The 144179-nt window shown below is 47.2% G+C and overlaps 3 protein-coding genes, 1 long non-coding RNA gene and 1 pseudogene across 4 annotated transcripts; 1 reads left to right on the top strand and 4 right to left on the bottom strand.

Moving 5' to 3' along the window:
- The first annotated feature begins 1592 nt into the window (after positions 1-1592).
- On the top strand, positions 1593-7495 carry LOC139061289 (uncharacterized). The gene is made up of 2 exons (XR_011515331.1): positions 1593-5863; positions 6897-7495. It is a non-coding gene; the product is annotated as an uncharacterized lncRNA (long non-coding RNA).
- Positions 7496-28791: 21296 nt separating this feature from the next.
- Positions 28792-32754, bottom strand: LOC135912418 (uncharacterized). Its single transcript, XM_065444874.2, has 3 exons — positions 32224-32754; positions 30940-31147; positions 28792-29186 (listed from the first exon to the last, which is right to left on the bottom strand). Exons 1-3 carry the CDS (start codon positions 32752-32754, stop codon positions 28792-28794), a joined length of 1134 nt encoding a protein of 377 aa, XP_065300946.2.
- A 13366-nt stretch (positions 32755-46120) lies between these two features.
- Positions 46121-55138, bottom strand: LOC135897649 (uncharacterized; annotated as a pseudogene).
- A 26261-nt stretch (positions 55139-81399) lies between these two features.
- On the bottom strand, positions 81400-81981 carry LOC139047066 (uncharacterized). Its single transcript, XM_070521017.1, has one exon. The coding sequence runs from the start codon at positions 81979-81981 to the stop codon at positions 81400-81402; it is 582 nt and encodes a 193-aa protein (XP_070377118.1).
- A 716-nt stretch (positions 81982-82697) lies between these two features.
- On the bottom strand, positions 82698-102599 carry LOC139047065 (uncharacterized). Its single transcript, XM_070521016.1, has 7 exons — positions 102553-102599; positions 101522-101690; positions 100403-100532; positions 98786-98929; positions 96226-96533; positions 96037-96141; positions 82698-82875 (listed from the first exon to the last, which is right to left on the bottom strand). Coding segments are annotated over exons 2-7 (867 nt in total). The 5' UTR covers positions 101524-101690; positions 102553-102599.
- Positions 102600-144179: the final 41580 nt, after the last annotated feature.

The raw sequence follows: 144179 nt of genomic DNA, 5'->3' as shown, positions 1-144179 counted from the left end.
TAACCGCGCAGATATTTGTCATTTCATCGCCATGTGTCGTGAAAGTTGGCTGCCTGTTTCTGGCGTTTCGCAAACCCGTCCGTTCGTTTTGAAGGACCATTCTGTAGCTTAGACCGTACATATATTTGATGTCGCAGAAAAGGCTAATAATAAGCCGGTTATTATTATTATTATTCCGCGCGAATGTATCCTACTCTTTTCACGGCCTATGATTCCGGCGGAGCTCCGCTCCGACTACTGGCGAAGCGCTAAAAGGAACGGCATAACGGCATGGGAGTGGAATTGTTCAATTGTTCCGGCCAAATACCGAAAAAGGTAGCGGTCACATACACTCACTGAAAGAATGTTCAAATAGCAAAGTACTATCAAATGCAGAGCTGGCCACAAGCTTATGCTGAACATGCAGCTCGCAAACAAGCTACATTCACTAATGGTTTTGCCAGAAACCCTATAATTTTGTTCATTGGAGCTTTAGTACAGGGCAGATGCATCAGTTGTAATTTTGTGTTCATTCTGTGCTCAGGAAAACTTCAGTAGCAGCTCAAATAGACAACTTATTGAATAGCGTGTCAACATTTAGGTGCTGGTAATACTATGGCACTACTATGTGATTTGATTTAGAGAAAATGTATCAACTGTGCCTTTTCTCTGCAGATGAAATAGTAAAAATCAGCAAAAGATGGCGCAACCTGAGGGACACATTCGCAAAGAAGCTAAGGGACGCAAAAAAGAAGAGTGGTGCAGCAGCTGGAGAGCCCACATCCACGTGGAAACATTTCAATGATATGCTTTTTATGCGAGACACTCTGGAGCCGCGGCCGTGAGCAAACAAGTCTTCACTGAACGCATCATCTTTAATGCATTATGGCTCTAAACAGGACGGGTGGTCACATGAACATTGAAATGAATTGGAGCAGTCAACATAGGCAAACCTGCAAGTGTTTGCGTTTTAACCTACGGACATGGAAAAAAAAGGGGGGGGGGGAGGTTGCCCTGAGCACACCTTTTCTTTCCTTTTGGGGGGGGGGAGGTGGGGGTGGATGACTGAGCTTTATTTACTCATATACTGATATTTATATACTTAGAGGAGCAGCAAGCTCGGCTGCCCTTGTATTAAGAAATGCATCTTAACTTTAAGCCCATGCTTGACTTGATATGCACGGCATGAATGCCTAAAGTCATCGCATTTTGTTCATTATGCCAGGCACCATTTAGAGCAAGGTTCAAGGCTTCAAGTTGTATTTGTTGTCTGGGATTGCTTGCTTGGTGCAAGCAATCCCCAAGCATCAACATAATCTGCCATTATCTTTACTGCAGGACGAAGGCTGATCTTACCCGTGCTGCACTAGGCGGTTACAACTTGCAGTTGCAAACTGCCTAATTTCATCTCATTACCTCATTTTCTGCTTTCCTTGACTGCGCCTTTCTCTCGCCACCCATTCCGTAAGTCTATGCCCTACGAATTGCATGGCCTGCCCAACTGCAGTTTTTATCTTAAACTAGAATATTGGCTATTCAGTTTACTCTCCGATTTACACCACGCTCTTCCCGTCTTTTTATGTTACACCAACTGTCAGGAGTGACAAGCGTGGACAAGGAAAGAAGACGAGGAAGAAAGAGCGGAGCGAGCGCGTGGAGCCGCCATCTTGGAGAAGGGGCACGCGCAGAGAAGGACGTGGGGACCGGGCGCAGCGTTCCAAGGGAAGACGGCTGGAGATCGCCTGTCTGGGTCCTGCCCCAGATCTTAGGCGGCACATCGACGTCCCGCCCGAGTATCAGGCTCGGCGAGCAGATGTCCGACGTCCCTGGAACCACCGCTGGCCCGGACCTGCCTGCGAGGACACGTCAGCGTTGCTGCCGCTGAACGTAGACGCGCGGAGGCTGGCTACAGCCAGTCACCATCCCGTCCGGAGGACCAAGCTGGGCCGGCGCGCACCGGGAGCGCCAGCCGGCACGAGCCCCGCTCTGCCGGAGCGCGACAGCCCCTCAGCGACCGTGCCGTCGTCACGTCGGCTGGGGCATCGGTGACGCCGGACACTAACAACGACCGACGACGACCAGATCGCATCGACGGACAACAGACCGGGGGACGTCGATACTCGCGTCGAACAGTACCGGTACTGTAAGCGCTCCCACTACAGCGAATAGACAATCGCCGCACAGACGTTTGTAAACGCGGTAGTGTGAGCGGAAAGCTTAGTAAGGGAGGACGCATGCCGTGTGCAATGTGTTGAATCTTACCGTGTGTTCCTGTTGCTAAAATAGCCTATTGAATGAATGTTACGTGTGTGCTGCATCTTGCGTTCGTGTGTTCCTACCGCTCGCTCAAGCAAGCGTACCAGGCGTTAACATACGCGTGACAACATTGGCGAGCCTGCCAGGATCTCTTTAACTTCGTCACGTGCCTCGGGGTGTATTGAGCAGCGGAATGGACCTTGAACGTTTGATGACGGCTGGGAGTGCCGCGGGCATGTCGGCCGAAGCCATAATAGCACTATATCACGAGGAACAGAAGCGATTAAGAGAAGAACGCGCAGAGGCGCGAGAGGCTGCGAAGGAAGATAAGGAGAGAGCGAAGGCAGCTGAGGAGAGAGCGAAGGATGCGGACGAGCGTGCGTATAGGAATTTGATTTTGGAAAAAGAGCTTACAGAAACGAAATTGCAGCTGCGCATGAGTAATAGTGGAGAAGAGGCAGGAAATAGCTCATACGTGCTACCTCAGAGAATAGCGACAGTGTGTCCCCAAAAGCTTATCGCCCCCTTTGACGAAAGGCGAGATAATCTAGATGCCTATATACAACGTTTTGAGCGAATAGCAACTGGACAAGGCTGGCCGAAGAGTGACTGGGCGACGGGATTGAGTATGTGTCTCGTGGGGGAAGCGTTGGCCGTGTACAGCCGGATGTCAGCGACTGACGCACTAGATTACGACAAGGTGAAGAAGGCTCTCCTACAACGCTTCAGACTAACGGCCGAAGGTTTCAAGGATAAATTCCGAAACTCCAAGCCACAAGAAAATGAAACGGGTCAGCAATTCGCCGCACGAATCTCCAACTACTTTGGTCGTTGGTTGGAGATGGCTAACGTAGAGAAGACATTTGAAGACTTGAGGGACAACATGATTGCAGAACAGTTCCTAGGATCATGTCATCAGGGCGTGGCAATATTCCTGAAAGAGCGCAACTTGAGGACGGTGGCTGAACTATCTGAACACGCCGACCGGTATTTAGAAGCCCAAGGCCAAAGGCACTTGGGAAAGGGGAAAGAAGATAAGAAGATACCAGATGAGAGAGAAAATACTCGGAGTACAATCAAATGTTTTATGTGTGACAAGATAGGGCATCGGGCTATGAATTGTCCCTTGGGTCGCACTCGCAATGCGACGTTGAAGTGCGAGGGATGCGGACGGCATGGACATACAATACAAACCTGCCGAGGTAATTCAGAAAATAAGACTGCCTGTGTTGTTGCGAGCAAATGTCACATCGAAGGTGACAGGACACAAATGGAGCCGGAGTACAGCGACAAGGCAGGCGCTGTCATGACAGTTCCGAGGTCAGAAGACCCGGAAACCTCGATGCCAGTAGTAGTGGGAGTGCTGCAAGGACGAAAAGTGTCAGTACTCAAAGACACCGGGTCCACCATTGTTATGGTAAGGCGATCCATGGTGTCGGACAGAGATATCACCGGTACAGAAGCACCAGTTCGATTGGCGGATGGTACAGTACGGCGAATGCCTATGGCTCGTGTGTTGCTTTTGACGCCTTACTATTGCGGTTGGATTGAAGCCGGGTGCGTCAAAGAACCGCTTTACGACGTCATTCTTGGGAATGTGCCAGGAGTTAGAAGAGTGGATGATCCAGATCCCCTCTGGAGTTTTCCCAGTATCCAAATTACAAGTAGGACGGAGCATGAATCCACCGAAGCAGGTGGCAGAGACAACGAAAGAAGTTCGGATCCGTATACCAGAGAAGCTAGCATAGGGTCAGTAGAGAAAAACACAAGGAACCCGGATAGGAAAGATGTCGGTATAAAGAATACTTCAGGCACCGCCATCGATATAACCGGGACAGAAATGAAGAAAAGGCAAGAAGCGGACAGTACGGTGCGACATTATTTTGAAATGTTAGGGAAATGGATTCAGAATAAGAAGAGCCGGGTCGTATATAAGTTTGAGAAGGTCGGAGAATTACTTTACCGTATAGCCAGAACTCACGATGGAAGAGAAACACGACAGCTAGTAGTGCCAGTGAGTTTACGAAGAGCAGTCCTCGAGCTGGCGCACGACACTATAATGGCTGGCCATCAAGGAGTAAGGAAGACGACCAGCCGAGTATCAGAACAATTCTTTTGGCCGTGCATGCAAAGTGACACTAATCGGTTTGTGAGTTCTTGCGAGGTATGTCAGAGAACCATACCAAAAAGGTTGATATCAAAGGTACCTCTAGGGACTACGCCTATTGAGAAACCATTTCAAAAGGACGCAGGAATGGTCATCACAGAGTTGGTTGCCGAAAGCCCATACCAAGCAGACATCCCAGCAATAGAATTTACCCCTCAGAAGGCGAAGATAACAAGCACGATGTCTAAACCGAGCGTATGTGAGAAAAGACGGACTCAAGAATTGAAGAGCAATGGACGCATCATCGCTGTGTCCGACCACTTTGACAAGCCCAGGGCATGCAGGGCTGGGTCCCGCCCCAACTCCTGGTTTCATATGAATCATTCTACTCGAGGCAATGCCGCGATGAGGCGCCGGCGTCGAGAGTCAGGACTAGTGCACAGCTTCCTGTCTGGCTGTATCGATGTCACACAACCGGTAGACAGGAGTACGCGGATTTAGTGAGTAAACGTGACACGAAGGACATCACTGACTTTTCGGAATATGTTCGTTTACGTGTTTACTGTGTGAATATGTTCGGATACAGGGGAACACCGTGCAGCGCATGCATGTAGTGTTTAGAGCTTCTGAGGAGTCTTCCTCAAACATTCGCGGAAGACAATGCCGTGTGAATGGTGCTGTCGTTGACATTGATGTAGTGTTAAGACTCGGCAGAAACTTATGTGCTTACGTGATATGCGCGTGGGTGCAGTGAAGTGCGGTGGAGTGCAGTGAGGTGTGAAGGAAGAAACGGCGAAGAGTAGTTGTATGTGGTGTAGTGCAGTGAGGTGAAGTGCAGTGATGAGTGAACGAAGCGGTGAAGTGAAGTTATATGTGGCGTAGGGAAGTGAAGTGCAGTGTCTGTGTAAACCCAAGAGGTGATGAGCAGTGAGGGAAGTTTTCGCGAAGCGAAAACTCGGAAAACAAGGGGGCCATTGTCAAGAGTGACAAGCGTGGACAAGGAAAGAAGACGAGGAAGAAAGAGCGGAGCGAGCGCGTGGAGCCGCCATCTTGGAGAAGGGGCACGCGCAGAGAAGGACGTGGGGACCGGGCGCAGCGTTCCAAGGGAAGACGGCCGGAGATCGCCTGTCTGGGTCCTGCCCCAGATCTTAGGCGGCACATTGACGTCCCGCCCGAGTACCAGGCTCGGCGAGCAGATGTCCGACGTCCCTGGAACCACCGCTGGCCCGGACCTGCCTGCGAGGACACGTCAGCGTTGCTGCCGCTGAACGTAGACGCGCGGAGGCTGGCTACAGCCAGTCACCATCCCGTCCGGAGGACCAAGCTGGGCCGGCGCGCACCGGGAGCGCCAGCCGGCACGAGCCCCGCTCTGCCGGAGCGCGACAGCCCCTCAGCGACCGTGCCGTCGTCACGTCGGCTGGGGCATCGGTGACGCCGGACACTAACAACGACCGACGACGACCAGATCGCATCGACGGACAACAGACCGGGGGACGTCGATACTCGCGTCGAACAGTACCGGTACTGTAAGCGCTCCTACTACAGCGAATAGACAATCGCCGCACAGACGTTTGTAAACGCGGTAGTGCGAGCGGAAAGCTTAGTAAGGGAGGACGCATGCCGTGTGCAATGTGTTGAATCTTACCGTGTGTTCCTGTTGCTAAAATAGCCTATTGAATGAATGTTACGTGTGTGCTGCATCTTGCGTTCGTGTGTTCCTACCGCTCGCTCAAGCAAGCGTACCAGGCGTTAACATACGCGTGACACCAACTAACATTTTTCATTCCAGCACTCTTTGCACAGCCCTTAACTTCAGCTTCATTGTTAACCTCAGCATTCTTACCCCATATGTTTGCACCAGTAGAATGCAATGACTGTACACTTTTTTTAACAATCCCAGTCAGGATTTCATAATGTCTGTCGTATGCATTCCAACCCATGCTTACGTGCTGTAAATTTCCTTCTCATGATCGGGGATCCCATTGAGTAATTGACCTAGGTTTACATTTTCTCGGTTTAAAGTCCTAACTCATTTGTTGCAATTCATCCCCAGTGTTGTGGAATGTCATCCACAAACCGAAAGTCGACATATTTGCCGTTGATCTTTTAAGCCTTCCCAGTGTAAAGCTTGAATACTTACTCTATGCATGCAGTGAATGGCATGGCACTGTCTCCTTGTCTGACCTTCTTGATTGGAAATATTGTACTTGTGCAAGAATAAGGTAGCTTTATAATATTTTTAAATGTTTCCCAAGAATTTCACGTATGTCTCCAGTACTCCTTGATTATGCAATGCTCCCGTCTATTGCCTTGCATTGCCATAAAAGGGCAGTACAGGTACCATCACAATTTCTTTATTTGCATTTTTACAATTTCAGCAGAATTGGCAGGCATGAGTTAGGGAAACAAGCCAGTGAACATGACAACGTGTTCAGCTGTTGCCCTGGCGAAAACCAGTCCATATGACAAAAAGGCATTATGTATCAAACAGTTGTTCACTCAACGCACAAATTGCAAAGCAACAAAGTGAAATTTAAAGTGTGTTCTTTTGCAGAACGACAACCAACCTCGACTTCGATGAAGATTCTGCTCAAGAAATTCTCAGCCAATGTTCGGAAAGCCCTTCGCAAATACTTCTGCCCATGGTTCACGGACATCACACCGACACAGGCACCACACAAACAAACACTAATAATTATGCCCCTTCTAGCTCTACTTATCTTTCAGGCTCCGTAGCTCATTCTTCCTCTTCACAATCTTTTCCTTCTTTGCCTTCTCCACAAGATGTTTCTACTGCCTTTTTACACAATTCACCAACCTCTTCTCTCGAAAAAACACCAAAAACTAAGCGCAAGAAAGATGACACAGACAGTCTTCTTGATGACATAAACAAAGAGCTACACACAAAGATATCGAACAATGAACACTTTTTATTTTCCCTTAATGGTCAGATGAGCAAGGTGCCTGACCATCTTTTGGGTTTGTGCAAAATACACATGATTGACATCCGGAACCATTATGAGGCAGGAATTGTACCAACCAGCTTGGTGCCACTCAAGCCACCTCAAGGAGAAGAGGCTATGTAGCCCGTTGAAAGAACTTTTAAAGCCTTTGTATTTGTAATTAAAATAAAGAGCATGTATGTGAAATAAAGAGCCTTTGTATTTGCATGTGACATAAAGAAACATTACGCCGAAATTCATCTCACGTTGACTCAATAATTACTGACGCCACACAGCAGCGATAACAATTCACAATTTCCACAGATGGTTGTGGCACTTCGTGATCAACGTAGTGGTTGGCCTCTGTAGAATGGCGACTTGCATTTTCCCTCAGAAAGCATGAGCAAGTTTCCTATCAATGCCTTTTCAAAGTAGAACTGTGGGATAAACAGCTTTGGGAACTAAATCGTCAGAAAAAGGACACTAAAAAAATGGACTGCGACAGAAAGCTGCACATGGCTGGTACGTACCCAGAGAGCATTTTAGCCATTTAAAATGTTTGATGCGACTGGAAAGTGCCTTTCTACAACTGCAACCTTCAGACCCACCTTAGTTTTGTTTTTACATTTCTCAATGGTGCAATAGAACTGAGAAGAGGCATCATTTGAAAACTTTCCACTGGTTCAGGTCACTGCTGGCCAACTTGTTGCGAGATCATTTCACACTTTGTCTGATTTTATTGCATGCTTTCGTTTGCCAGCAAAGCATGACAGGCTGCTGTGCTTGCAGTATTTGCAATCGTATGCATTTCAGTATTCACAGCCCCAGTCCTTTCCATTCATCAATGCATTTATTTCAACTATTTGACAGACGGCAGCAGTGAATAAAACTGCCATTTGGCAGCTTGACGAGCCTGCTGCCCGTTAGAAGGGTTCACGGAAACACAGCTTTATTAGGAATTTCATCAGATTACATCATTAAACAAGGTAGCAAATACAATGGAGACATCATGTATATGAAATTATGCTCTCGCGTTAACTTTCATGTGAAACTTGCTTGAAGCACAAAAACAAATTGAAATTGATAGAATCCGTGATTTAGAAGACTTGGCAACATATAGCACAAGTGTTGCATTCCAGAGTAGGAAACTTGTAGTTGGTACCAACTATAGTTTGCCTCTCCATGTCTCTAAACTCCGTTATTTTCTTCTCTAAAGAAAGCGCTGTCAAATTTAAATTGCACACTTAATCTATAGTGTGGTGAAGAACGCTGTAGTGGGCCATCCTCTCCAGCACTTTCTAGTGGGTCAACCTCCAGTGCTGTGCTGGAGGAACACCGCCCATGCCGAGTCCGTGCCCTACTATGACGGTTGGCCCAAACACTGGTGATAAACACCTTTACAAGAGATGGCGAGTGCTTTGGCTTACAAAATCAATCCTGGAACTTTGATCCCGTACCGTACGCTCAGCCATGCCTGAAGACGCATCCCAGAAAGCGCCTCCTCAGTCGGTCGCGCGCTGGTGTGCCTCACCACAGGGACTTTGCCATTTTCAGCGGCATGGAAGACACTGGCGTGGAGGACTGACCGATGTCATATGAGACGGTAAGTGCCCACAACAAATGGGGCAATCTCACCAAACTGAGCAACGTGCTCTTCTATCTTGCGGTGTTGGCCAGTCTTTGACACAGCCATGAGACCGATTTTTTTAATGCGGTCCTTGTCCAACACCTGTGTAGTGGCTGTGTTTGGCCGCCTTGCTGTCGCAATCTGCATTGAAGGTCGCGTTTGGAAGAATGTGCACAGCAGCCGGGTGAATCATTTATCAGCTGCATTGCAGATGCCCTGGACTTCTGCAAGAGAGTCGCTGCAGCAATGGTGGAGTCCAACAAAACCTGAAGTGTCATGAAAGAAATAGAGGATGATACTTTCAATGCTACTTGCAAAGAATCCTTAGTCCGTGACTAACATCATGCTGTGCGCAATCTGCATTGAAGGTCACGTTTGGAAGAATGTGCACAGCAGCCGGGTGAGTCATTTATCAGCTGCATTGCAGATGCCCTAGACTTCTGCAAGAGAGTCGCTGCAGCAATGGTGGAGTCCAACAAAACCTGAAGTGTCATGAAAGAAATAGTGGATGATACTTTCAACGCTACTTGCAAAGAATCCGCAGTCCGTGACTAACATCATCTCTCTAAGCCAAAGCTACGAGGAGCTCCACAGGCAGCGCTCATTGACACGTTGCCCTTCATTGTGCAATGAACACATTGCTGGTTTGGCTACCACCTCCGATCAATCACCTCTGCTAGCAGAAATGAAAGCGTTTGTCAGGAAGTTGCACGCCAGCTCTCTTTGATGACCATCGCTCAGCCGCTGCACATAAAACAGCCTACCTCAAATCTTATGCTTCCGCTCCATCACGCAATCGAGCAAGAAATTGCCGAGATCTTGCCAGACCAGCGCCAACATCTTCTTGCGGCTGCACCACTAAGCTACGCTGTAGTTGTTGCGACGCCCCGACAGGTCGCGGTAAATGCACCACTCGGCTATGCTGAAGTCGTTGCAAGGACCCAACCTCTTTCTCCAGGTAGGCCTCTCCATTATACCAACGCCGTGGCTAGGTCCCGATTGCAGCCTGCCATGCAGTCATAAGCAGCTGCCTCGTACTATGCATCCTCTGGCATGGACAGGGCCTGCCCCAGCAAAAACCGGTGGTGTACTCCCGACAACTCACCAATATGCTTTGCGTGTGGCTACGCCAGTCATTTTGCACACTTTTTTAACCATGTGCAGCAGTAGGCAGCAGCGTAGCGCCACACCACTAGTGAAAAGCCAGGCAACCATCTATGTTACGACTCCCCGTCGGCTATGTCGCCGACACTGTGCCCAATGCCAACTACCTGCCATTCACTGTCACAAATTCGGCCTCAACCCCTAACTCGGGAGGAGTAAAACTAATTGTCACAGTCGTAGAGGCAAGGGCTGAAGCACCGTTCAAATGTGAAAGTCCTCAATGCAGACCCTCAAACATTTTTGTTTTGTTGACGTTCGCAACTCGCGCATATGCACTTGGGGAAACAGGAGCCACCGTATGTGTTATGAACACTAAGCTTTGTAGCTTACTTCAGAAAATTACGCTGCCCCTTTCTTGGCTGTCCCTTTGCAAAGTTAGTACTCAGCACATTAACTCCTTCGCGGCTTGCACTGCTTGTTATTGACAACATTCTATACAACATAGAATTCATCCTTCCCCCGTGCTCTCATGACATCCTTGGCTAGGATTTGCTCTCACGCCACAATTCCATTAGCCAACGGCATTGTGCACAGGCCAAAACAGAACTCTCGCCACTGTTAGATTTACTGCTCAATGAGAAATCTTCACTTTCGAGGAAACTACTCGTCCAAGACGCCACCACCTACGTTCCTCCTAATGCATCAATGGTCGTGTCCATGTACTGCAGCAGAATTTCAGATGCTCTTGCACTACCGTCTCCACTTATCCACTTGACAACTCGGAAAGGTCTGCTGCTACGTTTTGCGGCAGTGGCCATCACACAGGGCTACAGTACCATTTTAATTTGCAAGCCATTCCCATACCATGTTATGGGGCTCCACAGGGAATGTCTTATACCAATGTAGAAGTACTCAACGACGTACAAGTTATGGACATGCCCGACGACAATTACTCTGCTAGTTACACTGCGCTCAGTGAAGTTTTACATCTGACATCGCCCAGTGGTATGTTTGGTCCTTGTATTGTCGATGGCCTTACACTGGTCCTGCATTTGTAGCTTTTGTGCCTCTTAGAAGAATTTTGTTCTTTCGATGTTGGGCACTGTTCCCTGAGCCGGACGTGAAGTGTTACACACTGTACCGACACCGGCTCAAAAAACTACCACTGCGGCAACGTCTGTATCGTGCATCTCCTGCAGAACGTCGTGTAATCAATGAACAAGTTAGTGACATGCTTTGCCGCGAGGTAATTTGATCTAGGAGTCCATGGCCATCCTCCATCATCCATGTTATGAAGATGGTTCCATGCGGTTCTGTGTGGACTACCAGCATCTCAACAAGATCACTTGCAAGGACGTCCACCCTCTCCTGCACATAGATGTGACTGACAGTCTACAAGGTGCAGAATTCTTTTCATGTCTCGCTTTGCACTCAATGTGTTGGCAAATACCTATGGAGGGCGCCGATCGGCTGAAGACAGCTTTTGTCACAGCCGACGGCTTATATGAATCTAATGCAATGCCTTTTGGACTATGTAATGCGCCCGCCACTTTTGAGTGCACAATGGACACAGTTCTGCACGGCTTGAAGTGGCACACGTGCTTCTGCTAGCTTAATGATAATATTGTGTTCTTCAGACGCTTCATACGCAATTTTGCCAGCATCATATAGCCCCTGACCACGATGTAGGAAGATGAGAGGTCCGCCCAAAGGTGCAGCGGAGCCGCCACGTAGAAAAGTTGTTCCATGTTCGCCTTCCCTATACCAGTAGGCGTAAATCTGTGGGGTGCCACTTCAGTCTGCTCTACCATGAGGCCATGTTTGACATCGAAATGTCTTTGTTCCTGTTTTGGGTAACTATCCGCAATCCTTGACAATTTTCCTTGACCATGTGAATTTATGAGGTGCGAGCAACCATAGAAGCGATGGAGAAAAAGTGTTTCGCCCCTCGATGCACGGCAGGGTACAAGTTGTGTGCCGGAAAACTTTCGTACTCTGTGCAGAAAGAAGAGCGGCTTTGGGTTTGGAGGAATACCATACCATACACTGCAATCTACTGACCATCTCTGCAAACGATACTTCGAGGCACATTTGGTGAACAAAACCTGGGAAGCTGTCTATAGTGGTAATGTCTTGCTTTGCGCAACCTGGAAAGCGCCCCTCTCCAGATATACAGTGCCCACTATATTTCCAGACTGCCCAATTGAGCTATCAGTCGAAAGAGAAAAAAAAAACGGTGAAAGAGGCCAGCTGAGAAGCATGACAACACCGCACCTTTCAAGAAGCACCGTAAGCAAAGCAAGGAACCCACTGACTCGGTTTTGCAAAGCGATGTTGCGGATGAAATCAAGGGTGGCACAAGTACTTCGGACATGCTGTGGCATGATTCTGCCTTGGTACCCTTGGCAGAAGTGTGAACTTTTGATTAACTGTTTGAGCGCCTAGCCCGTGTTCTGCTTCTATCCACAACTTGGCGCTTTCACAAACTACACGTTGACGAGCTTCCTAATGTTGTGTTCTCTGAATTGCGCCAACTTCAAGAATCGCAGTGCACCGCTGACGCAAGCCACATAGTGACACGGAAACTTGCTGAAATTTAGCGACGCAAAAGTGAAGGTCGTCCTGATGGGAAGCCAGGCTCCTTGGAACTGCTGGGAGTCAGCCAATAGGTATCGACCACCGAAGACATCACAAGCCTACTTGGAAACTTAGAGAGGCTCCACCTTTGCAGTGGTGAACCAACGACTTAGCAGCAACGGGCTCCTTACTTCGTGATCGTCCGAGAGAGACGAGGCCTTCACAAGGCTTTGTCTTTTGCCAGCATCTTTTTTCGCCGTCATGACTTATCAGCCCCTGCAGAGGTCGACACAGACGCCAGTGGTGCTGGCCTTGGCAATATTCTTGCCCAGCGCAAACAAGGGTTTCCTGAATATGTTGTGGCTTATGTAAGTCATACGCTTACGAAAGCTGAGACAAATTACCCTGTGAGAGAAACATAATGCCTGGCCATCATCTAAGCTCTAAGTTCCGGCCTTATTTGTATGGCCGTCCATTTGATGTAGTTACAGACCACCTTGCACTACGCTGGCTGTTGTTCTTGAAAAATACCTCGGGCCATTTTGCCCAATGGGCACTTTGCCTGCAGGACTAGAATATCTGCATGCTGTACCACAACAGACGCCCCTGCACATTAAGGAAGAGCTCTGCACTATTGACAATTTTATTTGCCTGAGTGGCATGGGTGGTTTATCGGGCATGGGTGGTTGTACTACTCAGTGGAGCAGCCACTTCGGCCATATCTGTACTCCAAGCAACCGAAGAGTGCTATCAGGATCCCATAGATTTTCTCATGAAATGTTTTGGAGGTGAAAGTATAATTGTTCATGAGCACATTAGAAGCCTTTGAGATCCGAGGCCAGTCTCATCATCTTTGGATGTCAGGGAACTTCGAGATCTCTATGACCAAGTCTCAGTCAAAGCTCTTGGCATAAGCCTACACGCACTTATTGTTCCATGTTACGGGACTCTCTTGTGAGTCTTGCTATCAGATTTGGCGCTTAAATTTCACGAGCTTGGCAAGCCAACGACAGCGTCCACAGTGGTATCAACGGTTCAAGCAGAGACTGACTCAGTGCTTCGGATGACGAAATGAGAGAAAGTTACAAAGTCTTCTGGAGTACTTCCATTACCTTAAGTGCCGAGAAACAGTGCCAGCATATGCGCTTCTGAAAACGCAAAAGTTGTCCAGAAAAATAGACATCGCGATCTGTGCAGCATCGCATGATAGACAGTGAACTGACACTACAACAGTTCGAGAAAGCAATAACTAACAAGGACGGTTGCTATCACGTTCTACTTCCTTGGAAGAAAACGGAGGACTTGGCAGACAATTTATCTGTGGCTACTAAATGCTTTGGCATTGTGATGCACAAGCTCAACAAAGACCACTCACTTTTAGAACGGTACGACGACACCAAGACTGCAACTTCAGATCACGGCGTCTTGCCAGGAAACACGCCCTGCAGTGCTGTTGAAGTACTGCAAGTATATGTCCCTGACATATCGTGCCATGTGACTGAAGTTGTGTGCCCTGGTGCGGGCCACCTGCATGGGTGGTTGTACAAGTAATTGCCGCCACTGCCCGCTCTGTCGTTGACCCAATGAGCTTACTGAATCCGCATAATCGGGCCACCAATAAAAGTCATCACTCCCTGTGCGCGCATCTATCCGGAAGTTGTGAAGCACGCACAGTGCCTTCACCACCTGCTCAGCATTTTCTGGGCTTTCTCCCATTGGTCTTCCGAGGATCCTCCACCGGGTCACCAGGATTCCAAAAGCATTCTCGACACACCTTCTGCATGATGCACAAAAAGAATGTTCGCGGTAAATAATGAGCCTTCAGTTCTTACAAAGCAGTGTGGTAAGCATTTCAACTTGCCTTGCTCTGCTGAGGCGGTAATTGAATACCCTTTTGCTGGCCTCCAATCCTCGACCTGGGTATGGCCTCAAAAAATCAGTTCTCAGCTGGAAGGCCTCATCCCCGATAAAGACACAAGGAGCTGGCAGGGCTGTGTTCGGTAGTGGAAGGTCCCGGGGAAGCTTCAGCTTGCCTTTGTCCAGTAAGTGCCCGAATATGGACTGCTCGAGCACTCCCCCGTCGCTCTGCTTGCCGTATGCACCCACGTCAACAACAACGAACTTGTAGTTGCTGTCAACCACAGCAAGAAGCACAAAGGAATAAGTGCCCTGCAATAAACAAGTAATCACAAGAGTGTACCAGAATGTTGTGGAGAGCATGTACTATCGGCGTCAAATGAAAGTTGAACAGCGGAGCGCGTCGCCCAAACATCAGCGAAGATATAGTGCGCGCCGTCCAGTCATCACCATTGACAGGCGCGCACATCCGATTTGGCCGCACTGCGCGACCCCCCTCTAGTGAGATAATTTCGCTTCTGTTCTGGTTCTTACATTTGAAAGGGAGGATATAAAAAATAAAAACGAAGCTAAAATATTGCAGTTTACGGCGAGTCTTGTCGCACAGAACGCCGAAGCCACAAGTGCTGTCAGCGCGAAAAGCAGTCCGCGTGGTGCAGTTTGCACCGTCATCGCCCGCACCGCGCACCGTCATCGCAAGGTAGATTCGCCCGCGCGGTTTTGACGGTTCCTTCGTAGACAGGCGGGACATCACGTTTGTGGAGCCGCTACCGATTTCTCTGGTCTGCGCCCGCTGCGACAGGGTTCCTGCCAAGGTCCTAGAGCTTCCCTGCGGCCACGCAGTGTGCGGCTTGTGCCGAGTCTCGCATCTGTTTGCTTTACCCCGCGGCGGCGTGTGTCCTCACGACGGGCTCCGGTTCCACGATTGCGACGTCGAGGTGCGCAACTACAGCCTGGAGTACCTGCCGCACCTGCAGGTGTACTGCGTCCACGCGCGGCTCGGCTGCCCCTTCAGGTCCGAGCTGAGCCGTCTGGAAGTTCACTACAACGAGTGCCGCTTCAGCTCCGAGACGTGCAACCTCCGCTGAAGGGACGACGTCCCGGTGTACGGCGAGCAGCAGCATTCTGTGTCCTTGCAAGCTCTGATGCAGAGTCTGTCAGAACAGAAGACGCGATGAAGCGGCGCCTCCAGGCAGGACTGCTGGACCTCTTCTATAGGATGCTGTTTTGTGAGCTGCTAGTGCTATACTTTCATAAAGAACTACGTTCTCTTGCACTACGCTTCCCTCGAGTGATGATTGCACGCATGTTGTGGTCGGCCGGCGATGGCCTTGAACATCCACGTGCACGAAGTGTTTTGGCATTGGAATTCAGTGTGCAAACCGCTGGGAAGTGTTTTCTTTTCTCGGCGTCATCGGAGTAGATTGAAACAGCGCGCTTATAATTCGTGGGAATTGGGACATACCAGGAGAGGCGTGTAGGTTAATTTAAGAAAACCACAGATGCACGCAGTCTACCCTCCTGGTGAATCTTCAACCGCCGTCCGAATGTCGGAAATGTGATCGCTATTTCGTAAAAGGCCAAAGTATGTTCATTTTTAGCTGACAAGCTCAGTGCATGCAAGATGTCAGCTCAGAATTACGTCGCTACGTGCCGCGGAAAGAGCTTAAACTTCCGGCTAAACCCAGTTTGCCCTTCTCGTAGGCGCCGCGCTCAAAGACGGAGGGAGGGGGAGGCGTGGCGTATATCAGCAAGTTCGCCTATGTACAGTCTAGTGCAAATATGTAGAGACTACGAGGCGGCAAAGTAACTGAGCTTCTTAAATAAAAGTATAAAACTAAAGGTAGCGACATTCCTTCCCGCCCGGCCTCTCCTGACCTCGCATCTCGCGCTTTCCCTCGTTGCTCGCCCTCACTGTTTGGACGTTCGTTCCTGGGTGCACGGGCTTCGCCCACAGAATTACTGAAAGTGAGACATTAAAATTGTTGTTGGGGGATAGCACATGGATTTTTAACGGCTTGCTTATTAAAGGAGTACTGACACAAAAATTCGAAGTCGCGTTAACGTGTGAGATCGATTTATGTGCGCGCACACACACATCGCCTGCAATATATAATCGGTGAGTATAGCTTGGAACATATTTAAAATCAATTTGCAGAAATGGTCCGTGTTCGTGCGCGGCGGTGCACGCTTAGAATGGGACCCGCTGCAGACCAGCGAGCGTGCCAGGTGTAAACGGAACCGACCGAGCTTAGAGCAGTCCGATGATCTTCCACCAACTGTACGTATCCCGAATCCTGATGCTGTCCCGACTTTTGCCTCGGCTTGTGTCCTGCTCCGGAATATGCTTCATTCCCAAAGCGCCCTCGACGAATGCCTCGTTCTACTTGTACCGGTGCCTACGCATATTGACAGCTGTCGCTAGCCGCACTTTCCGAATCGTTGCTTTGTAGTGGATCCAGTCAACTGGGGTTGGCCAGGTGGCGACTGCCCCGAGCAGGAAATGGTCGCCACTGGACGACCAAAACAAGGACGGCGATGATGGTGAGGACATCGTAGAACACGTGCAGGAGTAGCAGACGACACGAAGCCCACAAGCGCGTTGCCGGGCGCACATCCCTGTTTTGTGCGATCGCGTGTCCAGCTGTGTTTACATTCCTGTTTGGCCCATCTGATTGCTCTCTCAAACCGAAACTTGGACTGGTCGCTACAAACAAGACTCCAAATAATTACCTGTCGCTCTATGAAGTCAATGCTGTTTCGTGCGGTGGCAGGATCGAATCCCGGCCACGGCGGCCGCATTTCGATGGGGGCGAAATGCGAAAACGCCCGTCTACTTATATTTAGGTGCAAGTTAATGAACCTCAGGTGGCGGAATTTTCCGGAGTCCTCCACTACGGTGTGCCTCATAATCAGAATGTGGTTTTGGAACATAAAACCCCATATTTTTCTTTTTAATGCTGTTTCGTGCGGTGATTATTGGGTCATTAGCTACTATTGCAGCAGAAGAAACAAAGATCGAAAAATTTTGTCAGTACTGCTTTAAGTGCTGTGCTAGGAGCGACGATGATTGGTTGAGCATCTGAACTATTGTCGTCATTTCATCATGGCACTCTCTGCATGCAGGGAAACTGGTGCTACGCCTTTATGACAAACTGGTGCCGCTGGCTCTCAAACGACACAATCACAGTGAACCTGTACTTCATCTGTAAACAAAGCGTATGCAAGCTTGAAAATTTCACATGGTAATGGTTTCCATCAATGCGCACCTTCCCATTTTCCGAAGTTTTCAAGTCAATATTAGTAAAAAAAACTTTTGCGCCACTACATTCTGCCGAGGCAGCGAAGGATAGAAAACCTTCTCATAACAGTGAAATTCATTTATACTTGGTAATGAACAGCTTGTCCTCGTAAAATGGATTTGCAGCGCCTAATAAAGGCATGGACTCACAAGGCTACGCACACCCAGTAGCACAACAGTAATGCGAGTAACGTTTTTAGCACGATGTATGACAGCACACAGCCTACGCACTCCATAGCTTCATACATTTGTTGACGACAGCGCAACCAGGAAACTGAACGAACACCAAGAATAGCACTCGGGCATAAGCTTACCCATTTCTGAGCTTCGTAACCCGTCAACAAAGAAAGCAGCTCCGTTCGTACCAGTTTGCACCTTCAGCACCTTTAAAATCAATGCTTAAGATAAAATTTGGAGGACGATAAAGCTTCGCCTTTAAGAGAAACGTACTGTCCTTAGCTGAACCGTAACGCGTTGGGAAATTTACAAACTGAGCAAGTTCATTGTTCCGTGTTAGTTCAATGAAGGCCAAGTGAAGTGCCGAGGCGCTCGTCTCTACAGGATAGCGGTCACGCCAAACAACTTCAGGCATGTTAAAATCGCCCCCAAGTAGAATAGTTTCCGATGATAAGACCGACAGTGATCGTGCAAGCCTGTGAAATGGTTCTATGCTTGTTGAAGATGGTGGCCTGTAAAACGATCCCACTACAAGGCTGTTACCACCAGAAACCAATATTCTGCACCAAATACATAATAACGAAACATTACAGTATAACGGTACACTTCTGATTCTGTCATGTTAGGGTTTCGGCGCGAAATTCAAATACTGGTGCTTCGACCTTCATTTTCTAATCTAATATTCGAAATATTATGTTGAAATGACGTCCTGCAGGGTTCTCAAACAATGCTTTATTAGTCTACACTGATTTATTGTTTCGCTTTAGTGTCCCTTTAATGTTTCCGCAGCCGTGCACTGTGCGCGTGGCGCTAGTTACCAAGTTTGCTTTAGAAAAATTTGCCGCGGGAGAAAATGCCAAGTGGTTCCTCGCATCCAATAAACAAGGCGGCATTGCAACCTCCATTGCCATGTCTGTCCTGGGAGATGTTGCTTTAGAAACTTGCGAGAATGGTCACACATGAGAGACTCTTGTGCGACATGTAGTGCGTGCTGCAATGAACGTCGCTTTGAATAAATTATGTGGTTTGCAAAGTGACATGATTCAAAGCACTGCACAAAAGAAGACTGCAGACAGAAAGATGAAAACATTAAGGAATGAATGAAATCGATCGGTTTTAGCTCTGTATCCCAATACGACCATTTGTACAGACGCACTTCTGACTCCCGTTTAATATCATGTCTTAATGTCTAAAAGCAGCCTCAGATATTCGCGCTGCATGCCTTGAAGCTGCAGAAAACTATTTTGTACCTTTTGTACTCAAGTGCGCTGACACGGGTCGTCCAATAACTTACTAGACAGTTTTAGTATAGCGTACGCTATTCCATTGCGGACGCTAAAAAATAGCGGGTCGTCACTGCGCATGCGCCGTACGCTAAACGAAATAGCGGGCATAGCGGGCGTACGCAACGCAAACGAGTTAGCGTTCTCGGTTTTGCGGGGTTAGCGGAGTGGTCTCGCGAAGTCTCGCCAAGGTGAGAGCGTGCATTTCAAGATGGCTCCTCACAGTGCGAGCAACGTTTTGATCATGAGCGCAGCGGCCAAAGGCAATCCTCGCGTGCGCTTTTCGTCTGCTGACGACATCGAGCTGCTAAGCGAGGTAAGGGAGACCTGTCCTTTCGGGGATCAGAACGGATGGGCCCTGATCGCAGCTGTTTTGAATGCAGCAACCGGCAAAACAATCACAGCACGCAACGTCCGCGAACGTGCGGAACTGATGCTTTGGCGCTACTCATCGAACGACCGGAAAAACCTCCGCAAGTGAGCTGATTTGTTCATTATGTGAGGTATACTAATATGAATTTTAAACTGCAAGTGTAAAAATGTTATTCATGACCTTACAGATCCGGCACAGAGGAAGAGTACAGTGAGAAGGAGCAGCTTCTGCATGAGATCATTGAAAAAATGAAAAATGAAGGCTTAACGATTAGGGCACCGCGGCGTTGAAATAACGGTGCAGTACCACAGCCGGCTCGTGGGCGCCTCACGTCGACGCAAGAAGCGGTACGACGCTCTGCAGCGACAGCGAGAGACGCTGCCGCCGAAGCTTACACGTTGGAGGACGATTGGGACAACACGGGTACGTAGTAAAGACTGGATGTTGCCGTGAGGAATCGGGATGGCATTTTCTACTACAGCGTATATAATTTTGCACTGAACATGTAATTCATTTGTTTTTAATTTTCATTGTTGTGTACTTACAAACATGACTTGCAGCTGTGAGCGAGTCGCCATCACAGTTGTTGAACAACATGATAAACGGTGACGACAACGCCTCGGCTGAACAACAGGAGTGCTCGCAGTTTCCAAGCACAGCGAGCACAGAGAGTACAGCGCCTGCTGCATCTGCAATCTCGTTACGCGATGATCAAGGGGCATCAGCTGCGCCAAGTGGCAGCATTTCTGACTGTGCTTCGCCCAGAACGACAGCACGAAGCGAGCTACAGCGTGGCAAGTACCATCACCATTATCTCACAATTTTTCAGTGAAAAAATAAGTGTATATAACTGCAGAATTCCACTTATGTGCCGATTCTATAGTTGCTTTGCGAGCAACAATAATGTTGCACAATAAGTTCAGTGTTGTTATTGTGCCTGACATACGATACTCACCAGGGGTAGTAGCTAACGCTGAACTTATATGAGTGTCAGTTCCCTCATGTTTTTACCCAACACAACCGTGAAAATACATAAACTCTCGGTAACTGGAACCTCAAGGGTCCAGAGAAGTATGTTCCGATAAAAAGGGATTCCATTTACTGAAAGAGGTGTGCAGAAGTGGAGCACTATGTCATACACACTTTTACTAATGTTAGACATTATAAGAATAAAGAAATGAATGTAGCAGCTAGCTTGTCCCATGGTTTAAGCGCAGCAAGAGACTTCTGGTTAGTCCAGGGTTCACTCATTTTCATTTAAAGGAGACATCGGCGACGTATCAAAGCAAAAACACTGCTCTTACTGCTTGAGTCGTTAGCTGAATTATCGTGAAGTCATGCTGTTGAAGTCTAAATTATCAAACAGTGCGCTGTAAGGTGGCCGAATTTTCAGTTCTTACTCTGGCCATCTATGGGGCATGTGGCTGTATCACCAAGCTCTCTGGACTGCACATGCTATTCACTATCTATTATATTTTTCTTTGCTTGAGTCTTAAGGATGGCCCTCTATGTAGGAGATAAGTGTCACAAAAATAAAAACCAAATTATGGCTTTTCCTCACAAATTTACTTTAAACCTTGCTTCTGTTCCGTTAACTGAAAGTTGCACAAATGTTGGTTCCAATTTACGCGTGTTCTCGAATTGTCCAAATAAAAACTAACCAATATAAAGGCTGCTGTTCTGTGTAAGCGGCAATTGCGTTTAAGCAATTTCCATTAAACGAGATTCCACTGTAATTTTATACTTCACTATTATTCAGAAATTATGATTACACACTATAAAAAATAGTCACAACAGCATATGAAGTTCTTGACTGTCACAAAAGGCAGATGTGCTAATAATTATAGATGTAATGGTATTTTAATACACCTCAGTCATTTTCTGCTATCCTGTATGCATGGAGGAAGATCTTCTGCACTACATAATTTAGGCTTTGAAACGTTTATTTCAACTGCCTTGATGCACCCAACTTTAGACTATTTCTAGGGCTTTCTATCTTTCTGCTCGGTAACCAAATGCTTGTGTGTAGCCTAGCACAATCACGATTACTCACACAAAAGAATCATTACACATTTAAATCATGCGATAAAGTGTTTTCTTGATTGTGCTAGGATGATGGCAAAGTTGTTGCAAGCTTAACTCTTTGCGACTACTTTTGTTTGCAGGAAAGAGGAAGCAAGAACAGATTATGATTTCCTTGAAAAGCGTATGAAACATGAAATGGAAATGAAAGACAAAGAGTTTGTGCTCGAGACAAAGCGCATCACCCTGGAAGAAAGCCGCCTATCGTGGGAGAGGGAGCGGGCACTGCTAGACGCCCGTTTAAAAGAAGCTGAGCTGGAGCAGAGGAAGGAGCAATTGCTACAGTTGAATCTAATGCAAGAAGAAATGAGGAAGGAGCGAGCAGAAGAACGCCGCTTTAATGCAGCACAACAGCAAGCTGTACTTGGCGTACTTGAAAATATTGTGACAAAGTTAAATAACATAGGCTAAACATAGCAAAGCATGTACTATCGCGCTCAGTACGATGAATTGTAAATTTCCCCTGTGTTGTCCTTGGTGTCTTTGTTTGTTGGCTTCTTATGATACGATTAATAGAAATTGCGCCCCTTCGTTAACCCACTTCATTCAACGGAAAAGCCTTGTAGCTTATACTGAACTGTAATTTCTGGTAACAAAAATGTTTTGATTTTTCTAACACCGCACCACTGTCCGTGTTTTGGGCACATTTGCTGGCTAGGTTTGAAAGCAGCACACACACATAGACATGTGGAAATGTGAATGGTGCTCCGAATACTGAAACTGTCATTGCACTTTGACATATTTTATTTCCATATACACCTTCAGGCATGTCTAGAAAAGAGATCGGGGTAGAGGTACAACAATCATTCTCATCATGTGAAGACAAACATTAGCTGCAGTTGTAACAATGCACCAGGCGCACATAACAAATACATGTATGTACTCTAACATTTCGTGAAACACAAGAAAATTAACAGTAATATGGACTCTGATAACGGAAATCGTATGTTAAGAAAACTTCTACAATGTAACTGTGTGCTAAAACAAGGACAATGTACAAAGTTTCAAACATGGCACCATTGCAAGACAATATATGACAAAAACAAGGATTTGCCATACAGAGGTTGTAAGGTTTGTCACTTTCACATGACTTCCATGGCACAAAGACCTATGTGTGTACAAGGGGATATGGGACAAAACAAACATGGAATGGATTGAGCGCAGATCACAAAGGAATCTTGTGCGTATTCTTCTTGACAGTGGCAGGCAGTGCACCTTAATTCAAGCAGATCTCTCGAAGGACCTCACGTGCCCAGTTCGAACACGTTCGGCCACTCGAAGCCCCGCCAGGTCATGCGCAATCGTCGGGTAGCGTTAGCTCTTCAAGGCCAACACAGTGACATTGCGGTAACCGTTGAGGCTCTGGAAGTAAATAGTCTTGCAGCTTCTGTGCAAGAATAAATATGACGCTGCAGACAACTTTCACCCTGACACATGGCAGCCGCATGAAATAAGCACTTTACTTGGTTCTGATGTTTACTGCAAGGTAGCCACTGGAAAGTTAGATCATTTGACTAGCGATCTAACAGCCTTGGAAACCAAGTTCGGAGGGACCACGCAGCGAATCGTAAAACTCAAAGGAAGTTCAACAACGAGTGCTCTGTTTCTGCAAGGCTTGTATTCCTGACTGCGACTTGTCCGCGATGTTGTGTCTTGACATCATTGTAATTGACACGCCTACTGTGGAAAATGGCAAGGTGCACTCAGAACAAGATATCTGAAGACATCATCACAACGTTTGATGTGCTCTACCAGGTACCGCTAGGAATGATACAAGCTCCAGGTATAGTTAAGCTGCAGGCAGCGATAATCGAAGGTTAGCCGAGCGCCGTCTGCAAGCCCAATCCAATAAGTTTCGACAACAGTCTGAACTGAAGCAGTACCACATGGCAATCAGAGCATATTGTTACATATGGAAAAACACAGATAAAAGAGGCTATATACAGGGTATTTACACTGGAGCCAGGCCGACACTTGCCCGCGCCAAGGGCACAGACCCACTTTGTCGTCATTCTCGCGGCGGCTCGTCCCTTGAGCATCGCTCGATGATATCGTAATACAACCCCCTGGCAGCAAAAGCACCGTCAAGGTGCTGTTAAATATCCAAGGCACGTGGACAGTTGTAGGGTTTCAGTCGGGTGACGTGGACAATGTCACTGGTTGTCACAGCGGAGGACGCAGTGGGCGTGGCTAGAGCGATTCCGTAGGTGACATCGGTTACTTGGCGAAGCACGCAATATGGGCCTGTGTAGCAGGAAAGCAGTTTTTCACAAAGGCCAACTTTACGTGATGGTGACCAAAGCAACACGAGGGTGCCGGGCACAAAATGGACATCACAGTGTCGGAGGTCGTAAGGTCGTAGCGTTGCTTTTGTTTGCCTTGAGAGACTTTTAGATGAGTGCGCGCAAGTTGGCGAGCATGGTCACCATGGGCGATAGCATCACGGGCGTAAGCGCGAGTTGAAGCTGTGGTGGACGGAAGCACAGTGTCCAGTTGTAGCATTGGTTCATGGCCATACAAGAGGTAGAAAGGCGAAAAGCCAGCAGTTTCGAGACGGGAAGAGTTATACGCAAAGGTAATGTAAGGTAGAGCCTGGTCCCAGTCAGGGTGGTCGTCTGAAATGTATTTAGATAGCACGTCTGTAAGGGTGTGGTTCAAACGCTCAGTGAGGCCATTCATTTGAGGATGGTAGGAGGTGGTAAATTTATGCTGTATTAAGCAGGCACGCATGATGTCGTCAATGACTTTGGCCACGGTCTGTTAGCAATTGACGCGCAGCACCATGAATCAAAATGATATCATGCAGGAGGAAGTCCGCAACATCAGTTGCGCAACTAGTCGGAAGAGCGCGGGTTACGGCGTAGAGGGTCGCGTAGTACGCCACGACTGCAACCCACTTGTTTCCTGACGTAGATTCCGGAAATGGGCCGAGAAGGTCTAAGCCGACACGATGGAAGGGCTCGGCAGGGATGTCGAGCGGCTGCAGGTAACCAGCGGGGAGCTAGGAAGGCTTCTTGCATCGTTGGCAAAGTTCACAAGCGGCGACATAACATCGTACGGAACGGGCAAGGCCCGGCCAGAAAAAACGGCGACGTACGCGGTCATAGGTTCGAGATACGCCGTGGTGTCCTGCTGTTGGTGCGTCGTGGAACTCTTCTAGAATGGTTGGGCGGAGGTGTTTAGGTATGACAAGTAGGAACTCAGAGCCGTCCAGATGAAGGTTACGACGGTACAGAGTACCGTCGCAGAGGACGAAAAGGCATAGAGTGGCGCAGGCCGGAGAGTGTTCAAAACAGTCGATGAGTGCTCTGATGTAAGCATCACGACGTTGCTTGTCGGCGAAATGAAGCAGCTGCGACACAGAATACACAAGCAGCACTGGTAATATTGGAGGAGTCAGGGTCGTCAACAGGGTAACGCGACAAGCTATCAGCGTCTTGGTGCAGGCGGCCAGACTTGTAGACCACAGAATATGAAAATTCTTGTAGCCTCAAAGCCCATCGACCAAGCCGGCCTGTAGGATCTTTTAGCGATGAGAGCCAGCAAAGAGCATGATGGTCAGTGACTACGGAAAAAGGGCGACCGTAATGGTGAGGACGGAACTTCGCAACCGCCCAGACTACAGCAAGGCATTCTCGTTCCGTAATGGAATAGTTGCCCTCCGATGGTGTGAGCAGGCGGCTCGCATAAGCAATAACACGATCGTGGCCACACTGACGCTGGGCTAAGACGGCACCTACGCCATGACCGCTCGCATCTGTGCAATTCTGTAAGGGCATCAGCGTCGAAGTGGGCGAGAATGGGTGGTGAGGAGAGAAGAGTGACGAGACGAGAGAAGGCGATGGCTTCTGCAGTACCCCACGAGAATTGTACGCCTTTCTTCAAAAAATTAGTGATGGGTCTAGCAATTGCCGCAAAATCTTGAACAAAACGACGAAAGTACGAGCATAGCCCGACAGAACTTCGAACGTCTCCGGCTGTCTTCGGAACCGGAAAGTCTCGGACAGCGCGAGTTTGGTCAGGATCAGACTGTACTCCGGAAGCGTCAACGAGGTGGCCCAGAACAGTAATTTGGCAGCGGCCGAGACGACATTTGGACGAGCTAAGTTGCAGCTTTGCCTTTCGAAATACATGAAGTATAGCTGTTAGACGCTCAAGGTGAGTGTCGAACGTGGGCGAGAAGACGATGACATCGTCGAGGTAGCAGAGACATGTGGACCATCTGAAACTACGGAGCAAGGAGTCCATCATACGCTCATAGGTGGCAGGGGCGTTGCATAATCCAAACAACATTACTTTAAATTGGTATAGGCTATCACGTGTGATGAACGCGGTTTTTTCTCTGTCCATATCGTCAACAGCAATCTGCCAGTATCCAGAACGAAGATCAATAGACGAGAAATAGCTGGAACCGTGGAGGCAGTCAAGGGCGTCGTCTATACATGGGAGCGGGTAGACGTCCTTCTTAGTAATGTTGTTCAGATGACGGTAGTCTACACAGAAGCACCACGTGCCATCCTTTTTAATCAACACTACAGGTGACGCCCAGGAACTCGAAGACGGTTCAATGATGTTTTTGTCTAGCATTTTGTTCACTTCACTTTGAATTACTAGGCGTTCCGACGCAGAAACTCGATACGGTCGTCGGTGAATAGGAGTAGCATCGCCAGTAAGAATCCGATGCTTGACCGCGAGCGTCTGGCCTAAAGGGCGATCGTCGAAGTCGAAAATATCTCTGTAGGACGATAATACTTGGTAAAGGTTTTCAGCTTGCGCAGAAGACAGGTCCGTCGCAACCATTTTCTGTATCTTGGGATCGGCAGCCGAGGCTGGCACGATGGGCCTGCTAAGGTCGCAAGAAGCATCGGTCGATAAAGTTGCCACGTGATGGTCGCCGAGAGAATCAACGTTGGCAAGGCAAATACCTTGCGGTAGAATTTGCTTTGCCAATCCAAAGTTAAAGATAGGCATGAAAGTGCGGTTCACAGTAATAGCAAGTATACTGTGAGGCACGGTAACATCATACTGTAGTGGAATGTCGGGCAGAGGAGTGACGAGGTACTCGACATCAGGGACTGGTGGGAAAGACCAGTTCAATATAGGCGATTGATTTTGGCGCCAGGCGAATAAAGCCGGTGCGGCATAGGCGGCACAGGGGTGTGTCAGAAGGTTCTGCGAGAATTGGCAACTCAAGGCGAAGGGTACTGGAAGAGCAGTCAATACGAGCAGAATGCGCGCAGAGAAAATCGAGGCCAAGAATGAGGTCATGGGGGCAATGAGCAATCGCGGTGAAGAGGACAGGAGTGTGGCGGCCGGCGATGCTAACATGTGCTGTACACATGCCGATGATAGACACAGTACTGCCATCCGCAACGCGGACGACGCGTGCCGACGCTGGGGTGAGGAGCTTGTCCAGTCGTCGTCGGAAGGCAGCACTCATAATAGAAAGATGTGAACCTGTATCGATGAGTGCTGTGACGGCATAGCCATCAATGTCAACGTCAAGAAGGTTTTGGTTCGTGTGTAACCTGAGCAGAGGATTTGAGAGCAGGGTGGACAACGCAGCTTCACCTCCAGAAGCTGCAGTGCCTAGTTTTCCGGCTGGATCCGGGAGGCGATAGGCGACGGAGAGAAGCGACGGGGTTGGGGCGAACAAGACTGATGGCGTCGAGGTGAGGGAGAGCGGCTGTAGCGAAGGTTCGGGGCAGGAGCATCAGCGACAATGGGTTCATGGCGGGTGGCATAGGGAACAGAAGGTCCAAAGGGGCGGGAATGAGCAGCGGTGTATATCCGAGGAGGTGGTGGCCATCGGTTGCGGCAGTGACAAGTGACGTGGCCGATGCGACAGCAGTGGAAACAGATCGGCCTGTCATCAGGGGTACGCCATTCGGAAGGTTTGCGGTGAGACGTGGCAGAAAAGGACTGCCGGGGACGAGGAGGGCAGCTAGAGAACTGGGGAACCGTGGGTGGAGACGACGAACACCCAGATTTGAGACCCATGTTCTCGAATTCCTGTCTGACGACGGCCTGAATGAGCGCAATTGTGGTTGCTGGTGGATCGGGAGGCATCGCGGAGAAAGCTGGCAAACAAACGGCCTCGAGCTCGTGGCGAACAATACGGGTTACATTGCCACAGGGGGTGGTCTGACGCGGTCGACCCTCACATGTCGACGTAGCAGCAGTGTTGGGTAGCCGCGTGATATGATGTGTGATACGGCGGCTCTTAGCTTGTTCAAGGTGATGTCATTCTTTTGATGATGGCGTCGATGGTCGAGACGTGGCCGAAAACAAGCAAATCGAAAGCATCGTCGGCGATGCCTTTTAGCACATGCGACACTTTATCTGCTTCAGACATCGTATCATCAGCTTTGCGGCAGAAAGCCAAGACTTCGAGGAAGTATGAAACGTACGGCTCTGTAGATGTCTGAACACGAGATGCAAGAGCCTTTCTTGCGGCAGCCTTGCGCCCAATGGGGTCGCCGAACAGTTCCCTGAGCTTTTCTTTGAAACTGCCCCAACTGAGTATCTCGTCATGGGGTGCCGCCGAGATAAAAGATGACATTGGCGAGCATGATTGTGGAGATCATTGCAGAAAGGCAGCGCCGGAGAGAAGAGAAGAGAAAGAAAAAAAGAAATAGTACGAGCAATAAAATAAAGACAGTGTTTGGACTAGGCCTCGGGTGTTCATGACGCGACAGCTATTGCACTGAACTGAACCATGCACATGTTCAAGGAATAAAGAAATAAATGCAAAGTAATACACTGCAGTACAGACAAAGCAAAGTTGAGGCGTCTATAAAATGCAGTAAGGGTAAAACAGGGAAGCAAAAACTTAGTAGTAATATAAAAAAGCACTGCAGTATTCGAATGAAAGGCACTGAACGCAACAAGTGGTCTTCACTTAAAAGCAAGAATTAAACAGGAATAATGTGTTGCTATTGCACTAAATTGAACCATGCACATGTTCAAAGAATAAAGAAATAAATGCAAAATAACACACTGTAGTAGACACAAAGCAACATTGCATAACATTACCAAGAAGAAAAAAAACTCTGACCTGTGTTCGCATAAATACGGTAATTAGAATTGAAATTCTACTAGGAAAGAACTAGGCAGTGCTCACAATTCATGCAGGCAGCCTTAGGTATGACACCAGGTCAGGAGGGTGCAAACCAAAATAGGATGAAACCTGGCTGCCGTACATGCAAGTGTGGCAGTTAGTAAGGATTGTTGCTCCCTTGTACATCTGCGAAACTTCCTGTTTGAGGAGTTTCTGGTTTTTTTTTTTGTAATCAAGGAAGGCAAACTGAGAAACAATTTTACCAAATCCCCATTCGACTGCCTGTCGGACCTGGCTCATTCCATAATTGAAAGCCCGTTGGGAGGCTGTGGGGAAGGCGCCAGCATAAGGCTTCATCAGAAGTGGCCTCAATGGATACGCAGGGTCACCATACACCACGAAAGTCTCCCCGCCGACAAGCCTCTCAAGCTTTTCGTATGCTTGACTTTCCTGAAGTATGTCTGTAAGAAAGAGTAGCTATGCTATAAATAAGGAACAACTGAACTCCAATGCACAGTTGTAATTTCATCTGTACGTCATTAATCACAATGTAGAACAAGTTGTGAAGAAAGCAAGCATTAAAAGAGCACTGGCACAAAAAATGATCTTTTCTGTTACAATAATTAGTCAAGAACCCTGCTGTCACGACACAAAACTTCATTTGCTTCAGCGTGCAGCAGTTAATTATTTAGAGCCTTGCTTATAATGACTAGTCCAAGTATGCAGCTGACATTGTGCTTCAATTCTCGCATTTTGTCCGTGGCCAGTGCAGCAAACCTCGGCAGGCACTACAAGAACTGTTGCAGCGACAGTGAGAGCATACAAGCATGACTAATAACTGAGGATGACTGGGAGAGCAACAATGAAGGGCTAGGTCGTGGGATGAGCAAGAGCTTGTACAAGGCGCATAGTGGCCAACACAAACCTGTGATGCAGTGCTGTTGTTATGCCCTGGGATGTTTACAAATCCAATTTCTTGATGAGTATGTTGTGAGGTGCTGCACATTGTGTTTTTTGCGTGCACATAATTTAAAACTGCTTTTTTACATATGCTTTCAGCTATATTTGCTGTTATTATTCTGTAGATGTGTGTGTGTCAACAGGAATCGACCTCACAAGTTATCTTGACTTCGAAATTTTGTGTCAGTACTGCTTTAAGGCATTCTCTGTAACGATGCCCAAGAACCTATGCAAAATAAACCTATACATGTACCAGCTGAGAACAAGGGCTTGCATTGTCTCATTCGTTCTTCCTTGTGTCTGTGCTTGCATGCTTGCATTTCAGTAGTAACACAAATCCGTACCCAATTGTTGTACTTACAATCGTTGGTGTCATAGCATGCACTGCTGGTAATACAACTGTCGCAGTACATAACGTGTATGGTTCGGCTAAGTAATGTTTCTTGAACAAGCCTGCTGTATGTAAAATAGACAAGGAAGTGCGTGACCCTCATGAAAACAACATAAACAAACCCACATGTGTTAGCCTGGGTGCTTCTACTGCTAAGTACTGCAGCATCTTAGAAAGGTATCCACAAGAATAAGCTAGTCAAATACATGAGGCATACACCATTCATACAAGGGCATACATCCGTGCGAGCACTTCATCCATTTTACATTATAGGTATGTATACATTATCGTGTTGCTTTTTTTGTCTAATAATCGCTGCTTGGGAAGTCAGTGTATTGTTTATAACAGGTGATGTACCAAAACAACATTGTTGCACCTACGCAAGAAGACGACGACTGGTGGCCGTGTTGAAAGGACAGAGGCAGAGGACGATGTGAACAGCAACAACTCCTTTTGCCACTCTTGAGCTCACCATTGCGACTAAAATAAACGTCCCCTGCACTCGTAACCATATACGAAATTCTTTCTAACTTGTGAGTAATTATGTCAGTCCCTTTGCATTCCACGTTCGATGCTGATTTAATTAATTTCGCCTCTGAAAAAACAGTCCTCCATTCTGGTCTCTCGGCCATCATTATCACTGAAATATATCTGCACTCTGCACTGATACTTTCAGGCACATCTAAGCATCAAAGACTGTGAAGTACAGGAAGAACAAAGTGTGTTTAAATGGCTATGTAGGAGCACCATCTTGCTGATTTCAATGTGCATTGACTAGAGCACATTCTAAATTGTTTGTTGACATATACTGAGTCAAAATAAGAGTGCACAGGCTCATGGTAGCATCCAAGAAGGCAACTTACCTGCATCATGCCGCCTGCCAGGGTATGGCCCATCCAGTTGGCATATAATTCCATTAGGGCACATAAATGACTGATATTTCAAACAGTGCACCCTCTTGTGCCCCGAAAAGTATGCCTGTTGATTTCTCTTTGGGCGACATATGGGCCGAGCAGTACCGTCCACAAATGCCCAGCAATTATGGAGAGGTGCCCCTTTACTTCTGATGGCCTGCAGCAAGGGAAAAGAAATATATAAGCAAGCTGCTCTACTGAAGGTATACAAATATAACTCTTGAAATATGGCTGCTCCTATTGCATCAGAAACTACAAATGGTCATCAATGAACAAATGCAATGTATGCCACACACAGTGATTTAGAAAGAAATGCAATGCACACCACATTGCATTAGTTGTTATTGAGAATGTTATTCTCAGTTGACTCTTAGTAGGTATAATTGGATTATTTCATGAATTTCTTTGTATGCAATTGAACACAAACATACTTCTTGCTTGCCCATCTTGGGACATTTCTTTAGCACTTCACAGGTGCATGTAAACATTCATGTGATCACTTTAAATCTGCTCTCAGAGTCCCTGATCGATAAGCTTACTTCTATAATAAAACAGAAAGCACATTTGGAGTATCTATTTTGTGGCTGTTTAGTTAGTTGCTGCTGCTATTTCACCCCATAATCATCTGCAGCTATTAATACTGGCATGAAGCACCACAGTGCGTGTACCAGGAAATTTATTCTCGGGGTTTTGGTGACAGATAAGCTTGTACACAACTTCCTATGCAGATACACATGCTCAGTATCGCCGTTCAGTGAAAGAACGACATACCGGCACAATAACTATTCACTTCCAATAAGAGAACAGATTCTAGGTATCCTCTACATCAAAGACCTTGTTCTCCGCCAATCTTAGCACGACAAACTCTAATGTACTAAAGAATATGCATGCTGTGCTCACTTGCACGATAATCTGTACTGCCCAAGAAATATCCTATGTAAGCCAGCAATTATAACATTTCAGCGCTCCTTTCAACACTCAAATGCGTTTCTCCAATAATTAACACAATAACACACGTATCCTTTCACTTGTTGCCATGCAAATTATTAGGTGAGTTTTAATGAAGTGTCCGCAAATGCTCTTAGTCTGTTGTTGAAAATAACGAAAATAATGCAATCACACTTCACTTTTAGCGCTTCATTAGATAAGCTTCAGCGCTACTTTATGCTGTGATGGGTAGAGGCACAAAAATCAACACTGCTTGAATATGAACTTGAGCTGCGTGGTACTTACATTCGAAATATCCTTGAGCGAAGCACGTGAGAGCCAGTGGTGATTGTTGCAATCGCTCAACAGGTAGCCAAAGGTTGCTGTGATGTGACTGATCACCTGTGATGTTACACTAGACATCACAGATGAATGCCGCCCAAAAATAGGCTCCAAATCGCACCATCGGTTGGGGTACACCAGCCGGCGCAATGTGATGCACAAGGCTTCACAGCCAGATACCTTAACATTCTGAGCGCTGACGATCTCTTCAGGCACTCTCAGCGCAGAGAGCAGTTCTGGAATATCGTCTTTGTCAAATCGAAACTGCTGTCGAAACAAAGATTGTTCGATTTTTCCAATATCGAGCAGCCCATGACGCGAACGGTACCTCAGCAGCTCTGACTCACGGCTGCGCCTAATTTCATTCTCCAGCTCGTCTATGGAGCGGTCCCCTTTCAGATGCCGTGGTTGCACACGCGCCAGCATCAGGTCGTCGATCTCCGCCCACGTTAGCGCAGACAGGAGGCGATGATCGCTAAGAATACTTTTCGGCATGCCTAGAGTTATTCGTAGTACAGAGCACAGCGATCGCAACACAAGAAGCCGCACGCTGCGAACGAGGCCAGTAAACTCGCGAACGTGCTGCTTTCGGCTATGGTATCGCTTGGCTTGGCTCGATTAAAAAAACGTAATTGTTTTTGGCGACGTCAGACGGCACTGCAAACCACGCTCAAACACGCCAGTCGCACGTGATGCTGCTTGGTTGGGCCGCATTTTCAATAGTAAGTGTGTATTTTCCCACAGGAGTCATAAATACAGGTTCTCTTGATTCCGCGGTTGCAGCATGTAGAAAGAATAAAATAGTAGTTGGTGATTTCAATTCTCACCTTGTATCATGGGGCTATCGGTCCGATTCTTGTGGCAAACTATTGTAGATTGGATTTCAACAAATGACCTTGATTGTGTGAATTCAAGAACCCCAACTTAAGTATCCGGGAAATCGCGTTCGGTGCTAGACCTGACTTTTTCCAGTTCGGGTTATGTCATTTTGACTTGGTCTGCTATCACCTCCGGCACAAACAGCAATTAACCACCTTGCAGTAATGTTTGAAATCGCGTGCCAAATTAAGTTGGTGAATAAGCATGTCCGCACCAATATTAACTATAGGAAATTTCAAGATTGAGATCAGATTTAATTAAACAGGAAGGGCTAAGTGACAAAGTAAAGGAAGTTTGTGTCATGTGATAAGTGAGAGTTATACAAAATCCAGATTCAGTATGCAGTCAACCGAAAGCGGTACTTATTCTCCCTGGTGAAATCCTCACTGTGAACGCAAGTATAGAATAAAAGCTGCGTGGGAAAAGTTACTGTATAACCAGTGGCCACGTAATTGGAAGGAGTATAAATTTGTTGCAGCTACATTCAGCCAGGCAGTTCACAAAGCGAAAAAAAAAATATAACGCTAAACATTATCGTTATATATCACAGTATAGTAATAAAAAAGCCATATTTAGGTCTCTGCGGTCTAAACAGATTGTCTCACCACCAACACATGTAGGATCTGTTAGGTTAACTTCCACGGAATTGGTGCAGTCACTGGATGAGATAGCAAAAGGCTTAGACAGTCGATTTACGTCACTTCTACCCTATCAAATACCGGCATCTGAACAAGTTGATGAATTCACAGCGACCATATTAGAAGAATGAGTCAAAGTGGTACAAAGTCACTGCCAGCTTCAGCTCCAGGTCGTGATGGCATAACTACAGCAATGATAAAAATAATATTCTAATTGTATCCACAGGATTTGCTTAACATTATAAATATTTTCATGTCAGAATGCATGGATTTATCCAGATTGGTAAGTTGCCAAAGTAATTCCGCTACTTGAAAAGCAGGGCGATGGGTACACAATAGATAATATTATACTTCTTCTCTGATTTCAAATCTTGTAAAGTTAATCGAGAGTGCACTGTATGCTCATATCGATAGGTGGATGGGCGACAACCAAATATTAAGTGACTCTCAAATAGGATTCAGGCCCAGGTGCTCAATTCGGTGTTCCCATGTTGACTTGGAGAGTCGAATTAAACTCGCTCGAGGCAACAACCAGTACGCGGCCTTAGCGACATTAGACATTGTGATGGCGTATGAGAGTGTCGAGCACACCATCTTGATCGACAGACTTGAAAGTGCGAATCTCACACAGTGTATAATTGCATGGATTCGTAATTTCCTAAGCGGATGTACATTTTAGTGCTATAAAAACGGTTACATTCAAATTGCTTACAAAGACGCGGACAAGCGCTCTTGTAAGCGCCTTTCCGCGTCTGTCGTGTCTTCTTTATGTGCATGTGTACTTTTTGCGCTGTATGTGCAATTTACAATGTTAGACCGTCTAACTCAGCAGCCCTGAAATATATTTCTTTATAGAGCGCCGTAGGCTTGAGGTGCACAGAAAATAACTTCTCGAATGTTCCTATCGCCAACGTGGATTGGGCATTACGCTCTCCGTGACACTGTCTATGGGGCGTCGGCACTAAGACACTGCAACGGGAACGTATTTGAAGGCATATTTAATTTTGTAAGTGATACGTAGAGACGGCCATGTTAATTGCACTGGTTTGCTTTCCTCAATATGAACAAAAAAATATTAACTTCAAATTTTAAAAAAATACAGCCTGAAAATTGATAATAACAATTAGTATTGATTTAATATCATTTCTAAATTACAAAATTCTATTTCAGTGTTCTTCTCTGCTTGCTTACTGCCTGCCGATTCATGGCCGATGCCCCGTAGTGAGTTGAGCCATTACCATGTGCACCAAACCAAACCAAATCTAGGTGGTGCTGGTATGAGCAATTTCTTCTTTACGCCGGGTTAAAATTATGCAGAACCTACGCATTGTGGTAATCAATGTAGGCGAAGCTTTCCGGGCCGAATGCTTTGATTGATGATAATTAGCGCTGATGCTGACGTCTAAAGCTTTATTTTTTCAACGTTTAGGCTAACACGAGAGTGGTGAGTTGATATTAAACGTTACATTGCACGCCCCGCTGCTGTTTGTCTGCGTGGCACACAGATCACACAAGGAGAGGTGTTTGCTTGAGGCGTTCTTGTGCGCCATATTTTATAACTTTTGAGAGGGTTGAGCGTTGTCATTTCCTCACATGGCCCATCGTATTGTGGCAGAAGTGTTAAAATTGGATTATGAGGCTGTACGTGCCAAAAGCACACTTGGGTTACGAGGCAAGCCGGAGTGCCACCACTCCGGATTAATTTTGACGCCGTGATGTTCTTTAACATGTCCCACATTATAAGTGCACGTGCGTCTTGTATTTCGCCCCCATCGAAATGCCGTTGCCGCGATTGGGATAGAATCCACAACCTCAAGCAATGCCAAAGCCGCAAAGCTAACGCGAGGGGCGTAGAGATGTTGAGCGGTCGACTGCTTCCGTAGGTCTCCTGGTCCTTGCGGTGCGCTTTAAGCAATTTTTGAACGCCTTGCGTAATTTGTCCGCTAGACATATTTGCATGGCGTTTACTTTTCAGAAATAGCAGCAACGTACTGTACCATAGGCACCCTCCAATCGTCGGGCGGCGCCACCAGCGCGCTGCCATCTGCGCCATCGACGGAGGTGTCGCCAAACACGACGGCGCTCCTCCGTTCGTTGTTGCCGCCGTGCTTGCATTGCCGGTATTGCTTCCCGTGGTTCGCGTATCCGTGATTTCGACGATTCTCAATGGTGCAACGCGCTAGCTTTTTCTGTGGACATCGTCTGCTACGTTTGCAGCAACCTTCACTCTTGGATTTGCCATTATCGCTTGTGAGCATCCAGTGAGAGACCGCCAACACCCGCGATGTCGCTGGTTCTGCATTGCGGCTTCAAGTCGGTTGACGGCCTCGACCAACACTTTCGGCCATCTATACTACGAAAAGGACGCCGCTTGTTTGAAAACAATCATGTGTACGGGGTCCGCGAAGTGGACGAAACTGACGTCTCCGCGAAATGCCTTTCCCAACAGAGCAAGCATATGTACGAGGTTGGTCTCAAGGTAAGTAAATAAAACAACGTGGCCTAGCTGTACGCATGTGATAGTAGCTCGCATTTAATCAAGGGTTGAGAAAAGCATGCACAGTCAATTGCTGGCGTTCGTTAAGACGTCACTTGTCGTTATTTGGTTTCGCACTGTGCCTGAGCTACCTTTTCTCTCGATTTCAATTCGCAGCTGACGATGCAGCCGCGGAAAATTGAGAGCGGCGTGTGCACTTGTCGGTACGGTACCATGGGAAACTGCAAGCATTGTGCCGCAGTTGCTTTTTATTTAAACGAATCCAATCACGCATCTTGCACGAGTGCGCCACAAACATGGGGAAAGCCTGCAGGGAAGCCACTGCTGAACGACAAGGCCAGCATTGGAGAACTGTTTGGAGGTATGATGCTTTTGGCTACAGCATTGCTTGCATGACTCAACTGTTGTCACCCTACGTCTTCCTTGCAAACCATAATATCTGTTATTGCATCTTTATTCTGACTATCGCGTTTCTAGCTATCACTTTTTATGTGGTTCTGCGCTCGACACACTGAGTAGCAACTACATCTGAATTGTCTAATATGTAGTGAATTTCGCAATTCTTGCTCGCAGACTACAACAGCCCCTTTGTAGGGAATAGAAAGCCAGCAGAACCGTCCCCATTTTATGCCCTGGAGTACTTTCCGGGCATTGTTTCGCCATTCACTGAAACACTGGCAGAGATGGCTAAGAGCGAGGCAGATTTGGACTCCATCGAAGCAGAGAAGAAAGCCAAGCAGTTGATACAGCTGCAAAAATTACCCACCTGCTTCCTGCACCTTGCAAGGCATTACACGAGCTGCAAGTGTTTGGCACGTATCCGAAGCAACTTGTTAAGCCAAAAGACCACATTGAGGGGATGACGGAGCAGCAGGAAGCCTTTTAAAATGCAAATATTGCCTGTGGGTCATTAGCTGATCTGTGTGTGGCGACCATGGGCCAGTCAAGCTGTGTCAGGTATGAAACAGTGACAGCGGACATTGTTGCTCACCTGTGAAGTAGGTACACGAGTACTTCATGTTTCTGACTTTGGGTATCTGAACTCTGACTTAGGTGGCACAAAGAAAAAAGATTCCGAACACACTGGACGAGCTCATCGAGGCCCAACGTCGCTCTCAGCTGGAGAGACTTACTCTCACAGCGACGGGTCGCCATATCCTCACCTCGCACGGTATCACCTACCACCATCAACACGGCCATAAGTACCAGATCCCCTCCACCATACGAGCTTGGATTCACGCCGATCCTATCCCCAGACACATGCACCCCGAATACAACCACGCACGTCGCACAGCACGTGCCACGGTTCTCAACAAATCCCTTACTCGGCACGACGGTGTGAGTTTCGTCGACGCCGCCGAATATCCCCACGGTACCGGCTTTGCAGCCGTCACCGCGCGTGAAGGCTCTCTCCACCATGCTATCAGCCTAGTAACCCTGCACGCTGAGGAAGCTGAAGAAGTGGCCATCGCGCTAGCCACACTAGACCCAACATGCCATACCATCGTCTCTGACTCCCGCTCCGCCGTTATCAACTATATCAACGGTCGTATTTCACGCCAAGCCGTGCGTATCTTGCAACAAGCGCCCCGCTCAACCGACCATCAGGTTACACTCGTCTGGTTCCCGGCTCATGTAGGCACTGTCCACCCGCACCTCCCAAAAGGTTACACACTCCCTAGCGCGAGGCCTAGTTAACCGCGCGGGAGAAGGGGAGGCTGCCGCCACCGGTAGGGATCGCCTGACACGCAACAATGATCTTGTGAAGTCCTTCTACTTAGGGCCTAGAACCTTCCCCGGCCCACACAACAACCTATCCCGAGCGCAGGCTACAACTTTCCGCCTGCTACAAACCAATACTTACCCCTCGTTACAACTTTATAACAAGATCTACACAGACATTTACCCCAATTCCACGTGCCATATCTGCAAGACACAGCCACACACCAATACCCCGACACTAACCCCACGACCCTCTCGTCGAGATGGCGCGCTGCCCTGCGTACCCCAACCTTGACGACCAACACTGGGCGACCCAGCAGGCCTGCGAGGCGGCGAAGAGGCAACACCTCGACGTCCCCACGTAGGAGGCCTAGGCCCAGCCACCATCTCTTGCTGGTTTCAATAAAGTTTATTCAGTCAGTCAACAGCAGCACTACTGGGCACACAGTACTTCACGCTCGACGGAGTCCTGAGGAAGTTGCGAGGGCCATCCTGCATGCGAGGGCATTTTCTTCCGAGGCTATGGCATATGGTATGTATACAGTTGTAAATTTTTTCGTCTAGTACGCAGCACAAAATAATTAAGAAGCTATGAGCAGATACTTACAATCGTTCCCACTTTGATTCTTGTTTTGAGTGCTGTATATTCAATGGCTGACATTGACAGTATGAAAACATTATTTTTATATTCTTTACTGAACCACAGGTCTTCGCACTGAGCCCCCGGCTCGGATGGAGTTCGAGCGTCAACAAAGTGTTGAAGTTGTGGAGGTGAGTGTAGACTTTGTTGAGCCTTCGCGCTGTGCAATTATTAATCAATTGAGAAGGGAAAAAACTGTCAAAGCAAAAAAATAAAACCTGATTACTGGCAGCCCTTTTAGCATTGCAGACTTCAACATGGGACAGATGTTCGGTTTATGATGATGATAGGGCAGATGTTTGGTTTATAATGATTGATGATTAAAAAGATGCTCTGGCCTGTGCCACTGAAATACGATGCGCGTTGTGGAACTGAGTTGCATTAGACTTGCTCGTGCATTAAGCTTTGAAGAGATTGAAAGACTAGTATCTTATTTGGCCGTTATTATGAAAGGCTTTGACAAGACACATATATTCCTCGAGAACCTTTTGTGTCTGACTGTAACATAATTGCAAATTATTTCAGATGGGTCTGCTCATCCACCCCGACCAGCTTTGGCTGTGTGGCAGCCCAGATGGTATATTTTGTTTGGCTGGAAAAACATACCTTCTCGAGATCAAGTGTCCACACAAGTGCAAACAAAATGAGATGTTCAACAGCTCAGTGAAGAGCATCCTTGAATACATTCAGGGGACCTGCAGTGATCCGAAACTGAAGAAGTCGCACAGATATTACACCCAAGTGCAAATTTTAATGTACTTGCTGAATGTAACGAAATGTTTTTTTTTTGCGTGTGTACTCGAAGAAAGAGCACCTAACTATTCATGTTGGCAGGGATGACTCCTTTCTGCAAGAGGCGATACCAGGCCTTGAGAAGTTTTTTTCAGCTGGCTTCTGCCTGCTGCAGCAAAATAAAATTTTGTTCATTGGGATCTGCATGTAGTGCCAAACTTTGCTTGACACACGTAATGGAAGAAAACAGTTCACATTTTGTACTCCTGGTGTGCAACATTCAATGTCAGATTTATTCATACATAGTTGGCAATGGTAGAAAACAATTAGGGAGTTGAAAACATGACCATTGTGTATCACTTCTCCCACTTCATGTGAAGGTAACATAAGCAGTTGCACTAAATACATGAATAGAACACATGCTTTTCGCAGCTATTTAGCTGTATTCTACATTAGTGGAATCGCAAAAAGCTGCTTGAAACAGGCAAAAAGGCATTTTTATCAAGAGCAGGATACTAAGAATTCATATCAAATATAAGGACAACGCAAACACAGAAACAAATAAACCACCACACACTGGTACAGAGTCGTCCATTTCTAGCTACAACACATGACTGATACACATAAACTAGTGAGCAGGTGCAGAAGTGCTGGGAGGTGCCACAGTTTCCAGACTTCATGCATGTGTGTTGCACAGATATCCCCCATGTGACACTTTGCGAAACTCAAGCATTACTTAGGTTTGCACTCCGGTATTCTAGTTTTATGTACAAAACATATAATTAAAATGTATACGTGCAAACATACACAATATAATAGAAGCAAAAAAGTATGAACACTCCATTGCGCACAATGTACAAAAAACAAAATTCAAATCGTGACCACAAATTGACAAGAAAAAAATCTGCCAGTATTCAGTGTCGCATGCCACAAAGCTACATTCCTTGACCCAGTTGTCTGCACTAGTGTTGTGGTTCATAATCGGCAATAGCTGAATGCAAAGCAACTTTCACATGACCTACCAGCAGTTCATTCAAGCAAAATACAGTGAAATGATTTATAGCTTGCTATGAGAACATAAGGCGGGGCAGCATGTATTTTGTAGTACATATGATGATGTAACAAGAAAGCATTACTGTCACGCACTACGCAGATATGTGGGATGCATTAATCTTAAAATACATCTATGAGGCCTGGAAAGAACGACATATATGTACTAATGGCCAACCATGAAGCAAAGGCTTTGAGCATAGAGCAGTTCATGATAACACTGCAAAAAAGTGTGGATACCAACATCCATGAGGTACCACATTTCTAGGTGTGCACGTTAAAGAACCCCAGGTGGTCGAAATTATCCGGAGCCCTCCACTACGGAATCTTTCATGGCCTGAGTCTTTTTGGGATGTTAAACCCCATAAGCCGTAAACCATGAATACTAAATATTCAGAGGCATGTCCGAACCAATAATCTGACCCCAGCCACGAATACAGTATACTGATGGAGGTGAAATGCAAGACGTATCTATGTGCTCCCCACATGGGTGACATTTTCCCAAAGCCCTCTGTTATGTTGTTTCTGATAGCTAAAGTTGCTTCAGGACATTGATCACCAACCAAAAAAAAAGAGAAATAATCCAAAGTGAGCACCAATGGCAGACAAACAGCAGACAAAAACTGAGCAACATGGGAAAGAAATATTAGAAGACTTGGCAGCAGCGGCAGCGACACGACTGCATCGCTAAAGAGCTACTGCTGTCTTCGCAGATCCCTGGATGCACCTGTGACTGGGTCCAAGGAACACCACCCCTGCTGAAGTGAATCTGCGTACTACTGCGAAAGGTCCCCGCTGCTGTGAACTTGCGCCCAACCTGAGGCCACCGTCATCCAACTGCGTCATCGGACACTTGGCGCTGTATTCGCAACATCTGCGCAGACGTACACTGGACCATCTACTAGATAAAAGAGCGAACATCGGAGCAGCCGTCACTTGGCAGCAGCGGCAGCGACACGACTGCATCGCTAAAGAGCTACTGCTGTCTTCGCAGATCCCTGGATGCACCTGTGACTGGGTCCAAGGAACACCACCCCTGCTGAAGTGAATCTGCGTACTACTGCGAAAGGTCCCCGCTGCTGTGAACTTGCGCCCAACCTGAGGCCACCGTCATCCAACTGCGTCATCGGACACTTGGCGCTGTATTCGCAACATCTGCGCAGACGTACACTGGACCATCTACTAGATAAAAGAGCGAACATCGGAGCAGCCGTCACTTGGCAGCAGCGGCAGCGACACGACTGCATCGCTAAAGAGCTACTGCTGTCTTCGCAGGTTAGTGCAATATTACGCAAAACTTGTATGCAGTTTATTCCTGCCGCTGCTGCCACCTTAGTTGAAACTTACTCATCGTAACGGTATGCTTTGTGTTGCGTTGAACGGCCAGACCTTGTGAAAAAAAAAATGTCCAGCACATGTTCTTCTTGTGCATCAACTATTCAAGAAAGTGTCCCGCGTGCGATCTGTACGGAATGTAACTGTGCATACCATTTTGGCCAGTGTGCTGGGGTAAAAGAGAAATCGTTTCAAGCTAAGCCCCCTGATTTGAAAAAGACGTGGCGCTGTTGTAAATGCCGCGCAGGAAAGGCTCCTGTAACAGGCAAGGAGGATAATGGCTCTGATTCTGAATCTGATATTCGGAAGACTCTTGCCGCTATCCTAGGAAAACTGGAAAGTTTGCCAGAACTAACAAAAAAAGTGGATCAAATTGAACAATCTGTCCAACACATGTCCAAGAAATTTGATGACTTCGAAAGACAGGTTTCTCGTCAAGAGAATGAAATCAAGGCTCTGAAAAAAAGAGTAGCTGAATTAGAAGAAAAAGACGACATGGCGCAGGTAGTGCAAGCACAACTGCAGCAAGATGTTAATGACCTCGAGCACCGCAGTAGAAAACTTAACCTAGAAATACACGGTATCCCGTTTCAACCAGATGAAAATCTGCTTTCTGTATTAAACAGTCTTGCCCCCAAGCTTGAGGTACCGCTTCTAACAGCAACAGATATTCAGGCGATACACAGATTGCCTGCCCGGAAAGATAAGAAGCCAGGTATAATCGCTCGTTTTACCCGACAAGCGACAAGAGACACGTGGCTTTCAGCCAAGAACAAAGTAAAAAAGAACGATCTGCCTATCGTCATCCAGGAAAACCTTACTCGGTACAACAGAGAACTGCTTCATCGGGTGAAGGACTGGGCAAAAGGCAATGGTTATCTTTATGTATGGCATGTAAATGGAAAAGTTCTCCGCAAAAGTGCAGGGATGAATGCCATCCATATCAAAGGAGAAGACGACCTAGAACAGTTGAAATGAGTACTGTGCTTGCCGAATCGATAAAAGAAAATACAGTAAAGAGGCATAAAGATGCAAAACCAATATCATCTTCCTGCTGACTTAAACCGTATCATTTCCTGTTTTTCGCCCGCATCGCTAAAAGCTGTGCACATCAACGCACGATCAGTGAAGAACAAAACACAATCCCTAGAAGAATTTTTCAGTGAATTCAAGCTCACTGCGATAATGTTAAGTGAAACGTGGAGCACCAGTGAAAATAATGTTTTCAGAATGACTAACTATAAAACGTATTACCTGAATAGATCTGTTGGCCGTGGTGGGGGAGTGGCAGTTCTACTGGATATGAACGAAAATGGTGAAATGCTTGACTCATACAGTATGATCACACCACACTACGAGGTCATATCACTGTCTGTGGGGAAAGTTATTTATTCCGTTTGTTATCGCCCACCCAATGGGGACATAGCCGTTTTCTTGAAGTTTTATGATCACTTTTTATCGTTTGTAGCAGACGGAGGATACCTGCTTATTGCTGGAGGGGACTTTAACATTGACATGTACAGTGATAATTATCATAGTAGAGAATTTAGCACTATGTTGGCTTCAAACGGATTCACCAATGTAATTGAAATCCCAACGAGAATAACTATTGAAAGTCAATCCACCTTAGACTTGTTCATCACCAATTTATGCCACCCGAAACTTAAGGCAGGTGTATTATCGTGCCCCGTCAGCGACCATCTGCCTGTGTATTTCTGTATGGAAGTGCCAGCACGAACTTCAAAGGAACCGGAAGCTTTCACTTACCAGTGTATAACAGAAGTTGCACTGGAGGACTTCAGAAATGCCCTTAACAAAGTTGACTGGACGCAAATTGCTGAGCTGGATAATGCAAATGATGCTTATAACGAATTCCTTGATATATTGAAACAAATCTACCAGTTTCACTTTCCCAATAAGACATATCAGCGGTCCCGTAAGAGTCGTAAACCTTGGATCACTCATGCCTTGCGCCAAGAAATAAAAATGAAAGATAAGTTATATAGAACGTTTTTGGCGACACGCACGGCTGATAATCTGAAGGCGTTCAAGCAGTTCCGAAATAAATTAACAAAGAAATTACGATCCGCTCGAAAGGACTATTGCTCTGCATTTTTGGACATTAAAAGGGGTCGTCATGACTTACTTTGGTCCCGTCTAAACTCTTTGTTGCAACGCAACCAATCCCATGCCAGCGTACAAAGGTTGAAGATTAATGACAATGATTTAACTGGAATTGAGTTGGCTAATGCTTTTAATGATTTTTTTACGCAAATGCCAACCTATGGATCGCTTCCAGATGCATGTGAGTACATAAACTGTCGTAACGATAAAACAATGTTTCTAGAACCTGTTACAAGAGAGGAAGTTGTGTCAGTATTATTAAGCCAAAAGAATAGCAGATGCCGAGACATTGACGACCTTCAGATAGGACCAGTAAAATATGTTGCTGATATTGTAGCCCCCGCAGTTACACACATATTCAACCTCTGCTTATCTACATCTTCCTTTCCAGAAAAAATGCAGACCGCCAAAGTAACCGTTTTATTTAAAAAGGGCGACCAAAATGACTTAGGTAATTATAGACCTGTATCCATACTTCCTGTTTTTTCTAAAGCATTAGAAAAAGTTATGCACTCCAGGTTCACTAAATTTATTGACCAATGTAATTTGCTCACTCCATGTCAGTTCGGTTTTCGCAAAAATAAATCAACTGAGCTAGCACTTCTACATCAAAAAGAATATATTCTGTCCCAATTTGATAACAGAGCTTTCGTAATAGGTATATTTGTAGATTTTTCAAAGGCATTTGACTTGGTGAATCATGAATTACTCCTAAAGAAGTTATGGTACTATGGTATCCGAGGCCAGGCTGCAATGTTAATAAAATCATATCTTTCGCAAAGAAAACAAGCAGTTAGCTTACATAATGTACTATCAGAGGTAAAACCTATTATTTCTGGCGTCCCTCAAGGCAGCGTGTTAGGCCCACTTCTTTTCAATATATTCCTGAATGACATTGTTAACATTAACAAAAATGCCAAATTCATCATATACGCTGACGACACGAGTATTTTTTTTGCTGGAAAAAACATTCAGGATCTAATAGTGTCTTGCAATACAACAATGGTCACGCTGGAAAAATGGTCGAAATCTAATGATATGCGCGTGAATGAAAAGAAGACAAAAGCCGTAATATTTCGCCCGAAAAATAAGCCGGTTTCTATTCACAGTCATATTCTATATAATTCTCGACCTATAGAAATAGTTAATCATTTTAAATGCCTTGGAGTTATATTTTCTTCAACCATGTCATGGGAACACCAAGTAACTCACGTTGTCAAACAACTGGCTAGAGTAGTGGGCATGATTGGTTGCACACGGCACATTCTTCCGACGTCACTTAAACTAACTCTTTATCACGCACTTTTTTATTCTCACGTAAATTATTGTCATCTTGTATGGGGAACTGCAACACTTTCTTGTCTTCGCAAAATACACATGCTGCAGAAAAGGGTCCTTCGCTACGCCTTCAATGTTAGCTATGGGTCACCCAGCAAAGGTCTCTTTCTTACAGCCGGTGTGGTCCAAATCTATGAATTATACCGATACCGGTTGAGCATTTCTTACAAAACAGAAATAAAAAATGGTACAAACCATATTCGACGATTGGCAAACTTGCAAGAGAAAACCACTAATTACCCTTTCAGACAACCCGAACAATGGATGGTGCCAACAGCACGCCTAAACTCCGGGCAAGAACGTTTGCAATTCACACTCCCTTCCCTTCTGAACGCTTATACATCTGCACATTTTGACTTATTCACCTGTACTCATAAGGTATTGCGTAGGATGTATATAGATGGTAGCTCCGAACAATTTTCATCTTCAATTGTGCCAAAATAAGTATTTGCTTCTGTATCTAATATTTCATGTATGAGAGTCTGATAAGTAACAACAATCTTTTTATCCCTGTGTTTACTCAGTACGCTTGAAGTGCTCTTGCGATGTATAGCATTACATTTTTGTTCTTTTGTTTCGTTTATACGACACCTGAAGTTGAGTCGTTGTTTGTCTTCTGCTGCTGCCTGTAAAATGGGGGCTGCGGCTTTGTCAAGCTGTATTTTTACAGCTTTTTCTGCAGCTCCTCTGTCCATGTATCTTTGAGGCAGAAATAAACTTTATTATTATTATTATTATTATTATCTGCCAGCTAGCATCTCAACAAGATGACCTTTGCAACCCCAGTCCCAGTGAGTCCAGATCAAGGCAAGTACTCTTGTTGAAACATTGGATAGCGGACTGAGGCTCTCCCCTAACTATCGTTAGTTTTGTTTCATGTAACCCTGAGTGAGGCCAGTGAATAGCTCATGATGCAGATATGGCAGATGACTGTGGCTGTTCTTTGCACTTAATTATTGGGAGCTGCAGGTTAGCTAGCACGCAGCAGACATGAAAGACATCATTCATACATGGGATAAGCTCGGTTGGTACCTTGTTGTTCAAGACGTTATAGATTTTGATCCTCTGAATCATTCGTTCAACATGTATCCGCACTTGCGCGATATTGTATGTGTCCCGCACCTCCTCTGGTGAAAACTGAGAGGCAAGGAGAAACGGAGGCATAACTAGGACAGCATTCTGGTTTCCTAGAACTGTTTGGATGCCTGGGAATCCCTTATCGGCAAGAATGGTATCCCCTGGTTGAACAAGGTCTAGGAACACAGAGTCGACTGTAACGTGGGCATCGAACAGTCTACCACCATAGGCTTTTGAACAAAAGCAGATCATCCCTCCTGGTGTTACAGCCACTAAAAACTTCAGTGTATATGACCCTTTGTAATTCGAGTACAAGACTCGTTCTTGTTGCACAGTTGGTGGCTGCTCTGTACGTATTTCAGTGCAATCAATAATCATTGTACAGCCAGGATAATGCACCTTAAAACTCTCAGGCATCGTGGCCTCAATCACTCTTGATGGGGGACGAAAAATCCATTGTTTGGTTGCCACAGCGAGTGTCTTTAGAACACTCTTGAAATGCCGTGATGCTGACGTTTCGCTTACAGAGAAAAGAATAGCCAGTGATGAGTAGCTCATTCCAAGCTTTAACTTCATAAGAAATAAGAGAAGCCTATTTTCAGCAGTGACATGACATTTTCGCTCTGATGAAGGCGGAAGTATGCTCAGAAGCATTGCAAACACTACTTTGCTTACATTGCATAGGTCTTGCAATGCGTTTGTGGATTTAGCTACGCTGTCATAGCCAGAGAAGTAGCTGGTTCTGTAGTAAGAGCCACTGTGCCTGCTACAGAGCTCTGGCTTGTGTTGCACACTGCTGTCGCATGTCTCAAGATGTTTCACTTGAGTTGATGCCCCTGATTCATTGATGAGACACATGAACACCGTGAAATTCTTGCTTGATGTGCTTGTCCCTTCAGTCTGTGTTTCGTGTGTAAAATTGCAGTAAAGATGAATAAATACATGCTAGTTTACAGCGGCCACCTCACTTTCATCAGTCATAACACACAAATTTATTGGCAGTAAACAAACTTCTCAAACTAGCCTCTCCAGAAATATGATGTCATATTTTGTGCACCAAATGTTGCACTGAAAATGAGAAGGGGATGAGCAATAAGAGTACAACACTGTGAATTTGCTGCCAATGCTACACGGGGAGGCGCAACTCAGCATGGTATAAGAACAAAAACATTTTGCTGTTCAAATGCAGGCATTCAACTTCAGGTTCAAAAATTTTCAGAAGCTTACCATGGATTTTACTGCAGTGCAATGCTCAGCAGCAACAGTGGCCAGTAGACCTAAGTCCTCTGACGAGCTCCCCTCGTACAACAGGTTTGTACCAGTTGCTAGGTCGGCTATCGCGAGGCCGCTGGTACAACTGGTTCCTACTGTCTCGGCTGTGTGGGGAGGAGCTGATCCAGAGACAGCGGCTGACGCAGGAGTAGCAGGTGATGAAGGGGCAGCAGAAGGAGCAGACGATCTAGAATGCCGCTGCTTCCACCTGCACATTTTATAGAAGCTTGAATGCCACTGAACCTTGTCAGTACACGTCTTTTGCACTGGGCACATCTACATGCATGCATTCACATTTATTAGTAGAGACCAACTGGTCCATGGCGAAGCTAAATGGGAAAAGACGGAACATATTCAACAATCCCAGCTTCTGACGCAAACGAAAACCCAAATAGGACATCAGAGAGAAGCTTACCTACTAAATCTAGTCAGCTTAGTAGTAGGTGAAGTGGACCTCTTCTTGTACACTACTGGAAAAATTGTAGGTACATAGCCTGGGTGGCTTTCAATTGTGCTCTTCTCGCCATTCACGAAATGTTTCGAGTACACCCTAGAATCCCGATTAGGCTGCCAATCTGAGGAGTCTCCAAAACTGAAATAAGTAAGACATGTGTAATTACCATCAATCTGCTGCAACGGGTGTAGTAGGGTCAATCAACGAAAGGGTCATGATTAAAACAACAGGAAAACACACTGCACATACAAATTATTTCTCTATGTATTACTAACCTGACGCACCTCATACACTTTCTCCCAAGCTTGTGTCGCATTAACTTTTCGTTATGGTTAATGTAGATCAGATTATGTACCAATACAGCAGTTCGGGATAAATCACATATATAAATCGCGAAGTGGTCGGCGGGCAGGAAAAGCGCATGACAGCGCAGGTCGTTTGGCGTTTCTTGTCCGCCGGAGTCAACCACGTACGACACCGCCGCGGACAGCACGTAGCATCGAAACAAAATAAAGCACGACCAATACGGAGGATGGCTCCCGTTGAAGATGCAGTTCCTCGTCACTTGCGATGAACACGCCTACGAGCAGGTTGATCATCATTCTCAAGAAATAGACGCCACAAGACTGAGCAAAGTGCGTCTCAAACTATTGCCAAATGTCATACTGCGCTTTCTTTATTTCCTCAGTACGATGCCTGCAATATCAATCGAAAGGTTATCGACCTACAAACCGCGAAACTGCCCAAACAGTGAACATAAGCGACCGCCTCGTGAAAACCCCCCGTACACTGGTCATCAATCTGTTAACTGATTGCCGCGAAGTGAAAAATGAACATCGTCCTTGTATGCTTGCGTAATATGCAGCGATTTCCGTTTACAAATAGGAATTCACTTACTTGACTCGTCGCACAGCGATAATCTATTTTTGTCTTCGCGTCTTCTCCCAAGGCTGCGACGGAAAGTTGTACAGCCTGCCCCAACCACTGGCACGCGCCGGAAAGCTTCGGCGCGTGCCGAAGGGTCAAATGCGTCAAAGCGTCGGTCGGAAATGCGGCGAAGCGGAACGTCGCGCAGAAAATGTCTACTGCCGATGCTAGAAGTTTGCCGAACCCGCCGTGGTTGCTCAGTGGCTATGGTGTTGGGCTGCTGAGCACGAGGTCGCGGGATCGAATCCCGGCCACGGCGGCCGCATTTCGATGGGGGCGAAATGCGAAAACACCCGTGTGCTTAGATTTAGGTGCACGTTAAAGAACCCCAGGTGGTCGAAATTTCCGGAGTCCTCCACTACGGCATGCATCATAATCAGAAAGTGGTTTTGGCACGTAAAACCCCAAATATTAAAAAAATTAAAGTTTGCCGACGCGCGGCGAAGCTGCGCCGGCGTGCACCAATGAGAGGCTGCGACGAGTCGCAGGCGTCAACCAATCGGAGCCCTGTAATGGCCGACCATGCGGAGGGCGCCGGCACCACGACCGGCTTTATTACTAATAAAGCCGGTCGTGGCCGGCACCAACGATCGTCCGAGTTCTTTGGACGCACGACGCGCGCGACAGTGTTCCTGAAAGACGGTGTTGTAATAGTAGGCCGACAACGACACGACCGACCGACCGACGACCGTGGGTTGTGACAGTGCGACGTGGATCCGAAGCGACTTCGAACTACGCCGACTAATCCAACCTACCCACTGAGTTCCGCCGGGCTGAGTTCGATCGTCTGCTAAAACAGCCAACCGAATCACGATTACCGCAACGTCTGTGCTTGTTGTATGTGTATTTTGTTGTGCTCAAAACAAATGGAAACATGTTTACGAGCTCCGAAGTCTGGATAATCAACACTCGCCTATCGCCGATGTTGTTTACGTTACGCGTAGGCCTAGCGCGTCCATCGAGTTCGTAAATGGCGAGTGAACGAACTCACCTGAGAAACTCTGTCGAAGGAATTGAATTTTCAGGTCCGTTTGGTGCTGCAGTGATTTTAAATATGCCACTCCTGGCTTCGTGTAATGTGCGATGTGGTGAATGAACCGTGTGGAATTTTGGTTGGTCAACCGCGGCGTGTTTCGTGTGGTGTCGGTTGACTCAAGTTTAACGGGCAAGCTCTGCGCTGTTTCCAGTGATAAACATAACTTCCGAAAGCGAAAGACACTAGTAGCCGAACTAGTGGAAGTACTTATTTAATCAGCCGTGCCGCCTGTTTCAGCTGACACTGCGCTCTTCTATTCGGCATGTGAATCCAGTTCAGTACAAGTTCACTGTACTCATTCACTCATTTCTTTCTAGTGCGTCCGTCCTTGGAGCTAGTTGGGCATAAATCGCTCGTGTAGCAATGAAGAACACTGACGCACTGAAGCATACGTGACAACGCAGTCATGTTTGAGTCAGTGTGTCGTTATAGTTGAGCACTGCAAAAAGAAATTATCTGTTTGCAACCTGTGCCCTGTGTGCAGTGCATAGCAGGACCTGCATCATGCAAGACTTATGCATGTAGCAGCGTATACCACGATTGCTTCGATGCCCGCTTCAGAAGCAGCAAGTACTGAGTCAATGAAACTGTAATTGATTTTTTATCTCACTTTTTGCTTATGCAAAGTGTAGATGGTGTGAGTGCATTGTGGGGAAGGTGAAAAGGTGTCATCAGTGTTATGTGCAGTCAGTATGCTTAAACTGCTGGAATCCCTTCAGCTTCTACTTAAATGTTTCTTGCTGCGATACTATAAATTGTAGTCAGGACAAAGATCTACTCAAAACCAAGTTACTAATGCATCTGCGCAGAATATGTTTGATTAACAAGTTAACGCATCCACAACAACAATATGCCGATGTACAGCATATGTGCTTACAATAAATACATTCCGTAAAGGTGAACGACTGGGCCTACAATATCAAACTTTGTAGTAACACCATAAAAAGTTCTGCCATGCGTATCAGCCACAACGAAACTGCTGCACGTCCAACCTTCTTCCTTGGAGGCACTTCTATAAAGACTGTTCGGGCCCTTCCCATTCTGGGTGTAGCATTTAGCTGTTCTCTCAACTTTTCCGCATATGTCACCAGCACTGTATGTAAGCACCGGCCCATTCTTGGGTTTGTGTCCCGTGTCTCCCTTCCCTGGTGACATAAGGTTTTCCGAGCACTCTACACATCTATCATTTTGTCACGACTTGAGTACTGCTCATCAGTATAGTTCCCGTACCAAACTCGCGACGCTAACAAACTTAAGCTTGTTCAGCGCCGGACAATACACACCCTTTACTCCCGTCTTTTCGGTTGTCACAAGCTCATGCCAGACTTCGAGGATTGCCTCAAACCCCTAAAGTAGCACACCCTGCAATACCAATGCAACATGGCACAAGTCTATACTGCAGGGTGTTTGACGACTCTCTAGACAGCACTAATCTTTCTTCAGTTCGTCTGAACAAGTGGTCAGCACAGCCTGAGCCCTCATCACGTCTCCGTGGCCCGACACCACAACTCCATGATTATATCAAGCATGCAGAGCTTTCTCTCCACCCCTCTGGCGATTCGGATTCTCCTTCCTTGGAACCAGACTGAATTGGCACTCCTGTGTGTTGTGCACCTGTCGAATGTGGGCGTGTGTGCCGTGCTGTGTTATTGAGCAAGTGTGTGTGCACGTGGAGGGGAAGAAAGTGTCTTCTGCATCCTGCAAATTCCTGCTCTAGATGGCTGGTTATCAGATGCTCTAACATACAGGCATCAGCCTTCTTTTTAGTCTAGTGTGCCAAGTTACCATTATTATTATTATTATTATTATTATTAGAATCATCACTTTGACCACATTGATTGTGTTGAAGCTAGCGTGACGCATAATTCAAAATATTTCTGGAGCTTTGTGGGCTCTCTCTTCTAAAAAGAGTGCCAAAGATGCACGTCTTCTTCATGAAAACAGTGGTGTTGTCTCGAACACTGCTGATGCCTTTGCAGAACATTTCTGTTTGCTATATGGTGTGAAATATGCTTCAAGTAACCTTCCTTCTCAGTCTGGCGCAGTGTATGCTAACAGTCAATGAAAACCTCGTTGCCAAGTGTATGAAGTGCCTTAAACTTTGCCTTAAACTTTCCCTTTCTTGTGGTGTTGATGGTATTTCCTCCACAGAGCTTAACCCTTTGAGACACTGTCTACACAATGGGGCACAGCAGGAGCGTGCATCAATAGCAAAAGCACTGATGAAAGTAATGGTATTTAAAATGTGTTTCATACATCTTGAAACACTTATTATTGGAACCGTGCTGCAATTTTGAATAACCTGCAGAATGTTTTAACAAAATGAGTTGGAAGGTAGACGGCTGGGTGTTACTCTGTGTCAGTATGTTGTATGTAGCGGGCTCACTTCTTTCATTGTTTTTTACAATGTCGTGCACCAGGCATAATTGTCAAGTGGCTGGATAAGTGCTTTTCAAGCTTTTCAAAACACGAAATAGAACATGTTCTCATATTTTTTGTTCCTGTAGTGAGTTTTCGCATGGAGTCGAAATTTTGTAAACTTGACAAAACTTGCTAAACAGTTGAAAATTCTTAATATTTGCTGCAGCTGTACACTTTCTACGATTCTGAGGATGCAAGGGATGTGGTGAAAGCAACTTTTCAATCAACGGGATAAAGTGGTGTCTGAAAGGGTTAAGACGTATGGAATCATACTTGTTCCTCGTTCTCACAAGCATCGTCAATAGTTCCCTAAAGCCTAGTACCTTTTCTAGCACTCTGAAGGTAGCATGAACATTGCCCATGCAGAAATCAGGTGCTGGATGTGCATTTACTAACTGCCGACCTATATCTATCCTCTTCAGTGCGTCAGGTGTTTGAATCGATATGGGATTCCCCGCTTTCTGTTAGTGCTAAGAGCATTTTAATAAATGAACAGCATGACTTTGTGTGCCGACAACTTAAAGTTATTTCAGAGTGTCAACAGTGTTCACCACTGCATCGACTTCCAAAAAGACATTTTTTCACTCTCAAACTGGTGCAGAAACAATAAGTACTCTTAAATGCTTCCAACACTATGGCATTAGGTTATATGCACAAAACGCACCATGTGAAAGTTTGATACACCCTACGTGATGCTCCACTCCTTAGGGTCGATGAAATGAAAGAGCTTGGTGTGTACTTCGACAAAATGCTAAGCTTCTCTTCACATTGATAATTACACAAGATGCCCTGCGCTCCAATCCAGAGCTGCTTGCTTCAAGGCCAAGGTAGGCAGGATGGTCTTCTTTCTTATCCCTGGAACCGTAAAACGCACTTGAGGTTGTGTTAAGCACCACAAAGCCGAGGTTGAACGTGCTGAGGGTGTGAAGCCCGATGGTAAGGAGGCACAATGGATGCTGACCTTGTTGGAGATGGACGCCTGTGGTCGTCGTTCTGGCATGAATTAAGAAAGTGCAATAATATGCTATGTGCCTGATCATATACATTGTGCTATTAATTTCTTCTGAGTTTTAATAATGGCTGGCTACTGTATGCAGTGTTGTGCAATAAAATAATATGCCACAGCAATTATTGCGTGCCTCGCAGAACAAATTGAATATATCTTTCTCAGTCAAAACATCATAGCAGGCTGAAAACAATAAACTGCAATTTTTCGTTTTGTGGTGACGAAGTGTATAAATTGTGAAAATAACCTGTTTATATATTTCTTATACTATGCAAATGAGCTGCTCCCATACATTCGAATAAGTGCTTCAATAGTACGACTTGGGAAAGGGCAACGAAAGACTCCTATTAAAACCCTCCAATTCTCGAGCTTGTATTATCTGACGGTATGTCATTTCATAAATGTAAGGAAAGGCAAACTTGATATGTGGAAACCAGTTACAATAGAACATGGCCCTTACACTGTGAAAATGTTTTGTAGCAATACACTCAATGTGAAGGCCTCCGGATGCGGTGTTGATGCATCAAAACAATCTAGAATAATAGAGGTGCTCCATGGGCTAGATTTGGCAGAATCAAGAATTGGGGGGAGACAAGATACGAATTACATAAATTTTAGCCATTCTAGTTTTTTTTTCTTTTTGTGAGTGCTACAGGTGTTTCAATTCTGCTTTGATGATTTTCTCAGACCCCACTTTTTCACGTTTCTCTCATGCACCAACAAGCATAATTATATTGACACGGATGCTTTATTTGTATCCGGTTACCGTATTTCACCGGCTAAAAAATGTTAAACGTTATCGCTCGGTGCAGGATGCGCCTGAACGTATCGGAAGTTTCGCGAATGTTATCGATGGCTCTGTCTGTTGTCGACGAACCTTGCTAATCTGATTGCATACGCGACACAAATTGTGTTGTAGTTTCTGGAAGGCGCGCGGGCACCAGCGAATAGGCTGTAACTTTCGAGGACTGACGTATGCAAACCGACGCGCTTGACCCGCAGAAGAGATTTTCTACGATTGCTGACATTGCTCACCGCTATCGTTGCGATTGAGCGGCACTATTTATTTACCGTCACTACTATGTGGCAATATTTCCTACACAGATTTTCTTCAGTTATACATTGCAAGCCTAATTCTTACATAGTTGGCTGTGCAATGAGCTACCAAAAAATGAAATGGTACAACAGTTTTTGATATATGCCATCGTCGTGCAGGTGTTTGCAAAGCGATATTGCAGACAGACGACGCACGAGCGCTGACGTCGGTATTTTGTACACTATTTTTACTTCAAAAATAAAAACAAACTGTTGCGGCAGGTGTATATTCATTATTCAAACGTGTTTTTTATATCTAAAAGCACATACAGATCACTAACTTATTGTTTCAAGCTTAGTTTACAGCAGGCTGTTTTAGGCCGGAATTTGACAGATGAAGACGGAATACTCCAGCAACAGTGCGCCGCAGCCGAGGAGCGAGCTTCGGCGCGCGTCCTTTATTCTATGGCGCGTCGGAGCTTGTCTCCAGTGGTTGCGCGCCCCTTCCCTCCAGCCGAAGCGAAGCGACGCGTTTGCTTGCCAGCGCGCGCCGAAGCTTTCGGCGCGTGCCAGTGGTTGGGGGACGCCTGGCGTCCATTCACGACTGTGACAGTCTTTTACAGAGCAGTACCTCCGCCCACTTTTCCTCTTCACAGCTTTGGCAGGGGGCTGATCACACGAGTCCAATGACGCCATCGGACCTTCAACGGGCCCACAGGTTCTCTTTCGGGTGCGAAAGACAAAAACGCACGCTGAACAACGAAGGCAATGGCAGCAAAGCGCGCGCGCGATCGCCTGGAACGCTTTCACGCTTCTTGCTTCGGCCGCCAGATGGCACGGCCTGTTCTGCAAACTGCATTGCAGGGTGCCTATACCTTGAGCTTGAGCTTATCCTGTTTCCCCGCAGCCTTGCCTTCTCACGTTCGCACCCCACCTCTTACATGGGAACTGCCACTTCTCCTCTCTCCCTTTCTTCTCCTTTTCTTCTCCTCTCTACAGTGCTATCTGCATCCCCTCTGGCCTCGCACGTTAGTAGAAAGGGAAGCGCTGCAGTTTCTGCACCATGTTTCCCGCCACACCTGCATGGTATTCTGCCTTCATCCTTGCTTTCGCCAGTAAAGCCAAACCTGTGGCAATACCGGGAACTCAATCCCCTCCTTTCAACGACCACGTTTTGGCGATCGTTCTCCCCCCTCGGCCCTCTCCCCACTTCGTGCCCCGTATCTGTAGCCGTGCTTTATCTAGCTTTTCACAGTTTCCGCCACCCCTTGCTCCTTTCCAACACCAACTGTGCACGGTCCTTGCGAGCCAGAATTGCTTCGACAACCAGAGCAATAGGCAGCGACCACGCGAGCTGGACGCGACGACGCTGCCACCATCGCCTATCACGGAGAAAACCAGCGGCAGGTCGGCGGAAAGGAGTGTGTGACACCCTTGCGCTAGTCGGTCGCCCTTTGTCCTCGCCATGGCCAACTCGAAGTTCGTCAGCACCCGCGAAGGCGTCGTCACCGCAAGTGAGGAAGATCAGACGACTTCGGAGTCGGGGGTGTGCGGCGCCTTCGCTAATCTTTCGTTGCACTCAAATGACGAGAGAAACGCTGCTCGGCTTGCGGGGCTCCGTTTCCAGGCTTCCCAGCAAAGCCGACCGACTACCTACACCCTCGTCGGTTCGGACGGTTCCTTCGTAGACAGGCGGGACATCACGTTTGTGGAGCCGCTACCTACTTCTTGGGTCTGCGCCCTATGCGGCAAGGTTCCTCCCTACGTCCTACAGCTTCCCTGCGGCCACTCAATTTGCGACTTGTGCCGATGCTTGAATGTGTTTGCTGAGCTGCTGAGGACCAGGAACGGCGGCTTACCCCGCGGTGAAGTGTGTCCTCTCGACGGGCTCCCATTCAGCGATCGCGACGCTGTGGTCCACAACAACAGCCTGGAGTACCTGCGGCACCTGCAGGTGTACTGCGTCCACGCGCGGCTCGGCTGCCCCTTCAGGTCCGAGCTGAGCCGTCTGGAAGTTCACTACGACGAGTGCCGCTTCAACTCCGAGACGTGCAACCTCCGCTGAAGGGACGACGTCCCGGTGAGCAGCGAGCAGCAGCATTCTGTGTCCTTGCACGCTCTGATGCAGAGTCCGTCAGAACAGAAGACGCGATGAAGCGGCGCCTCCAGGCACGATTGCTGGACCTCTACTTTAGGATGCTGTCTTGTAAGCTCTTAGTGCTGTACTTTTATAAAGAAATATGTTCTCTTGCACTACGCTTCCCTCGAGTGATCATTGCAGGCATGTTGTGGTCGGCCGGTGATGGCTTTGAACATCCACGTGCATGAAGGGTTTTGGTATTGGAATTCAGTGTGTGCGAACCACTGGGAAGCGTTTTCTTTTCTCGGCGTCATCGGAGTAGATTGAAACAGCGCGCTCATAGTTCGTGGGAATTGGGACACACCAGGAGAGCCGTGTGGGTTAATTGAAGAAAACCCCAGATGCACGCAATCTACCCTCCTGGTGAAGTCTTCAACCGCCGTCTGAATGTCGGAAATGTGATCGCTATTTCGTAAAAGGCCAAAGTATGTTCAATTTTGGCTGATAAGCTCAGTGCATGCAATACGTCTGCTCAGAATTACGTCGCTACGTGCCGCGGAAAGAGCTTAAACTTCCGGCTAAGCCCCGTTTGCCCTTCTCGTAGGCGCCACGCTCAAAGACGGAGGGAGGGGGAGAGGTATATCAGCAAGTGCGCCTTTGTACAGTCTAGTGAAAATATGTAGAGACTACGAGTGCGGCGAAGAAACTGAGCTTCTTAAATAAAAGTATAAAACTAAAGGGAACGACATTCCTTTTCACCCGGCCTCTCCTGATCTCGCATCTCGCGCTTTCCCTCGTTGCTCGCCCTCACAGTTTGGACGTTCGTTCCTGGGTGCACGGGCGTCGCCCATAGAATTACTGAAAGTGAGACATTAAAATTGTTGTTGGGGGATAGCACATGGATGTTTAACGGCTTGCTTATTAAAGGAGTACTGACACAAAAATTGGAAGTCACGTTAACGTGTGAGACCGGTTTATGCGCGCACACACACATCGCCTGCAATATATAAACGGTGAGTATAGCTTGGAACATATTTAAAATCAATTTGCAGAAGTGGTCCCAGTTCGTACGCGCCGCTGCACGCTTTGAATGGGACCCACTGCAGAGCAGCCAGATTTGCTCGTTTAATTTCGAGCGAGCCTAGCGTAAACGAAAACGGCCGAGCTTAGAGCAGTCCGATGATCTTCCACCAAGAGTACGTACCCCGAAGCCTGATGCTGTCCCGACTTTTGCCTCCCTTTGTGTCCTGCTCCGGAATATGCTTCATTCCCGACGCGCCCTCGACGAATGCCTCGTACCAGCTCGTACTATTGGCCTCGAGATCGAACAGAGTCGGCTCCTAGCGGCGAGATGACGAAGCTCCGAAGTGTGGATGCCGGTGGCCCGTCGCCGCTCCAGCCGCAGTGTGCAGCGATCGTAGTTCGCGAAATCACGATGGATGTTGACGAGGACGGTTTGTTCGATGGTTAGTAACCTCTCAACCTGTTATTCTTTCATTTTTGTAACGGAAATTCGTAAAGTAAATCGCTGCACGTTTTTAGTGTACTGATGCGAAAAGCATTTGCTTAACGCGACCACACCATGTGCGCTCGTCTCTTTTCAACGTGTTGTGAGGTTAACATGCGTTCTTTTTCCGTTTTACAGCACCTTTGCCTCTAAGCACAATTCTCAACCATGTTAGGGACGGTGTCAGGTGCCTCGTCGAAGGCGACCAAGTCGTTGCGGCGGGCCACATCATTGAGTGTAGTGCCGTCGCTTCCACCTGCTGCTCTGACGGTCCTGTGCACGTTATCGCATTCGTGCTGCAGTCGTCCGCGCTTAGTAAAGACCCACACCGAGTCGACCTGAATTTGACCGACGAGACAAAAATAGCAGAATTGAACTGCACATGCCCTGCAGGGTAAAGTATTGCCTCAAGTTGTTCGGATGTAGTTGGTCGCGGCGCGTATCGCGATTTGTTTACATTACATCACACTAAGCCGACTCGCTGATTTGCGATGTGTTTACGTTATGCGATAAATTTAGAGAACTTATGTTGCTTTATCAATTTTTGTTTTTAGCCAGACCTACGAAATCGCGAGTTAGTTTCATAGTGTTACTACCATTGTAAAATGTTTTCGAGTCGCTTTATAACCAGTTGCAACCGTTACACGAAGCTCAAATAAAGCATGCAACGTATAATTTATGTTGTATCATAATCATTAGATCCCTTTAATTAATTTCGCATGCAGGCACTTGAATTTGCAGTGGTGCTTGAATGCAGTGCATCGGGCTTCAATTTTTTTCGCCCCACTATAAAAGAGAGAAAAAAATATATCATTATGAGCAGTAGCAATAAATTCGCTCGCGCATGTTCGTTCATCGCTTAATGGACCATCCGCTGTTGGCTCGCGAAACGACACTGTTTAATCTGTACGAGATCATGCGTACACACTTGCCGTGTTTCGGTGCTCGTATTTACACTTCTGAACACAGAGAACAGTTCCCGTGGCTGAGGAAAGACAACGGAAAACGTGACAACTAGTCACGCACGGTGACGGTCGTTTATAAACGGACTCGCAGCTGAGCGCGAACCTTGAATTCACTGCGCAGGCGGCGCATGAAGTTTATAAAATAAATTGCATGCGTGGACACACGGTTAATTTACTTGCGGAAGTATATAAAAGCACAGGCAACTCATATATACTGGCATCCCAGGCCACGCCGACACGAACTTTCGCGGACTGCAACGATCTTCACACGCACAGCAACCACACAGCAACTACGCATGCTGCAAGCATTAATGCCCAGATTGCCGATTAGGATTCCCAAACGTGATATCATATTGGACTACTCGCCATCCTTTTTCGTCAGCGAACGCTTGAACGCACCATCGTCGAAGTGCTTACTGCACACCATCGCATGCTTGGAAGGCGCCTTGCCGTTGCGAAGCCTGACGAGTCATTCTCAGCGACGTGCCGCGTCAACGGCATAGTAGTGAAAGCTTATCCCTGGCTCTGTGCAATATGTGCTGCATTGCGGAACCGAACAAAATCTCACGATGGTAAATGAAGCGTTTTCTGCGGGCATGGGGCACAGAATCGCGAAATGAAAACAGTAGCTCCCTACACTTCCACACACCGCACGGGCGACGCATCCACACTAACGGGGCGACGGTGCTGCCACCTATAGGTCGATCTCGCGGCCAATAGGAGGTATGCACATGACGTCATCCGCTAGGAGCGCTAGCGGCATCCGCGGAGGCCGCCATAACTGCGGTCGCAAGTTCGCGCTCCCTACGTGAGCAGGCCCAACGAGCAGGCCTGCGTAAGTGGCCCACCGGTACGCACGAACCGTCAAACGACCTTTTCAATGTGCCTTTAAGACTTGGCTATCGAGTAGTACGTCTTAGGTCAACAATGGGCCTAAGCACGTACGTGCGTGGGTTGAGTGAACCAGAAAAATCGTGTTATGAAAACGAAGTGCGCTCGTGCGACTGTGTCGACCAGCTCGAACTCAAAGACCATCAGCTTCGGCGCGACGTCGGACTACCATAGAGAAAGAAATTCAACAAGAGGGGACACTCTTCAAAAACTGGCAACAGGAAACACGTCACGCCTAGTTTCAACAACGTCCGTTAGTTGACGCGAGCATCAGAAAAAAAGAATGTGAAATAAACTTCCAGACAGCGTTTTATTTTTTTTATTCCTTCCCACTAAAAGTGAAAAAGTTTTGCGTGTAAATAAACTTATGCTTTGCAACTTTTTGTTGCGTTGCCTAGCAACAAGCTAGCGGCACGCCAGACGCTCGTGCCTACGTCATGCGCCAGACAAGCCGCAGGAGTGAGCAAGGACGGTCGTACGTGCGAAGCTTGCGTGCTCGGCGACCCGTCTGTTTTGGATATAGCCCATTTTATTGGGCTCCCGGCCTTCTCTATGCTTCTCTTGCGTGTCGTCTGCTTTTCCACACGGCACCACTGCACTACTGGACTACGGCAAGGTGAGAAATTGTGTTTGACAGTGTGCGGCGCATTTTAATCACATATAGGCTTAGTTCGAGTGGCGCAGTTAGCGAAAAACAGCACCGCCGTCCTGGCGCAGTTAATTTGAGTTAATGCCTCGTCCTGGGAGATGTTTGCGACGCTTTCTATGAGCCGCAACATTACTGTAACTTATTTCGGTAGTATTTGGGTACGCTTGCCGCGCCCGGCTTATAAGCGAAAACCGGCTCGGCCGTGTGACGCATTTGCGCGTGTGCATGCGCGCACTACGTCGTAGCGCCTGAGACAGACAAGTTTTCGCGCATTCTGTGGCCTCCAACATTATTGTAACTAACGTCGTTATATTTGGGGTAGTTTAGAAGCACGGTTGCCGCACCCGGCTTATTGACGCAGTTAGCGAAAAGCAGCTCGGCTGTGTGCCGCAGTTTCGCGTGTACTGGATCCTACTGGTAGAAGTTCGTCACGCATTCTCTGACCCGAAAAAAGTATTGTAAATTATTTGGTAGCTTTTTGGGATACCTTGAGGCTTGCTGTTAGCTGTTAGCGAAAAAAGCAAGCCGCGGCCGCGGCCACAGTGAGTTAGTTTTGCGTGTACTGAATTTTAGTGGGACAAGTTTGTGACGCATTTTATAGCCCTGCAACAACATATACATTAATGCGGTACTCACGCTTCTCGAAAACGCGACGAGCGATTGCCGAGAGTGATAACACGGGAGTGTTGCATGCGCCGGCAGGACGCGTAAAAGATAACACAGAGGAGCTCAAGAACATGACATTTATGTATTCTGAGCGACTGAAAACGGGCTTTGCACCGACGATTCTGACTTGAGTGCGATTAGAAGGCATTCTGCGAGCGTGTAACATGGTCTGGCCTAGCCTGTGTTGTAGCTACCTTTGTGTACTTTGCGTACCATCGTGTTGGCCGAGGCCAAGTTGTTTTGGAAACGCGCTGTCACCCGTGTATTTGTGCACTTAAAGTGCAGGAAATAATGCCCGGGAAAGGAGGGGTGCTTGAAAATCGGATGTTCAGATTTTATGGCATTGTTTCGGAGGAGTCTTTGCTGCGAAATGTACGTAAAAGTGAATTTATCTGTAATGCCGCTCATTCACCACTTACGCACGTTTCACCTCTACACGCAATACTCCTGTTAGGTCAATATACGGAAATCATACATGCTTGTAATTTACTTTCTTTCAGCTGATGGCATCTGGTGGAGCATCGTACGGCAATGACTACTGCTTACCTGGTGCCACAACTTTGGATGAATGCAGAAGAAGCCCGGAACGAGCATTTATATAGAGCAAAATAAACATTCCATCATTTCAGAAGACGTCTGTCGTTTTCTTTATGAAATTGCACCTGACAGATTCGGCGCAGTATTGTAACGGTCAATCGCAATCTTTTCTACTTAAAACGATTCCACGCGAAGGCCACGCGAGGTCCAGCAGAAGCGAAAAAAAAAAAATGCCGTGCCGAGCAGCGGAGCCGGCGCGGCGTGTACCAACTGGTTTTCAAAACGCGCGCGCCCAAAACCGAAACCGGAAGGAGTCAACAACATCCGCTTGGTGTGCTACAGTCAATTCGGCCGCTGGGCTCTATGGGAGTGTCCGCTCTTGTTGAAATTTCTTTCTCTATGGGACTACTGTCTCGCGTGAACGTCACAGACATCAAGGATTACACTGCGAATGCAACGATCTCCGCGACCCGCGAGCAATCGAAATCCTACAAGTCGATGGAAGGCCACAATGATTTGGCGAGCGGCTGGGTGCAGCAGCCGCGCGTCAAAGTGCTCGCGTAACATGATCGCCTTCATTGCGGAATTTACTCCGCGTTGTCCACTTGCGTCGTCAAAGGATAGAGTTAAATTTGCTTCAATGAAAAAAAAGACCCCCCCCCCCCCCGATAACTAAACACTGATTTTACACAGCCTTCGTAATTTTTATATTACGTCAATTATTCTGGTCAATTCATTATTCGTCAATTATTGCGTCAATTATTTTTTTTTTGCACTCCCGGGTTTGTCAATCACAATCATTCGATGAAAAGCCACTCGCACCGTGGCTTCTCGCAAAATAAAACGGCGAGGTGCTGGCGGCACACTGCGCCTGTAAGGCATGCAGGCCTGGCAGAGGCGTGCTCGCACATAGCTGCTGTGCTCTTTTACATTAAGGTTGCAGTTAAGAAGAGAAATAGCCACGTGTCGAGAGGTACCCAATCTGGACAACATATTCCTATCACCGAGTTTCTTTCTTGTGCGACTGCTGCATCCGAACATAGCACAGTTCACCGCGACACCGAAGCTCAGTTGACGCACGGCCACGCCGGAGCGTAGTCCGGATACGTAAACATTGTACGTAGACCTGTTCGTAGACGTAGAACAGCACTGCGCACGAGACACTGAAACATCCTGCTTATATATCAGCAAGTGGATAAGAAAACAAGGCGAACGACGGGCCAAAAGATCGGGATCAGATGTTCGCGCGAGTACCGCTCCCGTTTTTTTCGACGCTCCCCCTATAGGTGTTCTGTGGCTCCCCGACCGTCAACATGGCGCAGCTGCACCAGCGACACTGCCGCCGCCTCGCGGGTCGAGCTCAGTGGTGCGTACGCATATTGACAGATGTCGCTAGCCGCACTTTCCAAATCGTTGCTGTGTAGTGGATCCAATCAAATGGGGTTGGCCATATCTAGTTCGGCGGCGATTGCCCCAAGCAGGAAATGGTCGCCACTGGACGACGAAAACAAGGACGGCGATGATGGTGACGGCATCGTAAAGCACGTGCAGGAGTAGCAGACGACAGGAAGCCGACAAGCGCGTTGCCGGGCGCTCGTCCCAGTTTTGTGCGATCACGTGTCCAGCTGTGTTTACATTCCTCTTTGGCCCATCTCATCGCTCTCTCAAACCGAAACTTGGACTGGTCGCTACATACAAGACTCCAAATAATTACCTGTCGTGCTGTGAAGTCAATGCTGTTTCGTGGGGTGATTATTGGGTTATTAGCTACTTATTGCAGCAGAAGAAACAAAGATCGAAAAATTTTGTCAGTACTGCTTTAAGTGCTGTGCCAGGAGCGACGATGATTGGTCTAGCATCTGATTTATTCTCGTCATTTCATCATGTCACTGGCATACCTGCATACAGGGAAATCGATCCTACGCCTTTATGACAAACTGGTGCTGCTGGCTCTCAAGCGCAACCATCACAGTGGAACCTATAGTTCATCTGTAAACAAAGCGTATGCAAGCTTGAAAATTGCACATAGTAATGGTTTCCATCAATGAGCACATTCCCCCTTTGCGCAGTTTTCAAGTCAGTATTAGTAAAAAGAAAACTTGTGTGCCACTTCATTCTGCCGAGGCAGTGAAGGATAGAAAGCCTACTCATAACAGTCAAATTCATTTACACTTGGTAATTAACAGCTTGTTCTCGTAAAATGGATTTGCAGCGCCTAATAAAAGCACGGACTCACAAGGCTACGCACACCCAGTAGCAACACAATAATGCGTGTAACGTTATTTGCACGATGTATGACAGCACACAGCCTACGCACTTCATAGCTTCATACTTTTGTTGATGATAGCGCAGCCAAGAAACTGAACGAACACCAAGAATAGCACTCGGGCATAAGCTTACGCATGTCTGAGCTTCGTAACCCGTCAACAAAGAAAGAAGCTCCGTTCGTACAAGTTTGCACCTTCAGTACCTTTAAAATCAATCCCTACGTTAAATTTGGAGGACGATAAAGCTTCGCCTTTAAGAGGAACGTACTGTCCTTAGCTGAACCGTAACGCGTTGGGAAATTTACAAACTGAGGAAGTTCATTGTTCCGTGTTAGTTCAAAGAAGCCCAAGTGAAGTGCCGAAGCGCTCGTCTCTACAGGATAGCGGTTACGCCAAACAACTTAAGGCATGTTAAAATCGCCCACAAGTAGAATAGTTTCCGATGATGAGACCGACAGTGATCGTTCAAGGCTGTGAAAGGGTTCTATGCTTGTTGAAGATGGTGGCCTGTAAAACGATCCCACCACAAGGCTGTTACCACCAGAAACCAATATATCTGCGCCAAATACGGTATGAAAAAACATTACAGTATAACGGTACACTTCTGATTCTGTCATGTTAGGGTTTCGGTGCGAAATTCAAATACTGGTACTTCGGCCTTCATTTTCTCATCGAATAGCCAAAATATTATTTTGAAATGACTGCCTGCAGGGTTCTCGAACAATGCTTTATTATTCTTAGCTGATTTATTGTTTCGCTTTAGTGTCCCTTTAAAGTTTCCGCAGCCATGCACTGTGCACGTGGTGCTACTTACCAAGCTTACTGTAGAATTACTCGCCGCGGGAGAAAATGCCAAGCGGTTCGTCGCACCCAATAATCAAGGCGGCATTGCAACCTCCATTGCCACATCCTTCCTGGGAGATGTTGATTTAGAAACTTGCGGGAATGGACACACATCAGAGACTCTTGCGCGACATGTAGTGCGTGCTGCAACGAACGTCCCTTTGAATAAATTATGTGGTTTGCAAAGCGACATGATTCAAAGCACTGCGCAAAAGAAGGCTGCAGTCAGAAAGATGAAAACATTAAGGAAGGAATGAAATCGATCGCTTTTAGCTCTGTATCCCAATACGACCATTTGTACAGACGCATTTATGACTCCCGTTTTATATCACGTCTTAAAGGCTAAAGGCAGCCTCAGATATTCGCGCTGCATGCCTTGAAGCTGCAGAAAACTATTTGGTAAAGAAACAATTTACGGTAACTCAAAGGAAACCTCATTACTTTTCGAAGCGAGATCAGGATGTTTTAGAACGTGCACTTATAAAGCACTTACAAGAAGGAAGAAGAAGCACGTGCTTGCGGCGGTAAAGCTGAGGAAACGATGGAGCATGTTTCATTATAATGTAAAAGTAATTGCCCAGCTGCTGATTTAGACCTCCCTGGCCTCCTTGACACAGTGGAGGCGTGCAAAAACAAAGTTCACGATAGGGGTTCAGAAAGTTTGGTTGTGGGAATCCATTTTGGGTTTTTTTCCTTTTCTTCGTTTTTCTTTTTTAACGAAGGTAGGATATCAGGCAATATAATAACAAGAGCTTGGTGGGGCAACTCACCACACCGTGCCAAAGGGGACGCTCATAGCATCCATCCACCCATTTATTTTCTTAGGCTTGGACTCGTTCAAAAGGAGGAGCGATCTCCAAAACTCCCCAAAGTTATCCATAATACTCTGTCGTCGAGGTGGCCTGATACTAAGCGAAAGCTGTTTACACAGTCATTTGGTACTAACGAAATGAGTTTTACAAAAGCAACGCCAAATTAAATTCGAAGCGGGTAGCCGGGGCCACCACCATGTTTCACGTAAACTACGTAAACCACGCCGATACAGTAACGCTAAGTCTTGAGAAAAAGCGTGCTTATGCTATGGACGATGGGACGTTTTGCGTTTTGCGCATGCGCAGTGACGACCTGCTATTTGATAGCGTACACAACAGTATAGCGCGTGCTAAACTGAAGCTGTCTAATAACTGTCTTATAAATGCACCAAAGAGGTCGGCGTGCTTCTTCTGTCGTCCCTTGAGCCGGGGAAGATTTAGAAAGAGCGAGAAAAGAACGTTCGTTCATTTTTAAGGGGAAAATAGGTTAGAAGTGAAGAGCTAGGAGGATGCGACAGGTACGAACCTAGAACAGGTTGGGAAGCGTTGATTCAGTCAACCAGGTGGTCGGCGGCTTGGCTTGGTGTTCTACAAACGCTCCTACAGGAGTCATAAATACAGGTTTTCTTGATTCCGCTGTTGCAGCATGTAGAAAGAATAAAATCGTAGCTGGTGATTTCAATTCTCTCCATGTATCATGGAGCTATCGATCCGATTCTTGTAGCAAACTATTGTAGATTGCATTTCAACAAATGACCTTGATTTTGTGAATTCAAGAACCCCAACTTAAGTATCCGGGAAATCGCGTTCGGTGCTAGACCAGACTTTTTCCAGTTCGGGTTATGTCATTTTGACTTGGTCTGCTATCACCTCCGGCACAAACAGCAATTAACCACCTTGCAGTAATTTTTGAAATCGCGTGCCAATTTGAGTTGGTGAATAAGCATGTCCGCACCTATAATAACTAAAGCAAATTTCAACATTGAGATCAGATTTAATTAAACAGGAAGTGCTAAGTGACAAAGTAAAGGAAGTTAGTTTGTGTCATGTGATAAGTAAGAGTTATACAAAATCCAAATTCAGTATGCAGTCAACCGAAAGTGGTACTTATTCTCCCTGGTGAAATCCTCACTGTGAACGCAAATACAGAATAAAAGCTGCGTGGGAAAAGTTACTGTATAACCAGTGGCCACGTAATTGGAAGGACTATAAATTTGTTGCAGCTACATTCAGCCAGGCAGTTCACAAAGCGAAAAAAAATTATAACGCTAAACATTATCGTTATATATCACAGTCTAGTAATAAAATGCCATATTTAGGTTTCTGCGGTCTAAACAGATTGTCTCACCACCAACAAATCTAGGATCTGTTAGGTCAAGGTCCACGGAATTGGTGCAGTCATTGGAGGAGATAGCAAAAGGCTTAGAGTCGATTTACGTCAGTTCTACCCTATAATATAGCGGCACCTGAACGAACTGATGAATTTACAGCAACCATATTAGAAGAATGAGTGAAAGTGTACAAAGTCGCTGCCAGCTTCTGCTCCTTCTAATCCTGATGGCATAACTACTGCAATGATAAAAATGATATTCTAATTGTCTCCACAGGATTTGCTCAACTTTATATTTTTTTTTCAGTTCCGAATACATAGATTTATCCAGATTGGAAAATTCCCGAAGTAATCCCGCTACTTAAAAAGCAGGGTGATGGATACACAATGAATAACAATAGACCCATTCCTCTGACTTCAAATCTTGTAAAGTTCATCGAGAGTGCACTATATGGTCATATCGATAGGTGGATGGGCGACAACCAAAAAATAATTTACTCTCAAATATGATTCAGGCCTGGGTGCTCAATTCGACGTTCCCATGTTGACATGGAGAGTCGAATTAAACTCGCTCGCGGCAACAACAAGTACGCGGCCTTAGCGACATGAGAGATTGCGAAGGCGTATGAGAGTGTCGAGCACACCATCTTGATCGACAGACTTGAAAGTGCGAATCTCCCACAGTGTATAATTGCATGGACTCGCAATTTCCTAAGCGGATGCACATTTTAGTGCTATAAAAACAGTTACATTGAAATTGCTTAAAAAGACGTGGACAAGCGCTCTTGTAAGCGCTTGTCCGCGTCTTTCGTGTCTTCTTTATGTGAATTTTTTTTGCGCTGTATTTGCTATTTACAATGTTGGACCGTCTAGGTCAACAGCCCTGAAGTATATTTCTGTATAGAGCGCCGTAGGCTCGAGGTGTACAGAAAATAACTTCTAGAATGTCCCCTTCGCCAACTTGGATTGGGCATTACGTTCCCTGTGACACTGTCTATGGGGCGTCGGCACTAAGACACTGCAACGGGAACGTATTTGACGCCATATTTAATTTGGAAGGGATACGCAGAGACGGCCATGTTAATTTCATTGTTTTGCTTTCCTCAATATGAACACAAAAATATTAACTTCAAATTTTAAAACAATACAGCCGCACAATTGATAATAACAATTGCTATTAATTTAGCATCATTTCTAAATTACAATATTTTATTTCAGTATTCTTCCCTGCTCACTTACTGCCGGCCGATTCATGGCCGATCCCCCGTAGTAAGTTGAGCCATATGCGTGTGCACCAAAATAAACCAAATCTAGGTGGTGTTGGTATGAGGAATTTCTTCTTTCCCCCGTGTTAAAATTATGCAGATCCCACGCATTGTGGGAATCGATGTAAGCGAAGCTTTCCGTGCCGGGTGCTTTGATTGATGATAATTAGTGCTGATGCTGACTGCTAACGCTTAATTTCTTCAACGTTTAGGCTAACACGAGAGTGGCGAGTCGATATTAAACGTTACCTTGCACGCCCCGCTGCTGTTTGTCTGCGTAGTAGACAGATCACACAAGGAGAGGTGTTACTTGAGGCGTTCTTGTGCGCCATATTTTATAACTTTTGAGAGGGTTGAGCGTTGTCATTTCCTCACATGGCCCATCGTATTGTAGCAGAAGTGTTGGATTATGGGGCTGTACGTGCCTAAAACACTCATGGATTACGAGGGAAGCCGGAGTGCCACCACTCCGGATTATTTTGACACCGTTATGTTCTTTAACGTGTCCCACATTATAATGCACGTGCGTTTTCTATTTCGCCCCCGTCGAAATGCCGTTGCCGCGATTGGGATCAAATCCACGACCCCAAGCAATGTCATAGCCGCAAAGCTAATGCGGGAGACACATGGTGCGATTTTCCGTGCGAACGGTCGTACGACCATTCGCATCGGCTGCCGCACTCAGCGGTTTCCCAACAGAATCCGCCGCATGCGACTGACCGGCTGAATATTGTCGTGCGGCTGCCGCGTCGGTCGGACGGCCGCAGCCAATGACAGCGCGGCATCGACATGACGTAGCCCCCGACCTCCGACAGCCCTGCTGCTCAAGGGACGCCAGTTTTTTATTTCTTTGACAGAAGCGGCACTAGACGGTCGAAAAAGAAATATGAACGCCGCCGAAGTTGAAGACGAAAATGAAGTGTTAATTTCATTGGTTCGCGGGCACCGCGCGCTGTGGGACCAAGCAAGCGTGGACTATAGGAATACGTCACTTCGCACCGCAAGCTGGATTGCCGTCGCCAAGAGCTTAGGGCTAGCAGGGACGAACGGTGAGTGCTCAGTATTTAACTACCAAATATCTATTCTGTAGTCCAGAAACGAGGTCAATTTATGTATGTGCGCGCGCGCGTGTGCGGTGTAACCGCGCAGATAATTGTCATTTCATCGCCATGTGTCGTGAAAGTTGGCTGCCTGTTTCTGGCGTTTCGCAAACCCGTCCGTTCGTTTTGAAGGACCCTTCTGTAGCTTAGACAGTACATTTAGTTAATGTTCCAGAAAAGGCTAATAATAAGCCGGTTATTATTATTATTATTCCGCGCGAATGTATCGTACTCTTCTCACGGCCTACGATTCCGGCGGAGCTCCGCTCCGACTACTGGGGAAGCGCTAAAAGGAACGGCATAACGGCATGGGAGTGCAATTGTTAAATTATTCCGGCCAAATACCGAAAAAGGTAGCGGTCACATACACCCACTGAAAGAATGTTCACATTGCAAAGTAATATCAAATGCAGAGCTGGCCACAAGCTTATGCAGAACATGCAGCTCGCAAACAAGCTACACTCTCTAATGGTTTTGCCAGAAACCCTATAATTATTTTCATTGGAGCTTTAGTACAGGGCAGATGCATCAGTTGTAATTTTGTGTTCATTCTCTGCTCAAGAAAACTTCAGTAGCATGTCAAATAGACAACTTATTGAATAGCGTGTCAGCATTTAGGTGCTGGTAATACTATGGCACTACTATGTGATTTGATTTAGAGAAAATGTATCAACTGTGCCTTTTCTCTGCAGACGAAATAGTAAAAATCAGCAAAAGATGGCGCAACCTGAGGGACACATTCGCAAAGAAGCTAAGGGACGCAAAAAAAAAAGAGTGGTGCAGCAGCTGGAGAGCCCACATCCACGTGGAAACATTTCAATGATATGCTTTTTCTGCGAGAAACTCTGGAGGCGCGGCCGTGAGTAAACAAATCTTCACTGAACGCATTATCTTTAATGCATTATGGCTCTAAACAGGACGGGTAGTCACATGAACATTGAAAAGAATTGGAGCAGTCAACATAGGCAAACCTGCAAGTGTTTGCGTTTTAACCTACGGACATGGAAAAAAAGGGGGGGGGGAGGTTGCCCTGAGCACACCTTTTCTTTTCTTTTGGGGGGGGGGGAGGTGGGGGTAGATGACTGCGCTTTATTTACTCATATACTGATATTTATATACTTAGAGGAGCAGCAAGCTCGGCTGCCCTTGTATTAAGAAATGCATGACTTGATATGCCCGGCATGAATGCCTAAAGTCATCGCATTTTGTTCATCATGCCAGGCACCATTTAGAGCAAGGATCAAGGCTTCAAGTTGTATTTGTTGTCAGGGATTGCTTGCTTGGTGCAAGCAATCCCCAAGCATCAACGTAATCTGCCATTATCTTTACTGCAGGACGAAGGCTGATCGTACCCGTGCTGCACTAGGCGGTTACAACTTGCAGCTGCAAACTGCCTAATTTCATCTCATTACCTCATTTTCTGCTTTCCTTGACTGCGCCTTTCTCTCACCACCCATTCTGTTAGTCTATGCCCTACGCTTTGCATGGCCTGCCCAACTGCAGTTTTTATCTTAAACTAGAATATTGGCTATTCAGTTTACTCTCCGATTTACACCACGCTCTTCCTGTCTTTTTATGTTACACCTACTAACATTTTTCATTCCAGCACTCTTTGCACAGCCCTTAACTTCAGCTTCATTGTTAACCTCAACATTCTTACCCCATATGTTTGCACCAGTAGAATGCAATGACTGTACACTTTTTTTAACCATCCCAGTCAGGATTTCATAATGTCTGTCGTATGCATTCCAACCCATGCTTACATGCTGTAAATTTCCTTCTCATGATCGGGGATCCCATTGAGTAATTGACATAGGTTTACATTTTCTCGGTTTAAAGTCCTAACTCATTTGTTGCAATTCATCCGCAGTGTTGTGGAATGTCATCTACAAACCGAAAGCTGAGATATTTGCCGTTGATCTTTTAAGCCTTCCCAGTGTAAAGCTTGAATACTTACTCTATGCACGCAGTGAATGGCATGGCACTGTCTCCTTGTCTGACCTTCTTGATTGGCAATTTTGTACTTGTGCAAGAATAATGTAGCTGTATAATATTTTTAAATGTTTCCCAAGAATTTCACGTATGTCTCCAGTACTCCTTGATTATGCAGTGCTTCCGTCTAGTGCATTGCATTGCCATAAAAGGGGTGCACAGGTACCATCACAATTTCTTCATTTGCATTTTTACAATTTCAGCAGAATTGGCAGGCATGAGTTAGGGAAACAAGTCAGTCAACATGACAACATGTTCAGCTGTTGCCCTGGCGAAAACAAGTCCATATGACAAAAAGGCATTATGTATCAAACAGTTGTTCACTCAACGCACAAATTGCAAAGCAACAATGTGAAATTTAAAGTGTATTCTTTTGCAGAACGACAACCAACCTCGACTTTGATGAAGATTCTGCCCAAGAAATTCTCAGCCAATGTTCGGAAAGCCCTTGACAAATTCTTCTGCCCATGTTTCACGGACGTCACACCGACACAGACACCACACAAACAAACACTATTAATTATGCCCCTTCTAGCTCTACTTATCTTTCAGGCTCCGTAGCTCATTCTTCCTCTTCACAATCTTTTCCTTCTTTGCCTTCTCCACAAGATGTTTCTACGGCCTTTTTACACAATTCACCGACCTCTTCTCTCGAAAAAACACCATAAACTAAGCGCAAGAAAGATGACACAGACTGACTTCTTGATGACATAAACAAAGAGCTACACACAAAGATATCGAACAATGAACACTTTTTATTATCCCTTAATGGTCAGATGAGCAAGGTGCCTGACCATCTTTTGGGTTTGTGCAAAATACACGATTGACATCCTGAACCATTATGAGGCAGGAATTGTACCAACCAGCTTGGTGCCACTCAAGCCACCTCAAGGAGAAGAGGCTATGTAGCCCGTTGAAAGAACTCTTAAAGCCTTTGTATTTGTAATTGAAATAAACAGCATGCATGTGAAATAAAGATCCTTTGTATTTGCATGTGACATAAAGAAAAATTACGGCGAAATTCATGTCATGTTGACTGTTAATAATTACTGCAGCCACACAGCAGCGATAACAATTCACAATTTCCACACATGGTTGTGGCACTTCGTGATGAACGTAGTGATTGGCCTCTGTAGAATGGAGACTTGCATTTTCCCACAGAAAGCATGAGCAACTTTCGTATCAATGCCTTTTCAAAGTAGAACTGTGGGATAAACAGCTTTGGGAACTAAATCGTCAGAAAAAGGACACTAAAAAAATGGACTGTGACAGAAAGCTGCACATGGCTGGTACGTACCCAGGGAGCATTTTAGCCATTTAAAATGTTTGATGCGAGTGGAAAGTGCCTTTCTACAACTGCAATCTTCAGACCCACCTTACTTTTGTTTTTGCATTTCTCAATGGTGCAATAGAACTGAGAAGAGGCATCATTTGAAAACTTTCCACTGGTTCCGGTCGCTGCTGGCCAACTTGTTGCGAGATCATTTCACACTTTGTCAGATTTCATTGCATGCTTTCGTTTGCCACCAAAGCATGACAGGCTGCTGTGCTTGCAGTATTTGCAATTGTATGCATTTCAGTATTCACAGCCCCAGTCCTTTCCATTCATCAATGCATTTATTTCAACCATTTGACAGACGGCAGCAGTGAATAAAAGCTGCCATTTGGAAGCTTGACGAGCCTGCTGCCCGTTACAAGGGTTCACGGAAACACAGCTTTATTAGAAATTTCATCAGATTACATCATTAAACAAGGTAGCAAATACAATGGAGACATCATGTATATGAAATTATGCTCTCGCTTTAATTTTTAGGTGAAACTTGCTTGAAGCCCAAAAACAAATTGAAATTGATAGAATTTCTTGATTTAGAAGACTTGGCAACATATAGCGCAAGTGTTGCATTCCAGAGTTGTAAACTTGTAGTTGGTACCAACTATAGTTTGCCTCTCCATGTCTCAAAACTCTGTTATTTCCTTCTCTAAAGAAAGCGCTGTCAAATTTAAATTGCACACTTAACCTATAGTGTGGTGAAGAACGCTGTACTGGGCCATCCTCTCCAGCACTTTCTAGTGGGTTAACCTCCAGTGCTGTGCTCGAGGAACACCGCCCAATGCCGAGTCCGTGCCCTACTATGACGGTTGGCCCAAGCACTGGTGATAAACACCTTTACAAGAGATGGCGAGTGTTGTAGCTTCGACGGGGCGACTGGACGTAAGGGTTACGGCATGAGGCCTAAACGACCGGGGCGCGCAGCGCCGCAAGAAATGAGCCGAACTGCTCCAGTTGGGGACCAGACAAAGAATGGCTTTTTATTTCTGAGGAGGCAACTTACAGGAAGCACTTACAGCGTTGGGCGCTGAGTGGCGCCCTGATGTAAAAAACCCGAAACCGAAACCAGAATTTACGGATACAACATCACCTCTCCCTTGAAAGGAAAAAATGATCCACTCGCTCTCCTCGCAGCAAAAATAAGTACACACATGATTAGTGATACATATTTATACAATAGAAAATGATTTTTGGCTTCCCCATTTAAAAAAAACGTACATGAATACTAGCACACACACACATAACACAGAAAATTCACAAAGGACATAAGTGTACATTAACAACCATCGGTGTGCCCCCTGGGACAGCACTGATGGGTGGCTCATTCGCCCTGAGCCCGAGTCGAGACAGTCGGTGTGGCTTTCGTGGATTGGTATTGTGTGTAAAAGCACCTAACACTCCATAGTGCCCCCCCTTAAGAATGCTAACGAAAAACTTTTTTTTCTTTTTGACATAAAGGACTATTTAGTATGGCGGCTACTACCGTAGTGAAAATGCATACATGTATGCTGTAAGAAACGTAACATACAAGAAATGTATGGTATCCCTTCAGCGGGGATGCTAAGAAATGAAGAAGAGTGTTCCTACAACTAGGATCCACTGATAAATCTGCAGTATAGCAGTAAGTACAGCGTGCGTATAGCACCGTTTATGCTGCCAGAAATCCCGCCACTTGAAGGATACTGCTTATGTCTTATTCAGCTAACAAACAAGAAAGGAAATACTTTTGGCATTAAGAGCCGAATTCGCATGGGAGGGTTGAAACCTCTGTACACAGTAACCTAAGGCAAGAAGCTACTTGGAAGCATAATCCTTAAATCGTTCCGGAGGTTGTCTTTGGCGTGTAGACCTACGGAGGACTGGTTCAAGTTGTAGAGGAGGAACAGCAGAAGTGTTACTCGTACTGGGGCTAGAAGGTGTGTCAGAGACCTGAGTGCCTTCAGGGGCAGTGTGTTGGGGAGGAGTGTCGCACGGACGCTGAGGAGATTTTGGGGCACGACGACGGTCCATGTACACCTGAACACTTCTGGTGTAAGAGCCGAATTCGCATGCAATCACCTCCTTAATGGTCTGGAAGCTATACTCGGTATCTTGATCCCAGACAAACGGTTGTTCTTGCTATAACAGTTTCTTAAGCGGCTCTACCAATTCATCGTACTGCGGGATCAGTTTAGCGTAGTATCGCGTGACACCGAGAAATGAATGCAGCGACTTCTTGTCAGCTGGCTGCGGTGCTTTAACAACTGACTGAACTTTGTTTTCCCGCGGCGAAATACCGTTTGCAGTGCAGACTTGCTCACGGAGAACCCGAGGTAGAGGACGCAGTTTCGCGGAGACTGGTTGCACTGACGCTCGAAGAAGAACGTCGTGGATGAAGTCACTTGCAAGTCCCGATTGTCGTGAGTACGGCTGGGCGAACTCCGAGGGAGCGTTATGCGGAAGAGACGGAGGCTGAACGCTTGGTTCAGCTGGATGTCCTGATACTTGACATGTGAGCGAAGACCCTTGAATGTCGATGCCCAAAGCTTGAATGGCATCTAAGCCCAGAAGAGAATTGCCTTGGTTCGTGACGTGAAATGTCACTACTGCAGCGTTGTTGCGATGCTTGACGGGCACGGAGAAACGTCCTGAATGCAGAATTTCTTGCTGCGAATAATTCTTGAGTCGAAGACTCGAAGGAGATAAAGGAAAAACCTTGAAATGTTCTTCGTATAGGGAGCTGTTCATCAGTGACACTGTAGCTCCTGTGTCCACGAGCAACTTGAGTGTAGTATTCGCAATGAGAACTTCGGCGCGAATTGCTGCCGGACGGAAATTCGGTGCTTGAATTGTAAGCACAAACGGGACTGTAGAGGTTGATTCAGTAGCAGCGGTAACGGAAACAAGCTGCGTTCGAGCAGGAGGCTGTCGCTGCGTTCGGTTCCTCGAACGGCAAACCGAACCGTAATGTCCCGCTTTTCCGCACGCACGGCAGGGGGGACGCTACCAGCGCGCGTAGCGAGCGGACGCATGGGACATCGGCTCCGGCGATTTTCGACCGTGGCGGCGGCCCAACGCGTTTGATCCCGACAATTTTGGACTTGACAGGACCAGCAAGTCAGCCGGCACGCAGGGAGACCACTCCCAATCCGGTGGGCCGATTTGTTGACCTTTTTAAGCGTTTTTCCTCCCATCCGCCATAGCGCCGCGACGCAGCCTCAAGGCTGAACGCCGGCGTTCGGCGGCGGGGAGGCCACTCCAAGCCAACGTGGAAAGCGCAAACCAGCAACGCGGCTACGACCCGGAAGGCATGGCATGGACAACTGTGCCGCAGACCAGTCGGGACCAAGCCTGCAACGCTAATGTGATCCGGGCCTTTGAAACAAGAGCCCAGAAACTCCAAGCCTGCGCACAAGGGAAGGCCACGTCAGCTCACGGAGGCCCACCATGCGCAACCCGACAAGGCACCCGATGAGCGCGCAGCCGGAGGCCCAAGGCAAGTCAAAGCTGCATGGAAACCCAAGTTTCTCTGCAGATTTAGACCAGACGATGTGGTGCTAATCATCAAACCATTAACGGCGACAAGCTTGAAGAACTTACAACACGGTGAGCTAGGCCTAGCCCTACGACAGCGAGTCGGGGAGGCCGAAGCGGACAACTTTTACTTCACAATATCCCCGGACCAAAACCTGATCATCGTGGGCACGTCGAGCATCCACGCGGCAGACAAACTGGTCGGGGACTTTACGATAAAAATCCAAGAAGGAGCAGACCTCCATTTGCACGGGCACGTAAAACAGAGCGAAGACAACGTGATTCACGGAGTCATCACAGTGGCCAATCTGGAAACCACCGAGTCCCTGCGAGGGAAGGTGAAAAGCTTTCACGGAGAAAGCACCATCCTGGAGATCCGAAAGTTCGGAACTTCTAACAAAGCCAGAATCACCTTCGAAGGCAAGTACAAGCCCAGAGCTGTACTGTACAACGCGCAAGTCATACCGGTAGCAAAGTACCGCCGCACCATACCAGCGTGTAACTTGTGCGGCACAGTGGGGCATAGGCCAGATACCTGCCCGACACCGAGACAAGAAAACTGCGGACTCTGCGGAACGCTAGCCCCGTTTGTGGAGGGAGTGCGGTCCCCTCACCTGTGCAACCCAAAATGTGCGGTGTGTGGCGGCGAACACGCCACGAACTCCAGAGACTGCACGGCGAAATTTCGCACGAACGCGCAGCAACAACCCAGCAATCAGGAGAAAAAGAGGAGGAAAAAGAAGAAAAAAAACAAGAAGAAGAAGGGAGGAAGCGGGAATCTCCCGCCCCCTCCACCTAGCAGGGAGTCGACTTCTGATCAACCCAAGCAAAAGAAGACCTGGGCCAGCATAGTCCAGAACGGGATGCGGCAGGTGAGTGGGACCGCCTCTCCTCCTCCTCCTCCCAAACCTTCCTCTCCACCCACACCCAACCCAGTAGAAACCGAGTTACGAAACCAGATAGCAGCCCTAAAAGCGCAGATCGCGGTGCTAACGAGCAAACTAGAAAGTGCGCTAGCTAAACCCCAGCCACCTCAGCAAGAGGAGGCGATGGAAAGCGACACAGAACCTAGTCTTGAAAATAAACTAGAAGCTATGATGAGAAGGGTCCAGGAATCCATTCCCACCATAGTCTCACAACAGATAGCGAAAGCGATGACGGTTCGCAAATACGCTAACACGAGGAGACTTCAGACTCCCCGAGCCTACAGGATGCGTAGGGTGATAAGCGAGGACGAGGAGGAAGACCACCAGGAGCAATTTCCCCTCCAGAATAACAACAATCTCCAGATACAACATGGCGAGACAAACTAAAAAGAGTCCCATAACATTAACGCAGTGGAATAGTCGAGGCTTGAAATCGAGGACTACGAGAGCGGATCTTAGGATGCACCTGTCTACGTACGAGCATACTCCGGCAGTGGTGGCCGTACAGGAACCTGGCGGGAACGTGAGCCTCACAAACTACAAAACGTTCCAACTCGACCCCCTAACGTGCATCTTTGTGCACAAAAACTACACTGCAAATTTAGTAGATCTGGAATTACAAACCAGCTTTTCGCACGTGATGGTGACTCTTCTGCCACTGAAAAAGGAGGATTCGCCGCTACACATCCTGAACGTGTACTGCCCACCTAAAGCAAAAAACGTAACCTTCTCCACACTCCTGAGCAGAGCTATCAGGGAAGCAGGACGAGACCCGTTACTAGTAATGGGAGATTTCAACGCGCAGAGTCCCTCATGGGGCTATCATCGAGAATACATACGAGGACGGAAGCTAGCGGAGGCGGCGTCCGCGTTAGGCCTAACCCTACACACTGACCCGGCGTGCCCCACGCGGATAGGGAACTCGGTGCAGAGGGACACGTGTCCCGACTTAACCTTCACGAAAAACGCGAGGCAAGTGGAGTGGACGAATACGGAGGAAACTCTCGGTAGTGACCACTGCCTAATCACCATAACGATCCGTACGAAACCCCTTACCAGGCCTACGGGGCACACTATGCTGCCGGACTGGACGAAATTTAGAAAGGAATACGAGGTAAGCTCCATCCAGGAGCAGGGATATCAAGCCTGGACAAAACAGCTGCTGATCAACCTGCGTTCGACGGAAACGCAGGTAAAGCTCTCAGAGGCGGTGACGGACGTGGACACCCACCTCCTCCACCTCTGGGCAGCCAGACGCAGCATGGTCAAAAGATGGCGTAGACAGAAGCATAACCGAAAGCTAAGAGCTCGGATCGCGGCAATCACTAAAGAAGCGGCGGAGTACGCGGCGCAACTCGCGGACGCGAACTGGGTAGATAGGTGCAACGCGGCCGCTGGGCAGATGTCTAGCAAGAACACATGGCGCCTCTTCCGGGCACTCATAGATCCCAACCAGACGCGCACCGAGACGCACAAGCACCTGCAGAGAGCGGTACATGCATTTCAAGGAAATACGGCCCAGCTTGCACTGAAGCTTCGGGACCAGTACCTGACCACAACCCAAGATCCAAGGGGAGACGCTTACAGATACAATGGAGCCCAAAATGCTGAGCTGGACGAACCTTTCAAAATATACGAACTCAAGGCCGCTCTAGCGAGGATGAAACGCGGGACCGCGCCAGGAAGGGACGGGATCTCGGTAAAACTCCTAGCCAATCTGCCGGACCGCGCATACGAATCCCTCCTAGAACACTTTAATTCGATTTGGGTGGGCGAAGCTCCATTTCCCACGGAGTGGAAGACGGCGCTGATAACTTTCATCCCCAAGGCGGGCAAGGCCATAGATACGGATAACCTAAGACCTATTTCTCTCACCTCGTGCGTGGGCAAACTGATGGAAGCTATGGTCAGAGACAGACTATCTGAGTACCTAGAAAACAAGCGAGTCTTCGCCGACTCGATGTACGGCTTCAGACCAAATAAATCGGCTCAGGACATCCTGCTGCAGCTCAGCAGGGAGGTACTAAACCCGATCGAACATCCGAACGGGGATAAGATAGTGCTGGCCCTAGATCTGAAGGGAGCCTTCGATAATGTGACACACGAGGCGATCCTCACACACCTATCAGAGACGGGATGCGGCAGGAACGCTTTCGAGTATATAAAACGCTTCCTCACGGACAGACAGGCCTACGTGAGGATCCAGAACGCGGAACACGGCCCCTTTCTATTAGGCACGAGAGGGACGCCACAGGGAGCGGTGCTATCCCCCTTGCTTTTCAACTTGGCAATGAAGAACCTGCCGGTCCACTTGGAGAAAGTCCCGGGTGTGCAACACGCGCTGTACGCGGACGACATCTCCATTTGGGCCACGCAGGGCTCTCTCGGTGAAATGGAGGCCAGCCTGCAGGAGGCGGCCACCGCGGCGAACGAGTACGCGAAAAGATGTGGCCTTCATTGCTCCCCTCAAAAATCCGAATTCGTGCACATTCGCCCCAACAAAAAATGCACAAACAAGATAGAATTGAGACTTGGATCGGAACCGATACCCGAAAGAAAAGAAATTAGAGTCCTAGGTCTTTTCATCCACCAGCGTCGGCTGGCGACGACCACGCTCGACAAACTAAAGAAGGTGGGAGATCAGGTGGGCCGAATGGTCCGCAGAGTCTCGAACAAGAAAGGGGGACTGCGAAGCAAAGACGCCTTGCGGCTGGCCAATGCCTTTGTAACAAGCAGAATCCTGTACTCGACCCCCTATCTCCGCCTCAACAAACACGACCAGAACATCATCGAGGTGATAATACGCAAAATGGCGAAGAAGGCCCTCGACCTCCCGATAACCACGTCTAACCTGAGACTCCAAGGTCTGGGTATGACGAACTCCTTCGATGAACTTAGAGAAGCCCACCTCACAGGTCAATACACGCGATTATCGCAGACGCCGTCAGGACGCCGCCTTTTGGCCCGTCTGCACATAGAACACACGACTCTAACCGAGGAAAGAGTAAGACTCTCTCAGGAATGGCGTTACGCCCTGCACGTAAGACCACTCCCAATTAAGATGTCCAGGGACGACCACGAGGGTAGACGCAGGGCCAGGGCAGAGGCCTTAGCTCACCACTACGGAAGGAAACCCGGGGTATACTACGTGGACGCATCCGGCCCGCACCATGGCGGGTGGTACACGGCGGCAGTGATCCACGAGTCCAAAACGGTGAACGGGCTCACCTTCAAAGCCCGAAGCGTCACTCAAGCAGAGGAAGTCGCCATCGCTTTAGCGGCAACACACTCCGATTCCAAGACAATCATAACCGACTCGCGAGGGGCGTGTCGGAACGTCCAACAGGGCTGGGTCCCGTACCTGGCCTACCGGCTACTGCAAAATAGCTCGTGCGTAGGAGGTCCATCCCACCGCTTCATAGTCTGGGCTCCGGCCCACTCGGGGCTAGGAGGAAACGGGGCAGCAGATGCAGCCGCCCGCGCGCTCTCTAACCGGGCAACCTCGTCCCCCGCCACCTCTGAAGAAGCAGCGGAAGCCACGCCGACCTACACTTACAAGGAAATAACACAATTATACAAAGATAGACATAAACTGTACCCCTACCCGTGTAAAGGATTAACGAGAGCGGAGGAACGCCTGTTCCTCCGCCTTGTCACGAACACCATGATGTGCCCGGCCTCGCTAAAGCACTTTGACCCTGCCTTCTCCGGGGAGTGCCCGCACTGTGGGGAGAGGTCCTCGGACCTCTACCACATGGTGTGGGCGTGCCCCTCCAACCCTGCTTTTACTCCACACCTAAACCCCACCCGGGAGGACTGGGAGGCGACCCTACTCGCCTGTTGCGACCTGAAAGCCCAAAAGGCGATGGTCGAACGAGCTATGGCGGCAGCGGAAGCCACTGGGGTCCCGTACTAGGGACTCCACCTAGTGTTTGTGAGGGGAAAGGCACTAAGCCTGACTCCAGAGCACCCTCCATGTAACTCCCTCTTTTCAGAGGAAATAAACGTTTTCACCACCACCACCACCACGCACGGCAGGTAACGTGCTTTGCCAGACAGGCTGGATCGGATGCGATGTGGCGAGGTGAACAACATCGGTAACAATGGGGTGCGAGTTCTCCAGTGGCTTCGCCAAGTTCGGGCCGGACGTCATGTTGGCTGGACGCTCGATGCGGCTGCCCGCCACGCCGTTGATCGCCATCTTGAAGACGCCGGGTCGAGGGAGAAGAGCGGCGGGAACCGCCATCATGCGCGCCCGGGCGAGGAAGGTGATGGCTGTCGACGCTATGTTGGCGTTGCGCCGAGACGCGCTGAACGGACGAGCTTTCGAAGACTAAGTTCTTTGTCAACTTGCTCCACGCTTCGTCCGATTTCCTCGGCTTTCTTGAGCGTGAGGGACGCTCCCTCGTAAAGTAACCGTTCTCGAATTCTTTTTGATGCGACGCCTTGGAGAATTTGGTCGCGAAGAGACTCGTCGTGCCAAGCGCCGAACGCACAAGCAGGCGCTAGCCTTTGTAGCACGGTGACGAAGTCCTGGAAGGTTTCTCCGGGTAGTTGCTTCCTTTCCCGGAAGATAATACGGTGCACCAGGGGATTGGTGCTCTCTTCGTAGTGGTGGTCGAAGATGCGAAGAACGTCTTCGAACGTAGTAGCCGTCTGGTCCGTTTGCGACGCGAGGTCGTAGTAGAGACGCTGCCCCTCGAAGCCTAAGTTACTCAGTAATATGGCTTTCTTCCTCTCGTTTTGTAGTGCCTCGCCTCCGGTTGCCTCGAGAAACGTGCGAAAGTACCGTTTCCACGTCAGCCACGGTACCGCAGGAGTGCCGGGTAACGCCAGGAAAGGTGGCATGTGGGGTACGAACGCCATGCCGGGCACCGAAAACAAAGGCGGAGTTGCAGTTGACGGAGGAAACGTAGTTGCGGCGTCTTGCATGCCGGAAGCAGGAGCAGGAGCAGCAGCAGTAGAAAGGCAAGGGGTCGCAAAAGTAAAGTGAGCGGTTTACCTCGTCGACAGTCTGTTGTAGGAGAATGGCGACGGAACGCGCTGTGCAGCCGGACGTGGCACAGGTACAGCGCTAGCGGCGTCCGGGCAGGATCCGGCACTCGTAGTAGCAGAACAGGTTCATCCTCGTCGCCAGTTTGTTGCAGCTTCGACGGGGCGGCCGGACGGAAGGGTTACGGCATGAGGCCTAAACGACCGGGGCGCGCAGCGCCGCAAGAAAAGAGCCAGACTGCTCCAGTTGGGGACCAGACAAAGAACGGCTCTTTATTTCTGAGGAGGCAACCATATGAATTTCTTTCTCTATGAGGCAACTTACAGGAAGCACTTACAGCGTTGGGCGCTGAGTGGCGCCCTGATGTAAAAAACCCGAAACCGAAACCAGAAGTTACGGATACCACAGCGAGTGCTTTGGCTTACAAAATCAATCCTGGAACTTTGATCCCGTACCGTACGCTCAGCCATGCCTGAAGACGCATCCCAGAAAGCGCCTCCTCAGTCGGTCGTGCGCTGGTGTGCCTCACCACAGGGACTTTGCCATTTTCAGCGGCATGGAACACACTGGCGTGGAGGACTGGCCGATGTCATATGAGACGGTAAGTGCCCACAACAAATGGGGCAATCTCACCAAACTGAGCAACGTGCTCTCCTATCTTGCGGTTGTGGCCAGTCTTTGACACAACCATGAGACCGATTTTTTTAATGCGGTCCTTGTCCAACACCTGTGTAGTGGCTGTGTTTGGCCGCCTTGCTGTGCGGAATCTGCATTGAAGGTCGCGTTTGGAAGAATGTGCACAGCAGCCGGCTGAATCATTTATCAGCTGCATTGCAGATGCCCTGGACTTCTGCAAGAGAGTCGCTGCAGCAATGGTGGAGTCCAACAAAACCTGAAGTGTCATGAAAGAAATAGAGGATGATACTTTCAACGCTACTTGCAAAGAATCCTTAGTCCGTGACTAACATCATCACTCTAAGCCAAAGCCACGAGGAGCTCCACAGGCAGCGCTCATTGACACGTTGCCCTTCATTGTGCAATGAACACATTGCTGGTTTGGCTACCACCTCCGATCAATCAGCTCTGCTAGCAGAAATGAAAGCGTTTGTCAGGAAGTTGCACGCCAGCTCTCTTTGATGACCATCGCTCAGCCGCTGCTCATAAAACAGCCTACCTCAAATCTTATGCTTCCGCTCCATCATGCGATCGAGCAAGAAATTGCCGAGATCTTGCCAGACCAGCGTTAACATCTTCCTGCGGCTGCACCACTAAGCTACGCTGTAGTTGTTCCGACGCCCCGACAGGTCGCGGTAAATGCACCACTCGGCTATGCTGAAGTCGTTGCAAGGACCCAACCTCTTTCTCCAGGTATGCCTCTCCATTATACCAGAGTCCTTCCATGTTTTTCTGGTCACGAAACTCCGCCGTCACGCTATGGCAGAGGTTCATATGCTGCCCAAAGGTGCCGCGACGCGGCGCCTCTGTGCCACAGAGGGCATCGTTCGCGTACCGAAACGCGTGCGCAGTGCGAGGCGAGCTGAGTGATCGGGTGCGTTGTGTGCATGTGCTGCGCTATTTTTCGAGTGCAGGGCTGTTTAGTTGAAGTTAGGCTGGATGGGACAACGAAGCCGAACACGTGTTGCAAGTAACAGTAGAATGGCGGTATCTCTAACAAGCCATTAAAATAAAAAATGCTGTATTTGTGATGTGGCTACTTGTGGTCGTTTGAGAGTTGTTTTGCCATGTGTTATGAAATGCTTATGCTTTGCACTTTCTTGTTTATAGTAACAATCGATTATGCATTCTGTATTTATTGCCATTCGTTTGCTGGTGTTTGTTTCCTGCCCTCCAGTGCATATCTCTCACGTTTGATGTTATTTCTTTGTGCTTATTATGTCAGTGTCATGCTTTTAACAAACTTGCATCGTGAATGGTGGACCATTCGTGACCGGACGCCTCTGTGCTGTCTGTATTTCGCTCCGCTTATTTTACATGATAAATAAATGATCGTGTTTGCATGTTGTTTTTGCACCAACACGTTCTATTTCTTAATCGAATTATAATGTTTTTAACATATTGTAAATAGTTGCGAATTAAGAACCAAAATACCTAGTCTCGTCGTTTGTGCGTCGAAACCACGAGCAGCGTGAATAAGTGTTGGGCTTACTGACGTTTCTAAACGACTGCTTGCTAAGGCAATCGCCTAATAACAGTACAGCTAGTTTCAACTGCGCAGGTCCTAACACTTTACGTTCGCCTCAATCCGTTGCTAAAAGCCGCACCGAAGACATTTAGTAGCGAAGTTTGTCTTGCATTAATCCCACCTAAATCTCATTCAGAAATGGCATCGCTTTGCAGAGAAATCTTAAGCGCACGGAGCAGCTCAGTTTCCTTTTCTTTGTCATTAAGTATTCTCCGGTAGCAGCCCTTTGCAATAACAATTTGATTCTTTTGATCTCCTTGTAAGATACTGCCCACAGTGAGAGTCCTCCGCGACAGTTTAACAAAAAGTTAACAGCTGTGCTCGGCGAACAATCTGGCGCTATGCGCAACGGTGAGTTGGCGCTTACTTACTGGTAAGCGGTGGTGACAGCCCATATGTTGGCATCTGGTGATAAGTGGGACCACTGGCGCTTTGTTGCGAATGCGCGGTGTTTAATTTCAGGCAAATATTAAAAAACGGAGCCCATTGAAGTGTTGAGGCGAACGGCGATGATGTAGAGTTCTGGACCGAGACCACGCGGCCGTGTACAGCGGACGCATTTCGACGGGGGCGAAATGCAACAGTTCTTTTTTTCAATTTAGGTGCATTTTAAAGATATTTATTAGCGAAGTTTGTCTTGCATTAATCCTACCTAAATGTCATACTGAAATGGCATCGCTTTGCAGACCTTTAGGTGCATTTAAAGAAATTTAGTAGCGAAGTTTGTCTTGAATTAATCCTACCTAAATCTCATTCAGATATTTATTTACGTTTATTTAAATTTAGGTGCATCTTAAAGGATCCCAGGTGGTCAAAATTAATCCTGAGTCCCCCACTACGACGTGCCTCATGATCATATCGCGGTTCTGACTCTTAAAATCCCAGATTAGTATATTATTTTTTTTTGTCTGAGACCGCCGCAAGCTGTATGCTATGTGCGGCTTTTTTTTTCGTCCCGGGCGCTAAGGCAGTAATTTGAGCACGTTCAATGTTAAAAATAGTTACGTGGAACTAAAGCGACGGTTGAGGAAGTTGAGAAAGCTAGAATACTTAGGCTGCCTCGCACACAACCACAGCGGTAGCGGCGTTCGCATGCCCTCTCATGCGCGGTTGCGCCTCTAGCGGCGGGCGCTGGCTCTATATGAAACTGAGGCGGCAGTTTCGTGACCAGAAAAAAAAAATGGAAGGACTCTGATTATACCAACGCCGTGGCTAGGTCCCAATTGCAGCCTGCCATGCAGTCATAAACAGCTGCCTCGTACTATGCATCCTCTGGCATGGATGGGGCCTGCCCCAGCAAAAACCGGTGGTGTACTCCCGACAACTCACCAATATGCTTTGCGTGCGGCTACGCCAGTCATATTGCACACTTTTTTAACCATGCGCAGCAGTAGGCAGCAGCGTAGCGCCACACCACCAGTGAAAAGCCAGCCAACCATCTATGTTACGACTCCCCGTCGGCTATGTCGCCGACACTGTGCCCAATGCCAACTACCTGCCATTCACTGTCACCAATTCGGCCTCAACCCCTAACTCGGGAGGAGTAAAACTAATTGTCACAGTCGTAGAGGCAAGGGCTGAAGCACCGTTGAAATGGGAAAGTCGTCAATGCAGACCCTCAAACATTTTCGGTTTGTTGACGTTCGCAACTCGCGCATATGCACTTGTGGAAACAGGAGCCACTGTATGTGTTATGAACACTAAGCTTTGTAGCTTACTTCAGAAAGTTACGGTGCCCCTTTCTTGGCTGTCCCTCTGCAAAGTTAGTACTCAGCACATTAACTCCTTCGCGGCTTGCACTGCTTGTTATTGACAACATTCTATACAACATAGAATTCATCCTTCCCCCGTGCTCTCATGACATCCTTGGCTAGGATTTGCTCTCACGCCACAATGCCATTAGCCAACGGCATTGTGCACAGGCCAAAACAGAACTCTCGCCACTGTTAGATTCACTGCTCACTGAGAAATCTTCACTTCCGAGGAAACTACTCGTCCAAGACGCCACCACCTACGTTCCTCCTAATGCATCAATGGTCGTGTCCATGTACTGCAGCAGAATTTCAGATGCTCTTGCACTACCGTCTCCACTTATCCACTTGACAACTCGGAAAGGTCTGCTGCTACGTTTTGCGGCAGTGGCCATCACACAGGGCTACAGTACCATTTTAATTTGCAAACCATTCCCATACCATGTTATGGGGCTCCGCGGGGAATGTCTTATACCAATGTAGAAGTACTCAACGACGTACAAGTTATGGACATGCTCGACGACAATTACTCTGCTAGTTACACTGCGCTCAGTGCAGTTTTACATCTGACATCGCCCAGTGGTATGTTTGATCCTTGTATTGTCGATGGCCTTACACTGGTCCAGCATTTGTAGCTTTTGTGCCTCTTAGAAGAATTTTGTTCTTTCGATGTTGGGCACTGTTCCCTGAGCCGGACGTGAAGTGTTACACACTGTACCGACACTGGCTCAAAAAACTACCACGGCGGCAACGTCTGTATCGTGCATCTCCTGCAGAACGTCGTGTAATCAATGAACAAGCTAGTGACATGCTTTGCCGCGAAGTAATTTGATCTAGGAGTCCATGGCCATCCTCCATCATACATGTTATGAAGATGGTTCCATGCGGTTCTGTGTGGACTACCAGCACCCCAACAAGATCACTTGCAAGGACGTCCACCCTCTCCTGCACATAGATGTGACTGACAGTCTACAAGGTGCAGAATATTCTTTTCATGTCTCGCTTTGCACTCAAGGTGTTGGCAAATACCTATGGCAGGCGCCGATCGGCTGAAGACAGCTTTTGTCACACCCGACGGCTTATATGAATTTAATGCAATGCCTTTTGGACTATGTAATGCGCCCGCCACTTTTGAGTGCACAATGGACACAGTTCTGCACGGCTTGAAGTGGCACACGTGCTTCTGCTAGCTTGATGATAATATTGTGTTCTTCAGATGCTTCATACGCAATTTTGCCAGCATCATATAGCCCCTGACCACGATGTAGGAAGATGGGAGGTCGGCCCAAAGGTGCAGCGGAGCAGCCACGTAGAAAAGTTGTTCCAAGTTCGCCTTCCCTATACCAGTAGGCGTAAATCTGTGGGGTGCCACTTCAGTATGCTCTACCATGAGGCCATGTTTGACATCGAAATGTCTTTGTTCCTGTTTTGGGAAACTATTCGCCAATCCTTGACAATATTCCTTGACCGTGTATATTTATTAGGTGCGAGCAACCATAGAAGCGATGGAGAAAAAAACTGGCTGTGGCTTAGCTAAGGTTAAGCCCAGGATGCGAAGCATACCAGCCTTTATTTTAACGCGACAGCGTTAAGGAGCTCGTGTCGCAGAAAAGCCGGTGTTGTCGGCGTCGGCTCAGGCGTGCGGCGCTTGCTCAGGCGCACATTTCGTTGTCGCGCCGAACGCTGCGTTGCTCGGCGCTCACCGCGTCCGATGCGGGGCGCGTAGTCGCTGCGCCGTAGCAAAGCCACCTAGAAACAGCCTCTGTAGCACGCCGCAACCTTCGCTTCTCATTCCAACGAGCAGCTCTGTCTCCAGGAGGCATCTCACCTCGTGAGTGTCTAGCAGAGGCAAGCGCAGCTGCTTATATACCGCCGCGACGCCGCGAGCGACGGCGCGAGTTGGAGCCCCGTTTCTCCTCTGTCATGACGTCACGGTGTCACGTGGTCAGCCTTGAAGGCGACACCGCCGCGCCTGAGGAGCTGGGTTGAGCTCTCGTAATATGCTTCGCATAAAAGTGTTTCGCCCCTCGATGCACGGGAGGGTACAAGTTGTGTGCCGGAAAACTTTTGTACTCTGTGCAGAAAGAAGAGCGGCTTTGGGTTTGGAGGAATACCATATCATACAGTGCAATCTACTGACCATCTCTGCAAACGATACTGTAAGGTCGCTCTGATTGTTCGGGTTCTTAAGTCTCACGAATCGGCCTCGTGCTTTGTGTATAGAGAGGGGGTTCACTTCCCCCCATGTCAGCGGGGCGACAGTTGCTGTGTTATGTGGGGTCACAGGCAATGCGCAGGGTTAGGTGACGCGTCGCGGCAGGTGCGAGGCGGGCGAGTGCCGATTCCTGGAAGTCGGTATTGTGCGCACGATGTTGGCAGTCCGCCGACGGGTCACACAGACCAGCCTTGAAACGAACCGCTGTACAAAAGGTATTGTGGGTCTGGCGCCCGAGTCCCTGACTAATTGGAGGCGCCGCCGAGGTTAAGAAGGACTTAGCAACTCTGACTCCGTGCCGCATGCAGTGAACATGGACCTAATCCTCTACGCGTCCGGAACGTAATCGCCAGCTTTGTTGTTGGGTGCGACTGCCTGCGTGGTGTCGAAGACCAGCTTACCGTGCACGCTGTAGGAATGCGGTGCACACGTAAAGAGTGCATTCGCACGACGGCGTCTTGGAAACACGCACTCAAAGAACTTTGTCTTGTAGACAATAAGTTTGAAGGACAAGGAGGGTTTTCCGTCTCCCAGACGGCCAAACTTTGAGTACAGCGGCACTTCGTGGTGCCGGTGCCCCTGCTTCCGAGACATTTGCAGCCTAGACGCCGTTGGGATTTGAAACGGTCTAGCGATAACTTGTTCGGGCCTGGCGTGTTTTGCTGAGCCGGTCACTCACTACGGAGAAATGAGAGGGGAACGGAGTTTTGGCGAAGAAGGAAAAGAGCTTTGTTTTCCAATATGTTTATTTTTAAGAGTAAGCCCATCCCTGTGGGTTGTGGCTTAACAAACGGTTGACTCTGATTGGCAACTGAACCTGTGGGACGGGCCAACGGCCCTACCGCCTTTTTTTCTTTGTATATTTGGGCTATAAAAATCGGGACGACATGCTGTCCCTCAGACTTGGCTGAAATCAGGATTGCTGATAGATCAGTGAGCCTCCGTACTATGTACGTTAAAACGAGTCTGGGCTCTAACAGTCATTGAGACAGTAGAAGAGTGAGACTTTGTTTCTCAATTGTTCAAGTTTGTAATGTATTTGTTTTACCTGTCATGTATATAGAAAAGTTTGCCTATAAATGTTTCTTGTACATCTGACCTCATCGTTTCCTGCCTGCGTTTGATCAACAACTGCCGATCATCATCCGAGAAGCTTCAAGTTCCAACGGTGAAGCGAGGACGGAGAACGAACGAAACTTTACTGGCGCAGCACGACAGGATCGGCAAGCCCCACAACGAGCAACGAGCAGCGAGCCAGGCGCAAGGAATCAGAGGGCCACCAGCGAATTCCGCAAGGGGTGCAATTCATCTGGACAAGGACGTCAGGCGGCACCCCCAGCAGCAACGGGTGAGCGGGATTCCTTGCGTTTTGTCTAGGTTGGCATGGCTGTTGTTCAGTGAGGTTAATGGTGTTCACGCGCAGAACAGCAAATGCGAGTGAGGCTAACGTAAACATCGATACGTTATCTGAAGAAAGAGAGGGTCAGAGACGGCAGGAACTACAACGCATCGGAGAGACCGAGTCTGAGACGTCGGATACTAAAATGGATAGTGAGACGCAAGGCGCTGCTCAGGCTCTGAGCACGACAGATCCAGAGGCCATGGCGGTGAGACGCCTGGAGCTGGAGCTGGAAAAGGTGCGCCTGCAGCTAGAGTGCGAGCGCATTGCTCTACGGAGAGTGGAGCTTGAGCAGTCGGGCAGGCCGCCTTCGGTGCCGGAAGGAAGCGATCGGCGCGGTGCCATCACGGATGGAATAGCGCAATGTGCTAAAGTGCTTAAGGCATACCGGTTGCCGTGTGACGCTGACGTTCCGATATGGTTTGAGGAGGTTGAAAAGTTGTTTTCATCTTTTCAAGTACCAGAACACAGCCGTGTACATTTGATCATGCCGGCACTGGCTGAGCGGGTTCGTTATCTGTTGCGTGGCCTCAATGACGAGGAATGTACAGATTATGATACTGTAAAGAAGGCGGTATTAGATGAACTTAAGCTCACGCCAGCTAAATACTTGGAGAGGTTTGAAAAGGCTTCTAAACGAAAGGAGGAAACTTGGGCTCAGTTCGCGTCCCGCGCTAGAACCTATTTGGCCTATTACCTTCAATCTCGAAATGCAATCACCAAAGAAGCTATGACGGAGCTTATGGTTGCTGACCGTATGAAAGCCAGTCTAAGCTCAGAAGCCCTTGAATATGTTCTTTTGCGGGAGGGCGAAGATTGGTTTAAGCCAGTGGAGGTGGCAAAAGTGCTCGAGACTTTCGAGCAAGCTAAAGGGAAAGGACGAGCAACTAAGCCAGCCGCAACAGCCTCATTGCCGCAGCACGCAAAACTAGCTGGCCCGCAGAGGACAAATTTAAGATGCCACGTGTGTCATATACAGGGTCACCTAGCCAGAGACTGCCCTAAAGCTTCAGATAAAGAACCGCAAGGGAAGCCACCGACTGTGCAAAAACAAAGGGTACAGAAGGTTGCTGTTGTAAGTGAAGAACCTCCACCAGAGCAAGAAAGGGTGCTAAGCGCTAGAGTACATGTCGTAGCTCAAAATGCTAGCTCGGGGAGGTCAAAGCTGGATCTTATCCCTATCATGTGCGGGGATATAGCAACGGAAGCTGTGTTAGACACAGGTAGTGAGATAACGGTCGTCCGTAAAAGTAAGTTGCCCATCGATTTACAGGAGCCATCACGAACAGTAAGACTTGAGTCGGCATTCGGAAACACCATTCGAGCTAAGCTAGCTACGCTGCCCGTAGGCATGCATCGCCCGGGGGCTGTGATACAACCGCAGAGGATCGATCTGGTGTGCGCTGTTACCGACGAACTTGCAAACGGGGTTGACTGCCTGCTGTCAAAGGAAGATTGGGAACTACTACGGGCGCAGGAAAAAGAGGAGTTTGGAGAGGAAAATATTCCGCGGGTAGGGGTCCGATCAGTCGAAATGGTCGATAACACTGAGCCGGACTGCGGTCTAAGTTTCGAAGAAACGACAGAGCAAATGCCTAAGTGGCAAGAGAATAGTTTCATACAAGATGTCACTGGGGTGCCCAGTCAGCGGGAGCTAGAAATAGCCGAGAGTGTAGCTGAGTTGACAGGCACCGAGTGCCAGAGCAAACATGCTCTAGTTTACAATAGGAGGGCACGGACTAAAGAATTTAATGTCGGGGACCAAGTACTCCTCTTTGACACAGGTTGGGCAACCAAGATAGCTGCCATAGAAGGTCTTGTGCCACCTCACACAAAGAAAGAGTTGCGAAGTCTGTTGGGGCTTTGTGGGCATTATCGGGACTATGTCTCAAACTACGCCGACGTGGCGAGCCCGCTTACAGCTTTGACAAGGCGAGGGGTTCCTAATTCAATTCCATGGTCGGAAGAAGCGCAGTGCGCGTTCGAAAGTCTGAAATTAGCTCTCTGTCAGGCTGTCGCCATGAACACGCCTGAGCCTCATCAGCCGTACTGGCTATTCACTGATGCGTCAGCGACGGCGGCCGGTGCCTGTTTAGCTCAAATGTCAGCGGACGGAGAAGAAAAGCCGATCGCTTTTGCTAGCCACCGCTTTAACCCGACACAGACGCGCTGGTCGACTATAGAGAGAGAAGCCTTTGCCATTATTTGGGCACTCAAGAAATTTGACTACTGGCTTTTCGGAGCAGTGGTGAATGTTGTCTCTGATCATAACCCATTGTCATATTTGACGACCAGCACCCCGCAAGGGGCCAAGTTAGCAAGATGGGCGCTTTCACTACAGCGCTACAATCGTAACGGTGCGTCACCGGAAAGGAACATGTAACGCCAATGCCGATGCATTGTCAAGGCTTTCGAATCGTTCATGGGAGCCAATCGAGTAAAGAGCGGAAAAGAAAGGATAGACAGAAACAGCCATGCCAGCTGGGACAGGCGTGAATGTTCCCGTTCACCTGAAGGATGTGTGCGTGGGACAGTTCAGCCTTGGTGGAACTTTCTGTGGCTGTTGTCGTCTATGTGTGTGAGGGTTATAAGACTATGGACATACTATGTATATAACCTGCATATGTTACTTTGCTACTGTTGTCCCGTGCAGTGCGTTGGAGTGTTCCTGTACATACATGAGTGTTTCTTTTGCATGCTCACTGTCATGAATGTGTTGAGCTTTCGCCCTTTTCTTTTGTCGCTGTGAGAAAATTGTTTTTTCTCCGTGGTCCTTTCAGTTAATTTTCCTGTTCCTTACGGACTCCGCAGCACCCGTGTTGGGCAGCGTATGTCAATTTTCTTTGACGACGGAACCTTCAGAGCCTAAATCTTATGATACAGCGCCCTTTGGCTTTTGTAGTATAGCTGGGAACATTGTAAGCCCAGTATACTCTTTAGGAGGGACGTGTAAGGTCGCTCTGATTGTTCGGGTTCTTAAGTCTCACGAATCGGCCTCGTGCTTTGTGTATAGAGAGGGGGTTCACTTCCCCCCATGTCAGCGGGGCGACAGTTGCTGTGTTATGTGGGGTCACAGGCAATGCGCAGGGTTAGGTGACGCGTCGCGGCAGGTGCGAGGCGGGCGAGTGCCGATTCCTGGAAGTCGGTATTGTGCGCACGATGTTGGCAGTCCGCCGACGGGTCACACAGACCAGCCTTGAAACGAACCGCTGTACAAAAGGTATTGTGGGTCTGGCGCCCGAGTCCCTGACTAATTGGAGGCGCCGCCGAGGTTAAGAAGGACTTAGCAACTCTGACTCCGTGCCGCATGCAGTGAACATGGACCTAATCCTCTACGCGTCCGGAACGTAATCGCCAGCTTTGTTGTTGGGTGCGACTGCCTGCGTGGTGTCGAAGACCAGCTTACCGTGCACGCTGTAGGAATGCGGTGCACACGTAAAGAGTGCATTCGCACGACGGCGTCTTGGAAACACGCACTCAAAGAACTTTGTCTTGTAGACAATAAGTTTGAAGGACAAGGAGGGTTTTCCGTCTCCCAGACGGCCAAACTTTGAGTACAGCGGCACTTCGTGGTGCCGGTGCCCCTGCTTCCGAGACATTTGCAGCCTAGACGCCGTTGGGATTTGAAACGGTCTAGCGATAACTTGTTCGGGCCTGGCGTGTTTTGCTGAGCCGGTCACTCACTACGGAGAAATGAGAGGGGAACGGAGTTTTGGCGAAGAAGGAAAAGAGCTTTGTTTTCCAATATGTTTATTTTTAAGAGTAAGCCCATCCCTGTGGGTTGTGGCTTAACAAACGGTTGACTCTGATTGGCAACTGAACCTGTGGGACGGGCCAACGGCCCTACCGCCTTTTTTTCTTTGTATATTTGGGCTATAAAAATCGGGACGACATGCTGTCCCTCAGACTTGGCTGAAATCAGGATTGCTGATAGATCAGTGAGCCTCCGTACTATGTACGTTAAAACGAGTCTGGGCTCTAACAGTCATTGAGACAGTAGAAGAGTGAGACTTTGTTTCTCAATTGTTCAAGTTTGTAATGTATTTGTTTTACCTGTCATGTATATAGAAAAGTTTGCCTATAAATGTTTCTTGTACATCTGACCTCATCGTTTCCTGCCTGCGTTTGATCAACAACTGCCGATCATCATCCGAGAAGCTTCAAGTTCCAACGGTGAAGCGAGGACGGAGAACGAACGAAACTTTACTGATACTTCGAGGCACATTTGGTGAACAAAACCTGGGAAGCTGTCTATAGTGGTAATGTCTTCCTTTGCACAACCCGGAAAGCGCCCCTCTCCAGATATACAGTGTCCACAATATTTCCAGACTGCCCAATTGAGCTATCAGTCGAAAGAGAAAAAAAAACGGTGAAAGAGGCCAGCTGAGAAGCATGACAACACCGCACCTTTCAAGAAGCACCGTAAGCAAATCAAGGAACCCACTGACTCGGTTTTGCAAATCGATGTTGCGGATGAGATCAAGGGTGGCACAAGTACTTCGGACATGCTGTGGCATGATTCTGCCTTGGTACCCTTGGCAGAAGTGTGAACTTTTGATTAACTGTTTGAGCGCCTAGCCCGTGTTCTGCTTCTATCCACAACTTGGCGCTTTCACAAACTACACGTTGACGAGCTTCGTAATGTTGTGTTCTCTGAATTGCGCCAACTTCAAGAATCGCAGTGCACCGCTGACACAAGCCACATAGTGACATGGAAACTTGCTGAAATTGAGCGACGCAAAAGTGAAGGTCGTCCTGATGGGAAGCCAGGCTCCTTGGAACTGCTGGGAGTCAGCCAATAGGTATCAACCACCGAAGACATCACAAGCCTACTTGGAAACTTAGAGAGGCTCCACCTTTGCAGTGGTGAACCAACGACTTAGCAGCAACGGGCTCCTTACTTCGTGATCGTCCGAGAGAGACAAGGCCTTCACAAGGCTTTGTCTTTTGCCAACATCTTTTTTTCGCCGTGACGACTTATCAGCCCCTGCAGAGGTCGATACAGACGCCAGTGGTGCTGGCCTTGGCAATGTTCTTGCCCAGCGCAAACAAGGGTTTCCTGAATATGTTGTGGCTTATGTAAGTCATACGCTTACGAAAGCTGAGACAAATTACCCTGTGAGAGAAAAATAATGCCTGGCCATCATCTAAGCTCTAAGTTCCGGCCTTATTTGTATGGCCGTCCATTTGATGTAGTTACAGACCACCTTGCACTACGCTGGCTGTTGTTCTTGAAAAATACCTCGGGCCATTTTGCCCAATGGGCACTTTGCCTGCAGGACTAGAATACCTGCATGCTGTACCACAACAGACGCCCCTGCACATTAAGGAAGAGCTCTGCACTACTGACAATTTTATTTGCCTGAGTGGCATGGGTGGTTGTACTACTCAGTGGAGCAGCCACTTCGGCCATATCTGTACTTCAAGCAACCGAAGAGTGCTATCAGGACCCCATAGATATTCTCATGAAATGTTTTGGAGACGTAAGTGTACTTGTTCAAGAGCACATTAGAAGCCTTTGAGATCCGAGGCCAGTCTCGTCATCTTTGGATGTCAGGGAACTTCGAGATCTCTATGACCAAGTCTCAGTCAAAGCTCTTGGCATAAGCCTACACCCACTTATTGTTCCATGTTACGGGACTCTCTTGTAAGTCTTGCTGTCAGATTTGGCGCTTAAATTTCACGAGCTTGGCAAGCCAACGACAGCATCCACAGTAGTATCAACGGTTCAAGCAGAGGCTGACTCAGTGCTTCGGATGACGAAAGCAGAGAAAGTTACAAAGTCTTCTGGAGTACTTCGATTAACTTCAGTGCCGAGAAACAGTGCCAGCGCTTCTGAAAACGCCAAAAGTTGTCCAGAAAAATAGACATCGCGATCTGTGCAGCATCGCATGATAGACAGTGAACTGACACTACAACAGTTCGAGAAAGCAATAACTAACAAGAACGGTTGCTATCACGTTCTGCTTCCTTGGAAGAAAACGGAGGACTTGGCAGACAATTTATCTGTGGCCACTAAATGCTTTGGCATTGTGATTCACAAGCTCAACAAAGACCACTCACATTTAGAAAGGTACGACGACACCAAGACTGCAACTTCAGATCACGGCGTCTTGCCAGGAAACACGCCCTGCAGTGCTGTTGAAGTACTGCAAGTATATGTCCCTGACATATCGTGCCATGTGACTGAAGTTGTGTGCCCTGGTGCGGGCCACCTGCATGGGTGGTTGTACAAGTAATTGCCGCCACTGGCCGCTCTTTGGTTGACCCAATGAGCTTACTGAATCCGCATAAACGGGCCAACAATAAAAGTCATCAATCCCTGTGCGCGCATCTATCAAGAAGTTGTGAAGCACGCACAGTGCCTTCACCACCTGCTCAGCATTTTCTGGGCTTTCTCCCATTGGTCTTCCGAGGATCCTCCACCGGGTCACCAGGATTCCAAAAGCATTCTCGACAGACCTTCTGCATGATGCACAAAAAGAAGGTTCGCGGTAAATAATGAGCCTTCAGTTCTTACAAAGCAGTGTGGTAAGCATTTCAACTTGCCTTGCTCTGCTGAGGTGGCAATTGAATACCCTTTTGCTGGCCTCCAATCCTCGACCTGGGTATGGCCTCAAAAAATCAGTTCTCAGCTGGAAGGCCTCATCCCCGATAAAGCCACAAGGAGCTGGCAGGGCCGTGTTCGGTAGTGGAAGGTCCCGGGGAAGCTGCAGCTTGCCTTTGTCCAGTAACTGCCCGAATATGGACTGCTCGAGCAATCCCCAGTCGCTCTGCTTGCCGTTTGCACCCACGTCAACAACAACGAACTTGTAGTTGCTGTCAACCACAGCAAGAAGCACAATGGAATAAGTGCCCTGCAATAAACAAGTAATCACAAGAGTGTACAAGAATGTTGTGGAGAGCATGTACAAGATTATATTGACAAAACAAGTAGCAGCATAACACACCAACAATTAAGTGTACAACCAGCTCATGCAGTCAGAAAGTGCTCCCTGTATTGTCACCATCCAAGCACTGAGCTAAGCACCAATGCCTCCTTTACTAGATGCCTGTCGCGTCGCTAGTCTTCCCATTGGAGCAGAGGTTCCCGTAGTTCAGGGTAGTCGCAGAGAGACGGCGCTCGCAGCCTGCCCACTTTCTGTTGCGGAGGAAGTGACGACTACTAGGCTGGCATGCGCTCCACCAATGGCTTCACGAGAGACCATGAGTACAGCCTCTGGGATCGCAAAAGACGCCGTTAAAATCTCAGAGGCAGGGCTGTGTGATTTATGTTTGCAGCGGCCACCAAAGGTAGCGCTCGCAGCCGACCCGGGTGGGGAAGAGTAAAGAGGAGAGGGGCAGGAACCAGCTTCTCGGCTCACGCGGCAGGCATATATAGTAAAGGAGGCATTGTAAGCACCTACACAATACAAATCAGAGCTACTGTTGGCAGAAGCCCAGACAGTACAAGAAAATGAAAAGAGGAATGAAGCATGCCTAGTCAAATAGCTGTGTATTATCTGTAACTGTTCTTTTGGGTAGTGAGGAGCTACGGGTCTCTGGTATGGGGAACCAGCGCTGGAAAGGCGGCGCGTCGATAAGAGTGCGTTGCACGCCGCCCTGGCGACGAAACGCGGCATATTCAAGCCACACAACCAGACGACACACACACATACGCAGCCGTATTATAGTTCGTATGCTTCCGTTTTTGCGCCGCTTCAAGTGGACAGTTTTTGTAAAGAAGCTAGCGCCATCAAGTGAAGAAATCACGAAAGAAGCTTTTTAAGCTTTATACATTTTTCACAGTGCGTCGCGGCGAGCACGTGTGTTTCTTTAACGGTTGCGTCGTGTATCGATGCCATGCTTGCGTGACTGTCTGCCTAGCAAATCTAGCAGTCATGGCTCCGGTCGTGCTGCGCTATGGTTTCGTAAGTATTAGTTGGCCGGAAGATATTCCATATTTATCTGGCTAGACATAAAAATTTCTGATGTTACTTCGCCACAGCAGTCAATGGAGAAGAAAGCTTTATCGCATCAGCTGACTCGCGCAAGCAAATGTTTGAGTGCTCCGCTGCTTGATTCTTAACAATCCTAGCTACATTTAGCACTGATTACATAAATTTGCCGGATGCATCTCAGCGCCGAGTCCTCATCCGCATGCGCATTTTTACAAACACGTAGGTGGCTTAGTCACGCGTGCGCCGGCACTATGCGCATACAACTCGTATTACAAGGCAGCTTCGCTCCCAAATAATTCTTTGCAATGAATGGATACTTTTTACCTTTCGTGTCGTTCACTTGGTGCGGTGGCGTTGGAAGGGGCTTGGCGGGGGCATTGCGAAGGAAAAATGGTACATATGCCGGATTGTGAATGCTATTGCTTATTTTGTTTCTGACGAAATACCGACTGCAGATTCTGCTGTTTGGTACTGTCTGCCATGGCTGACCGTCTTCACTATCGAATAAACCAAGGATACACGCGAAATTTGATTTAGAAACCAGCCCGACACAGCTTGACAGGGCGACAAGACGGAAGCTTACTCCGCTCGCCTGACTGCTTGGATCCAACGCCGTCTCCGTTCTTGTTCGTAGGGTTTAGATGGAAAGACGCAGAAGGATACACCCTCCCTCATCCCGACTTAGTTGTGGCACTTGTATACGTAACAGTATCGTCGGCGCGCCCTTTTGTTTTCCTTCTACTTTAAGGGCACGCAACGCAATTTTCGTCCGCGGGGGAGGCTGCATTGTGCACGTTCTGACCGCCAGGGCGGCGCTGCAGGCGCCGTGAAAACTCCAGCGCTGGTTCCCCATTGTGCGTGTGGAATGTGCTAAAGGATGGAGAAACTTCCACAAGAAAAAAAAATGAGCACGGAGATTATTGGAAGTACTAGAACTCATTTCTTCTTTCCGATTTTTACATTTACACCTTATCTAAGCTTTATTTAAAGCATTCCTTGCACATTGCAAGCTGGTTCCTTCCCTGTTGTGTTCCTGGTGTTGTTATTCAAGGCAGAAAATAAGCAGTTGAAGACTAGTTAATCCCACAAGTTTCTTTTTTTCGTTGCAAACCAACTGGCCTGACCCATTGCTTCAGGTTACCTGTTGTATATTGCAAAACTATACTCACCTTGTAGTTGAAGTACATGCTTCCTGATTTGGCAGGGCACTTGATGTGCACATGCTTGCCGTCAACAGCTCCAAGGCAGTTTGGAAACTGCCAGGTATGCCCAAAGCCCTCCGCAATCTTCAGCCAGGAGGCAGTCTCGGGTTTCTGTATGCGGCAAAAAAAAAGGAACATGAAGCAGTTTTTACAGCGAATGGTAGTACTTTGTCAGTGTACTGCAAGCTGAGAAATGCGATTTTCAGATTCACCAGGTGTGTCAGGTGACTGATAACACAATACGGAATGCTCTTATGGGCATGTTGCACAAGATAACAATGCAATACCTTAAAGCCACAGCTGCTGGTGAGTGTATTATGTGGCCCAATTTACAGCACTCTTAAGAATCAGCATCACGATTGCTTCACTTAAAGCAGTAATTGCAGTGAATAAAGCTATGTTTTCAGTGTTCTAATACTTGTGTCACAGGGGCACCCACGAACTCCCTTAATGTAATAGAGCGTGAAACTTCCCAAGAAAGTTGTGGCCCAAGTCTATAATGAGTTAACCCTTTTTTTACCATGCTTACAGAAATTGATCGATCTTATCGGCAGTTTCCTACGCATTGTTAAACATTTCCACTGAAATTCTACTAGTGACATGATGCACGATCTGAAATGACGACCTCACTTTTACTATTCTTCACATTTGACAATCTTTTTGGCAGGTTAGGGAGTGTAGAAAAAAAAAGTAATTCGGTTGTGCCTCGAACACTGCTTTTTGCAGTGCCTGGGGATAACCAGCTCCCGGCAGACGTTGCAGTGATCGAAAGCCTGTCATAATAGTGTGTGTGAGCAAGTCTTACCTAATGAGCTTTGAAAACAATTTAACAATTCCTCTCTTGAATAGCTTTGAATGGTTAGACTGAAAAGGCAGCAACACATTTGGGAAACATGGGGGACGTAATCAGAAAAACATCAGCGTACCTAAATATCGTAAGGATGTGCTCGCGTAATTTTTGTTTAAGCTTGCTGTCAAAGTTTGCTAGAAAGATATTGCGAAGCAGTGGTGCTATACATGACCCGATGCAAACTCCCTTTTTGTGTACATAAAACTTATCAATAAGTGTTGAAGACAAATACTTGCCTAGCGACTTTAAAAGGCTTCTACACTTCCACTACAGGTCGCCTGGAAGGGCAGTTCACCAGATTTCGCAACAAGTCTCTAACTGCGACATTTTCATAGTGAGAATTGAGTAGAACCGTCCTTTATGTCAATGGAAAAGGCTACCATGGCTTCTGACAATTCTTGTCATAGTTCGCCTACCAGAGTCATGAAACTGCTGATGTTGAAAGGGGGACCCGGAAAAATTGTTCACCTTGCACTGTAGGTGTCTTTCAACAGTTCTTTGCCACGTCCCCTCTTCAACCTTTTCAATGATATCTAATGTTCCGAACGTACAGTCCGGTTTGTGTTTCCAGAAATAAATGCCTAAAGTTTGTCTCCATCGCATTTCTTTACTGCCTTCCTCAGCTTGTCTAGGTTTGTTACGACGATAAGGTCGAATTGCCTTTTTTGTAAGTACAACTTGGGCTTGAACATTGTAAGTGATTGCCTGCAACAGATTTAGCAGAGAATACCAACCGGCATGTAGAGCGGCTGTAGTCTGCTCCATAGTGCCCGGCATGTGACTCGGACAGCCATGCGTGCCGTTGATATCCCCACTCTGAACGAAAGGGCGATATCTTGCATGACATCACCAGACGATAGGTACCTCCAACAGGGGTGAGAATGGCAAGTTTAAAAGCTTGTAGCAGGCAATTTCAAAATTGATATTGCTTAAGAACAAAATTTAAAAGAAGCCTCTTAAATTCGTTTCTGACAATTCTCAGGCTGTGGTGTCTTGGCTCCTTTTCAATATCACGGTCTCTTAGAAAACAGCTTGACACATGCACATATTGCCGTCTTGTGCTAATTGCAGTTTCTGTTGGTAGAGGCCGCTCGTGCTCTCAGTCATACATACAGTGGCCAGTCTGGCCCATGGACGCTTTGTCACATGTAAAGTGTATTTTATAAAGTATACCAACAGTACATTTTACAAACTTGGAATGTTTCTTTCCGCAAACAGGTTTCTTAATTCTTTGTGATACATGGCTGCACAACCTTGATACGTAAAGTTTAGAATCAGCTCTAATGACACCATGCGCACATTGTGCAAATGATAGCTCTAATTGTGTCAGTTTGCTTCTTCGGTCAGAGTCAGTCGCCATTTGTCCCCGTTAGTCTGTGCTGCTCATAGCGCAATAACAATGAATGTGCACCAACCAGCCCGATTCATCTCTCTGTTGCTACATACAATTGTGTCACACAACCAATGGGATGACATGGATGTGTGCCTATTGTTTTTGCATCTGTCACGCTCCGCACAACACGATTCTTTTGAATAATTCGTATTATTTCATCTCTTAATCTGCCCATCATAATGGTTCCTCTGTGCCTGCTCCTTAAGTTTCTTTTATGAGCAAGGGTCTGACATAAGTTAGTTGAGGGTAGTGCCTTGTCCTGTATCCTCTATTGTTATCCTGCTTGTACTAAAATTTAATACTCATAACCACCGTCTAGCCTGTCAACGCATTACTTTTTTTTCTTCCTTCTAGTACTTGCAAATAGACGTTCCGATAATTTAACTGAATGAAAATCGCAGTGTCAAAGTGACATAAAGCTTTTATTACAAATGCAACACCTAACACAAATGCGGTATACATTACGTTAGTGTCATGGCCAGTCGTTCAGCAGGGAGTATTGGCTCTCTGACGACGTGCTTTCTCTGGAGGTCTTCCTTCAAGAGGCTCAGCACAAAATCGAACTGATGCGGCGTCATACGGTAATACTTCTTGAAGTATTCAATGTCGCCATTGCGCATCCTTTGCATCTGAGGAAGAGATGCGCATTCGGTGTCTCTTTAGTGATTACAGCAAGTTGTGTTTACGAAACAGTGCTTCAAGATATATCTTTAGCTCAGGAGCTACTGTTGTTACATGAAAATGGAGAAAACGTTTTTCTAGACATAGAGCTAGTGCACAGGACTTTATGAGGTCTGTTGTAAAATGAGAAATTCACTAATTTACTAAGTTTTCTTACTTCGGTCATCAATCTCTTTACAAATAGTCTTGAAAATTCCTAAATTCGACAGAAAGACTAGTCCCAAGTTTTAATCTATAATTTAGCAGAATACAAAGCTATGACAATGTATTAAATGCACGTGAACATCTCAAATGTACAAAAGGAACGTATTATATACGCACCACCATCAAACAATACTACTAATTAGTAGGACTTTTGCGAAACACCCGTAAGCATCGTAAGAATTTTTCGTAAGCTGTACTGTTACACGTTAGAGCGTTCTGACATCTGTTTTCGCTGTAGCGTTGCGATTTGTAAACATCCTGTCTAAGTTTGTTATTCTTGTCAATTTTTCCAAGTATGATGTCCTACATCAAAATTGTGCTTGCTCTGTCGTCTAGAATTTCAGGTTGCCTTTCAAACGCAACTTTAGTCGAATCGGTCTAGCGGTTGTTTCCCGGGAGCACTTCTGCATTTTACAAGTATCTTGCTAGGGAAATCCTAATTGGTCCAGTGCTGAAGCTTCCTTAATGTCAAGGTCAGATCCTCAACAATAAAGTAACATTTCCCAGGCATGCAGCAGTGATGGCATTTAGCTATTCAGTCACCATCGCGTTGTAAAACTTATTCATTAAATGTGAAAAATAGTTTTCTTTCAGAACGCTACTCACCGTCGTAAAATATTCGCTTTCCGTGTGCCGGTCTCTCCATGACGGCCGCACCCACCACTTTCGTTTTTCTTTCCTCTTCTTCTGAATCAGAAGAACCTTCTTTTTAAGAAGCAGTCTTCTGCGGCGGTCGAGGTGTATCATTGCGAGAATAGCACGCCCAAGAAACCAACTCACCAACGCTTCTCGCCGAGCATCGACCCGCGCGTACTGCGAATAGACCGCAGTTGCCAGCAATTCTATGTGAATCCGTCCAACTTTAGGGCATAGTTATGTCGCACTCACAAACTATTATTTACTCTGGCGAACCATGACATATGCTATAATTCACAAGAAGAAACCATAATTGTTGTGTTCAACATAAAAATACACGAGTTTATTAGTCTTGTTTCTTACGTCAACAAGGCGAACACCGAAATTTGTCTGGCAACAGTGAAAGAGTAAAAATGTGGGCGGAGTTCAGCGACTAACGCACGGCCACGGAGGAAGGAAACTAAGGAGAGGCCCTGACGTCACCCTTTGTGAAGCAAAAGTGAAGCCGGAAGTTGGCGTTGCTCATGGCGATGCTCCACCTTTTGTGCCACCCTCCTCTCTTGTTTACATCTTTCGCGAAACCACGGCGCGCTGTGCGTGGAGCGCGCGCGCTCGCGCAACATCCGGCAGAGCACGGTGCAGGTAACACAGCGCGACAAGACACGGTGACTAACGCATACCCGCCCACAGAGCGCCTTTGCCACGGCACGAAACCTACCAGAGCAACACGTGTGAGCGCTCAAAGTCAGAACAACGCCGCCATTGTGGCCCAAAAAGCGTGGCCATACAGCAAAAAAAAGCAGCAAAAAAAAATAAGAACCTACTACGTCATTTCCGCCACACTTTTCTCCTAGCGCGCGGAGGGGGTAGGGCCTTTCCTTAGTTTCCTTCCTCCGTGCGCACGGCAAAGCTATTCGTACCATGTGTCTCGAATCGCCGCATTCGGCAAGACGCACACGACGCGCCGTACGACCGATCGTACGGAAAATCGCACCATGTGTCTCCCGCATAACGCGATGAGCGCAGAAGTGTTGAGCGGTCGACTGCTTCCATTGGTCTCCTGGTCCTTTCGGTGCGCTTTTTAAACTATGCGGCTCTGTTTTTGAACACCCTGCGTAATTTGTCCCCTAGACATATTAGCATGGCGTTTACTTTTCAGAAATAGCAGCAACGTACTGTACCGTACCTTGAGCTTAATGTTATCCTGTTTCCCCGCAGCCGCGGTAGGGTTTCCTTGCCTTCTCACGTTAGCACCCCAGCTCTTATAGACCGTTTTTTCGTAGGCGCCGCCATATTGTAAACGCAGTGGCGCCGCATATGAGCAGCGCCATACTGGCTTGGGTGAAAGCGGTCTTTTGCATGGCAGGTATACGCTCTCCGGTAGGTTCTGACGTTTGTTTTCGCGGTCGTGCGGTCTGTTTAGTACGACGTGCGTCGTCTACGTGGTAAACGTTTCTGTGAGACGTGCTGAAGGGGTTTAAGGCGTCATGGCCGGAATTTCTGTTGGCGTTGAGTTGGACGGAACACGCAGCGCGATGTGTGTGTGCATATTTGAGCCTACAATCAGCCTCGGAGACTGATTGTGTATTTCTGAATGTTCAAATCACTAATGTGACCTTATTGCAGTATTATCTTATATTTCTAAGCTGCGGTTTAGGAGCCATGAAACATACGCGACGATCGTAACAGCGTGGGTACCGTTCTACAACCGTGGGTACCGTGGGTAGAAGCGTTCAAACTGTTCGCTGCAGGTTACATTGCGTGACTACTTGGTTCGATGGATGAGGTTTCCGCCCCTCCATAAAATATTTTTGGCAAGTAATGGCAGCATACCTTACAGTCTGAATTAAGCTTGTTCAGCAAAGGGACTGTTTACGAACTGCGCGAGCGTCCTAAGCAGTGGTAGGTGATGCATGGATTACAGATATCTTTGATCTATATACCGCATGGTCCAAGCATAGGGCTTCAGAGGTTATATCATTATAAATGTTGTGCGGCGTGACTATGCGAGGTCGCATTGCGGCGTTAGCCCGTTTTCTCTTGCTTTTTCGAAAAAGAGGCTGATAACCGATTTTTTTTTCGGTTGTGTTCGTTCCGTTCTCGACGACGCACTCACACGTATTACTCAAATTTTGTCCTAAAAGTAGGCATCGCATTCTTTTTATGCGATCCCACTCATATATTATGGCTGTATACAAGCCAAAAAGGCAATGCCGAAGCGCGCAGCTCACATATGTATCGTTCACGAACCGCAGCATGGTCTCTGTGTTGAACAACACCATCGGCCTCATGCAGGAAGGCTAGCGTAGACATATGGTAATTTGAAGCCTACTAGACTTGAAATGCGCGAGAACGATTCCGGTGCATCACAAATATTTGACAGCGCCTGCCGCTTAGATGTTTCGTGGTTGCCTTAGGTTGGCCGTGCACGAGCATGCGCTCTTATGCTTTATGTTTTACTCCCTACGCCAAGCGATCAGATAGTGAGCAGATTTACCATTTCATGCTGCTAATACAGAGACACCGGTTTTCTTTGTTGAATTAAAACCGATATAAGCAAAATAGTTCACTACACATAAACACACCGCGACTGATAATGTGCGTACGCAGCGGCTGATAAGGCGCATCACATTTTTGCTCCCCCAAGAGATATTTCGGCGTACTGTAGTTACCGATGCACCGAAAGGCTTCCCCGACGACCTTATATGAACGGACATGGCGTAAATTTCACAATGTACCATCTAAAACATTTCGAAATCGTTCCGCAGCGCGCGATAACAGTACCAGGCCCCGCACACTCTCAAGTTCAACAAATGGCCACAGAGGGCGAAAAATCAATCGAGGCGTGTTTCAGCGTAAGCGCGCAAGTGGAGATACTGTAATTTTGTCGAATACCTTAATTTGTGCTTTTTCTGCTAGGGGCGCTGAACATGCTGAATTTTTTACTTTACACAAACCATTGACATAAACAATCGAGGTGTCTAAGGATGTTTTGTTACCTCAGGCAAATAGGCAGTTGATTTTTTTTTAAATTTGATTGTTGAAGCTGCTTTTTAGTCATAGCGTCAAGGTTTCTGTACTTGATTAACCACCGACAGCCTATTGGCATCGATGTGTTTCCTGGCCGTTGGCGTTCGAATACTACGGCGGTAAAACATTTTCGAAAGCATGCTGGTTTCGTCTGCGAGTCATTACATAGACTTGCTGTAAAGAGGTCTACTCTTGGAAAAAAATAGTGCCTCATTTTGTTTAGGCGTTGATTATCATAATGAATGCGGCGGAGGTTGAGGGAGTACGCTTGAAGGTACGTGTTTATGCCGTTGATCTCCATAACACCGTAAATACGCAAAGCGATGTTACAGAACACCCGATCATTGTGTTTTCTCCGTCATCGCTTGTTTGCTGTACGCCTATTAATTCTTCATTTCTTCAAGTGTTGTATCCTCCTTTTGTCCTTGTTCTCTTGTGCTTCACTTACAGTATGTCGTTCCGTCAGCTGTAATGCGCATTTGCAAAACCAATACGTTTGATAAGACGCAGTGGTTGTCATAATTTCACTACACATGTATTAAGCTGGCACATATATGGTTCAGATACAGATGCCTGCATGCGGACTTGCACGACGTTGATGCGGAGATTAGGATAATTATGACAGAGGCAGCTGACGGCCGTAAGCTGTTGCGTTCTTTCCGCCAAACTACCCGGCCTGGTAGTGCTGTAAAGATGCTGCATAAAAGTGACACGCGGTGACAGGGAAATTATTATACTTAGCAGCCGACCGTACGTTTTGTAGCTTAGGTCTTCTTTCTTGTGCGTTTGTACTACCCTTATTAATGAGCCATTTCTTACCTATGTTCTTGACTATGTAACCACGTTTGTGTGGATGCGTAGACGTGTGCTTTTTGTTGTACTTGTAAAATGCAAATAAAATATTTTCAGGCTTACTCAATCTTTGGTGTCGTGTGCGTTTATTCCATTCGAGGCCATCGTGCCACCTGGAAACCGCATTTTGTCAGTAGCCCTACACGAAATGCAACAGCTGGAGCGCGGCGGCACAACTCGGCGTAACGGCGGCGTAATAAACGAAAAACCGCTCGGGATGCCCTTAAAAGTCAGTTCAGAGTGTGCCTTAACTCGATATGACTCAGCGTTACATGTATTCTGCGCCTCGATCGTGCTCCTGCCAGTTTGGTTGCTGTGTGGCAAACGTAGCGCCTACATAATATAGGCGCTACGTTTGCTACACAGCAACTAAACTGGCGGGAGCACGAGCACGATCGAGGCGCAGCAGCCAGAAAGCCAGTAAAGCCACAGAACACCTGGTAAAGCGTGTGCAAAACCCCGGGACGGACGGACGGACGGACGGAAGGTAGGAGCGTCCCCTTTGAAACGGGGCGATGGCAGTTGCCACGATGCTCAGATTTTTATTTTGCCTTTTATTTTTATCTGTGTTGTGTATTATTGAATTTCTCGATTTTCTTTAAATACGTCTTCCTACCCTTTTAAACTTATGTCACCTCTCTGCTTTTGAGCCACCAATCCTCCAATCGCCTTTTGCTAATTTCCACCGCACATTTATTTACATGACTATCATTATCTCTGAACCCTAGGGCCTCAGGAAGGGTGACTGTGGCCGCATCGACATCGGGATTGATACCATCACATTTTAGTATGAGGTGTTCCATTGTTTCTACATATTTACCACACACAGTAAATGTGTCTTCTTCTTCGTTAAATTTCTTTTTATAGCTCCGTGTTCTAAGACATCCTGATCTAGCTTCAAAGAGTGGGGCACTGCCTCTTGAGTTATCATAAAACGCTTCCTTCCTGATCTGCTGTTTCCAGTATCGGTATAGTTCTACGCCATGCTTCTTTTCCCGGATGGATGGATGGATGTTATGAGCGTCCCCTTTGGAACGGGGCGGTGGCTTGCGCCACCAAGCTCTTGCTACTATGCTGCCTAATATCCTACCTAGGTTAACCCATGAGAAAAAAAAAACACACTATGAACTACCACGTCCAAATTTTCTGATACCCTATTGCGAACTGTGCTTTTGTACGTCTCCGTCCTTTGTCATTTCCCTACTTTTCTTCCACCAATCCTCCAATCGCCTCTTACTGATGTCTATTGCGGACCTGTTTGCTTTACCACTGCTCCCGCTGAACCCAAGGGCTTCAAGGAGGCCAGTGGTGCCTAAATCGACCGCTGGATAGATGTCTTCACATTCTAATAAAATATGCTCCGTCGTTTCCCTAGCTTTACCGCAGCAAGCACATGCTTCTTCTTCCTTCTTATATCTCGCTTTATACGTGCGTGTTCTAAGGCATCCCGATCTCGCTTCGAAAAGCAATGAGCTTCCCTTTGAGTTATCATAAATGGTTTCTTTCCTAATTTCGTTTTTTCCCCTTAAGTAGTTACTCATGGCAGGTTTCTTTTCCATTGCCGCCACCCATGAGATTAATTCAGCCTCTCTGACTTTCCGTTTGACCTTCTTTGTTGCTGTGTTGCCCACCCCACAGGCCGCATACTTGCTGGTAAGCTTCCTAGTTCTTTTCCTACACTGTGAATCAATGTTTTTCCTGTACAGATACCTGAACACTCTCCCAGCCCATTTTACTTTATTCCATATTCCTCAGCCGTTCTTCATACTCAATTTTACTGCGAGCCTCCCTCACTTCAAAACCAGTCCAGCCCATATCCCCTTGCACAGCTTCATTTGTAGTCTTCCCGTGAGCGCCCAATGCGAGGCGACCCACTGACCTTTGGTTCCCGTCGAGTCCTGATTGTACCCCTGATTTAAAGCAAACAACCGCATTTGCAAAAGTAAGTCCTGGAACCATTACCCCCTTCCACATACCTCGGAGGACCTCGTACCTATTGTATCCCCACAGCGCTCTGTGCTTCATTATGGCTGCATTTCTCTTCCCCTTGACTGTTATGGTTTTTTCCTCTGTTTCCATATATCCGTTGCCTTCGTTTATCCATATACCAAGGTATTTATATTCTGTTACCCGAGGTATTTCTTGGCCCTGTATCTCCACTGTCTGTTCACTGTTTTCATTGAATACAATAACACCTGATTTTCTAACACTAAATTTCAAACCTAAATTGTTGCCTTCCTGTCCACAGATATTAGCCAGACGTTGCAAATCACTTTGCATGTTTGCGAGCAACACAATGTCGTCCGCATAAAATAAACCTGGGAGTTGCTGCTCTATTACTGTACCTGCCTGTTTGTATGAGAGATTAAACCCGATATTACTTCCTTCTAGCGCCCTCTCCATCCTCACCATGTACATCATAAACAGCAGCGGGGATAAAGGGCACCCCTGCCTCAGTCCCTTGTTGATATGAACTTTCTCCGCGCTCCTCATCCCTTCCCATTCAACGCAAACAGTATTTTCTAGGTAAATCTCTCTCAAAAGCTGTATACAATCGTTACCTAAGCCTTCCCCTTCCAGAATATCCCACAAAATGCTGCGGTCTACGTTGTCGTATGCTCCTGTAATGTCCAAAAAGGCCACATACAACGGTCTGCTTTCTGCTTTTGATATTTCAATACACTGAGTAAGAACAAACAAGTTATCATCCAAACGCCTACCTATTCTAAAGCCATTCTGAAGCTCTCCCAAAATGTCATTATTTTCTGCCCATGCTTGAAGCTTTAATTTGATTGCCTGCATTGCTAGCCTGTATATTACCGATGTAATGGTCAACGGTCTATACGAGTGAATTCTGTCTTTCTCCCCCTTACCTTTATAAATTAAATTCATTCTACTTTGTCGCCAACTGTCTGGTATTCGTCTATCTTTTAAAGTTTTTTCAACTGCTTTCACGAGAGCTTCCTTACTTTTTGGTCCCAGTTCATTTATCAGCCTAGCGGGAACCTCGTCTAGCCCTGTGGCTGTGCGCTTAGGAATTTTCTCTTCCGCTTTCTTCCAGTTTAAATTTGTAAGCACTAGCTCCTTTCCCCCTTGGGTCTCTTTCATGCTCTTTTTTTTTCTTCAAATACAACCTCGTCCTTGCCTTGGAAAGATTCGGCTGCTACTTTTTGGATGTAATTTATTGCTGCTTCTCCTTCCAGTCTGTTTTCATCTTCGTCTAGGATATGTTGTTGTATTGTTGTTGATTTCCTGCCTAATAATTTTATGTGATTCCAAAATATTCTAGGTGCGGCCTTCTTTTTCTCACGTATTTCTGACAACCAACTTTCACTTTCACCTTTTAATTTTGCTTGCACCAGTATTTGAACCATAGACTTTTTCTCCCGGTATATTTCCCATTTACCGGTTACTTCATCCTGTGGCAACTGCGCCTTCTTTGCCTGCCTGTGCTCTCGAGATGCTTTCTGTCTTTCGGCGATCGCTTCTCGTATCTCCTTGTTCCACCAGCTTTTCGGTTTCTTTTTTCCTTTCCAATGAACGTGTTGTTTCTCTTTCCGTATTTCTGTCGTTACTACACTTAGAAGTTCACCATATTCCCACCCCTTACTTGGCGACTTGCCAATTTCTTCCTCCACTCTAGTGACTATATTTGCTATTTGTTCAGCGTTCAAATTTGGGCTGGCCATTTTGCTTTCGTTGCTCTCTTTCCCAACTACATATCCCATTTTCAAAATGATGCGTTTATGGTCACTGCCTATGCTGCTAAAACCTTCCTCATCGATGACCATTTCTCTCAACTTATCATGAATTCCTTCTGTCATCAGACAGTAATCAATGGTCGATTGCCGGTTTCCCACTTCCCACGTGATCTGTCCTTCACACTTAGGCCCTGTATTCACGATCACGAGGTTATGTTGCTCGCAAAGGTCTAGCATTGACTTCCCGTTATTGTCGGTATAGCCATCTAAATCCTGTATGTGGGCATTCATATCACCTAATAGGACTATCTCAGCACCATTCCCGAAACCCCTAATATCAGCGCTTATGCATTCCACTAACTCTTTATTCTTCTCTGTGCAATTTATTCCGGTCCACAAATACGTAACTCCAAGCCAAGTTTCTTTCCCACTCATTGTACCTGATAACCAAAGATGCTCTTGACATTGTGAATTTACTCTTTTCCATTTGGCTCCCTGATGGATGAGCATTCCGACTCCCCCTCCCTTTCTTTCCGACTTAGTTCTGTTGCACCCTTCCCATACATAATTCTCAATAACTGGCGGCTCTTCTGAGTCTCTAAGGTGCGTTTCTGTAACCGCATACACCCCTATTTGTTCTCTATGTAACTGCTCCTCAATCTCTGCCCACTTTTCCTTTCTTCTGCCGCCCTGCATGTTTATGTAGCCTATTGCATGGCGAGCTCTTGTTCTTGCTTTCCTCCTTTTTCTCTTATCGACGGCGATGCTCTTCTGCTGTTCCCCTAGGGGACCTTCTTTATTACTACCTACTCTGACCTCCCGAGCGCCCGCGGGCCCCCTAAAAAAGCAACAGCGCGACCCCCAAGTCGCCAGCCCACTTCTCGTGCTAGCCTGTAATTGAAGTGGATCCCATCTCGTTTAAAACCACCACAACTTCTCACTTCCCTGTTTACTTCGACAACCTCGAAGCCTTTCTCTCGGCCCATTTTCCATATTGCCTCATTGGCAGCCATTACGGCTCTTTGTACGTGACTGTCACGCACAGGCACCTCCGGCACCGTGCACACCACGATCTGCACCTGAGGGGATAGCTCGCGCAAGTCGTCCACCCCCTTCGCCAAGCGCTGGGCTAGTCCTGGCCCTTTCCTGTTCAGGACGTCATTTAGCCCACCTGCTACTACGACAAGGTTGCGCACGTGGGCATTTTCCGTGAGCTTTTCTTTTGCTCGCTCCATGACAGAACCCAGTGTCTGCCCTGGAAATGTCCCTACCGCCACTCTTTTGTCGCCTTTCACCCTCTCCACAATTGCTTTTGAGCACCCAGCCATGTTTGAGTCGCCAGCGATAATCACCCTTTCACTCTCTCCTACCTCTCCCTGCTTCCCGGCTTCCTGTGGCTGCAGCGTCGCCTCCCGCGGGGCGTGTTGCGCTGCTTCGCTATAACTACGCCGATTCACCGGCGGCGAGCTGACTACCGCTTGCCCTGCCACCCTGCCCCCGACTTCGCATGTAGGGTCTACCTTACTTTCTGTGCTTTTGCCCCCGGCTTGGTGTCCCGACCCATCATTCTCCGCTGCGCGCGTCTCAAGCGCATCGAGACGCCTATGCAGTTCTGCTCTCCTTTCCTTCTCTTCTCCAAGCTCGGCCACGGTTCTTACTAATTGCGCGGCCTGCACCGCTTCCACCTTGACCAACTCGGCGACTTTCGCCTGCAAAGCTAACCGCCTCTCCCGCTCCTCCTTCAGGTCTGCTTTCAGCTCCTCGAACTTGGCTGTCCAATTTCCTTCCAGTTTTTGGACTGCTTCCCTGACCTTTTCGCACAGCCTGCACGTAAAGCTAGACTCTTCCGCGTCTGCTAAGCTCTGGAAACTGGTCTCGTCTAGGGAGCACCAGCGCAGGCACTCGTCGCACTGCACTTGCTCCGCATCCCCCGCGGCCTTCCCTTTGTTTGGTTTCATCGCTAGGCCTACTTCCTGAGGCTCAACGAGCACGTCCGCCAAATCACTTCGAAGAGCTAGCTGAGATAGTTACATAGGCCTATCAAACAGGTCCCGCCTAGCACCCAGGCCCAACGAGGGAAACCGCCAGACCCAGACAAAGCCGGCACGTTTACCACGCTTACCACGAATTCAAAATTTGCGCCCCCGCTCCATGCAAAACAAAACTCTTCAAAAACATCAGCCAACAAGAAGAAAAAAAGACCACCTAGCCACGAACGAAGTCGCTGAAGCCTCGACACAGGAGCGTCCGCACGCCCAATTACTATTTAAATACAAAAAAACAGCTAATAAAAACAGAAGCAAGCTCAAAGCATGCACAAAAACTTATGATTTCGTCGTCGCCACGGAGCCCCGAAAAGCACCTCCATCCGCCACAAAATCCAAGCTGGCAAAAAAAAAACAGGTGACCACAGGTGACCACATGTGACCACGTGACTGACCATGTGACCACGTGACCCATGTGACTAAAGTATGTGACCACAGGTGGCGCTGTTGTACAGCGCCACCTGTGGTCACATACTTTAGTTCACGACGCCACCGCTACGCTTATTTCCGTAGCACTGTGGAAGGTACAGTTTCCCTTCTCTAAATTTGTATAGGTGTTCTGTGACAATACTTCCAAGCAGCGCCGCGCCGGATCGCCCAAGCCAGAGAGGGGGAAAGGCTCTCCGCGCACCCCGTCCTCCTCACCCGATGAAAAGGTCTATATGAGAACTGCCTCTTCTCCTCCCTCTTATTCTCCTATTCTTTTCTTCTCTACAGTTCTGCCTGCGTCCCCTCTGGCCTCGCAAGTTAGTAGAAAGGGAAGCGCTGCAGTTTCTGCACCATGTTTCCCGCCACACCTGCATCGTATTCTGCCTTCATCCTTGCTTTCGCCAGCCAAGCCAACCCCGTGGCAATTCCGGGAACCCAATCCCCTCCTTTCAACGACCACGTTTTGACGGTCGTTCTCCCTCGTCGGCCCTCTCCCGACTTCATGCCTCGTATCTGTAGCCTTGCTTTATCTAGCTTTTCACAATTTCCGCCACCCCTTCCTCCTTTCCAACACCAACTGTGCACAGACTTGGCAAACCAGAATTGCTTCGACAACCAGAGCAATAGGCAGCGACCACGCGAGCTGCACGCGACGACGCAGCCACCATCGCTTATCACGGAGAAAACCAGCGGCACGTCGGCGGAAAGGAGTGTGTGACACCCGTGCGCTAGTCGCTCGTCATTTGACTTCGCCATGGCCAACTCGAAGTCCGTCAGCCCCCGCGAAGGCGTCGTCACCGCGAGTGAGGAAGATCAGACGACTTCGGAATCGGGGGTGCGCGGCGCCTTCGCTAATCTTTCGTTGCACTCAAATGACGAGAGAAACGCTGCGCGGCTTGCGGGGCTCCGTTTCCAGGCTTCCCAGCAAAGCTGCCCGACTACCTACACCCTCGTCGGTTTTGACGGTTCCTTCGTAGACAGGCGGGACATCACGTTTGTGGAGCCGCTACCGACTTCTTTGGTCTGCGCCCGATGCGGCAAGGTTCCTCCCTACGTCCTAGAGCTTCCCTGCGGCCACGCAATGTGCGTCTCGTGCCGAGTCTGGCATCGGTTTGCTTCACCCCGCCGCGGCGTGTGTCCTCACGACGGGTTCCGGTTCCACGATTGCGACGTCGAGGTGCGCAACTACAGCCTGGAGTACCTGCCGCACCTGCAGGTGTACTGCGTCCACGCGCGGCGCGGCTGCCGCTTCAGGTCCGAGCTGAGCCGTCTGGAAGTTCACTACGACGAGTGCCGCTTCAACTCCGAGACGTGCAACCTCCGCTGAAGGGACGACGTCCCGGTGTACGGCGAGCAGCAGCATTCTGTGTCCTTGCACGCTCTGATGCAGAGTCCGCCAGAACAGAAGACGCGATGAAGCGGCGCCTCCAGGCACGATTGCTGGACCTCTTCTTTAGGATGCTGTTTTGTGAGCTGCTAGTGCCATACTTTCATAAAGAAATATGTTCTCTTGCACTACGCTTCCCTCGAGTGATGATTGCACGCATGTTGTGGTCGGCCGGCGATGGCCTTGAACATACACGTGCACGAAGTGTTTTGGCATTGGAATTCAGTGCGCAAACCGCTGGGAAGCGTTTTCTTTTCTCGGCGTCATCGGAGTAGATTGAAACAGCGCGCTTATAATTCGTGGGAGTTGAGACATACCAGGAGAGGCGTCTAGGTTAATTTAAGAAAACCACAGATGCACGCAGTCTACCATACTGGTGAAGTCTTCAACCGCCGTCCGAATGTCGGAAATGTGATCGCTATCTCGTAAAAGGCCAAAGTATGTTCATTTTCAGCTGACAAGCTCAGTGCATGCAAGATGTCAGCTCAGAATTACGTCGCTACGTGCCGCGGAAAGAGCTTAAACTTCCGGCTAAACCCCGTTTGCCCTTCTCGTAGGCGCCGCGCTCAAAGACGGAGGGAGGGGGAGGGGTGACGTATATCAGCAAGTTAGCCTATGTACAGTCTAGTGCAAATATGTAGAGACTACGAGTGCGGCGAAGAAACTGAGCTTCTTAAATAAAAGTATAAAACTAAAGGTAACGACATTCCTTCTCGCCCGGCCTCTCCTGATCTCGCATCTCGCGCTTTCCCTCGTTGCTCGCCCTCACAGTTTGGACGTTCGTTCCTAGGTGCACGGGCTTCGCCCATAGAATTACCGAAGGTGAGACATTAAAATTGTTGTTGGGGGATAGCACATGGATATTTAACGGCTTGCTTATTAAAGGAGTACTGACACAAAAATTCGAAGTCGCGTTAACGTGTGAGATCGATTTATGTGCGCACACACACATCGTCTGCAAAATATAAACGGTGAATATAGCTTGGAACATATTTAAAATCAATTTGCAGAAGTGGTCCGAGTTCGTGCGCCCCGCTGCACGCTTAGAATGGGACCCGCTGCAGAGCAGCCAGATTTGCTCGTTTAATTTCGAGCGTGCCTCGTGTAAACGAAAACGGCCGAGCTTAAAGCAGTCCGATGATCTTCCACCAAGAGTACGTACCCCGAAGCCTGATGCTGTCCCGACTTCTGCCTCCCCTTGTGTCCTGCTCCGGAATATGCTTCATTCCCGAAGCGCCCTCGACGAATGCCTCGTTCTACTTGTACCGGTGCTTACGCATATTGACAGCTGTCGCTAGCCGCACTTTCCGAATCGTTGCTTTCTAGTGGATCCAATCAACTGGGCTTGGCCAGGTGGCGACTGCCCCAAGCAGGAAATAGTCGCCACTGGACGACCAAAACAAGGACGGCGATGATGGTGAGGACATCGTAGAACACGTGCAGGAGTAGCACACGACACGAAGCCGACAAGCGCGTTGCCGGGCGCTCGTCCCAGTTTTGTGCGATCACGTGTCCAGCTGTGTTTACCTTCCTGTTTGGCCCTTATTGCTACTTATTGCAGCAGAAAAAACAAAGATCGAAAAATTTTGTCAGTACTGCTTTAAGTGCTGTGCCAGGAGCGACGATGATTGGTCTAGCATCTGATCTATTCTCGTCATTTCATCATGTCACTGGCATACCTGCATACAGGGAAATCGGTCCTACCCCTTTATGACAAACTTTTGCCGCTGGCTCTCAAGCGCAAACATCACAGTGAACCTGTACTTCCTCTGTAAACAAAGCGTATAAGAGCTTGAAAATTACACATAGTAATGGTTTCCATCAATGAGCATCTTCCCCCTTTGCGCAGTCTTCAAGTCAATATTACTAAAAAAACTTACACGCCACTTCATTCTGCCCAGGCAACGAAGGATAGAAAGCCAAGTCATAACAGTCAAATTCATTTACACTTGGTAATGAAGAGCTTGTTCTCGTAAAATGGATTTGGAGCGCCTAACAAAGCATGGACTGACAAAGCTACGCACACCCAGTACCACAACAATAATGCGTGTGACGTTTTAAGCACGATGTATGACAGCACACAGCCTACGCACTCCATAGTTTCATACATTTGTTGACGATAGCGCAACCAGGAAACATAACGAACACCAAGAATAGCACTCGGGCATAAGCTTACCCACGTAAGCTTTGTAACCCGTCAACAAAGAAAGAAGCTCCGTTCGTAGAAGTTTGTACCTTCAGTACCTTTAAAATCAATTCTTAAGATTAAATTTGGAGGACGATAATGCTGCGCCTACCTACTGTCCTTAGCTGAACCGTAACGCGTTGGGAAATTTACAAGCTGAGCAAGTTGATTGTTCTGTGTTAGTTCTATGAAGGCCAAGTGAAGTGCCGAAGCGGTCGTCTCTACAGGATAGCGGTCACGCCATACAACTTCAGGCATGTTAAAATCGCCCCCAAGTAGAATAGTTTCCGATGATAAGACCGACAGTGATCGTTCAAGGCTGTGAAATGGTTCTATGCTTGTTGAAGATGGTGGCCTGTAAAACGTCCCACCACAAGGCTGTTACCACCAGAAACCAATATTCTGCACCAAATACGTTATGAAGAAACATTACAGTATAACGGTACACTTCTGATTCTGCCATGTTAGGGTTTCGGCGCGATATTCAATACTGGTAGTTTGGCCTTCTTTTTTCTCATCTAATAATCAGAATATTATTTTGAAATGACAGCTTGGAGGGTTTTCTAGCAATGCTTTATTAGTCTAAGCTGATTTATTGTTTCGCTTTAGTGTCCCTTTAAAGTTTCCGCAGCCGTGCACTGTGCACGTGGTGCTAGTTACCAAGCTTGCTGTAGAATAACTCGCCGCGGGAGAAAATGCCTACCGGTTACTCGCATCCAATAACCAAGGCGGCATTGCAACCTCCATTGCCACATCCTTCCTGGGAGATGTTGATTTAGAAACTTGCGAGAATGGTCACACATCAGAGACTCTTGTGCGACATGTAGTGCGTGCTGCAACGAACGTCGCTTTGAATAAATTATGTGGTTTGCAATGTGATATCATTCAAAGCATTGCGCAAAAGAAGACTGCAGTCAGAAAGATGAAAATATTAAGGAAGGAATGAAATCGATCGGTTTTAGTTCTGTATCCCAATAAAACCATTTGTGCAGACGCATTTCTGACTCCCGTTTAATATCATATCTTAATGTCTAAAAGTAGCATCAGATATTCGCGCTGCATGCCTTGAAGCTGCAGAAAACTATTTTGTACTTTTTGTACTGAAGTGCGCTGATACTGGTCGATCAATAATTTCCTGATGCAGAGCTTTAAAAAAAAAGCGCCAGCCGGTTTTCATTTTATGGACAAACGCCGAATATGCGTACGAGTAGCGACCGAAGGGAGCGGACGGGCAACTAGCGTGACGTCACGCATTTCGTCGAGGGGCTTTGTCCGGTGGTCTGCATTCTTTGCATCCTCCTCCTCCTCTCTTCCATTCTATCTAGCTTCGCTCTGGACTTGCACGTTGGTAGAAAGTTAAGCACTTGCGGGGGGTCACGGATAATTACAGCTGTCAAGAGGCTATTGTGGCGTTGACCCGGAAGCTCCAGAGGGCATTGTGCACATTAGACGCGGTGCGGCCAAACGGGTGCCTCGTCTCTGCCACGCTCCTTCCTTGTACATACACGCTCTGAACCAGTCCCGATGGGGTGTGCCGACAGCAGCAGCAGTGGGAAAGTCGAAGGAAAAGGCAAAGAAAGCTTAACCTTAAAAACGAAATCGGGAAAGAAAAATTTTACGATAACCAAAAGGAAAGCTCATTGCTTTTCGAAGCGAGATCACGATGTCTTAGAACGTGCCCTTATAAAGCGAGGTATAAGAAGGAAGAAGAAGCACATGTTTGCTGCGGTAAAGCTAAGGAAACGATGGAGTATGTTTTATTAGAATGTGAAGTATCTGCCCAGCGGCTGATTTAGACCTCCCTGGCCTCCTTGAAGCCCTCGGGTTCAGCGAGAGCAGGGAGAAAGTGAAGTTGTCCACAGTAGAGATTAGTAAGCTGCGATCGGAATATTGGTGCAAGAAAAGTAGGGAAACGACACACAATGGAGTCGTGCAAAAAGAAAGTTCACGGTAGGGGTTCGGAAAGTTTGGTTGTGGAAATCCATCTTGGTCTTTTTTCCTGTCCTTCTTTTTTTCTTTTTGAACATAGGTAGGTCATTAGGCAATATAATAACAATAGTTTGGAGGGGCAACCCACCGCCCCATGCCAAAGGGGACGCTCATAGCATCCATCCACCATTTATCTTCTTAGGCTTCGACTCGTTCAAAAGGAGGAGCGATCTCCAAAACTCCCCAATGTTATCCATAATACTCTGACGTCGAAGTGGCCTAATACGAAGCGAAAGCCGTTTTCACAGTTATTTGGTACGAACGAAATGAGTTTTCCAAAAGAAACGCCAAATTCAATTCGATGCGGGTAGCCGTGGCCACCGCCATGTTTTACGTAAACCACGCCGAGACAGTAACGCTAAGTCTTGAGAAAAAGCGGGCTTATGCTATAGACGATGGGTCGTTTGGCGTTTTGCGCATGCGCAGTGATGACCTACTATATTATAGCGTACACCACAGTATAGCGCGTACTATACTGAAACTATCTAATAACTGTCTTATAAATGCACCAAAGAGGTCGGCGTGCTTCTTCTAACTTCCGTTAAGCCGGGGAAGATCTAGAAAGAGCGAGAAAAAAAGTTCTTTCATTTTTAGGGGGGAAATAGCGTAGAAGTGAAAGGTAAGGAGGATGCGACAGGTACGAACCTAGAACAGGTTGGGAAGCGTTGATTCAGTCATCCAGGCGGTCGACGGCTTGGCTTGGTGTTCTACAGACGCTCCTCCCAGGCCTCGTGCTGCGGGTTATTGGTCAAGAATCGTTGGTTTCATCAAACCTGAGAGTTGGGCGAGTAGGCGGGGTTCCATCTTAACGAAAAGTGCGCGAAAAAGACGTAGACGACAAAAGAGAAACGACAAACACGGGCGGTACACGCAACCAACAGTTTATTTACAAAGAAACAGAATAAGTCGAAAACTATGCTGAAAGGAGAAGAAACACCCTCTTAAGTGTGCAGGAGCTGGTTTATTTGTTTTTAGTTTTGTTTAGTATCTTCCTCTTATAATTTAGTTGATCTCATAGTGAGTTCCTAATGTCTCTTTCTTCTCCCGGCCAACGGTCTTTCCTATGGACGGCTTCCCTTCGCACTAGTGATACCTCTAAAGAGGCTTTCTTGCGCAGTGGCATTCACAACGTTCCAGTTGCCCTAGTTCCGACCAATGGGGATTTCAGCCGTGTGAAGAATCCAAAGGCAATTCAAGAGGAGCCACGGAAAACTACCCCGCACTTTCAGAGCATAACCGATGTCCGACAATATTCAAGAGAGGGCGGGGCATTCTATGTTGTTCAGCGGATCAGACCTGTGTCTACGACCTTCTAAATTGTGTAATGTTCGCGAATTATCCAGTAAGCCCTTTTATTCCTGCGCATCTAGCTCGCGTCAAGGGGCTAGTTGAGGGAGTTGACTCGAGTCTGTGTGCCTCCGAGGTGCTGCAGATGCTTTCCACGGCAGGTGCCATATCCGTCTACCGATGTTCACGAGCGTCTGAGATTCAAGGAGACCCCACGGAGTCGGTCATTGTCACTTTTGCAGGCACAACTATTTCCCCAGAGGTCAATGCGTAGTCTCTATTATACAGTGATGAAGCACTTTCTCCCCGCCCACTGCAATGCGTTCAGTGGTGGCGATGTGGCCGTAGCATTAAGGGATGCAGACCAGAGCTTCGGTGCCGCTTTTGCTTAATAGGCCAGGACGCGAAGACGTGTCCCTCTCTGAACGAGCGATGCTGCTTGTGCGAAGGGTCCCACCCTGCGGACTGTTCGAAATGCCCGGCGAGACACCAAGAGCTTCAAATTCTACAGGTTGCAAAACGGAAGCGATGTTCGCGTCGTGAGGCTCAAGCTATTACACTAGAGCAGTCATGCGGGTACGATGAAGCTGTTGCACGTTACTCAAGAGCTATGGATCCATCTCTTGGTGATGTTGTAGCAGCTGCTGTGGAGAAAGCCGTGGCAAAAGCCCTTGATTGTCTTTTTTTTTTAACCTTTCTGAGACCATTGGGCAAGTTTCCATTCCTCAGATGTTACAACTTTTCGCAGTTTGCTGTGCGACCAAGTGTTGTTTCTGAGATTACAGCTTCTCATTAAAATATAGATAAAAAAGGCCTCGCGCCGCAGTCCTGGCGACCCAGAACCTACCACATGTCTGTCGAATGCCAGGGTCCCGTTGAGAAAATAATGTGAACATGGATCTGGATGCTGGAACGTGCAAACGTCGCGCTTCTCCGTACTCTCCTAGAACTACTATCCCTCATAAACTAAGGGCTAAAAACAGTCAAAATGACACCCTATCAAAGGATGACTTCCTAAAAGATATTATGTTACAGATAGCAGTTAATACTGCCGGAATATCGTCAAGATAGGGACCTTAACAGTGCTGCAGTGAAACTGTCGCTCCATTTTTGCTGCAGCCACTGATTTGTGACATCTTTGTGAAGGACTTTCTCCTGATTTGATTATTTTGCAAGAAACATGGTTATCTACAGAAAAGAGATTTCGTTTATTGAATTATCGTAGTTTTCGTCTACATCGCCCTTCTCGTAGAGGGAGTTTAGCATTTTTCATCTTTTCGAAAATTTGTCATAGAGCTAACATTAGTCAGCAGTCATTCTCTGAAGAAAGTGAGGCGCTAGCATTCGACGTGATGCCACCTGGTTGCGCCCAGTTCTCAATAGTAAATGTGTATTTTCCTACAGAAGTCATAAATGCAGGTTTTCTTGATTCCGCGGTTGCATCATGTACAAAGAATAAAATCGTAGCTGCATGATTTCACTTCTCACCATGTATGATGGGGCTATCATTCCGATTCTTGTGGCAAACTATTGTAGGTTGGATTTAAACAAATGACCTTGATTGTGTGAATTCAGGAATCCCAACTTAAGTATCCGGGAAATCGCGTTTGGTGCTAGACCTGACTTTTTCCAGTTCGGGTTGTGTCTTTTTGTGTTGGTCTGCTATCACCTCGGCCACAAACAGCGACCACCTTGCAGTAATTTTTGAAATCGCGTGCCAAATTAAGTTGGTGAATAAGCATGTCCGCACCTATATTAACTATAGCAAATTTCAAGATTGAGATCCCATTTAAATAAACAGGGAGGGCTAAGTGACAAAGTAAAGGAAGGTATGAATCCATGAATACTTTGTTCAGCGCAAAACGACAGCCACAAGTAAGCCAAGCTCGTGGCAATACCGAGAACCCAATCCCCTCCTTTCAAGGACCGCGTTTTGGCGGTCGTTCTCCCCCCTCGGCCCTCTCCCCACTTCGTGCCCCGTATCTGTAGCCGTGCTTTATCTAGCTTTTCACAATTTCCGCCACCCTTTTCTCCTTTCCCACACGAACTGTGCACGGACTTGGCAAGCCAGAATTTTTTCGACAACCAGAGCAATAGGCAGCGACCACGCGAGCTGGACGCGACGACGCTGTCACCATCGCCTATCACGGAGAAAACCAGCGGCAGGTCGGCGGAAAGGAGTGTGTGACATCCGTGCGCTAGTCGATCGCCCTTTTACTTCGCCATGGCCAACTCGAATTTCATCAGCTCCCGCGAAGGCGTCGTCACCGCAAGTGAGGAAGATCAGACGACTTCGGAATCGGGGGTGTGCGGCGCCTTTGCTAACCTTTCGTTTCACTCAAATGACGAGAGAAACGCAGCTCGGCTTGCGGGGCTCCATTTCCAGGCTTCCCAGCAAAGCCGTCCGACTACCTACACCCTCGTCGGTTTCCACAGTTCCTTTGTAGACAGGCGGAACATCACGTTTGTGGAGCCGCTACCGATTTCTCTGGTCTGCGCCCGCTGCGACAGGGTTCCTGCCAAGGTCCTAGAGCTTCCCTGCGGCCACGCAATGTGCGGCTTGTGCCGATGCTCGGATTTGTTTGCTGAGCTGCTGAGGACCAGGAACGACGCGTTCAGCGGCTTACCCCGCGGCGGCGTGTGTCCTCACGACGGGCTCCCGTTCCGCGATCGCGACGTCGAGGTGCACAACTACAGCCTGGAGTACCTGCGGCACCAGCTGGTGTACTGCGTCCACGCGCGGCTCGGCTGCCCCTTCAGGTCCGAGCTGAGCCGTCTGGAAGTTCACTACGACGAGTGCCGCTTCAACTCCGAGACGTGCAACCTCCGCTGAAGGGACGACGTCCCGGTGTACGGCGAGCAGCAGCATTCTGTGTCCTTGCACGCTCTGATGCAGAGTCCGCCAGAACAGAAGACGCGATGAAGCGGCGCCTCCAGGCACGATTGCTGGACCTCATCTATAGGATGCTGTCCTGTAAGCTGTTAGTGCTATACTTTTATAAAGAAATTTGTTCTCCTGCGTTACGCTTCCCTGGAGTGATGATTGCACGAATGTGTTGGTCGGCCGGTGATGGCCTTGAGAATCCACGTGCATGAAGTGTTTTGGGTTTTGAATTCAATGTGCAAACCGTTGGGAAGCGTTTTCTTTTCTCGGCGTCATCGGAGTAGATTCAAACAGTGCGCTTATAGTTCGTGGGAATTGGGACATACCAGGAGAGGCGTGTCGGTTATTTGAAGGAAAGCGCCAGATGCACCTTATGTACCCTCCTGGTGACGTCGTCAACTGCCGTCTGAATGTCGGAATTGTGATCGCAATTTCGTAAAAGGCCCTTACCAGGTATGCTTATTTTGAGCTGAGAAGCTCAGTATATGCAATATGTCTTTGCCCTTGTCGTGGGGGCCGCGCTCAAGGACGGACGGAGACGGGGTAGACGTATATAAGCAAGTACGCCTACGTACAGTCTCGTGCAAAAGTGCAATTTCATCCGCGCGAAGAATCCAAAGGCAATTCAAAAGGAGCCACGGAAAACTACGCCGCACTTACAGAGCATAAGCGATGTCCGACAATCTTCCAGAGGGGCCATTCTATGTTGTTCTATGTTGTTCAGTGGATCAGACCTGTGTCTCCGACCTTCTAAATTGTGTAATGTTCGCGAATCATTCGGTAAACCCTTTTATTTCTGCTCATCTAGCTCGCGTCAAGGGGCTAGTTTGGGGAGTTGACGCGAGTCTCTGTGCTTCCGAGGTGCTGCAGATGCTTTCCACGGCAAGTGCCATATCCATCTGCCGATGTTCACGAGTGTCTGAGAATCGAGGAGTCTTCACGGAATCGGTCATTGTCACTTTTACAGGCACAAGTATTTCCCCAGAGGTCAATGCGTAGTCTCTATTATACAGCATTGAAGCACTTTCTCCCCGCCCACTGCAATGCGTTCAGTGTTGGCGATGTGGCCGTAGCATTAAGGGATGCAGACCAGAGCTTCGGTGCCGCTTTTGCTTAAAAGGCCATGACGCGAAGACGTGTCCCTCTCTGAACGAGCGATGCTGCTTGTGCGAAGGGTCCCACCCTGCGGACTGTTCGAAATGCCCTGCGACACACCAAGAGCTTCAAATTCTACAGGTTACAAAACGGAAGCGATGTTCGCGTCGTGAGGCTCAAGCTATTACACTAGAGCCGTCATGCGGGTACGATGAATGATGATGATGTGTGTTGTTTTGTGGCGCAAGGGCCAGGTTTGGCCAAAGAGCGCCATGACTGGTGGTAGTGTTAAGGATGTATTATGGAAGATGTGACTTGGCTGTAAAGTGGCCTAAAATAGTCGCTGTAAAGTGCGTAAAATCTACGTGCTATAAAATTATGGCGATGACTGATGACGAATACTATGAACTTTAAAATCCATCGTAAAAGAATGATGCAATGTTTAAAATATGCGAGACTTTAAGTTGCTTACAGCACTACTGCCTCGCCAGAGCCCTTGAACCATAAGGGCCTAGAGGCATGTGCTATTCAAAATAGTTATCGCAGCGGCATCCTCTGGAGAGAGGACCCGCTACGAACATGTGGGGCTAAAAATATGCAAGACAACATCTTTCAGAAAGCTTAGTACTGCGTTGGTGTCAAATAAAGGTTCTGGGCCGAGTAACATAACAGGATGAAGGGGGATGTGCTATCGGTATGCTAAGGGAAAATGTTTCTTTCTTTCATATTCGGCTTCCCGACACTCCAGTAGGACGTGGAGGACGGTCAGCCTCTCCCCGCACCTACCGCAGGTTGGAGGCTCATTTCCCGTGAGCAAGAAGTTATGTGTTCCAAAAGTGTGTCCTATTCTAAGACGGCAGAATAGGACATCTGTCCTGCGGGATTTTGTTACAGGAGGCCAGAAACCTAATTGTGGCTTTATTACATGCAGTTTATTATTGATTTCTTCGTCCCACATGCGTTGCCAGTGGCTTCGTAGTTTCCTTCTTAAGAAAGGCTTCAGGTCTGTGACAGGGACCGAAGCAGTAGGATTAATTGCATGCAATGAGATTGATGTGGCCATCTGGTCGGCTAGAACGTTTCCCTCGATGCCCCTATGTCCAGGTACCCAGCATATGATCACATGTTGGTTAGATACATATGCTTTGCACAGTGCGGAGTAGAGATCATTAAATACTGGATTTCTGTGATTACAGAAAGACATCAAGGCCTTCACAACACTGAGGGAGTCCGTATATATAATTGATTTCTGGAGCTGTGATTTATTTATATGCTTTACGGCCGACAGCAGTCCGTAGGCCTCAGCCGTAAAGATACTAGTTTCCGGGTGCAGTACGTCGGATTCCGAGAAGGATGGACCGACGGCTGCATAAGACACCCCATCGTGTGACTTCGATGCGTCTGTGTAGAACTCCGTGCAGGAGTATTTGTACTGGAGTTCCCGGAAATGCATCTTGATTTCAATCTCTGGAGCGTTTTTTGTAACTTCCATGAAAGATGTATCACATTGTATCAGCTGCCACTCCCAAGGAGGTAGCAGCTTGGCTGGATGCATTAGGCGAAGTTCGAGGAGTGGAACATGCATTTCATGACTAAGCTCCCTCACACGCAGAGAGAAAGGCTGTCTTACGGAAGGACGATTACGAAATAGTGTAGCATATGTCATATCATTAATAGTGTTAAAACAGAGATGTTCGGGATTAGAGTGGACTTTCAAAAAATATGTTTGGCTGATGTATGTTCTCTGGATATGAAGTGACCACTCATTCGATTCTGCATATAAACTTTGTACGGGACTCGTTCTGAAAGCTCCTGTGGCTAAACGGATACCCAGATGGTGAACAGGGTCTAGCATCTTTAGTGCGCTCGGGGCGGCAGAGTGATAAATGACGGCACCATAGTCTAGTCGCGATCGAATGAGGCTTTTATATAGATTCATTAAACACTTCCTGTCACTACCCCACGTAGTCTGGGATAGAAGTTTCATTATGTTCGTTGTTTTCAGACATTTTTCTTTAAGATGTTTAATGTGTGGGATGAAAGTGAGTCTGTAGTCAAGTATGACACCTAGAAATTTGTGTTCTTTGTTTACAGGTATCTGTTGTCCACACACTTCTACGCAGGGATCCGGAACCAGGCCTCTCTTCCTTGTAAACAAAACACAAGAACTCTTATGGGGATTGATTTTGAATCCATTTTTCTCTGCCCACCCTGACACCTTGTTCAAACCATGCTGCACCTGTCTTTCGCACACTGCGAGGTTACAGGATTTGAAACCTATTTGAATGTCGTCCACGTAGACAGAGTAAAAGATGGCGGGTGGTAAGGAAGCACGAAGTGTTGTCATCTTAACAATAAAAAGTGTGCAACTGAGCACGCCACCCTGGGGTACACCGGTTTCTTGTGCAAAAGGACGTGACAGCACATTGCCTACTTTCACCCGGAAGGTACGATTGGACAGGTAGCTTTTTATTACGTTTAGCATATTACCATGAATTCCCATTTCTGACAAATCTGTCAAGATTCCATAGCGCCAGGTCGTATCGTACGCCTTCTCCATATCGAGGAATATCGATAAGAAGAACTGTTTGTGTACAAACGCGTCACGAATATGTGCTTCAATACGTACAAGATGGTCGGTTGTGCAGCGCCCTTCTCGGAAGCCACACTGAAAGAGATCAAGCATTTTGTTTTGTTCAAGGAAATGGATGAGTCGCCGATTTATCATTTTTTCAAATACCTTACACATGCAGCTTGTGAGGGCTATCGGGCGGTAACTTGCCACTGAAGAAGGGTCTTTCCCTTGTTTCAAAACAGGGACCACAATGGCTTCTTTCCATGCCGTTGGAAGGTACCCTGCGTCCCAGATAGTGTTGAAGAGTGTAAGTAGTGTTACTTGTGTGTCATTGTGTAAGTTTTTGAGCATTGCATACATGATTCTATCAGATCCCGGTGCAGAGGTCTTGCATGCGCTCAAGGCAGCTTTCAACTCGGCAGCACTAAAAGGGCAATTGTACGGTTCATTCTGTCGACATTTATTGATGAGTGGCTTGCATTCTTCTATTTGTTTATATTTTAGGAAGGGTTGTGAATAATGATTTGAGCTTGATACACTCTCAAAGTGTTCCCCCAGTGAGTCGGCTTGATCTTTCAGTGTATCGCCCTGTGTATTTACTAGTGGGAGTGAATATGTTTGCCGCCCTCTAATTCTATTTACGCGGTTCCAGACTTTCGCCTCATCTGTAAACGAGTTAATACTTGATAAAAAGTTCTGCCAACTTTCTCTTCTGGCCTGCCTGCGGGTTCTCCTGCCTTGAGATTTTACTTTCTTAAAGTTGATAAGATTCTCTGCAGTGGGGGAAGCGCGTAGCAACCCCCACGCTTTGTTCTGTTTCTTACGAGCAATCGTACATTCCTCGTTCCACCACGGGACACGCCGTCTGCATGCCAAACCGCTTCCTTCAGATATGCATTTAGATGCGGCATCTATTATGAATGCTGTAAAATACTCCACAGCGGCATCGATTTCTAGAGAAGACATATCAGCCCATGAGAGTCTAGATAGATTTCGAAATTTCTCCCAGTCGGCTGTATCTATCTTCCACCGAGGAACTTGTGGGGGAAATTCATTTTCTTTAGATGTTCTTAGCAGTACGGGGAAGTGATCGCTCCCGTAAGGATTGCTCGTAACTTCCCATTTGAGCTCAGGCAGTATAGACGCGGAGACTATACTAAGGTCTATTGACGAAAAGGATCTGTTTGCAAGAGAATAATATGTGGGTTCTTTCGTATTTAGAAGGCACGCTCCAGAAGAAAAAAGGAACTGTTCAACGAGACGACCTCGCGCATCGATGCGAGAGTCTCCCCACAAGGTGCTATGCGCATTGAAATCGCCAAGAACAACATAAGGTTCTGGCAATTCATCTACATAGGATTGAAATTCATGTTTCGTTAATTTGTAATGTGGGGGTATGTAAAGAGAGCTAATGGTGATGAGTTTGTTTAGGAGAACAGCTCGAACCGCCACTGCTTCGAGAGGCGTTTGTAGCTGTAAACGTTGACACGCAATGCTCTTATGGATAACAATGGCGACACCGCCCGATGATGCGACAGCATCATCGCGATCTTTGCGATAAGTTATGTACTGTCGGAGAAACTTTGTATGTTTGGATTTTAGGTGTGTTTCCTGTAAACACAGCACTTTTGGATTGTGTTTTTGAATGAGTTCCTGCATATCATCTAGGTTTCTAAGAAGACCTCTGATGTTCCATTGAATTATTTGTGTATCCATATTGGAAGTGAATAGGTGCTGTGTGTCAGGAAACGGATGTTATGCCTTAGATTACAGAGCTCTTTCGAGGCCCTGTAATCGGGGTTTTGCCCTTTCTGGAGCGTTCGAGGGAGCCTCGCCGCTCCTTGGGCGCTTGGTGCGCCTTGAGGCTAGGTGTAGTGTCCATTGCCTCTTGTGAGGCGCCGGACACATGCTCTTGCGAGCGAGTTTTCTGTGAGGGTCCTGCCTCGGAAGGCAAGATCCCTGCGCCCACCAGCCCGGAGGTCGATGAGGCTCCCTGAGGGATCTGGCTGCGCCGGCTGTTGCCAGCGCTGGATGGGGCCGGGGAGGTGGAGGTAGCCTCGGCTGCGCCCACCTTCGTGGTCGTTGGCCCCGCCTGTTGTGTTGGCGAAGCAGCGGTAGCTGCAGTCGCCGAGGGGGCGGATGGCGTCACTGCCGCCTCACTGGGTGTGGGTCGGGCAGCCGCCGGAGGCCGTTGTGGCGCTGCCCCCTGACGCGCCACTTCGGCAAAGGTTGGCTTTGGCAGGAAAGATACCCGCCTGCGTGCTTCTTTGAAACTTATGTTTTCTTTTACTTTAATCGTAACTATTTCCTTTTCTTTCTTCCAAGATGGGCACGACCGCGAGTATGCAGCGTGCTCGCCTTCACAGTTTACGCAGTGGAGAGAGTTTTCACAAGATTCAGAAGTGTGCTCATTAGCACTGCATTTAGCGCAGGTTTGGCGGCCTCGGCAGCTCTGTGAGCTGTGACCAAAACGCTGGCATTTGAAACAACGCAGGGGATTCGGGATGTATGGCCGAACACGGAGCTTGATATACCCGGCCTCGATGGAGTCGGGCAGGACACTTGTGTTAAAAGTAAGTATCAGATGTTTGGTCTGTATTTCCTTGTTGTCACGCCTCATCTTAATTCGCTTAACGTTGATGACGTTCTGCTCACTGAAGCCCTCCAAGAGCTCAGCCTCAGTCAGCTCCAAGAGATCATCATCGGAGACCACGCCACGGGTGGTATTCATAGTTCGATGCGGAGTTACTGTCACTTTGGCGTCGCCAAATGATACTAGCTTGGGTAGGTTTTCATATTGCTTCAGGTTTCGGAGCTCCAAGAGGAGATCACCACTTGCCATTCTGGATACCTTGTAACCTGTACCAAGAACTTGGGTCAGAGACTTGGATACAAGAAATGGTGAGATTGCTCTTACGGGTTTGTTTGGCGTTTCGGAGTGGACTACGTGGAAGCGTGGAAAAGTTTCTTTTTGACGGGCGAAAAATTCTAAAACATCATCGGTGCGCCCCCTCTTCAGGGAGCGATCAGGTAGTTGGGGAAAGGAGGTAGCCATATGAGATTGTAATTTCGGCAGTAACGCCAGCCACCCACCGTGGAGTCCTACAAGGGGACGCTGCAGGCCTGTGAAACACAGCCTGCAAACGCCAGCTGTACATTACCACTATAACCAAATATGAAATAACCTAGGTTGGTTATTCACACAAGGTTAACCCTTGCTGCCTGGAAAAATCGGAAGTAAGCGGAAGCTAGGAGAAGACAGGAAAGATGAAAAGTAAGAGAAAGACGAAGGCTGGAGGGAGAGAGAGACAGGAAAAGGCAACTACCGATTTCCCCCGGGTGGGTCAGTCCGGGGGTGCCGTCTACGTGAAGCCGAGGCCAAAGGGGTGTGTTGCCTCCGCCGGGGGGCCTTAAAGGTCCGAACATCCAGCATCGGCTCAACCCCCAGGATCCCCTTTTCCCCGGACACGGCTAAGCCACGCACGGTTAAACGCGGGAGGGTCCAACCCTCGTGTGCTCGGGTACGTGGTGTCGCAACACACCAAATGCCTGCTGACGCAGGCGCCCCTGCGGGGCGGGTACCATGAAGCTGTTGCACGTCACTCAAGAGCTATGGATGCAACTTTGGTGATGTTGTAGCAGCTCCTGTGGAGAAAGCCATGGCAAAAGCCCTTGATTGTCTTTTTTGGAACCTTTCTGAGACCATTGGGCAAGTTTCCATTCCTCAGATGTTACAACTTTTCGCAGTTTTCTGTGCGACCAAGTGTTGTTTCTGAAATTACAGCTTCTCATGAAAATATACATAAAAAAGGCCTCGCGCCGCAGTGCTGGCGACACAGAACCTTCCGCATCTCAGTCGAATGCCAGGGTCCCGTTCAGAAAATATTGAGAACATGAATTTGGATGCTCGAACGTGCAAACGTCGCGCTTATGCGTACTCTGCTAGAACTACTATCCTTCATAAACTAAAGGCTAAAAACGGTCAAAATGACAACCTATCAAACGATGACTTCCTAAAAGATATTGTTTTACAGACGGCAGTTAATAGTGCTTGAATATCGTCAAGATAGGGACCTTAACAGTGCTGCAGTGGAGCTGTCGCTCCATTTTTGCTGCAGCCACTGATTTGTGACATCTTTGTGAAGGACATTATCCTGATTTGATTATTTTACAAGAAACATGGTTATCTACAGAAAAGAGATTTCGTTTATAGAATTATCGTGGTTTACGTCTACATCGCCCTTCTCGTAGAGGGGATTTAGCATTTTTCATCTTATCGAAAATTTGTCATAGAGTTAACATTAGTCACCAGTCATTCTCTGCAGAAAGTGAGGCGCTAGCATTGGACGTGATGCTGCCTGGTTGGGCCCCATTTTCAATAGTAAATGTGTATTTTTCTACAGGAGTCATAAATACAGGTTCTCTTGATTCCGTGGTTGCAGCATGTAGAAAGAATAAAATCGTAGCTGGTGATTTCAATTCTCTCCATGTATCACGGAGCTATCGGTCCGATTCTTGTAGCAAACTATTGTAGATTGCATTTCAACAAATGACCTTGATTGTGTGAATTCAAGAACCCCAACTTAAGTATCCGGGAAATCGCGTTCGGTGCTAGACCTGACTTTTTCCAGTTCGGGTTATGTCATTTTGACTTGGTCTGCTATCACCTCCGGCACAAACAGCAATTAACCACCTTGCAGTAATGTTTGAAATCGCGTGCCAAATTAAGTTGGTGAATAAGCATGTCCGCACCAATATTAACTATAGGAAATTTCAAGATTGAGATCAGATTTAATTAAACAGGAAGGGCTAAGTGACAAAGTAAAGGAAGTTAGTTTGTGTCATGTGATAAGTGAGAGTTATACAACATCCAGATTCAGTATGCAGTCAAACGAAAGTGGTACTTATTCTCCCTGGTGAAATCCTCACTGTGAACGCAAATATAGAATAAAAGCTGCGTGGGAAATGTTACTGTATAACCAGTGGCCACGTAATTGGAAGGACTATAATTTTGTTGCAGCTACATTCAGCCAGGCAGTTCGCAAAGCGAAAAAAAATTATAACGCTGAACATTATCGTTGTATATCACAGTCTAGTAATAAAAAAGCCAGCCATATTTAGGTCTCTGCGGTCCAAACAGATTGTCTCACCACCAACAAATGTAGGATCTGTTAGGTTAACTTCCACGGAATTGGTGCAGTCACTGGATGAGATAGCAAAAGGCTTAGACAGTCGATTTACGTCACTTCTACCCTATCAAATACCGGCATCTGAACGAGTTGATGAATTCACAGTAACCATATATGAAGAATGAGTGAAAGTGGTACAAAGTCACTGCCAGCTTGAGCTCCAGGTCGTGATGGCATAACTACAGCAATGATAAAAATTAATATTCTAATTGTTTCCACAGGATTTGCTTAGCATTATAAATATTTTCATGTCAGAATGCATGGATTTATCCAGATTGGTAAGTGGCCAAAGTAATTCCGCTACCTGAAAAGCAGGGCGATGGGTACACAATAGATAATATTAGACTTTTTCTCTGATTCCAACTCTTGTAAAGTTAATCGAGAGTGCACTGTATGTTCATATCGATAGGTGGATGGGCGACAACCAAATATTAAGTGACTCTCAAATAGGATTGAGGCCCGGGTGCTCAATTCGGTGTTCCCATGTTGACTTGGAGATTCGAATTCAACTCGCTCGCGGCAACAACCAGTACGCCGCCTTAGCGACATTGGACATTGTGATGGCGTATGAGAGTGTCGAGCACACCATCTTGATCGATAGACTTGAAAGTGCGAATCTCCCACAGTGTATAATTGCATGGATTCGTAATTTCCTAAGCGGATGTACATTTTGGTGCTATAAAAGCGGTACATTCAAATTGCATACAAAGACAGGGACAAGCGCTCTTGTAAGCGCCTTTCCGCGTCTTTCGTGTCTTCTTTATGTGCACGTGTACTTTTTGCGCTGTATGTTCAATTTACAATGTTAGACCGTCTAACTCAACAGCCCTGAAATATATTTCTTTATAGAGCGCCGTAGGCTCGAGGTGCACAGAAAATAACTTCTCGAATGCTCCTATCGCCAACTTGGATTGGTCATTACGCTCTCTGTGACACTGTCTATGGGGCGTCGGCACTAAGACACTGCAACGGGAACGTATTTGACGCCACATTTAATTTTGAAAGTGATAAGTAGAGACGGCCATGTTATTTTCATTGTTTTGCTTTCCTCAATATGAACACAAAAATATTAACTTCAAATTTTAAAACAATACACATTGAAAATTGATAATAACAATTAGTATTGATTTAATATCATTTCTAAATGACAAAATTCTATTTCAGTGTTCTTCTCTGCTTGCTTACTGCCTGTCGATTCATGGCCGATGCCCCGTACTGAGTTGAGCCATTACCATGTGCACCAAAGCAAACCAAATCTAGGTGGTGCTGGTATGAGCAATTTCTTCTTTACGCCGGGTTAAAATTATGCAGAACCTACGCATTGTGGTAATCAACGTAGGCGAAGCTTTCCGGGCCGCATGCTTTGATTGATGATAATTAGCGCTGATGCTGACGTCTAAATCTTAATTTCTTAAACGTTTAGGCTAATACGAGAATGGTGAGTTGATAATAAACGTTACCTTGCACGCCCCGCTGCTGTTTGTCTGTGTAGCACACAGATCACACAAGATGTGTTTGCTTGAGGCGTTCTTGTGCGCCATATTTTATAACTTTTGAGAGGGTTGAGCGTTGTCATTTCCTCACATGGCCCATCGTATTGTGGCAGAAGTGTTAAAATTGGATTATGAGGCTGTACGTGCCAAAAGCACACTTGGGTTACGAGGCAAGCCGGAGTGCCACCACTCTGGATTAATTTTGACGCCGTGATGTTCTTTAACGTGTCCCACATTATAAGTGCACGTGCGTCTTGTATTTCGCCCCCATCGAAATGCCGTTGCCGCGATTGGGATAGAATCCACAACCTCAAGCAATGCCAAAGCCGCAAAGCTAACGCGAGGGGCGTAGAGATGTTGAGCGGTCGACTGCTTCCGTAGGTCTCCTGGTCCTTGCGGTGCGCTTTAAGCAATTTTTGAACGCCCTGCGTAATTTGTCCGCTAGACATATTTGCATGGCGTTTACTTTTCAGAAATAGCAGCAACGTACTGTACCATAGGCACCCTCCAATCGTCGGGTGGCGCCACCAGCGCGCTGCCATCTGCGCCACCGACGGAGGTGTCGCCAAACACGATGGCGCTCCTCCGTTCGTTGTTCCCGCCGTGCTTGCATTGCCGGTATTGCTTCCCTTGGTTCGCGTATCCGTGATTTCAACGCTTCTGAATGGTGCAACGCGCTAGCTTTTTCTGTGGACATCGTCTGCTACGTTTGCAGCAACCTTCACTCTTGGATTTGGCGTTATCGCTTGTGAGCATCCAGTGAGAGACCGCCAACACCCGCGATGTCCCGGGTTCGGCATTGCGGCTTCAAGTGGGTTGACGGCCTCGACCAACACTTTCGGCCATCTATACTACGGAAAGGACATCGCTTGTTTGAAAACAATCATGTGTACGGGGTCCGCGAAGTGGACGAAACTGACGTCTCCGCGAAATGCCTTTCCCAACAGAGCAAGCACATGTACGAGGTTGGTCTCAAGGTAAGTAAATAAAACAACGTGGCCTAGCTGTACGCATGTGATATTAGCCCGCATTTAATCAAGTGTTGAGAAAAGCATGCAAAGTCAATTGCTGGCGTTCGTTAAGACGTCACTTGTGGTTATTTGGTTTCGCACTGTGCCTGAGCTACCTTCGCAGCTGACGATGCAGCCGCGGAAAATTGAGAGCGGCGTGTGCACTTGTCGGTATGGTAGCATGGGAAACTGCAAGCATTGTGCCGCAGTTGCTTTTTATTTAAACGAATTCAATCACGCATCTTGCACGAGTGCGCCACAAACATGGGGACAGCCTGCAGGGAAGCCACTGCTGAACGACAAGGCCAGCATTGGAGAACTGTTTGGAGGTATGATGCTTTTGGCTACAGCATTGCTTGCATGACTCAACTGTTGTCACACTACGTCTTCCTTGCAAACCGTAATATCTGTTATTGCATCTTTATTCTGACTATCGCGTTTCTAGCTATCACTTTTTATGTGGTTCTGCGCTCGACACACTGAGTAGCCACTACATCTGAATTGTCTAATATGTAGCGAATTTCGCAATTCTTGCTCGCAGACTACAACAGCCCCTTTGTAGGGAATAGAAAGCCAGCAGAACTGTCCCCATTTTATGCCCTGGAGTACTTTCCGGGCATTGTTTCGCCATTCACTGAAACACTGGCAGAGATGGCTGAGAGCGAGGCAGATGTGGACTCCATCGAAGCAGAGAAGAAAGCCAAGCAGTTGTTACAGCTGCAAAAATTACCCAGCTGCTTCCTGCACCTTACAATGCATTACACGAGCTGCAAGTGTTTGGCACGTATCCGAAGCAAATTGCTAAGCCAAAAGACCACATTGAGGGGATGACGCAGCAGCAGAAAGCCTTTTACAATGCAAATATTGCCTGTGGGTCATTAGCTGATCTGTGTGTGGCGACCATGGGCCAGTCAAGCTGTGTCAGGTATGAAACAGTGACAGCGGACATTGTTGCTCACCTGTGAAGTAGGTACACGAGTACTTCATGTTTCTGACTTTGGGTATCTGAACTCTGACTTAGGTGGCACAAAGCAAAAAGATTCCGAACGCACTGCACGAGCTCATCGAGGCCCAACGTCGCTCTCAGCGGGAGAGACTCACTCTCACAGCGACGGGTCGCCATATCCTCACCTCGCACGGTATCACCTGCCACCATCAACACGGCCATAAGCACCAGATCCCCTCCACCATACGAGGTTGGATTCACGCCGATCCTATCCCCAGAAACATGCACCCTGAATACAACCACGCACGTCGCACAGCACGTGCCACGGTTCTCACCAAATCCCTTACTCGGCACGACGGTGCGAGTTTCGTCGACGCCGCCGAATATCCCCACGGTACCCGCTTTGCAGCCATCACCACGCGCGAAGGCTCTCTCCACCATGCTATCAGCCTAGTAACCCCACACGCCGAGGAAGTTGAAGAAGTGGCCATCGCGCTAGCCACACTAGACCCAACATGCCATACCATCGTCTCTGACTCCCGCTCCGCCGTTATCAACTATATATATCAACGGTCGTATTTCACACCAAGTCTTGCGCATCTTGCAAGAAGCGCCCCACTCAACCGACCATCAGGTTACACTCGTCTGGTTCCCGGCTCATGTAGGCACCGTCCACCCGCACCTCCAAAACCTCAACGAGGTTACCCACTCCCTAGCGCGAGGCCTAGTTAACCGCGCGGGAGGAGGGAAGGCTGCCCCCACCAGTAGGGATCGCCTGACACGCTACAATGATCTTGTGAAGTCCTTCTACTTAGGGCGTAGAACCTTCCCTGGCCCACACAACAAACTATCTCGAGCGCAGGCTACAACTTTCTGCCTGCTACAAACCAATACTTACCCTTCGTTACAACTTTATAACAAGATCTACCCAGACATTTACCCCAATCCCACGTGCCATATCTGCAAGAGACAGCCAGCCACACTTCCACACATGCTTTGGGACTGTACGCACCAATACCCCGACACTAACCCCACGACCCTCTTGTCGAGATGGCACGCTGTTCTGCGTATCCCCAACCTTGACGACCAACTCTGGGCGACTCAGCAGGCCTGAGAGGCGGCGAAGAGGCAACACCTCGACGTCCCCACGTGGGAGGCCTAGGCCCAGCCACCATCTCTTGCTGGTTTCAATAAAGTTTATTCAGTCAGTCAATCAGCAGCACTACTGGGCACACAGTACTTCACGCTCGACGGAGTCCTGAGGAAGTTGCGGGGGCCATCCTGCATGCGAGGGCATTTTCTTCCGAGGCTACGGCATATGGTATGTATACAGTTGTAAATTTTTTCGTCTAATACGCAGCACAATATAATGAAGCTATGAACAGATACTTACAATCATTCCCACTTCCTTTGATTCTTGTTTTGAGTGCTGTATATTCAATGGCTGACAATGACAGTATGAAAACAATATTTTTATATTCTTTACTCAACCACAGGTCTTCGCACTGAGCCCCTGGCTCGGATGGACTTCGAGTGTCAACAAAGTGTTGAAGTTGTGGAGGTGAGTGTATACTTTGTCGAGCCTTCACGCAGTGCAATTAATAATCAATTGAGAAGGGAAAAAGCTGTCAAAGCAAAAAAATAAAACCTGATTACTGGCAGCCCTTTTAACATTGCAGACTTCAACATGGGACAGATGTTCGGTTTATGATGATGATGATAGGGCAGATGTTTGGTTTATAATGATTGATGATTAAAAAGATGCTCTGGCCTGTGCCACTGAAATACGATGCGCGTTGTGGAACTGAGTTGCATTAGACTTGCTCGTGCAATAAGCTTTGAAGAGATTGAAAGACTAGTATCTTACTTGGCCGTTATTATGAAAGGCTTTGACAAGACATATTCCTCGAGAACCTGTTGTGTCTGACTGTAACATAATTGCAAATTATTTCAGATGGGTCTGCTCATCCACCCCGACCAGCCTTGGCTGTGTGGCAGCCCAGATGGTATATTTTGTTTGGCTGGAAAAACATACCTACTCGAGATCAAGTGTCCACACAAGTGCAAACAAAATGAGATGTTCAACAGCTCAGGAAAGAGCATCCTTGAATAGATTCAGGGGACCTGCAGTGATCCGAAACTTAAGAAGTCGCAAAGATATTACACCCAAGTTCAAATTTTAATGTACTTGCTGAATGTAACGAAATGTTTTTTTTTTGTGTACTCGAAGAAAGAGCACCTAACTATTCATTTTGGCAGGGATGACTCCTTTCTTCAAGACGCGATACCAGGCCTTGAGAAGTTTTTTTCAGCTGGCTTCTGCCTGCTGCAGCAAAATAAAATGTGTTCATTGGGATCTGCATGTAGTGCCAGACTTTGCTTGACACACGTAATGGAAGAAAACAGTTCACATTTTGTACTCCTGGTGTGCAACATTCAATGTCAGATTTATTCATACATAGTTGGCAATGGTAGAAAACAATTAGGGAGTTGAAAACATGACCATTGTGTACCACTTCTCCCACTTCATGTGAAGGTAACATAAGCAGGTGCACTAAATACATGAATAGAACAGCATGCTTTTCGGAGCTATTTAGCTGTTTTCTACATTAGTGGAATTGGAAAGAACTGATTGAAACAGGCAAAAGGCATTTTTATCCAGAGCAGGATACTAAGAATTCATATCAAATATAAGGACAACGCAAACACAGAAACAAATAAACCACCACACACTAGTACAGAGTCGTCCATTTCTAGCTACAACACATGACTGATACACATAAACTAGTGAGCAGGTGCAGAAGTGCTGGGAGGGGCCACAGTTTCCAGACTTCATGCATGCGTGTTGCACAGATATCCCCCATGTGACACTTTGCGAAACTCAAGCATTACTTAAGTTTGCACTCCGGTATTCTAGTTATATGTACAAAACATATAATTAAAATGTATACGTGCAAACATACACAATATAATACAAGCAAAAAAGTATGAACACTCCATTGCGCACAATGTACAAAAAACAAAATTCAAATCATGAACACAAATTGACAAGAAAAAAAATCTGCCAGTATTCAGTTTCGCATGCCACAAAGCTACATTCCTTGACCCAGTTGTCTGCACTAGTGTTGTGGTTCATAATCGGCAATAGCTGAATGCAAAGCAGCTTTCACATGACCTACCAGCAGTTCATTCAAGCAAAATGCAGTGAAATGATTTATAGCTTGCTATGAGAACATAAGGCGGGGCAGCATGTATTTTGTAGTACATATGATGATGTAACAAGAAAGCATTACTGTCACGCACTACGCAGATATGTGGGATGCAATACTGTTGAAATACATCTATGAGGCCTGGAAAGAACTACATATATGTACTAATGGCCAACCATGAAGCAAAGGCTTTGAGCATAGAGCAGTTCATGATAACACTGCAAGAAAGTGTGGATACCAACATCCATGAGGTACCACATTTCTAGGTGTGCACGTTAAAGAACCCCAGGTGGTCGAAATTATCCGAAGCCCTCCACTACGGCATCTTTCATGGCCTGAGTCTTTTTGGGACCTTAAACCCCATAAGCCATAAACCATGAATACTAAATATTCAGAGGCATGTCCGAACCAATAATCTGACCCCAGCCACGAATACAGTATACTGATGGAGGTGAAATGCAAGACGTATCTATGTGCTCCCCACATGGGTGACATTTTCCCAAAGCCCTCTGTTATGTTGTTTCTGATAGCTAAAGTTGCTTCAGGACATTGATAACCAACCAAAAAAAAGTAATAATCCAAAGTGAGCACCAATGGCAGACAAACAGCAGACAAAACCTGAGCAACATGGGAAAGAAATATTAGAAGGCTCCGTCTGCCAGCTAACATCTCAACAAGATGACCTTTGCAACCCCAGTGAGTCCAGATCAAGGCTAGTACTCTTGTTGAAACATTGGATAGCGGACTGAGGCTCTCCCCTAACTATCGTTAGTTTTGTTTCATGTAACCCTGAGTGAGGCCAGTGAATAGCTCATGATGCAGATATGGCAGATGACTGTGGCTGTTCTTTGCACTTAATTATTGGGAGCTGCAGGTTAGATAGCACGCAGCAGACATGAAAGAAATCACTCATACATGGGTAAGCTCGGTTGGTACCTTGTTGTTCAAGACGTTATAGATTTTGATCCGCTGAATCATTCGTTCAATATGTATCCGCACTTGCGCGATATTGTATGTGTCCCGCACCTCCTCTGGTGAAAACTGAGAGGCATGGAGAAATGGAGGCATAACTAGGACAGCATTCTGGTTTCCTAGAACTGTTTGGATGCCTGGGAATCCCTTATCGGCAAGAATGGTATTCCCTGGTTGAACAAGGTCTAGGAACCCAGAATCGACTGTAACGTGGGCATGGGACAGTCTACCACCATAGGCTTTTGAAAAAAAAATGGCTGTGGCTTAGGTAAGGTTAAGCCCAGGATGCGAAGCATACTAGCCTTTATTTTAGTTGTTGAACCACTGTTTAGCCTGGTGAACTGCTGTTGCTTGGCTATATTTGGTTCGGCTAGACGAAGAAACAACTCATGCATTACTTCTTCGCCTTCAAGAGTGGAACGCGACAGCGTTCCCGTCGACCCGCCAAGGGGTGTAAGACAATGGGCTACAGGGCAGCGACTACGCGCCCCGCATTGGACGCGGTGAGCGTCGAGCAAAGCAGCGTTCGGCGCGGCAACGAAATGTGCGCCTGAGCAAGAGACACACGCCTTAGAAACAGCGCGTTTCTAAGGCAACACCGCATTCACTAGAGGCGCTTTTGTACCGCTTTGAAGCGTTGTACTCGTGGCTCAGTGGTAGCGTCTCCGTCCCACACTCCGGAGACCCTGGTTCGATTCCCACCCAGCCCGTCTTGCAAGAGTTGAGCCAAAGCCACTTCTCCTCTGTCGTGACGTCACGGTTTCACGTGATTTCATGGTCACCGCCGCGCCTGAGGAGCTGGGTTGAGCCCTCGTAATATGCTTCGCATAAAAAAGCAGATCATCCCTCCTGGTGTTACAGCCACTAAAAACTTCAGTGTATATGACCCTTTGTAATTCGAGTACAAGACTCGTTCTTGTTGCACAGTTGGTGGCTACTCTGTACGTATTTCAGTGCAATCAATAATCATTGTACAGCCAGGATAATGCACCTTAAAGCTGTCAGGCATCATGGCCTCAATCACTCTTGATGGGGGACGAAAAATCCATTGTTTGGTTGCCACAGCGAGTGTCTTTAGAACACTCTTGAAATGCCGTGATGCTGACGTTTCGCTTACAGAGAAAAGAAAAGCCAGTGATGAGTAGCTGATTCCAATGATGATGATTTGGTATTTTTATGGCGCAGCAGCCGTGCAGACTATAATGCGCCAAACACATGTTTTTCGGATTAGCTTATTTCTTCAAATGCTGTAAAATTGTGTAAATGGCCAGGCAAAAATATAAAACCTTAAATTTGCTATAGTTCTTGTAGAATTCCCGTGGCTTTTAAAAAGTTAAAAGTATCTTCATATGGCACGAGTGGTTCATCACTCAATAAAAACATGGGATGGATAGGGATTCTTTTCTCGTAAAAGATCTTAAAATATATTTGCCTCCATTTTTCTAAGCCAGGACACGTTATTAAAAAGTGTAGCACGGTTAAAATTTCACCGCAATGTTGGCATGTTGGTTGTTGTTTGTTATTCATTAACTGTGTCAGCCTTGTGTGACCAATTCTCAAGCGACATAATATAACATCATAAAATCTTTGTCTGTGGCGACAACTGCGCCATTCTCGTAAAATAGGTTTAATGCAGTGAAGCTTGTTAAGTTTTTCTTGATCCCACACTTTCTGCCATTGTTTCTCAACTGCTATTCTTAAAGTGGCTTTATAATCTTGCCAAGGTATGCCAACATCATGTAGCTCCAAATCTTTGGTACGGGCTGCCATAAAATCTGCTCTTTCATTCCCGGGAATTCCTACATGACTAGGAATCCAGCAGAAAGTGACATTTAAAGCTCTCATGTTGCATTTTGTGTATTGATTTTGTATTTTCTTCAGCAGATTATTTCTACATGGTAACCTAGATGCGAGAGCTTGAAGAGAGCTCAAAGAGTCGCTAAATATAACAGATTGATTATTTCCTCTTTTCAGGATGTCTTCAAGACCTAGCGAAATGGCATAAAGTTCTGCAGTAAAGACAGTAGCCTGACTTGGAAGTCTGATTTGTTTTTCAAATTGATTTGATGTCACTGCAGCGCCTACATTGCCATTGCTTTTTGATCCATCTGTAAAGTATTTCGTGCAAAAATTATACTCTGATTCGATTTCTAAATATTCGCTTAGTAACGCCTCTCTTGGTGAAAATTGTTTTCTGTTTTTTGTTAACCTAAAGTCGCATTTCGCATGTTTCATCTCCCAAGGAGCAAAAGAAGGTTCATCTTGCAAGAATTTATTTCTTACGTTGTAACATCGGTCCGCATTCAGATTTGGTACCTGATAAAAAAGGAAGGAATGATTGCTGGTTTGTTGCTAAAATGCATTTCAAAGCGCGGCCTTGTAAATAGTAGTCTACAAGGATGCGTTGAACAGCACAGTACTCTCATTATGTACATGTTTCCAAGAAATAGTCTTCTGTGTTCCAAAGACAACTGGTTGGTTTCTGCATACAAGCTTTGTATAGGAGACGTACGAAACGCACCGGAACACAGACGTAGTCCAAGATGATGCACGGGATCAAGAACCTCTAATGCGGACTTTCGAGCGGAGCCGTACACAAAACATCCATAGTCTAATTGTGACCGGACAACTGCATTGTATATGCGAAGCAGACATATTCTATCTGAACCCCATGATCGATGGGATAGGAGCTTTATTAAATTTATAGATTTGAGAGATTTCTGTTTTGCATAAGCGATGTGCGCTTTGAAGTTGAGTTTCTTGTCAAAGATTATACCAAGAAATTTGTATTCATTCTTTACTGTGATTTGCTGTCCTTTAATATGTAATGTTGGGTCCGGTGTGAGCCTTCGGTATTGACTGAAAGGCACGCATATTGTTTTTTCTGCGCAAAATTTAAAACCATTTTCGTTTGCCCATCGCACTATAGAGTTTACACCTAACTGCAGTTGGCGTTCGCAAGTAGCCATACTACAAGAGGAGAAACAAAGTTGAATGTCATCGACATATAAAGAATACATTAGAGAAAAAGGAATGACTGTACTTATCGAATTGAGCTTCACTAAAAATAGTGTAACACTCAATACTCCACCTTGCGGCACTCCATTCTTCTGTATAAAACAGTTGGAGAAAGTTGGGCCAAATATCACCTGAAAAGTTCTGTCCTCCAGATAGCTTTTGATTATACCAAGCATGTGCCCTTTTATTCCGTATCTGTTCAAGTCAATTAAAATCCCATGTCTCCACGTCGTGTCATATGCTTTTGATAAGTCAAAGAAAACGGAGACGCAATGTTGCCTTTGGACGAAAGATTCACGAATTTTTGTTTCTAACCGGACTAATTGGTCGATTGTACTGCGGTTGACTCTAAAGCCGCACTGGTACTGATCAAGTAACCCGTTACTTTCCAAAAGGTGCAGAAGCCGCCTGTTAACCATTCTTTCGAAAGTTTTTCCTAAACAACTGGTTAAGGCAATGGGGCGATAACTGTTAGGGTCAGAGCGTGGTTTTCCAGGTTTTAGAAATGGTAGAACAAACGCCTTCTTCCATGCTTTTGGAAAATAGCCTTCCGCCCACAACCTGTTGAAAAGGTGAAGGATCGTGTCGTACGTGTTCATGTGTAGGTGTCGCAGCATTTCGTAGTGTATGTTGTCCGGACCTGCTGAATGGCTCTTCCCTAAATGTATCGCATCGAAGAGTTCAGTTTTTGTGAAAGGACAGTTATATGGCTCAGTACTATTCAGTGATACCCGAAGATCTTTCTTTTCTGCAGTGGCCTTTATCTTAAGAAACTCGGGCGTGTAGTGAGCGTCACTCGAAATTTCAGCAAAGTGCTCGCCAAGTACATTTGCTTGACCTTTAAGATCCGTTTCCTCGTCAAATATAGGGAGCGTGTATTCTGTATGAATACCGTCAATTTTTCTCACTTTCTCCCAGACTAGTTTACTTGTTGTGCGACTGTTTATAAAGCTCACATATTTCACCCATGATGTTCTTTTTGCTATCCGTCTTTCCCTTCTAGCCTCACTGCGCTTTTGTTTAAAAAACAATAAATTTTCGAAAGTTGGGTACCTGTTTGCCGAGACCATGCACAGTTTTGTTTCCTACGAGCTTTATCACACGCATCATTCCACCACGGTTTTGGTCTACGTGGAAGCTTCCCTTGTGAGAGTGGTATGGAGTTTTCAGCTGCATCTAAAATTTGTTTGGTTATCGCATCACATAAGTCGTCAATATTGAGTGCGATGACATCATCAATCCTTATTTCGGAGCTTTCCAAAAAAAGAGACCAGTCTGCTTTACCCAGCTTCCATCTCTGTCTTCGTGCTGGCATTGTTAGAGGCGCGTCGATGGGCTTGAGTATAATAGGGTAGTGGTCGCTGCCACGTGGGTTTTTCCTCACGTCCCAAGTAAAAAACCCGGCAAGTGACGGCGTGCCACAGGAGAGGTCAATGCTTGAAGTAGATTGTGATTGAGCAATAAAATATGTTGGCTTTCCATCATTAAAAAGGTACAAATTGCAGTTGTCTAAAAATTCTTCCACCATTTTGCCCCTTGCGTCAGTGTGGCTACTGCCCCAGATGTTATTATGAGCATTAAAATCACCCAATAAAAGGAAAGGTTCTGGAAGTTCGTCCACGAGATTTTCTAGTTCTTTTCTTGTGATATTCTTACCTGGTGGTAAGTACAGGGAGCATACTGTTATTGTTTTTTCTATCTGAACCTTTACTGCAACAGCTTCTAGGTTGGTGTTAAGCTTCACTTCACGTACTGGGACTCCTTGAGCAACCACTATAGCGACTCCTCCGGATGCGACTGAAGACTGTTCCCTATCTTTTCGAAAGATGCCATATCGACGCAGAGGTTGTTTATGGCACCCTTTCAAATGAGTTTCTTGCAAACACATAAGAGAAGCCTCAGCGTCCTCGAAAAGATCGTAAATATCATCTATATTAGTTCTTAAACCACGGCAGTTCCACTGCACAATAGTAGCCATATTTGATGATGTGAACTATCAAGTACTTCACGAAGAGATTCTATGTAAAAGGTCACAAAGATGACATATGTAAATGAGCAAGAAACTTGCTAAAATGCTTTTTAGGTCACGTCTCCTTGGCAGGGGAAATGACCGGAAGTCTACCCCCTTTGTGTTTTCCAGGGGGAATCCCCGACTTTTTGGTTTGCCTACCAGATGTAGGCTCTTTTGTTTGATTCGTGTCCCGCGGACACACTTCCATCATATCATCGCCCTTTGGGCGTTCATCGTTGATGGTGCTTGATGAAGGTGCCGACTTCTTGGCAAGAAAGCGCTCCTTCGGC

The sequence above is a fragment of the Dermacentor albipictus genome, chromosome 6 (genome assembly GCF_038994185.2).
Source record: "Dermacentor albipictus isolate Rhodes 1998 colony chromosome 6, USDA_Dalb.pri_finalv2, whole genome shotgun sequence".
NCBI lineage: Eukaryota > Metazoa > Arthropoda > Arachnida > Ixodida > Ixodidae > Dermacentor > Dermacentor albipictus.
The sequence above is the reverse complement of the archived record's forward strand: the minus strand, read 5'-3'. Positions and strand labels throughout refer to the sequence as shown.

Bases quoted from the DNA above. Each gene is read 5' to 3' on its own strand.
- LOC135912418 (XM_065444874.2), bottom strand. From the start codon at position 32,754: ATGCCGAAAAGTATTCTTAGCGATCATCGCCTCCTGTCTGCGCTAACG. The intron at 31,148-32,223 runs GTAAGTACCACG...CCCTTGCTGCAG, and splicing joins CGCTCAAGGATATTTCGAAT to GCCATCAGAAGTAAAGGGGC. The intron at 29,187-30,939 runs GTAAGTTGCCTT...TCTTTCTTACAG, and splicing joins TGGCAGGCGGCATGATGCAG to ACATACTTCAGGAAAGTCAA.
- LOC139047066 (XM_070521017.1), bottom strand. From the start codon at position 81,981: ATGGCGTTCGTACCCCACATGCCACCTTTCCTGGCGTTACCCGGCACT.
- LOC139047065 (XM_070521016.1), bottom strand. The intron at 98,930-100,402 runs GTTGGTATTCTC...TGCCGCATACAG, and splicing joins TACAGCCGCTCTACATGCCG to AAACCCGAGACTGCCTCCTG. The intron at 96,534-98,785 runs GTGAGTATAGTT...TGTTTATTGCAG, and splicing joins GCATGTACTTCAACTACAAG to GGCACTTATTCCATTGTGCT.